At 35.3% G+C, this 121,725-nt stretch overlaps 2 protein-coding genes, 1 long non-coding RNA gene and 1 other non-coding gene across 6 annotated transcripts in view; 3 read left to right on the forward strand and 1 right to left on the reverse strand.

Moving 5' to 3' along the window:
• Positions 1 to 2,808: 2,808 nt before the first annotated feature.
• Positions 2,809 to 19,483, reverse strand: LOC138694498 (uncharacterized). Its single transcript, XR_011330958.1, has 3 exons — positions 18,881 to 19,483; positions 3,287 to 3,352; positions 2,809 to 3,210 (listed from the first exon to the last, which is right to left on the reverse strand). It is a non-coding gene; the product is annotated as an uncharacterized lncRNA (long non-coding RNA).
• LOC138694496 (trimeric intracellular cation channel type 1B.1) lies at positions 18,328 to 79,199 on the forward strand. Its single transcript, XM_069818271.1, has 8 exons — positions 18,328 to 18,579; positions 56,531 to 56,687; positions 62,800 to 62,895; positions 67,525 to 67,613; positions 70,909 to 70,996; positions 73,054 to 73,174; positions 77,195 to 77,362; positions 78,674 to 79,199. The coding sequence occupies exons 1-7, from the start codon at positions 18,459 to 18,461 to the stop codon at positions 77,348 to 77,350; spliced, it is 828 nt and encodes a 275-aa protein (XP_069674372.1). The 5' UTR covers positions 18,328 to 18,458; the 3' UTR covers positions 77,351 to 77,362; positions 78,674 to 79,199.
• On the forward strand, positions 26,421 to 26,493 carry TRNAY-AUA (transfer RNA tyrosine (anticodon AUA)). Its single transcript has one exon. It is a non-coding gene; the product is annotated as a tRNA-Tyr (tRNA).
• A 17,422-nt stretch (positions 79,200 to 96,621) lies between the features above and the next one.
• Positions 96,622 to 121,725, forward strand: part of LOC138694495 (glycerol kinase 5) — a 112,850-nt gene continuing 87,746 nt past the window's right edge. For 2 of the 3 annotated variants that reach the window (XM_069818270.1, XM_069818269.1), the window contains exon 1: positions 96,638 to 96,973. In XM_069818270.1, the coding sequence (XP_069674371.1) occupies positions 96,872 to 96,973 (102 nt within the window). In that variant the 5' untranslated portion in view covers positions 96,638 to 96,871. Of the gene's footprint in view, positions 96,974 to 121,725 lie in introns of all 3 variants that reach the window. The other variant, XM_069818268.1, reaches the window with a different exon arrangement.

The raw sequence follows: 121,725 nt of genomic DNA on the forward strand, positions 1-121,725 counted from the left end.
AGGGCATAAATGGTTGTACTTTAAGCCAATTGCTGATAAAAAATTAATCTAGCACACTTGTAAATTAAACAGGATGTGGCTGAAATGACGTTATAAATTTGTAATTGAAGTTGGAAATGGGGGGGGGTAAAAATTTGAAATACGAACGCTCATAGTGACGTATCTTAAAGTGTGGCGTCATAAATTTTTATTTGAAGTTGGAAATGTAATAATTTGAAATGCACATGTTCATACAAGTATGTATAGTAAATTGTAGGTGGGGGGGGGGGAATAGACAAGTTCACACATGTTTGTATATTTGAAAGTGAGTTGTGAATGTTAAAATAATCACTATCTGCTATGTGTGCAAATATTATGCAAGGTTGCTAATTTTACTGGTTGTACTTTAAGTCAATTGCTGAGTAATTGATAAAAATATTAAGATTCTAATGTACTGGTAATTGAATTGATAAATAGTAATAGGAAGTGGAAATTGGAATGCGGGAATTATTTACAGTATGGCGTAAATGGTTGTACTTTAAGCCAATTTATAAAAAAATTAATCTAGTACACTTGTAAATTAAACACATACATTCTTCTCATATTATTATTATTATTATTATTATTATTATTATTATTATTATTATTATTATTATTATTATTCCAATGTAATACATTTTGAGTGGTTTGTTTAGCGTATTTAATTTAAGCCATACATTATTACCAACATTAAATTCATCAGAATGTGACATTATTATGTTTAGAGCAGTAATTGTAGCAGATAAATCAACGTAGATGTATATGTTGTATAATGTTATTACATATGCATAAGTGTGCAAATATTATGCAAGCTTGCTTAATCACTTCCGGCGACGATGCAATTGCTGAGTAATGATAAAAGCATGCTTTTCAAGCACCTGCAACGTGTCATATTACACAAATATTGCATGATGCAAATAATATGCAAGCTGTTAATTCACATCCGGTGAAGACGCAAGTGCTGAATAATGGCCACCTTGTTATTATTATTATTATTATTATTATTATTACTATTATTATTATTATTATTATTATTATTATTATGGTTGCAATTTAATACATTATGAAGTAACATTTATTGGATTGATTAGTAATTTAAAACATTTTGAAGTAACATTTATTGGATTTATTTTACGCCATATATTATTACCGAAGCAGTTCGTAATATAGTAATTGCTTCTTCTTCTTCTTCTTCTTCTCATTATTATTATTATTATTATTATTATTATTATTATTATTATTATTATTATTATTATTATTATTATTATTATTACTATTCATCATAAAGAAGATTAAAGTGTAACGTTATAAATTTTCAATTGATATGGGGGGGGGGAATTTGATAAAATTCTAATGTAATAGTAATTTAATTGATAAATAGTAATGGGTAAGGGAAATTCGCAAGTCTTAATTGAAATTGGAGTGGGGGAATTATTGATGGCGTAAATGGTTGTACTTTAAGCCAATTGATAAAAAAAATAATCTAGCACACTTGTAAATTAAACACATACGTTTTCCTCATATTATTATTATTCCAATGTAATACATTTTGAAGTAAAATTGAGTGGTTTGTTTAGCGTATTTAATACATTATTACCAACATTCAGAATGTGACATTATTATTTCGTAATACAGTAATTGTAGCAGATAAATCAATGTAGATATATATGTTGTGTAATGTTATTACATATGCATAAGCGTGCAAATATTATGCAAGCTTGCTGAATCACTTCCGGCGACGATGCAATTGCTGAGTAATGATAAAAATATGTTTTTGAAGCACCTGGAACGTGTTATATTACACAAATATTGCATGATGCAAACATCCGGCGATTGTTCTCGCAGCGTCTTATGTTACACAAATATTGTATTGATTACAAGTAAATAATAGCTATCTGCTATGTGTGCAAATATTATGCAAGCTCACATCCGACGATGAAATTGCTGAGTAATGATAAAAAACATGTTTTTGATTATGTAGCATAATGACCTTGGAGGTAATATGGCTGGATGATGAGGAGAATTATTTAGAAGTGTAATGAAAGAAGTATTGCAGTTTGGAATAATTGACATTGAACAAGTTTAGACAGCAGTGGGAGGGGAGGGGGGCAAGATGATAAATAATATGCTCGAATTTATACAACTATTACACTATCATACATTTTATAAAAGATCCTTGTCAAAAAAAACTTTGGTAGTGTAATAGCAGCCATAGCGTTAATAATGTCTCACAATATTTATTTTTTATTTTAATTTAGATTATACTGCATCTCCAGTCTCGGTTTGAGCTGAAGAAGAAGAATTCGCACAATTTAAATGCTCTGAGTGTAAAAAACAGTGACCATGATGAAGCGTGGTGAATGTTAAGCTTGATTATGAAGAATGTTCGAATTGTAATAAATGTTCTTTTTGGAAATAGTTTTGCACTGTAATTTCTTCTATGTCTTAACCATCCATTTCAATCCCACATAACCAAAGGGTTGGGTTCGTTTAGAGATTTAACCCATAACACTTTCCTTTCAAATATTAGTAATCCTTTTCCAATATTAAGAATTGGTATATAGGTTTTCAAATATTAATAATCCTTAAGAATTGGTGTATAAGTTGAGATTATTCTAAACATATATGTTACCAGAATATAACGTAATTCCAGTGGTAGCTTATTGATTTGGGAGTGCTGGATTTGAAATGTTCATTACATGTTTCTATGATAAAACCTGAGGATGATTGAGAGAATGTCAATGATTAAACTGAATCTAGTCATTGGGGATGGGGATGTGCTTGGTAAAAGAAAATAGTAACAACATAAAATTATGCGTATATATTTATTCATAAAAAGAAATACAATGCATTGAGTATTGAAATATATTTTCAGTTAGTGAATCCCAATTTTGATAATGTTTTCACCAAAATTGAAGAAATTTTACATTGTTTCTGCAATGATAGAAGCACATGTTCCTTTTCTTTTTAACATAAATAAATTAGGAAAATCAATTTCTTCCAAATTATACACATAACTGATGATAAATAATTGTTCCACACCCTTTGTATAAACACAACCAATACGATGGCGCCAAGTGACGGGGTGTTTTCAGCATCCTTGCTGCAAATTGCCATGGAGACGGCGAGTTTATTTAAAATGCAGTTGTTTGTCCAAGCTTTTCGGAAGCCATGTACATCATAATAAACGTTCTGAAAAAAAAAACGGTGTAGCATCATACATATTGTAAATTGTATAATGTCACAGAAAATAGTAACACATACTTACATTTTTAAATATATGAAAGCGCTTTATACATAATCCAATAGGAAACCTTGTACATCAATGGACGTCCTGAAACAAAATAAAAATGTGTAGCATGGTACTTATTGTAAATTATGTCACAGAAAAAAAGTAACACATACTTACATTTTTAAACATGTGATATGAGTTAAAGCACTTTATACATTATCCAATAAGACACTTTGAACATTGTTTTCGAACAACGCTCTTACACCCTTTTTGCACACATCTCCTCCGTTTCAATGGGATATATTGAACCAAATGATTTATACGATCATATCGAGATTCTCTGCTGTTACATGTAATCGGAGAACAAGTTAGTCTCACACCCGCTTTCTTTGTGATAAACATTGCAACTGATACGAAAATGGCATTCTTGCGACATCTATGTTACAACATGTCGAAAATCGTAATCTTGTGATATATACGTTACAGCTTGTCGAAAATCGTAATCTTGCGACATATACGTTACAACTTGTCGAAAATCGTAATCTTGTGACATATACGTTACAACTTGTCGAAAATCGTAATCTTGTGACATATACGTTACAACTTTTCGAAAATCGTAATCTTGTGACATATACGTTACAACGTGTCGAAAATCGTAATCTTGTGACATATACGTTACAGCTTGTCGAAAATCGTAATCTTGTGACATACGTTACATCATCATCATCATCATCCTTCACGAATTAGGCCTCTGTAGACCTGTTTCGGCCCCATCTAGCAGTCTTCTTAACGGTCTTCCTGGTCGACGATGTCCTCTAGGTTTATATTGCATCATAATTTTTGGGATTCTTGAATTTTCCATTCTTCTTACATGATCTAGCCAATTGAATGCAACACCATGTCGAAAATCATATTCTTGTTGCGATAATGCAACACCATGTCGAAAATTGTATTCTTGTTGCGATAATGCAACACCATGTCGAAAATCGTATTCTTGTTGTGATAATGCAACGCCATGTCGAAAATCGTATTCTTGTTGCGATAATGCAACACCATGTCGAAAGTCGTATTCTTGTTGCGATAATGCAACACCATGTCGAAAATCGTATTCTTGTTGCGATAATGCAACACCATGTCGAAAATCGTATTCTTGTTGCGATAATGCAACACCATGTCGAAAATCGTATTCTGGTTGCGATAATGCAACACCATGTCGAAAATCGTATTCTTGTTGCGATAAAGGAACATGTCGAAGTTGCTACATATATGTCGCAAGATTACGTTTTTCGACAAGTTGTAACGTATAGGTCACAAGATTACGATTTTCGACAAGTTGTAACATATAGGTCACAAGATTACGATTTTCGACAAGTTGTAACGTATAGGTCACAAGATTACGATTTTCGACAAGTTGTAACGTATGTCAAAAGATTACGATTTTCGACAAGTTGTAACGTATATGTCGCAAGATTACAATTTTCCACAAGTTGTAACGTATATGTCACAAGATTACGATTTTCGACAAGTTGTGACGTATATGTCACAAGATTACGATTTTCGACAAGTTGTAACGTATATGTCACAAGATTATGATTTTCGACAAGTTGTAACGTATATGTCACAAGATTACGATTTTCGACAAGTTGTAACGTATATGTCGCAAGATTACGATTTTCCACAAGTTGTAACGTATATGTCACAAGATTACGATTTTCGACAAGTTGTAACGTATATGTCGCAAGATTACGATTTTCGACAAGTTGTAACGTATATGTCGCAAGATTACGATTTTCGTCAAGTTGTAACGTATATGTCACAAGATTACGATTTTCGACAAGTTGTAATGTATATGTCACAAGATTACGATTTTCGACAAGTTGTAACGTATATGTCACAAGATTACAATTTTCGATAAGTTGTAACGTATATGTCACAAGATTACGATTTTCGACAAGTTGTAACGTATATGTCACAAGATTACGATTTTCGTCAAGTTGTAACGTATATGTCACAAGATTACGATTTTCGACAAGTTGTAACGTATATGTCACAAGATTACGATTTTCGACAAGTTGTAACGTATATGTCACAAGATTACGATTTTCAACAAGTTGTAACGTATATGTCACAAGATTACGATTTTCGACAAGCTGTAACGTATATGTCACAAGATTACGATTTTCGACAAGCTGTAACGTATATGTCACAAGATTACGATTTTCGACAAGCTGTAACGTATATGTCACAAGATTACGATTTTCGACAAGCTGTAACGTATATGTCACAAGATTACGATTTTCGACACGTTGTAACGTATATGTCACAAGATTACGATTTTCGAAAAGTTGTAACGTATATGTCACAAGATTACGATTTTCGACAAGTTGTAACGTATATGTCACAAGATTACGATTTTCGACAAGTTGTAACGTATATGTCGCAAGATTACGATTTTCGACAAGCTGTAACGTATATATCACAAGATTACGATTTTCGACAAGTTGTAACATAGATGTCGCAAGAATGCCATTTTCGTATCAGTTGCAATGTTTATCACAAAGAAAGCGGGTGTGAGACTAACTTGTTCTCCGATTACATGTAACAGCAGAGAATCTCGATATGATCGTATAAATCATTTGGTTCAATATATACCATTGAAACGGAGGAGATGTGTGCAAAAAGGGTGTAAGAGCGTTGTTCGAAAACAATGTTCAAAGTGTCTTATTGGATAATGTATAAAGTGCTTTAACTCATATCATATGTTTAAAAATGTAAGTATGTGTTACTTTTTTTCTGTGACATAATTTACAATAAGTACCATGCTACACATTTTTATTTTGTTTCAGGACGTCCATTGATGTACAAGGTTTCCTATTGGATTATGTATAAAGCGCTTTCATATATTTAAAAATGTAAGTATGTGTTACTATTTTCTGTGACATTATACAATTTACAATATGTATGATGCTACACCGTTTTTTTTTTCAGAACGTTTATTATGATGTACATGGCTTCCGAAAAGCTTGGACAAACAACTGCATTTTAAATAAACTCGCCGTCTCCATGGCAATTTGCAGCAAGGATGCTGAAAACACCCCGTCACTTGGCGCCATCGTATTGGTTGTGTTTATACAAAGGGTGTGGAACAATTATTTATCATCAGTTATGTGTATAATTTGGAAGAAATTGATTTTCCTAATTTATTTATGTTAAAAAGAAAAGGAACATGTGCTTCTATCATTGCAGAAACAATGTAAAATTTCTTCAATTTTGGTGAAAACATTATCAAAATTGGGATTCACTAACTGAAAATATATTTCAATACTCAATGCATTGTATTTCTTTTTATGAATAAATATATACGCATAATTTTATGTTGTTACTATTTTCTTTTACCAAGCACATCCCCATCCCCAATGACTAGATTCAGTTTAATCATTGACATTCTCTCAATCATCCTCAGGTTTTATCATAGAAACATGTAATGAACATTTCAAATCCAGCACTCCCAAATCAATAAGCTACCACTGGAATTACGTTATATTCTGGTAACATATATGTTTAGAATAATCTCAACTTATACACCAATTCTTAAGGATTATTAGTATTTAAAACCTATATACCAATTCTTAATATTGGAAAGGGATTACTAATATTTGAAAGGAAAGTCTTATAGGTTAAATCTCTAAACGAACCCAACCCTTTGGTTATGTGGGATGGAAATGGATGGTTAAGACACAGAAGAAATTACAGTGCAAAACTATTTCCAAAAAGAACATTTATTACAATTCGAACATTCTTCATAATCAAGCTTAACATTCACCACGCTTCATCATGGTCACTGTTTTTTACACTCAGAGCATTTAAATTGTGCGAATTCTTCTTCTTCAGCTCAAACCGAGACTGGAGATGCAGTATAATCTAAATTAAAATAAAAAATAAATATTGTGAGACATTATTAACGCTATGGCTGCTATTACACTACCAAAGTTTTTTTTTTGACAAGGATCTTTTATAAGATATATGATAGTGTAATAGTTGTATAAATTCGAGCGTATTATTCATCTTCTTGCCCACCCTCCCACTGCTGTCTAAACTTGTTCAATGTCAATTATTCCAAACTGCAATACTTCTTTCATTACACTTCTAAATAATTCTCCTCATCATCCAGCCATATTACCTCCAAGGTCATTATGCTACATAATCAAAAACATGTTTTTTATCATTACTCAGCAATTTCATCGTCGGATGTGAGCTTGCATAATATTTGCACACATAGCAGATAGCTATTATTTACTTGTAATCAATACAATATTTGTGTAACATAAGACGCTGCGAGAACAATCGCCGGATGTTTGCATCATGCAATATTTGTGTAATATAACACGTTCCAGGTGCTTCAAAAACATATTTTTATCATTACTCAGCAATTGCATCGTCGCCGGAAGTGATTCAGCAAGCTTGCATAATATCTGCACACTTATTCATATGTAATAACATTACACAACATATACATCTACATTGATTTATCTGCTACAATTACTGTATTACGAAATAATGTCACATTCTGAATGTTGGTAATAATGTATTAAATACGCTAAAGAATCCACTTAATTTTACTTCAAAATGTATTACATTGGAATAATAATATGAGAAGAATGTAAGTGTTTAAGTTACAAGTGTGCTAGATTAATTTTTTTATCAATTGGCTTAAAGTACAACCATTTACGCCATCAATAATTCCCCCATTCCAATTTCAATTAACACTTGCGAATTTCCTTTACCCATTACTATTTATCAATTAAATTACTATTACATTAGAATTTTATCAAATTCCCCCCCCCCCCATTTCCAACTTCAATTACAAATTTATAACATCACACTTTAAGTTATGCCGTATGTATTTCAAATTATAAACAGCCCTCACCCATTTCCAACTTCAATTGCAAATTTATAACGTCACACTTTAATCTTCTTTATGAATAATAATAATTATAATGAGAAGAAGAAGAAGAAGAAGAAGAAGAAGAAGAAGAAGCAATTACTATATTACGAACTGCTTCGGTAATAATATATGGCGTAAAATAAATCCAATAAATGTTACTTCAAAATGTATTAAATTATTAATCAATCCAATAAATGTTACTTCAAAATGTATTAAATTGGAACCATAATAATAATAATAATAATAATAATAATAATAATAATAATAATAATAATAATAATAATAATAATAAGGTGGCCATTATTCAGCACTTGCGTCTCCACCGGATGTGAATTAACAGCTTGTATATTATTTGCATCATGCAATATTTGTGTAATATGACACGTTGCATGTGCTTCAAAAACATGCTTTTATCATTATTCAGCAATTGCATCGTCGCCGGAAGTGATTAAGCAAGCTTGCATAATATTTGCACTCTTATGCATATGTAATAACATTATACAACATATACATCTACGTTGATTTATCTGCTACAATTACTGCTCTAAATCATAATAATGTTACATTCTGATGAATTTAATGTTGGTAATAATGTATGGCTTAAATTAAATACGCTAAACAAACCACTCAAAATGTATTACATTGGAATAATAATAATAATAATAATAATAATAATAATAATAATAATAATAATAATAATAATAATAATAATAATAATATGAGAAGAATGTATGTGTTTAATTTACAAGTGTGCTAGATTATTTTTTTTATAAATTGGCTTAAAGTACAACCATTTACGCCATACTGTAAATAATTCCCGCATTCCAATTTCCACTTCCTATTACTATTTATCAATTCAATTACCAGTACATTAGAATCTTAATATTTTTTATCAATTACTCAGCAACTGACTTAAAGTACAACCAGTAAAATTAGCAACCTTGCATAATATTTGTACACATAGCAGATAGTGATTATTTTAACATTCACAACTCACTTTCAAATATACAAACATGTATGAACTTGTCTATTCCCCCCCCCTCCCACCTACAATTTACTATACATACTTGTATGAACATGTGCATTTCAAATTATTACATTTCCAACTTCAAATAAAAATTTATGACGCCACACTTTAAGTTACGTCACTATGAGCGTTCGTATTTCAAATTTTTACCCCCCTCCCCATTTCCAACTTCAATTACAAATTTATAACGTCACTTCAGCCACATCCTGTTTAATTTACAAGTGTGCTAGATTAATTTTTTATCAGCAATTGGCTTAAAGTACAACCATTTATGCCCTCCATTCCAATTTCCAACACCCAACCCCCCCCCATCAATTAAATTACCATTACATTAGAATCTTAAGAAGAAGAATGTATGTGTTTAATTTACAAGTGAATTCTTTACTCAGCAATTCACACACTCGCCGGATGTGAGCTTGCATAATATTTGCACACGTAGCAGATGGGATGTTCAAACATGTATGAACTTGTCAGATAGCCATTTATGACGTCACACTTTTATAGTTACGTCCCTTCGTGAAAAGCCACATGGGACGTTCACCACCCCACTTCTAACGTCACATAAAACCCCCTACCTCCACCCTACCGCCAGTCACTCCCTACCTCCACCCTTGTATAACATAAGATGCTGCAAGAACAATCGTGAATCAGCATAATATTTGCACACATAGCAGACATTACATCTGTATTGAGGAGATAAACATGTATGAACTTGTTTATTTCAACCCCCCCAAACTTGTATGAACATGTCATGCCACAACTTCAATTACATACCTGCAGGTGTGCATGACGTCACACTTTCACCTTGAACTCTTAGATTGCCATTTATGACGTAATTTAAGTTATGCCCCTTTCTTACGTCATCCTTTAAGCCCCTACCCCCTCCATGACGTCATACTTTAGCCACGCCCATGACGTCACTTGGCACGCCCACTATGACATCACTAGCCACGCCCCCTATGACGTCACATGGGGAGCCTGTGGGAGCCTGTCACTCCCTACCTTTTCTTATCTACTTCTGAGGGGTGATAGATCTAACAATAAGGAACTCTTTTTGTTAAACCTATGTCTTTTGACGCGTCATTTCGAAGTTACCGTTGAAAATGTTTTTGCGCGGGCGTATGTCAATGTATACGAATGTGTGCATCCCTGCTTGTTTGTTAAAATGTTTGGAAGAGACGAGAAGGTTTGTTGTTTGTTTACGTTTAAAAAGGTAAAAAAGGTAAAGGTATCCCCGTAACATGTCATGAAGGCACTTTAAAGTTCAATATTTTTTCTTTTCAGTTCAATCTAATCATCAATTGAGAGTGGATGTGTGCACTTTTCCCGAGTTAGCTGACATGGTAATGTATTATGGAGAGGCTCGCGTTATGGAAGATCTTATGATAATAGGAATCCCAAACGTCCCTAATTTCCTGGAGGAGTTACAGTTTAAGTTTTGTTTTGCAACACAGAGTCGCTAAGCACGTATTTTTGGCAAACATTGGAAAACTGTCATCGATAAATAACAAACATACGTAAATATTCTATACACGTTGTTTAAATTGACAGCTCTTCAAGGTGCAGTATGGTATTTAATACTTTGGAAGGTTAAAAAAATATATGAAAATAAAGTAAAAAAGAAAACACATTGACCTTATTTCGCCACTAGTCCAAGAGAAATGCTAACCTATAATAATTACTATCATAGGTTGATAAATTTGCTTTGAGTTAATAACGCAACTAATTCCTTAATGCATATTATCATTCTCTTCCTTTTGCCAATATTTCATATAGATGTCTCGGTTTTGTTCAGAGAAAATGGAATCCCCTTAACATAAAAATCGATAGGCTCTTCGTTAAAATTGTTTTGCTATAGGTAGTATTTGTAAGGTACAAAATGAAGTTGACAATAAAAGAGAATACAAAATATTACCATAGTGATTGTATTATTATTAATGTTTGACAAATAAAAGATTTCAGAAATATTTACATTAATATCTCTATTTCGGGTTGCAATTCTTTCTATTAGTACCTATGTAAAATACGAGTAAAATATATAGAAAAAATTAAAATTAAAAAATGCATAAATGTCATATACCTGATACATATTTATGTAGGTAGGTAAATTATTTCACTTGTTTCTTCATGGAGTAAACTACCGTATAATATACCTGTATTGGTAGGAGGATCGTTTCGGCGAAAGTAGCTTATGTCGTCATCTTCAGTTACTTTTTGACTGATATTTATTATTTAATCCTAATAGTTCCATAGTACCCACTGTATACGGTAATACAATATACTCATAAAGTGAATATGACATGGATCATGTTAATTACTTTTAAATGATTTAGTTCTCTAAAACAATATTATTCCGAATTTTTGTAATATTATTTATTCTGGCCAATCTTCGATATCGTCCCACACCACATACGGGACTGACGTCTGATTTGAATTTCTTCATGGGTTAGATAGATTAAATGAGGTGATAGCTAAGTGACATTATGCCGAATATGTGACAAGATTAGTGGGTTAGTTGAGGGGATTGTTTAAGTGATATGAGGCGGAGGAATTGTGTAATGTGGGGAGATACCGAAGTTTCACCTTTATTCTTTATATTTTTATTGCAATCGGTTGAAGAGAAACCTCGGTACATCCAATGCTGGCTTTTCTACTGGTGTTCATTTCAAAGTGTGTCATGACGTCACTGTTGTTGGGTCAGCGATTTGAAGCGAGTTTCAGCTTATATGTTAGAGAAGTTGCCTATTATTTAAGGCGTTCTTCAATCTGAACTTGAGAACGTGTACGGTATAACTTGAACGTCGTAGCAACAGATGGTGATCTGTACGGTCTGTGTGCTACCATAACCTCTTTCGAACTGTGTTTCGCGCCGGCAAGTCGTACGCAGGGTATTTGTTATCATCGGTTGCGTACGGTAACATTCCACAACACAAATCAAATGCTCCGTGTCCATGTTGACCGTCGAAGTTAATGTCAACAAATACGTAAGTAATCGTCTTAACCCTCTCCCCATATCCCGACAGTACGTATTTCCAAACAGTTCACATTCCTGCCACTACCGGCGTTACCGTACGTATCGGTACGTACTCTTCAGAATGAACGCCGTACTTGCTAGGCAACTTCTCTGCCTCTAATGTTATACAGCACTGCGGAAGTGTAGGAAGATTGAATTCTCTAGGCTCATCGGCTAGCCACATGACGGCATACAGCGAGCCATGACACATTTTGAACTGAACACCCAGTACAGCACGCGACACTGAAACGTTCAACTTAGGTTAAGTTAGGTTAGCTTCGCTCGTAAATGCTTAAGTCTGCAAAGCTTAAGTTTGATTTAGCGATATCGTGATTATAAAAAAATAATTACAATAATATGAATGCACTATTCCTTTCTCTTAATCAGACTAACATCTGAACAATACGAATCTAACCTAAGCTAAATCAGTACCTATAAAAGAAGTAGGCCTACATTCCATACATGCATGTTTAGTTGTGAAAAGTTATTCCAACAATTTTCTTTGAAAATCTGTATGTTCAGTCATAGACAGCACAAGTAGATATCTTGAAATTAGTTAATTTATGAATAAAAACGACGATGTAATGTAACATCACAATCAACTGTCCATGTGCTAAGCGAGAGCTAATGTTTTGGTAGCCTCATAGTCTACAGTGGCGGCTGATTGACTGAGGCAAGTGAGGCCGGGCCTCAGTCACTTGGCTTAACTGAAATCAAATTTTGTGTTTTTATATAATGTATTAGTTATTTGAATGAAGCATATATCGCTGTAGAAGCATTTGAAAACTCTGTTTTGCAGTAAAATTTGTTCCTGAGGCCAGGATCGCTCGTGCCGGGTCTGGCTTCCGCATTTCGTGTCTTTTCGCGGGCTTTGAATTTGTGCTTAAAACGTTGTAGCTGAGGCACAATTCGTCCGGCCTCGTGGCCTGGTCAGGTTTCACTCCTCCCATCCATGGGCCGGCCTCAAGGGTCGAGTGGGGTGGGAATAGCAATGGTGACTTGTCTTCCTAAATAGGCCATATATAACTTAGTTTATGATTTAAGCGAGGTTGTTGTCCTATTGTACTTCGTAGTACAGTAATGAATCTGGGCCAATGTTGTTATGTATTTCGGGAAAATATAAACAGAAACAAATTCGAGAAATAATGCTGGTGTAGTTAATTCATTATTAGAGTGTTCTTTTTCGAGAAGAAATAATATTGAAAGAAAGGAAGTTTTAAATGAAGAGAGAGCCTACTAAATACTGTACCTACGACATCGCTGACAATTTTTCTGACAGATAATCTTAAAAAGCGAGTTTCTATTGCATCCTGGTATGGGCAACATAGATAGTTAAGTGGTAACGTGGTGCAAAATAAACTTCTCTGTTGGCCTTGTTTGTTGTTGCCAAAAGAAAAAAATAAAAAGAAAAGAAAGAAAGGGGAATTTCAACACATAATATGGGTTGCTTCATCACACTGAAACAATCACTGAAACTCACAACATAACAGCTTATTTGGTAAGTGACATTATTATTATTATTTTTCATTAATAATCAGTGGCGGCTCGTGAACTTGTGGATTGGGAGAGCTGCAGTAGATTTTGGTACATACAAATTTCACTTCTTGGTACCATTACTAATAAGTATAGGACAAAAATAAATGCACTACATGTCGAAAAACCAAAGCTTTCTCATTTAGTTGAGAGATGTCTGTGGCATCATTTTCTAATCGCTAAAAAAAAAAAAAAAAAAAAAAAAAAAACAGAGGCTACCTTCGATTTCAGTCTGAATTTCTGATCGGTAGACACTCAACTTGCAATCTACCAGTTCATTCTGAATTGTCTTAGAATTACCTTTAAACAGTGGCATGTTCCAAATGATTTTGAGAGGCTCGTTTAGATTACTCACGGACTATAGCAACCCACGAAATACATCAGAGTTCTTCGAATCGTTTTTTCATCATGTCCCCTAAGGGGAAGTTCATATTGGCCACAAAATTTTATACAATCAATATTTTAAAAATAATTTCACGATTTTTTCTTACTTCTTGATTATGTTTGAGAATGTTTGTTCTGTTCGTTTCACATAATTGCGCAGCAACATTAGTTTTGCCTAACACAGCCAATGAAACAACATTTTTCAGGCGAGATTGCGAAGATTTGTGCTTTTTAATTTTTAGGGGAAAATGTCCTAAATCTGTCACACCACTCCTAGTCTATGCAGTATCACCACCGAAGAGGAGGCAATCACAAAAGCTTAGTGTAAATTTCATTGTTATACAGGGACATTATTTTATTTTTACTAACATTTTTAATATTAACCTGGCTATACCTTTCTATTAACGATTGAAACAGGAAACACCGTTTGCTCCCCCTTCCACGACTGGAGTTCGATGATACTGGCGTAAAATACAAATCACTTTACTAGGTATAGGAGGGAAGAAAAGCAGTTCATCCATTTACGTAAACTAGGAAATATCGCAATTTTGAGTTTGATAATTTTCATTAGGTTTTTGTTTAATCAAAATACAGTACTGTATTAACACTTAGTGTTTTTACACACGAATTGAGCTATTCGGACGTATTAATTATGCAGTGTATATTGCACTGTTACAGCACATTAGCGTACAATATAGAGAATGAAGTTAAATTGAAAAATAATCATAATATGGATTTTTAAACACATTTTTTTAAAATGGTGGCCGTTCATTTCCATACAGGCTTCAGTTCCAATGTGCATATTATCCCACTGTACCTAATTCCAATTACCAGTTTCGTCCTTCGTACGAGTATCTCATGTTTAAATAATTCTGTACCTACTCTATAAAAGAGTACCTTACGTACTGTAAATTCAATCTTCACTTCTGCCCGATCCGAAAAGATAAAATTACTCAGAAATGCTATCTACTGTCCGTTCAAGTGGTTTTGTCGCAGGGTCGTAGAAAGGGGTGGGGATCACGTGACAGTTAATTACTTAAGGAGGCCCTTTTATTTAAGTTATTTTAAACACTTGTATAATATTACGTAAACGTCCAATTCCTAACAGAAATAATGTTTTCAGAAAAGAGCTAAGATAGCCCAGCTACTAGACTTAACAGAGGGGCGACAGATGCAGGTGGGGGAAACCGGGATGCGACATAGGGAAACGGACGACAGTACCCGTACGAAAATATGATTCAATATTGAAAGCTCTTTCGTCACTGGAAAACGCGAACATGTTTCTGAAACGTACTATACTCAGTAACTCAATACTGCTTACGCGCCCTCGGCTCTGTGTCGTGAACGGTTGGAAGTTTACTAGTAGAGGGGTGGGAGTGAAGTACATTTCAAAACTCAGGTACAATAAAAATTGAAGTAAAAATAAAATGCTGTCCCTGTACTTCCTTACATATAGCCTATGCACTATTTCGGCTGGATGAACTTGAGTAAGATTTAAGTCGGGTAACGGACGACCCTTTAATTTCACTTCATTACATCAATTTTCTCCGCAAGGGAAAGTTGAGAAAAATAAAATTAATATTCTGTAATTCACACACACTCATGCTTGCACATTTGCACTGGTTAAGTTACGGTACTAAGACGTCACACCAAAGCAACACTTAGATATACTGATGGTCAACAATTTTCTGAAACTGGAAAAGAAGTCTCTTTCGTATTTTACGTGCTATATCAAAAGGATTCTACTCGTGCAAGCATTTTGAGTTAAGGTAAATATTAGGTTCTGCTGGATGCTGGATATATACGTAATAATAAAGCAGAAGGGAATATTAATTTCGTTATATTAACTCGATAAGTTTCTACAACAATAAGTATGTGAAGAGAAAATAAAAATTTTGTCATTAAGTTTCAAGGGAATAGAGAATCCATTTGACGTAGCATTAAAATAGCGGTGTGGGAGGGGAGGAAAGATCTTCCCTTGTCGCCTGGCTCTGCAAGCCACTGCAGCGAAATATGGGTTTTAAACAGCGGCAGTTTCCCTCTGCTTCCCTTCACCTCTCTACCCCCTGACCATGCAAGAGACACTCTCTATGAGCTGTCCCACCCTGCAGATCCCAGGACGACTTTGAATGCAGTGTCAATTCCAGCACAGTCGACGCGCAAAAAGATAATGCATAAGATAATAGTGCATATTCCCGGCCAGATGAAATATAAAGAAATTTACCAATAAAAGGTGCAACAATTCTTCTACAAATTAAAATAAATATTATTTTTATTTTCCTGCCAAAGCAGGGAGTGCTGCAGCTCCGCAGCTCTTATGGTCGAGCCGCCCCTGATAATAATAATAATAATAATAATAATAATAATAATAATAATAATAATAATAATAATAATAATACAGTAATAATGATATTAATAATATAATAACAATAATAAAGATTTGCTATCGGAGGCACTTAAAACTAGTTGCATCTGGCCTCACCGAGGATTTCCGTCACCGGCTGCTACTGAGTCTAGTAGGCCTATATACAGACACGAAGCTCTATACATTGGAAATATGAATCCATAGATAGTTGCTAACCATTAGGATCGCTACTATCGCCTCATCACAGACAATGCGAAATAGTACCGGCACAGTCTATTTTTCCTAGTACTCTCAACAACTCAAGCTTCGTGATTGTATATACTAGATTGTGGTAACATTATGATGGCGACTATCCGCAAGCGCGGCTTCACCTCCAAGTTGTTTTTATCTACTCTAGGATTTCTGTGTGCGATTATAAAAAATAATTACAATACCAATACACTATAGGCTACCCTTCTCTTAATCAGACTAATACATGAACAATACGAATCTAACACGGGCTAAATCGTTATAATAATAAGTACATCTCATATATGCATATTAATAGCTGTTAAAAGTTTTTCCAATTTTTTCTTTAAAAATCTGTTTGTGCAGTCATACGCAGCACATATAGGCATCTTGAAATTAGTTAATTAATGAATAAAAACGACGATGTAACACCAAAATTAACTGCCCATGTGCTAAGCCAGAGCCAAGCAGAAGCCATGGTGGAAGAATACTCTTCCACCATGAGCAGAAGGTAATGTTTTTTTTTTGCATCATGATGACGACTATCCGCAAGTGCTGTCCTCCAACCCGTTTTTATCTACTCTATGCCTTTTGTGCTCGTTGTATATATCACCATTCACAACGAGTAAATCAGGTAAATCCCCTTTCCTTTGCACTAGCATGGTTATGTGGCATTGTGCAATACGCATAGAGTTAGTATAATACTTACTCTATGGCAACGCTTTGTTTTAACAGCAAGTGCTTACTTCTCACGTCCCTTGTCTATGTTCTTAGGTTCTTTTTAGGATATGCGATCGCTTTGTCCGAAACACACGCGTGCGAACGGAAGCTGAAGCAGTGTCTAACACCCTAATGAAGTAATGAGTCTTGGTCTATTTGTTACTGTTTTCAGTACAGTAAGAGTACAATATTAATATGACCGAAGAACTTGCTCTGTAATGCATTTATTATGTTTAGTTTTGTCTTCTTTATGATCATATAGCCCGAAAAGTGATGAAGAACCAGATTTGGCACCGGACAGAATTAAAATTACAAGGAAAGCGACATGGCGCTAAATGCCAAAATTTGGACCTATTGTACAAAAGTTTTTAAAATGTCAAAGCAGCGGACTGGAACTTCTGCGACATTTATTCTTTTCCTAGGACCTGGTCAAGAGGAGTAGAATATTTCTACTCCTCTTGGACCTGGTTTATCACGTAAATGGTAATACAAATTTACCGCTTTTGGTCGTTCGCTGGGATCAAGATGTGTGAACCAATGCGTAAGATGAGCTTGCAAGACTTCTATTTAGTTATTTATAATTTACAGGGCGAATTATTCTAATGCATTACATCAATTATATGTTATAGTAATACTTCGAATTTGTATAATTCAGCGAATTAATGCTTTGCTCAGCGAATAAAATTATGAACTATTTAATAGAGAACTGATTATCAGAGATTCATTATTTATAACGCATCGCCATCTTTTGGCGTTCAACTAGAACAATTTGTAATCAGTAGAGTGTGTTTTACCGCCTCTATGATCAGTTTCTGTAACTATTTTACGTATTAGTGCGACCTCTCGTGTTAAAACGTGAAACTACTGAGTGCTGTCTGCAGAGCCCAGCTGCAAGGGAGGAAGGTCGGGAGCATTCCGGTTCTCCAAAGTTTGTTTGGGGGTTAGGGGTAGAAATATAATTATTACAAAAATAATTACGACGTCAAAATCAACATGGATCCGGAAGCATTCCTTGACCTGGCCAACCAGGTGGTCAAGTTGAAAATGTTCCCTTATTTTGACATCGCTCACTCCGTTCTCTGTGCACTACATGTTCGTGAAGATTTGGGCCCAGGTAAGTGTAAAATAAGCTTGATTTCTATTTCATGTAGGGTAAATAGTTTTCGGTTGTCCTATATATTGCAATATCTATAATGGTTGATAAGTAAGTGTATTTTTTTATCGCGACGAGGATCAAGACGAGCTGTCAAGACTTGTATATTTTTAAGTGCATTAAAACGTGTAGGCCTATTTATAGTTAAGCGGAAGTAAAATTTTATATTTGCATTTACATTTATGCACGCTTTTCTGTTATTAGAAATTACATTGTTATGTCTTCGCCAATTTATGCGCCTTCCTATTATAAGTGATCTTACCTGACAAGAGATGAAGACTATTGTTGTTATTTTCGCTTTTCTGAATTAATTCGCGGGCTTGCCGTAGATGTGAACATTTTCTTGGCGTTGTACTTTACTGCTACTCGTTTGACACGCATGGTTGAGGAACAGATCAATCAAGCACGAACCATTCCTTCGCCTCGTTATTGATCATAGTAAAAGTATAGCATAGTCGACCCTTTCACTTCTCCAATATTTCCGCATCGATCCATAAAGCGTCATGAAGTAACGGCACTGCTCTAAAGACCTGCGTGGCCATAGAAGACCTCGGATATTGTTGCAAATGTAGTTTCGTTTCGTGAATCATTGTACTTACTAAAATCTTAATTAACTGCCCTTACAATATAGGGAATAATATACGACTAACAAATTGTATTGTTTAATTTCCCTCAAGAGAATAATATTAAGTCAGTCAGTGAAATTATGCTAGATAAAATATTAGACTGTGTATTTTTTAATTTTTCAATGTCATACCTAATTCATGCGTTAATTTCGTGCAACAGAATGTTCAATTTTGTTGTAGCGTTTCTTCTTACAAAGCTAACAAATAAATTAAAAGGACTAGTCAATCTTTCTGTGTATTAGCATCCCCCAGGGGCGTATTTTGCGGGCTACCGGCGGTAGCCCAAGAAAATTACAAAAGAAAAAGTTTATAATATAACATAATGTAATAATTTTGTATTATTAGTTTTACCATAGTAATTAAAATTAAAGTAATTGTTAGATATATTTTGTGTAATAATAGGGTCAGCGGTAGCCCAAACCCTTTAACCAGTATACGCCACTGGCTTTTTCGAGTTTTTCCGCCTCTCATGGCAATGAGAACTCGGCGAATACTTATATAGTCTGCATTATACAACTAGAACTCTCTCACCATCACAGTATGACACCTACAGCAATGATGATTTTCACAGTGCGCTCTCATTACGTTGTGCATCACAGAATTCTAAAGCAAAATAAAGCTATGCGAGGTGTTCTGACCTACATATTTACATAATTAGTTACGGTTTTCATATTAAATTCACTTTCAAATTCGTAGCGATAAAACCAGGCGCAGGATTTTAAATAAACTGTTAGGCCTAATTACTTTTTATTATAGTATCACGAATTCAGATGGTATATTAGTATACCTCAGGTATTGTACCTATATCGCATTGAGATGTTTCACTATTTCACTTTTTAACTCCCTGATTTCTTACCAAATGGGGTGGGGGAATTTTACCCCCAACTCAATCACCACCTTAGGTAAACTATTAATTTGGTAGAGAAATTGTATATGTTTTTTTCAGTTTTTATTTCCCTATAGAAGTATGTACCATTCCAGGTTTATTTTTCTATCCAACGCTACATATACACAGTGGGATTCCCGAGATATAGTCCTTCCGTTTTTAAGAGAGTACTCAGGTAGACAGAGAACCTTAATCACACCGGTTTCTCGGCACGCGTATTTCGGTTGACTGCTTGCCATGTTGTCACGTCTATTGTATATATCAGTTTGGTTAAGTGTCTAAAACGAAGTGAGACAAGTTTGTAAGTGTATATTTTCCTTAATTTTTAAGTAAGTTATAGTATTAATTTTATACATCCGTAAGCTATATAATGTGGCGTCCTTGAAAATCTGACATTCAAAATATCCGTACGCATAAACCCACAAATTCTCCATGGACAGACTATTCAAGTAGTTACAAGTACAGTAGATATTTCAAGGATGGTGTAAGTGTAAGAACCAGGAGTACCCTTCATAACGGCACGAAAAATTATCTCAGCAGTGGCGCCAACTTTTATGGGCCCGAGCCCACCGAATAATTTGTTGTGCTATTATTATTACTTACTTACTGGCTTTTAAGGAACCCGGAGGTTCATTGCCGCCCTCACACAAGCCCGCCATTGGCCCCTATCCTGAGCTATTATTATTATTATTATTATTATTTTATTATTATTATCATTATCATTATCATTTTTATTATTATTATTATTATTATTATTATTTATGAGATTTATTTATTTTAACTTCAAACTAAAGTGCTTGAGCCCATCCAATGTTTTCTAAAAGTTGACGACACTGAAATCTCAGATAAGTTTAAGGCAACACGATAAATAAAGATACAAACCTTTCGTACAATCGACGATTTAAATTGTAATTTCCTTCGAAGAACAATGTAAGAATGTTGCGTAAGCCGAAGAGCCCCAAATCTTAGATAACATCCTTACTGCTCTGAGCAGCAAAACAACAAGTACTACCGATTAAGAGTTTTCTTATCAGAGAACCGCTGTGATGGAAATACTACATAGATATAAAATTAATTAATGTCGACCAACAGCAATGCAATAGATGAGAATTCAAATGTGGCGTTCCTATAATACAACATTATCAAGAAGTACATTAAAACGAAACCGTGATAGTATCGTATCACGACGAATTAAGGTACCGTTGGTCGATTCGAACAGGTAATTGTAATAGCCTACCAATTTTTCAACGGGAAAGGGAGCATTATTTATTGCTCACAAGAGTATGTTGGATGCTCCAACTGATTACCATGGTTTATGAATTCTATAATTTCTGAAGATTGGTTTAAGGAAAATTTGCATAAACATCTGGAATAACTCATGGGCAATGTCTCAAACCATGTCCGTATTCTGAACCCTGTACCTACTACCGCATTAAAAATAGAGATCAGTAAGACGTTTATTCGCGTTAATAGCAATTTTATTTACCCACGCCAACTAAGCTGCATTTGCTGACGAATTAGCATCCAAATATGATCACGTTGTATTACGACTACCTCCCACTATTGCTATCTGAATGCCGTTGAATTTGTCTAGTCAGAACTGAAGAAACATGTTCAGTCCGAAAATGCATTGGGACAACAATCTGCTCGCCAAGTGTGCGATTCGATAGTGCATATCGTGGACAAAATCGATAGTAAAAGACACTGAATTAATTGCATTAAACATGTCGAAAAAGGAAAATTAATACCGTTTCTTAGAAGTCAAGGTCGAATTGATTCCAACACCCGTTATGATTGGCGTATATAGAGATTCTTCGGATTCGGAATAGCGGTGTCTTACTGGTTTGGTTCGGTGTTTACTATAAACAGTCGAAAATTCAGTCGTCTTCTAATGAGAGATAGCGCAACGTCGCACTGTTTACCTGAAACCTCAGTTGAGCCACGTGCCTACTGACAGCCACAGGTAAGTGTGTATTACTGCAGGGAGCTCTCTTTTCAGCGAAAGAACTATAAGGATGACACAACGCTATAAACCTTCGCTCAAAGCAATGCAGGGATTTTTAACGCAACAATAGACAAAGATATCTTCATACAAAATACCGGTAACAATGCTTTTAGCTGGATTCAACTTCCCGATCTAAGGTTTAAGGCTGCATTGTATTTTCGCATTACCATTTGAGTACTCCACGGCCGCCACAAATTATAATATAGTGTACATTTTATCATCAGTAGGATTAGTAAATCTTCACAGAAGTGCAGTGTATCTAAAAAAAAATAACCGAAATAACATATATTCTTATATTACATTTTTTATAAGGTAGTTGAATTTGAAACCTGTCGGGACTGCGTATAACAACTCTGAAGAAATGAATAGATACTTAGGACATACGAGTTAAAGAATGTAACGCCTCTTTAAAGAAATGACAGATAGTTTTGCTGAGGAATTAGTACTTAGGGCATACCCGTTAAAATATGAAAATATCAGTATGTAAAGACAGTAAAAGTAAACCTGTATACTGATAATGAAAATAGAGTACGTGATAAAAGAATTACTGCAATAGAATGTTACCGGAAGTATCCTTTCTTCGTACCGAGGTTAAGAAAGGGAACATTTTCTACTTATTTCGGTGTACAGGGGGAATTTTGTCCTACACGTATATGTAAAACATACGGACCATGTAGAAATTCACATTCCTGTCGTTCTAAAGTGATGGACGTAGATACTTAAAAATGAATTAGGCTATTTAATGTAGAATTCTATATCCTAATAGAATGTAGAAATAACAGTTTGTATGGGGACAGCTTCATCGTAAGTCGATGGTAATACGCATATATATATATATATATATATATATATATATATATATATATATATATATATTTTTGCTTCAGAAATTCAAAGTTTTATATATCTAGTTTTATTATTATAACTAGCAGTACCCGTGCGCTCCGCCGCACCCGTTAGAAATAAATATAAAGTAATTACATAATTAAAATAGGACGTTTGATCCAGGGAACATTCGTGTTTGATAGAAGGATAAATCGTTTAATATGTTACTTAATTTAAATTGCATCCAAATAATTAAAATGCGATCATTTTGGTCCAGAGACACTCATTTGGTGCAATGACAATTCCTTTAACCTGTTTCTTAATTCTTATTACATGCAACCATAGTTTAATGAAGATTGACATCATTTAGATTTAATGTGTATATTTTATTTTACTTGTTATAGGTTTCCATTGAATTATGGTAATAACTTAATTTTAACCCTTGTTTTCTACGTGTTCAGTAAATGGCGCTTGGCCCACTATGGTTCTGAACCCTTCAAATAAATTATATTATATAATATTTCATATTATATTATATATTATATTATATTATATTATATTATATTATATTATATTATATTATATTATATTATATTATATTATATTATATTATATTATATTATGTTATGTTATATCAGAAGTTACTGTAATAACATTATAGCATTATGTCCATCTAGAGAAACTACCAATGGTGAAATAATAATTAATTATACAAATCGGTTAATTTAGCTTCCGATATTACTTCATACAAACACAGAAACATTCTCTGTAGGCTTTCTTTCATAGCTTTCCATTGTTGCTGTCCAAGGCCCCTTATAGACGAAGTCATTTGTTTTTTAATTCATTACACGGCCTTAGATGGCAGTTATTCTAATTTTAAAACTCATTTATTTCATTAAATATCAGTCCTATCAAAATTTTTCAAGGAATAAAACTTATCGCAAATTATTTTTAAAGAAACTTTTGTTATGTAACATTTTTTACAAAAATCGATAATAAGCGAGATATTTCGATTTATTTAATTCAGGCCCCCTTATAACCCCCCTTTTAAATAATGTATTTTGAATGCCATATAGCCTAAAATCTAAGTTACAACGAACATAATTTATATTCCAATTTTCATCGAAATCCGTTCAGCCATTATCGCGTGAAAAGGTAACAAACATACAGACAGACAGACAGACAGACAGACAAAAATTTCAAAAAAGCGATTTTCGGTTTCAGAGTGGTTAATTATATATGTTAGGACCAATTATTTTTGGAAAATCGAAAATTACCAGAAAAATTTCGGCTACAGATTTATTATTAGTATAGATAAATATTAAACTCATTGTTTATAATGTATAACTGTTGCACAATTCATTTGTATTCTGGACCATCGTGGTCAACTGCAGTTCAGCAGCAGACGAAAATTATTATTAAATTTTATTACCAGTAATTAAGTTTTTACTGTAGAATGTAATTGTTCTGATACTGCTACTGCTGCCAGAAACTTGATACGAGAATAATTTGGTGGTTTTCGAATATTAGTTTCACTAATATTTTTATTAATTATTACTTTTTTCTGCAGTAGTGAGAAATTATAATGGGCAGGCCTAGTGTTAGGTTTGCCTATTTACTTAAAAATACGAGTGTGATTCTTTGGACCCTCCTCACATTGTCTGCACCCCCCACTTCCGACATTTAAAGCAGGTTGCGGCCTTTCACCAGTTTTTCCTCAGTCCTTTTTGCGTTCGTGGATAAGTAGTCATCTTTCCTGAAGTAATCTTTGGGTCTCTATCCTGTGGACATAGCCAGAACAAAAAAGTTATTTTTTCTTGTGGATATTTGTAATTGTTGTTTCTACTTAAATTTTTCTTCGATTGTAGTGCTGGGTATAATTATGATATAATTTACTAAATCTTGCAGAACGACGTCAAAAATCCATTTCCAACGCGAACAGTGTTTTATTTTGTTCGTCTGCCACACATCACATAATAGAAGTTGCAATGTTTTTAATAATAGTATTTTAATATTTTTTTACTTAACCTGGTAAAGATAAGGCTATTAGGCCTTCTCTTCCCCACATCTACCAGGGGAATAATATTTAAAAGAGAACTATTTGATGCCGAATTATTTATTTTTTAGTGCCATATATTGAGTTTAGTTCTCTTGTAGCATTGCAATGATCGATAATCTTATTAAAGAGATTATTTCATTTGTTGGCGTACATGCGCGTTTGGCAAATTTGATAAAATCGATCAGGTTAATAAGTGTTGTTCACGAATGGCCTAGTAACGAAAATGTATTCACAAAGAAGGCAGAACAGTTAGTACATAGGCTACATTATGTAATTTTGTCGGTAAGTTTTGAAAAATGTTTGTGAACATTTTCGTTGGGACTCACCTTTGTAGTCTCAGAAAAGATTGCTTCAGATGTTACTCCAATTTTCTAATATGTTATTCATATTCATGAATGTTCAGCGTCCATTACAGAGTCAGAATTTTTACATATTCCACATTTACTAAAGTTTAATATTTTGATGCAATGCAGGTAACATAATATTAACACATAATCGTGTAATTTTTTTTAAATTTTCTGTTGCTTCTTTCTGTCGTAAAATGTGAAAGCTTTACTTTTAATTTTGTTCAAGTACCGGTACTGCTATCTGTTCTTCAAACTATGTTTTTAAACCGGAACAAAAATGTCTATTATTTTAATCTGAGTTATTGATTGTAAATAAAATTACTATTTTAGCCTTACAATTATTACTGTACCCTACTAGGCTCAGACTAAGTTTACGTAAAGATTATTATTTTTTTGCTCCTACAGAATACATTTGTTATGGTAACAATAATTAATATTAGAGAAAAATTCGCTCCGACGCCAGGGATCGAACCCGGGTCCTTGGTTCTATGTACCAAGCGCTCTCACCATTGAGCTACGCCGAAGTCCAATCCACAGCACCAGATCGACCTCCTCTCCTCCAGTGTTTTTTTCCCTTTGTGGCCTGACTCCCAGTGGAGCATGTATGTTGACATTTTATATTAAGTCAACTGCCATTATACAAGGAGCGCACTCAGTTGAGTGACTTGGTGGCCGGAATTCCACAGTAATATGCACAATAATCTGTATAGTAATATGTATTGTTGCTCGAAGAATCTATGTGAAGATTATTACTTTTTTGTTCCTACAGAATACATCTCCTCTAATATTAATTGTTACCATAATATGTATTCTGTAGGAACAAAAAAAAAAAATCATTAAGTAGATTCTTCGAGCAACAGTGCATATTACTGTACAGATTACTGTGCATATTACTGTGAATCCCGGTCACCAAGTCACTCAACTGAGTGCGCTCCTTGTATAATGGCAGTTGACTTAATATAAAATGTCAACATACATGCTCCACTGGGAGTCAGGCCACAAAGGGAAAAAAACACTGGAGGAGAGGAGGTCGATCTGGTGCTGTGGATTGGACTTCGGCGTAGCTCAATGGTGAGAGCGCTTGGTACATAGAACCAAGGACCCGGGTTCGATCCCCGGCGCCGGAGCGAATTTTTCTCCTCTAATATTAATCAGGCTAAGTTTACCTAATTCTAATCAGTTTTTGTAAAGTTGCACTAAATATTGTATTGAAAACCTTCCGGTACATGCAATAAATTTCAAGACATTTAATAAAAGAGGCTCTCAGAATTTTTTAGAGTTGACTGGATTCTGTTATAATGTTATTCTACTGTAAATACCAGTAATATAGCATTTTAATCTAACTTAGTAACAGATGACACGTATTTCAATATACAAATTTAAGATCTGACTTATATTCACTAAAAACTAGAAACGTCTATACAGTTAAATTAAATTCGTAAATAATAATAATCCGTGGCGCTACAGCCCGAGAAGGGCCTAGACCGACCAGCCGGCTGCTGGCCTCACGCCCATATGCCGAAGCAGAGATGGACGATCATCCAACCAGAATGGAGGTATCGTGTGGTTAGCACGATGATCCCCCCAGCCGTTATAGCTGGTATTCGCAACCGGATTTCGCTACCTATCGTAGCTCCCCAAGTGCATCACGATGCTGGGTGGACACCGGTCTCATACACTGGCCGAAATTTCATGAGAAAATTTCTTCCCCCATGAGGACTCGAACCAGCGCGCATTCCGTAACGCGAGTCCTAGGCAAGATGCCTTAGACCGCGACGCCACGGCGCGGGACAAATTCGTAAATACCAAGCTTAAAAAATAAAACATCGGTAGATTAGTGTTTAATTTGTCGTTATCACACGATTCCATCACAATTTAGGCTACAGTGAAAAGAAAATACACGAAGAAAGTGTTCAAACATGTAGTGGTGACCTCAAGATGTGAAGCACAGCCCGCATTTCAATGCATCCCCCACTAGTAATATTATAATAAGAAAGTGACTTGCAGACAATTGTAATGCTAACGTACAGTACCTTCCACGTCAGACGAATACTTCTTACAGTGTTCCTTCTACTACGAGAGTACGACAAATGAGTCAGGCAAATAAAATGACTAGTGTTATCCACGGCCAACAAAAAGATGTATATGCTACCACTGTAAATTTATGCTTTACATGCTGACCACACATTATGTTTAAACTTCTAGTAAGACACAGTAATTTACTAACAGTAATATAATTATTAACAACGTTAAAATTAGTTGAATTTATTTTAATTTCTTCTTCTTCTTCTTCTTCTTCTTCTTCGTCACTATTATTGACTCAAACGCCGACGCTGAATAATAGATTAGATAACCTTTAACCTTATGAAGACGCCTGTCGGAGTCATGTCATTTTCAGTAAAGTTATTTAAAAATTAAGGATTATGTTTAATATTTGATATATGTATTGATTTTTTCATTGCCTTAGTCCGAAAATGAAATGTATTCTTCTCTATTTACCTTCCCGCACTTTCTCCTCCTTTTCTTCCTTCCATTATACAGTTACACCTCCTCTTGGGGCACTCACATTTCGATGATTCTTTGGTTAATATACGTGCACTTATAAATTATAATTTTAGAAATTGTCATCTGGCATTTGCTGCACATATTCTTTCCATGCTTCTTACACACAGGGTGATTCAGGACCTCTCCACCAAACTCAGAGGGGTGATACGTCTTTCATGGAGGTCCATTTTTTGTCCGAAGTCAATTATTGAAGAGTGTGATCCTAAACATCGCTCAGTCTACTTGGCCATATATAATTTATTTATTTAATCTGACAGGATTAAGGCCATAAGGCCTTCTCTTCCATCCTACCAGATAGCACATATAAATACAAAAAATAAATACAAATAATACATATTAAATTAAAATCCTATAGAGGGTCAACAGAGTCAAAAGAACACTATAGATAGTGATAATAATGATAATAATAATAATAATAATAATAATAATAATAAATACATTACATATTAATTGTCAATTTTACAATAGCATAGTTACAATATTTACTATGTGTCATGGGTTAAGCCGAAGTTGCGCAACCAGGTGTTCAACAAGAAATTCCATGAACTAGAATGTGATTTTTTAATTTAAATTTGAATTTTGATATTGTCCAACAGTCTCTGAATGTATATTTGAGACTTCTATCATATTTTACACTTGATTTCTTCCAAAACAACGCCAGTTCTGGTCCAAAATTTTGTTATTGTACTTGTTCTATCAAATCAACTATCTAACCGAACATGCCTTACTGGACGAATACCAATTCGGGTTCAGAAATGGACATAGTACGACTACAGAACTACTAAAAGTGAATGAGGATATACGTGAAGCTACGGATGAACGTAAATTAACATTACTGACATTACTTGACTTCAGTAAGGCATTTGATACAGTTGACACGGACCTTCTATTATGTAAATTAAGACTTCTGAATCTTTCTGAAAGTTCTGTTACTTGGTTTGAATCCTACCTTCGCGAACGTCAACATGTGTCATTGCATGCGATTATTCTTCAAAATGGTGTGTCGTGAAATCTGGAATTCAACAAGGATCAGTTCTCGGACCTTTACTCTTCATGATCTATATTAATGACGTGACTAATATGATAAAACACTGCAGATACCATATGTATGCTGACGACTTACAAATTTATTTGCATTTCCACCCTGACGAGACTAGTGACGCAGTAAACAAAATAAACGAAGACTTGAATTCGATTTCACTGTGGGCACACAAATTTGGAAATCGCAAGCAATCGTAATGGGACATAATCGTCTACGAAGCACTCTTGATAGTAGTACTATACCACATATAATATTGAATGGGATTATTGTTAAATAGTGAAACCGTTAAAAATCTTGGCATTTTTATGATAGCGATCTAAATTGGAACACTCAAGTAACACACATTTGCAAAAAAATATTTTCTCAACTTCACTCCTTGTTTCATATGAAAGAATTTCTACCACTTAGTCTAAAAAAGAATATTATTCAGACGCTTGTAATGCCCCATTTTGATTATTGCGATTCCTTGTTAACTAATGTAAGTTCACTCTTAGCTGAGAGATTACAACGTGTTCATAATGTGTGCATACGACTCATCTGCAATACTCGTAAATTTGATCATGTAACACCTTCCCTCCAGTTACTTTCATGGGCGCGTCTGAAGGAACGAAGAACAATACATTCACTGTTTCTTCTCTTTAGAATCATGCATACTTCTACTCCGAATTATCTGTTATCGCGCTTTCAATTTCTTACAACTCTTCGAAACCGACATCAAGCACTTCTTTCTATCCCTCATCATAGAACGTCTTTATACTCATCTTCCTATATTGTAGAAATACCTCGCCTCTGGAATTCGTTACCTAATGATGTCAGGGACTGCCGGACTTTATCACAATTCAAAATTAAATTGGAAAATTTTGTCTTAGTTAATGTTTTTTAGGTATTGCTAGAAGTATTGATTTGTGTTTTTTTTCTTTTTCTTTTTTAATCTAGATTAAAATTGCAAGTTTCTTGCTTATGTTAGTTAATTAGTTAGTAAACAATTAATTATGATACTTAATCACTCATTTAAAGTTTGTGTGACTGCAACCTGTGTATATTTTTGTGTGGCTTTACTTTGTTTATAGTGTTTTTTCTCTCTTTCTTTATTTCTTGTGTAGCTTTGCTTTGTATATAGTGTATTTTTTTTCTATTTATTTCTATTATTGTATTTGTATTCCTGGTGTTGTGGAAGAGAAGGCCTCATGGCCTTAACTACACCAGAATAAATAAATAAATAAATAAATAAATAAATAAATGTCACTTGAAAAGTCGCTCAGTCTGTAGACGAGTGGATAAAAAAAAACTAACCCAGTCCTTTCATGAAAATGGACTTAACGTATTTTTGGATCACACTCTTTAATTTCCTCCGACGTGTCGTTTGGGACGTACCCCTATTTAAAGCGCATCGCTATGTACAGTTCCCCGCCAAAATTGATACTAGATTATTGTACTAGATACAAGAAACTGCACATTATTGAAAACTTAGAGCACATATACAAAATAACGTGTATCTGTAATTGAGTTATTTAAATTAACTCTATTTGGCTTGTTGGAACTAGTTCCGAAACTCACATGAAAAAGTTCATTCGCTGAAAAGAGAGCTCCCTGCTGCTACTTGCACTTACTTGCGGCTCTCAGTAGGCACGTGGCTCGACTGAGGTTTCAGGTAAACAGTGCGACGTTGCGCTATCTCTTTATAGTAAACACCGAACCAAAACAGTAACACACCACTATTTCGAGTTCAAAGAATCACTATCCACGCGAATCATAATGGGTGTCTGAATCAGTTCGATCTTCACTTCCGAGAAACGATATTAATTTTCCTTTTCTTCAACATGTTTAATGCAATTTATTAATTCAGTGTCTTTTACTATCGATTCTGTCCACGATATGCACTATCGAATCGCAAATTTGGCGAGCAGATTGTTGTCCCAATGCATATTCGGACTGCACAAGTTTCTTCAGTTCTGACTAGACAAATCCAAAGGCATTCAATGAGTAACGGTAGAGAGGTAATCGTCATACAACGTGACCATATTTGGATGCTAATTCGTCAGCTACGTGTATTTTCTGACCGTGATGAGTACGTGTTATAGTAAATGTAACTTAGTTGTTAAGAGTTAGCGTGGGTAAATTATTATTTTCACGAATAAATGTCTTACTGACATCTATTTTTAATGCAGTGGTAGGTACAGGATTCAGAATACGGAAATGGTTTGAGACTTTACCCTAGTTTGTTTCAGATGTTTCAGCAAATTTTCTTCAAACCAATCTTCAGAAATTTTAGAATTCATAAACCATGGTAATCAGTTGGAGCATTCAACATACTCTTGTGAGTAATGAACAGTGCTCCTGGAATGAAATTATTCCTTCTCCCTGCATGTAAAATTACTATCGTTATCCTTTCCCTGCAGAAAAATTGGTAGGCTACCACAATTACTTGTTCGATCCGACCAACGGTACCTTAATTCGTCATGAGTATATCGTATCACGTTTCGTTCTAATGTACTTTTTGATATCCCAATTCTCGATAATGTTGTATATGTCTTAAATATAGAAACGATACATTTGAATTTTCATCCATTTCATTGCTGCTGATCGACATTCATTAATTTTATATCTGCACCCCATTAAATGTAGCATTTCCATTGCATTGCTTCTCTGGTAAGGAAACTCGTACTCGGTACCTGTTTTGCTGCTCATCAGAGCAGTAAGGACGTTTTCTTTAGGAAGTTGGAGCTCTTCGGCTTACGCAACATTCTTACAAGTTCTTCCAAAGAAATCACGATCGAAGTCGTCAATTGTACTATTTTTGTTTGTCGTGTTGCCTTAAACTTATCTGAGATAGTTCTTCGTATGTACCGTTATGAAGGGTTTTCCTGGTTCCTTTTACTTGGGTTTAAATATTATATTTGTAGCTACTGTACTTGAATAGTCTGTCCATGCAAAATCTAATATCTAAATATATTTGTAACTACTGTACTCGAATAGTCTGTCCATGCAAAATCTTGCCACGTCCTATTGGAGAATTTGTGTGGTCATACGTACGAATGTTTTGAGTGTCCGATTTCCAAGGACTTCACATTACATAGCTTACATATATATGCAATTAATATTATACTCACAAAATAAGGAAAATACACACTTACGAACTTGTCCTGCTCCGTTTCCGGTACTTAACCGCACGGTTTACAAACAAGCGCATAGATATACAGTAGATGTGACAAGCACTCAACAGAATACGCGTGCGGAGCACAGGGCGACTATTTTGATTAATTGTACGATCGAACTCTATCTGGTACGCAATTTTGTACGACAGTTTTGCTGAAGGAACAAAATTATTTTGGAACTTATAATGTTGGTCTATAATTTAAATAAAATTAAAGGTTAATTCGTCCCTTTTTAGACAAGCTTCCTTCATTCAGTATGTCGCTGACTAAAATGAAAAAAAAAAAAAAAAAAAAAAAAAAAAAAATGCTTCAAAGGGATAAAAGATGCTTTGAAAATCTATATGGTGGCTACGCTACCATGCAAGTAATAATAATTTATCTTCGTCATTAGGTTTCATGTAATGCGCGGTTATATCAAAGTAATGCGAGTTCAGAGATATGCTAACTTATATGTTCGACAATGGAAGACTTTTATCAATTAAATAGTACCGCAAGAAGTCTAAACGCGCCGATATTATAGCAGTGTCGGATTTGAGTCGACTGCAGATGTAGGCCTATTAATTTGATATCAGCTGAAGCATTGATTGATATTAAATATCTGCCGTCGCGCTGGCAAAAGACAAGTTTCTGCTGACTTTCAGTATAATTATGTTTCTGACTATAAGCGTGATCGTGCATGCTTTACGGAGTTGACAGTATTGATGAAATGCTGATGTTTGAGTGTTAAATGTCACTGTAGATGTGAAAAATAATTAGTAATATTCTTAATTTGAACAAAAATTTACTGGTATAATTATAAATAGGTCTATGAACCACTTTCTTTAGTGTTATGTAAAATATGTTTGCATGCACTATCTATAAAAATAGTAAGGTGAAAAGTACAATTTTATGCTGAAGTACATTTTTCATAAGTTAGTACGACGGTTGTGTTTCCTTTATCTGGAAACCCTGACGGAGCGTCTCAGTCTACCTGAGTGCTTTTTTTTTTTTTTTTTTTTTTTTTTTTTTTTTTTTTTTTTTTTTTTAAACTGATGGATTATATCATCGCTCTACCAATACCACAAGTGGCAAGTGGTTCTGGATCAGTAACAGGAGTGTTTGTTACCTTCTGGGCAGACCACCTCTCTCTTCATTTCCGTCGAGACTTTGATAACCTGTCATTCATAGTAGTGTTGCGTTTTTTACTTTTATATTCTCACTATACGAACTACAGAAAAGGTATTATGATATTTGAAAATGTAGCTCGAATTTACATGAAAATATATGCTTTCAAATCCTTTAGTCGGCCTGCGTAGCGTAGTTGGTATAGCGCTGGCCTTCTATGCTCAAGGTTGCGGGTTCGATCCCGGCCCAGGTCGATGGCATTTAAGTGTGTTTAAATGCGACAGACTCATGTCAGTAGATTTACTGGCATGTAAAAGAACTCCTGCGGGACAAAATTCCGGCACACCGACAACGCTGATATAACTCTGCAGTTGGAGCGTCGTTAAATAAACCATAATTTAAATTTAAAATTTTCAAATTCTTTACTCCAAATAAGTATTTTAACATGCATTTATCCTATCCTTTTATTCGTCAGTCCGTTCGCCCTTCTGTCCACCTTTCTTTGAACCTACATACTATATCTACAAGTCAACTGATTCAGGAACAATGCACCTGAAATATATACTGTAGTATGTATGCTGAAATAAATTTAAAGTAGTATGATGATAATATTACACATAATTTAGTAATTAAAAAAAAAAGGGAAATCAACCTTAATAATACTTACTTACTGACTTTTAAGGAACCCGGAGGTTCATTGCCGCCCCCACATAAGCCCGCCATTGGTCCCTATCCTGAGCAAGATTAATCCAGTCTCTATCTCATCATATCCCACCTCCCTCAAATCCATTTTAATATTATCTTCCTATCTACGTCTCGGCCTCCCCAAAGGTCTTTTTCCCTCTATATGCATTTCTGGATTCGCCCATACGTGCTACATGTCCTGCCCATCTCAAACGTCTGGATTTAATGTTTCTAATTATGTCAGGTGAAGAATACAATGCGTGCAGTTCTGTGTTGTGTAACCTCCTGTAACTTCATCCCTCTTAGCCCCAAATAATTTCCTAAGCACCTTATTCTCAAAGACCCTTAACCTATGTTCCTCTTTCAAAGTGAGAGTCCAAGTTTCACAACCATAAAGAACAACTGGTAATATAACTGTTTTATAAATTCTAACTTTCAGTTTTTTTTTGACAGCAGATTGGATGATAAAAGCTTCTCAAACGAATAATAACAGGCATTTCCCATATTTATTCTGCATTTAATTTCCTCCCGAGTATCATTTATATTTTTTACTGTTGCTCCCAGGTATTTGAATTTTTCCACCGCTTCAAAAGATAAATTTCCAATTTTTATATTTCCATTTCGTACAATATTCTCGTCACGAGACATAATCATATACTTTGTCTTTTTGGGATTTACTTCCAAACCTATCTCTTTACTTGCTTCAAGTAACATTCTCGTGTTTTCCATAATCGTTTGGGGATTTTCTCCTAATATATTCACGTCATCCGCATAGACAAGCAGCTGATGTAACCCGTTCAATTCCAAACCCTCTCTGTTATCCTGGACTTTCCTAATGGCATACTCTAGAGCAAAGTTAAAAAGTAAAGGTGATAGTGCATCTCCTTGCTTTAGCCCACAGTGGATTGGAAACGCATCTGACAGAAATTGACCTATACGAACTCTGCTGTACGTTTCACTGAGACACATTTTAATTAATCGAATACAACTGTAATAATAATAATAATAATAATAATAATAATAATAATAATAATAATAATAATAATAATAATAATAATAATAATAATAGTGGTAGTAATAATAATAATAATAATAATAGTAATAATAATAATCCGTGGCGCTACAGCCCTTTAAGGGTCCAGACCGACCAGTTGGCTGCTAGCCTCACGTCCACTTGCCGAAGCAGAGGTGAAGGATCATTCAACCAGAATGGAGGTATCGTGTGGTTAGCACGGTGAACCCCGCAGCTTTTATAGCTGGTTTTCATAACCGGATTTCGTTATCTATCGTAATTCCCTAAGTGCATCACGACGTTGGGTGGCCACCGGTCTCATATACTGGCCAAAATTTCGTGAGAAAAATTATTTCCCCGTGATATTGGAACTAGCGTGCATTCAGTAACGCGAGTCCTAGGCAGAATGCCTTACCACGACGTCACGGCGGCGTGATAATGTTTGCATTAATTACAAACGAAACAGTCCTAAATAAACAGTACAAAGCTATGTCCTGAAGAAAAAGTCTGTTACGAGTAATAATTTATTCGCAGCATCTACAAATTGGCCAGTAAACAAGATTTGAACCATACTAAACTTTCCCATCAACAAATCTGTACGAAGGTGTGTGGATTTGCGGCGAGGGAAGAGACTTCGACGTGTTAGCTCAGATCAGTTGTGCGAGGATGACACTTTTCACTGTTAACAGTGAATCAAAGGGAGAGGGATTACAGAATTCCAACAATCAGAGAAGTGTGACTTTACAGTGGAAAGGAATTACGAGAAATTATTGTGATCAAATAAAATATTCATTCAACAAATTTGTAAATAGTGCTTATTTTAACTGCTGCATAATACACAATATAATCAGAATGCTATTTAATGACGCTGTTTATTTGGTAGTGTGAAAAGATTTTAAATTATTTCCATATTATTGTAAATAATAAGCGTGTGCTACGATGAATGCAGCTCGACTATCTTAGGACATACAGTATGTATGAGGTACCCGTCCGAGAGATAAACGAGACATAACCACCCCACGGCGGAAACGGAGTGTCTCAGAAAAATAGTGAATTCGCTGTTGCTTTTGGAAATGAATTGATACGATGTTCGTTTGTTCATTAAAGTTACGAAACTGTGACTCACTGTCGGGAAACAAAACACAGTCGACTACGAGCGAGGTTCGAGGTGTAGCGTCTCTCTCCCGAGACTGCATTCCTTGTGAGCTTGTCTGGATGAGATGAGGGCTTTATTTCTGGGCTCGCCATGGCCGAGGCAGTCTCGAGATATTTTTGATACTCTCCCCTGGCCGGGCCGGAAAGCTGACTAGCGACACGATGCTTAGTAACTTGATGTGATGTAACATTTCCAATCCTCTTTAGGAAGCAAATGAGTCTGATGATTCTAAACTCCATTCCGTTTTATTTTTGGCATGAAATATATGTATTTTATTCATTTTAGCCACTCAAAGTTGAACTAGTTACTTAATTTTAAATGTGTATTGCATTATAAAACAGTTTCTGTTTAAAATTAGTATTTTCCGATAGGCCTACGTATCTTTTTCATGCATTACGCTGTTTAAACCAATAAAATGATGGTTTTTTTTTTTATTTTTGTAATTTTGTTAAATTTGCTATGTCAGTTTTCAACTACTATGGACTAGACTTCAACTATATTATGATTTATAATTATTTTTGTCGTAAATCTGTCATTCTGCAGTCGATGCGCTTGGTGTAGCCAAACATCGATTTTATTTTTATCTAATTGTTGTTTGTTGTTGTTTAGTCAACTGTCCGAAGACAGGTCTGCACCTCACAAGTGAGACCAAGAAGGCACCACTTATGAGGCAACTAAGTCAGGAGATAATGAGGTAGGGTGGCCAGTTCCTTTCCCTCTGCATTGCACACATCGCCGGCTAGTTAGGCCTACATAATACACTATTCAGACTTCTGATGCATACAAAATTGTTCTTCCTCTGGCACGTATCGTCAAGTGAGATGTACTGCTTGATAATGATATAGGCCTACATATCAGCCAGAACCTCAATCAGGGACATTTTATCTAATTAAAACATATTTAATTGATTTTTTACTTGTATCTTCATACTTCAACCATAATTTTCTAGTAACTAAGATTTACTCTTAATCTTATCTCTGAGATTTGTCAGTTCTTGATTCATGATATTTACTTTATGGCGCTAAAATTACTAAATGCCGTGCACGTCCTTCACGAAACGAAATAGTTATTTTATTTTTTAATGGAACTGCTAGTGGAACACTCTACCTTCCCGTAATCATTGGTTCATATTTCATCGAAACTTGGTACTATTTTAATGGACACATATAGTGCATGATATAGGTTTCTCGGAATATTCCTATATCCCTGCCATCGCTTTTCCATTTTTACATTATTTACTATCTGCTGCACCATATAATATTCAACGTAATCATTATTAGAACTGACATTACTATCACTATGCACTTACAGTACGCTGCAACTGTTGAACAGTTGATATGCCAGAAGATAGTGCAGCTTTAATGCTACGCGTTATCATTTCTTTAAAACGAAACACTTATATCAAATACAACTTTGTATTTTTACAAGTTTTTACATTTTGCATTATCTATGTTAGAATCTTGAAATCGGCTTTAGTAACATTACAACATCTGAAAGTTTTAAACTTGAAGTATATTATTAGCATGTAAAAATTACTCTGAACTTGCATTTTAGGCTATTCTCATTCGACAATATTTTATATAAAACAATAAAAATCATTAGAACCGATGTATGTTGCCTGTTTATACTATACTTGCTAATGGGGTTAAAATAAAACTTAATTATTTTAGAATACAAATTCTTACATTTCGTGTGAAAAATTCCGGAATATATTGAATGAATACACGTCAAAATAGGAGGAAAGACTGCACAGACGGATAGACAGAGATTTAGCTCTACGTATTGTTGACTTTTTAAAGCGAGTTGTAAATTGTGTATTATTGTTATTGATTCACCATAAGGTATATTGGGGTTATAGCACAGTCTAGTATATACAGTCACGAATCTTGAATTGATGAGGATACTAGGAACAATAGACTGTGCAGGTACTATTTCGCATTGTCTGTAATGAGGCGATAGTAGCGATCCTAGTGGTTAGCAACTATCTATGGATGCATATATACTACGTATTGAGCTTCGTGACTGTATATACTAGACTGAGGTTATAGTTTGGTACACACTAAAATATATAATGCGTTTATTGAAAAATGTTTCAATGATTATTACATATTATATATACTACTGTCAAAATTATAATACAATTATTAGGAATTAATGCATAGTTGTAAAACGTGATTAGTTATTCTATCGTGGATATTGGAAACATATTTATTTATATTAGAATCTTGGTCCTTTATGCAAATAGCATTCAGGAGGTATGGGTCAGAAGAACAGAAATCCCTGGCTTTTCAGCCCGGGAGTTATCGCATAGATGGCTCAGAAAGGTTCCAAACGGCCAACAGATGTTACATACGATCCTTGAATGAATAATATCAGCTGGTCTTACCAGTTATGCGTAGCATCTCTCTTCCGCGTATGCTAGGAAGTCTCGCCACAAGGCATCCATCGCTTAGCACCGGGAATATTTCCATGTGCAGTGATACACTCCCACTCAACTTCTCAGATTATCTATTACCTGTGCACTGTATTGAGTGCTTCACAGAAACAATAGCCTGGCTGGTCATCTCCATCCATCACCGAAGCTCACGCACAACCTTCTAATTATATCTCTTGCTGGCATGTAATGAGGAGAAGAGTAAGTTGAAAATAAGGAGTGTTGATGGAATAAGATTTGTAATGTTGAGGGAAACGGAAGAACTCTCATTCTCCGATCGTATTCTCCACAAGTACCGTTCCAATCAACGCCGGAAATCGAACTCAAGTTCGCTGAGTGATAAGTCCGCACTCTAGCACGAAGTAAATGAAGGGGCTTATAAAAATTATAGACATAATATTTAAGTAAAATTACAAATTTTGTCACTAGTGTTAAGTTACACAATTTGTAAATACTGGTAACAAATTTCAATTCTAAAAATAATATAATAAAATAATTCATTTTAGAATAACTTCTTGGTATCTAAAATAGGTGGAATTATTTCACATACATTCGTCTAAGACGCAAAATGCCTATACATCTATCTATTAATATAATAGAGAAACAATTTCTTACGCCTCTATATTCTATTTGATTACTTTAATCTTGTTTGACTGTTATGGCTTAACTCTGTTATTCTGCTGTGATATTTAAGAGGGTACTGAATATTCAATACTCTTTGTATTACGGAGCAGATTTGGATAGCGATATTTTGTTACATATTTCGCATCATCAGTCACAGGTTTATAAATTACAACAAAATACCTGTGACAAAATATCGGTTTGTGAAATATCGGCCATCTCTAATTCTGATGCAAGTGGGATATTATTTATGTTTGCAATTACGTCATTTAAAATAACTTTCAAACACACCATTATATTTTCTTCCGTATTTAAACATTACTTTTACAGTTAGAGAATGAAGGTTCCATCTCATGGGAACTGAACGAGGTAATCATCTTTTTATCACGTGATCCAGCATTGCAATTGTTCTTTGTGGACTACTTTTTATAATGGAAAATACTTTACATATGCCTTAAAGATCAGCAGAAAGGATACGCACATTATATCAACTAATGTAATAGTTAGCATTAGCAAATCTAATCTATGTTAATGACAATACGTATATTCAGCTAGAGAATTAATTTGTTTCAGAATTGGCTGAACTCTGCCACATAGGTTTGTTTAGATAAAGACTACATTTGGTTGAGATTATTTGAAAAGAATGTAAGAATAAATGAGGTAAGAGTGACCAATTCTAATTCGAGTAACTTTCACCTATTCTTTACGGTAAGGTACTTCGTGTGATGAGGTGAGGAAGATCCTTTTCTTATAATTTGTAGCTTGCTTGGTGGTAGTAGTTAATTCCAGCTGTGTTTGCATTTCTCTATGGGTACTTTGGAAGGGTGGTTCTGTGCGTCTATGTATAGTATTGGGATGTTCATATCTTCTAGTAGTAGCAGAATGATGTCTTTAGCAGCTTTGTCGGCTTCTTCGTTACCTGATAAGCCTTGATAGGAAGGAATACATAAAAATAAAATTTCTTTGCCTGCATTATAGACAGAGGTGAATAAAGAATGAGTATCCTGTAAAAGTTCCAGGTCAGATGTACGATTTAGGAAGCTTTGTAGAGTCATTAGAGAATCTGAGATTATTACATATTATGAGTTGTGATTTGACGATGCATTGTGGAGTACTGTTTGGTATATGATGTAGAGTTCGTAGCAGCAGATGGAATAATGATTGGGTGATTTATATTTATGAGTTTCTTCAGGGAATATAACTGCACATTCGTTACCATAATCCGTTTTGGAGCCGTCAGTGTAGGTGAAAATGGTGGTTGCTTAGGTTGTTGCAGGTTTCTTGAATGAGGAGTTTGTAGGTAAACACATCGATGTTCGTTCTTGCATGAAGTGCTATATCGATGTTTATCTGAGAAGTTTGAAGTTGCCAAGATGGATAGTCGTGGAGATCTCTAATCATAATTTTATGGATATTATACAGTCTGTATACTAACTGGCTCCGCGGTAGGAGTGACAAGAAGAATGCGGAGACTCGAGGAGTTGTGTTGGTATTGTGCAGGTAGAGTCAATGACCTTGGCGTATTGAATGATGGAGGGTGGGAGGGAGCGAGAGAGGAATGTTATATTCCTACGTTCAAACCAGGCTCTTCACAGTATCAAGTTTACATAGCTGCCTCTTGCTTCACTGAGGAGCCAGTTAGTATACGCACTGTATAATTTGATACAGGTAGTTATTTAATCTCAGATGGAATGGTAATGAGAGTTACTGTCATTGGTAAGATCTATTCCTGTCGATGCTGGGGAAGATGTATGAATATATCTTCGAATGGGGAAGCGCCGTAACTTTTATTGCGTATTTGATACTTAATTGTATTCTGCGACCCAATGGTGATTCGTTTTGCTTCTAATTAAGGCATGATAAGTTAGTTTCAGAATACTGTAGTCCGCATCTCAGTTACGGTATGCTTTGATTTTGGGTACATTAAGTTGTCTTTGACATTCTTCTTTGAAAGTTGTGATATGTAGTGTCCAAGATAGTTTTTGATCGAAGATTAATCCCAATACTTTGATAGGTTTTACTACTTCAATGAGTCTTCCTTGGGAGTAAAAGCCAGGATTTGGAAAATTTAGAAGATTTTTTTAGAAACTAAACCGATTTGTGACCCCATGATTGAATTTTTGTTTGAGTGTTAAAGAAGGGCTTTGGTCGTAGAATTGTTCTATCCTTTGCAAAAAATAATAAGGTCATCAGCAAATAGCCTTTCGTAGGTGCAGAAATATTATGAAGAATATCATTAATAGCAAGTGGGAATAGAACCATGAGGAGCACCATTATACCCATGGTCTTTCTGTTTGGACACTACATTATTATAACGGACCCTTATCGTACGGTATTAGAGGAAATTCTGGATGAAACTAAACTTATTACCTATTATTTTATATTTTAAGTTCTCCATGTCATATCGAAAGCTTGTTCAGTATGAACTGATTGCCATGAGGGGTTGTCTGTGATTGAAGGCGTCTTGGATTTCTGATGCCAATATAATCAGACTGTCAGTGGTGGAGTGAAATTGTTGAAAGCCACTTTTAACTCTAGGCATACTTCCATTATTATTTGTAATAAAAGTGATTCACTTCTTTTTTAACATTTTCAACTTTGATATTGGCAGGAAGGTTCGGAGTTTTATTTACTACTAATAATTTGGTCTTTTTGACATATCCTTCTCAAAATATGATAAAATTGCAATATCTTAGTAATATTTAAGTAGGTACTAAAATTCTTGCCTCAAGAAGTTTTATATTGAAGATGTAGGCCCAAATTCCGTAAATACTAGTGTATTTCTCTGATAAAGTTCCTGTCTATACCATTTTCTTTTGTAAGATGCAAAATAATTAAAACTCGTTAGAGCCGAATTTAAGTGAATTGCCGTTTTCTCTTACTTGTTTCAATTGAAGCCAAATTAGTTTTAGAAAAAAGAAATATAGACTATTTAATTCTTAACATTTCCAGATGAATTGACCCATAGATACTGAATATGAACAAAATTCGTCTAACAATTTAGAAGATACCTCTGATTGAAGTCTTGGCTGACATGTGCATCTATTCCCAGGCAGTATATCTCACTTGACGATATTTATCAGAGGAAGAACAACTATTTGTATACCGGTACATCTGATTAGTGTAATATGTAGCTAATCGGCGATGTATGCAATGGAGGGGGAAAGGAACTGGCCACCCTACTCTATTATCTCCTGGCCTAGTTGCCTCATAAGTGGTGCCATGTTGGTATCAACTTGTGAGGTTCAGACCTGTCTTCGGACAGTCGATTAAACGACAACAATTTAGAAGAAATCACTATAATATGTACATATTATGTACACGAACGGACAGACGGCATGTTGAAAACAACATTTCAATATCAGTAATATTGAAAACGCGTATTTGCATAAACTCTCTAAAATGTTTTTTCCAACATCATAATTCTTTCTGAATTTCATATTATTAAAAAAATATTAACCCAATTACAGTCTATGGAGGCAAACAGAATAGCGGAAGGTTGTCTCTCACTGTGTATCAATAGCAGTATGGATGCCAGTTCTACGTACTTCCCGCCTTTATCCCAAGAAATACTCTCTGGTACTTATGCGTGCTCACAGTGCAACCGGAAGGATTAGATCAATTACTCGAAAAGTCCATGACTACATTGGGAATGGAACCCATGGGCTTCGGCTTTTAGTATAGAGCCTTAAGCACTATGCTATCGCATGTCCTAGTATTTTATTAGAACCGAAACATTCCTACTGACCTCTCAGAATCCACTTTATAATACAGGCCTATAGATTTATATTGTAGTATTTGTTTTCATTGTTACTGTACTTCCTTCAGATAGCATTAAGGAAAAGTAGGCATGATAAAGTAATAAACGTATATTGTGTATATAGGAGCAAACAACCTTCAAGGCAAGTTATGATGACGGCATGCGATAAGCAAGGTACTACGATCCCATGGCTGACTTCTATTTGCGTTTCTTCCTGGTTAGTTAAAAAAAAACAGACGCTCCAAGTTCCGCAAAGGATTTTTCATCTATATATTAGTACCAAACGCGATGAATAGTCCGGGTCAGCTTACTTCATACCTTAAGGGTGAAACCTAACCATTTTTCCCTCCATTACTACATATGCAAGTGGATTGTGGTGATTTTCTAGTTTGCAGGTTGAATTTTCTTTTGCCAACTTCGTTTCGAATTTCGATACTGACAAATACTACAAATGGCAGTGATTGTGTAACTGGTATGTTGGCAGCTGAGACAAACGTTGTCGGTACTGGAATTCCACGAAATTAAAATTGTACTAGTTTTCTGAGCTGATTACTGGAAGCGTGAAATTTGAACATACTAATAAATTAATTAATATCAGTATTAATATTAATACATAATAATTATTTTATATGTTGCGTTGTGGTTATAATTCAAGACTATAGTCAGGTAAGTTTTCGGAGTTAGTATTAATAATTTCATGTGGTCAAACAAAATACATTTTTAGGTTAGGTCTCGTGAATCAATGAATTTCAGATTGCCAGACAAAATACCTAACATGTCGATCCCTTTTTCGTATAGTTTGCCTACGAAAATATAGTACAAATTATTGAATTATTTAGAATAACCTTGAATATAAAGGTAGAGTACGGTAAGTAAAATAGCCTAAGTTAGTACTATAGGATCGTGTGATATCTTGTAACAGTTGGCAACACTGACAAGACGGCAATATTTGCTGTTTAGGAACTGTTCTTACGTGACCTCACTATACGCAACGACAACACATGCGACTTTAAATATTTTGTCTTACTGTCGAACGTTCGAATTCCACCTAGAGCTTTGTTGTTTGTCACACGTCATTATGATGAACTGTACATACAGGGCCTTCATTTCAGAACTTCCCAGTCTAAATAACTAATTATTTAAATTCAATTAAATTTAAACAAAAAAAATAAGTCAATTTAGATATTGAGGGGGAAGTCCGAAACCAGGCTTAATTGCATTTTAGATTTCACCCCCACCCCAGCCGCCACCACTTTGAAATTTCAAATGGCACCCCTATATTTTATACGGTACTTAAATATGAAAGAGCATTCAATTGTGTAAATATCTCATTCGTTTATTTCAACGTCGAATTTTGTTACTATTAGAGCTGAAGCTACAAATATCATTGAACATTTCTTTTAATAGTTGAGTTCGTGTATTAAATTATTGTAAAATGGTGTATACCCTTCAAGAGAGAACAGAAATCGTATTTATTTATGGAGATGAAAACCGTTGTGCTCGTAGAACTGCTAGAGCTTTCAACGAGAGGCATCGTGAGAAAAACGTAAGTCACCGATATGTCATAGATCTAATACGGAAATTTGAAGAAACTGGTTCTGTGTGCAATAAAGCAAATGGTCAACCTAGAAAGCTCGATGAAACTTCGCAGATTGAAATACTAGGTCATTTCATTAATGAACCCACTACCTCCATTCCAAAAGTAGCTGTTGTAACAACAATTTCGGTTGGTTCCATACATAAAGTGCTGAAAATGAACAAATTTTTCCCTTACAAAATACAAAGTCACCAACAGCTCAGCGAAGACGATTTTGATAGAAGAGTAGAATTTGGTGAACATATATCTCAGAGAATTGAAGATGATCCAAATTTGACACGAAATATTTGGTTGTGATGAAGCGACTTTTTTCTTAAATGAGTTTGTCAACAAAGACAATTGTAGGTACTAGGACATTGAAAATCCTCATGTGTTTCGTGAATATAATACCGAGTTTCCTCAGAATTTCAAAGTGTGGGCTGGAATTTTTGGGAATGATATTGTTGGGCTGATTTTCATTGAAGAAAACCTGACTGGAGAATTGTATCTGAACATATTAGAAAATTTAATTGATTCATTTATCACACTGTCGCTAGAGAACCAAGTCAATGAAGAAAACCTGGTGTTGGACGAACAAAATTTGCATTTTCAATAGGCCGGAACTCCCCCACACTATGCAGTACCTGTGCGACAATGGCTGGATAGAAGAGTTCCTGGAAAATGGATTGGTAGGAGAGGTGCTGTAGAATGGTCGGCGAGATCTCCAGACCTGACGCCGATCGACTTTTTCCTATGGGATCATTTGAAATCAGTTGTTTACACTCCTCCGCCTGAGAATATTAAGAGCTAAAAAATATAATAACCCAAGACTGTAATCGGATTAGTAAGGAAACACACCAAAACGTTCGCGAGGAGTTCCAAAATAGACTATTTAACCAACGATGAAGCACATTTTGAACACTTGACTTCGTGCAAAATAAACTTTTTCTTGTCGGGTTGCCAGGCAAAAGATGTGAAATAAATGAATGAGACCTGCAGAACTGTAGCTCCTCAGAGCGACTGGCTTACTACCCCTTCTTACCCCCCCCCCCACCTTTTCTACCAGTGCGGTCATGGCGTTCTAGTTACGCTCGGCTGCATCAACATTAATTCTTGCGCGGCAGGTATACAATACGCTATCAAGAATTACAAATGAACAGATAATAAAATCCTTAGGAACATACCTTTAGAAAGTAAGAGAAAAATAAATAAGGGAAATAAATAAGTTAAAAGACATGTAAAATAAATTTTAAAATGTATGTGTGCATATAATGTAAGATCTACCTATGTATATATCGTCCTATTACTAGTAAAGCCGATTAAGTCCACTTTTTGTGTAAAATAAGTACAGTCCCACTTATCTTTCCGTGCTCTGTATTCTACTAAAATGAAATAAGTCCGAAATGTTGCATGCAGGCAACAAACCACTTACTTTATTTGAAGAATTTATTATGATTTTTCGTGCATTAATAAAGTTTTAATTCTTGTTTTTACAAAACTTGCATTACTGGTCTTAACTGGTTTTACTAGTAATAGGACGATAAATAAATTGTACGTTGATAAGTGAGTGATAGCTATATGACCGGATGTCAGTGCTGTCATTCAACATTGTAACGCTCTCCAGCCAGTTGAAAAAGTCTAAGTAATGGGCTAGTAGTAAACATGAATGGGAGTGTGAAAAGCATACATACCGGTACTGTACATAGCAATAAAAATATTGTATTTTATTTAACAATGCCTTCATCTGCAGAGGTTATTCAAAGCTGAAATTCAACGTGGCCGAAAAATGGCCGATGAATTTTGCCTGGATTCCTCTATCAGGGATAGTGTTCTTTCACGAACTTCATAACTTTACTTCCCTCTCGGGAGAAGCCATGCTAAGGATTTTACCGTCCTCTAAATTGCATTGACCTCGACTGTATTTGAACCCGCGAACCTCGGATTCGGCTGTCAGCATGGTAACAGCTGCAGACGGAGGAAATCAGCTATAGTGGTACCCATACATAAAGGTGGAAATAAATTAGATGTCGGAAACTACAGACCGATTAGCCTTACATCTGCCGTATGTAAAGTCATGGAACATTTGATATCGGATTATATTCGTCATGTTCTAAATGCGAAAGACTGGTTTTACAACCGCCAGCATGGTTTTAGGGAAGGCTTCTCATGTGATAGTCAAATTACGTCGCTGGTTCAGGATCTAGCTGAAGAGGTAGATAGAGGCGGAAGAATCGATGCAGTTGTGATTGATTTTTCGAAAGCATTTGATTTGGTGCCACATGACATATTAATAGATAAGTTAAGTAGGCTAGGAATAGATAAAAGAGTGGTGCTATGGATCCAAGAATTCTTAAACGGTAGAACCCAGAGAGTTAGAGTAGGTCATGAAATATCGGAAATTGGAAATATAAGTTCAGGGGTAGGGGTACCACAGGGCAGCGTTCTGGGTCCATTACTCTTTATAATATACGTAAATGACCTATTCCAGAATATTACATCAAATATGAGGCTATTTACAGACGACTGCATTATCTATAGAAAGATTAGAAATAATTCAGATGTAGATGCTATTCAAACAGACTTGAATAAAATTTATAACTGGGCGTTAAAGCATAGGATGAAAATAAATGGTTCTAAAAGTAAATCTATAACATTTTGTAAAACCCGAGAGGAAACTAGTCTTAATTACGAATTCAGTGGTGTTGTAATTCCGCAAGAACAATGTTGTAAATACCTAGGAGTGTATTTAAACTCCAAACTTTCTTGGGGAGAGCATGTTGACAATGTTACGGGTAAAGCATGGAGGGCACTTCACTTTATTATGAGAATCTTGAGAAAGGCTAGCCCCAAATTGAGGGAAATAGCATATCTAACGTTAGTGCGACCGTTAATGGAATACGGAACTACATGTTGGGATCCCTATAGAATATACCAGATAAATTCCTTAGAAAGAATCCAGTATAGGGCAGCGAAATTTGTTAAAGGTAAAAGAGAAGATGGAAACGATACGATAAAAGAACTTAAATGGGAAACTTTGGAAAACAGACGTAGGAAAACTAGAATAACATCACTGTATAGAGCACATCTAGGTCAGAAAGCATGGATAGACATAACGGCTCGGTTAGAAAAGCCAACGTACTATGGTAGGAACGATCATGATTTTAAAATCAAATGTAGGAAACAGAAAACGGATGTAGGTAAATTCTCATTTTTAAATAGAACTCTAATGGAATGACCTACCTGCAGCGGTCTTTGAGGGCTGTCCTTCCTTAAGGAGATTCAAGAATAATTTAAAAAGTTGTATATAAAGTGAAAATTAAAATTAAGGTGACATTCAACATTTAATTTTTTTAAGGTGACATGTATTTATCTAGGCTGACGAGTTTACTTCCTTGGTTTGAATTGTAAATTATTTAAAACTAGCGTGTAAGAGGGCCTTAGACTAGAAATGTTTAGTTTAAATGTAGTTCTGTTTATAAGTATGCATAAGGATGTAATTATTTGACTTATCTGAACTGTTGTATCAGTGAAGCGAGGTAAGTCAGTGAAGTTATGGTTTTACAGTGCAGTGAACAGTTCCGATCAGTGATAATTTATAGCGTCAATGAAATGTGTTCTATAGTGTCAGTGAAATGAGTTACAGAGTGTCAGTGAAATGTGTGCTAAAGTGTCAGTGAAATGCGTCATAGTGCCACTACAGGGAATGAGATGAGAGTAAAGTGAAAGACTATTGAAACTTATGTAGGACCTATAGATAATTATGTAGGTTGTATTGTAAAATTAGGTATTTTATTTTATGTTTTATTATTATTGTGTTAAATTGTATTGTGTATTATTATTGTATTGTGTGTAAAATTGTATATGTGTTGTAAAATTGTATTGTGTATTGTAAATTTTATTGTGTATTGGTTATCATTTTATTGTGTATTGTTAATATTGTATATACCACTGCCACAGGTGCTTGCCTACTTGCAGTGTAAATAAATACATACAAATCACCGAGGACTATGCATATTGTATGCAGCCTACATACGTACATCTCTTCAGAAGCTGCCTTTGCTGTATCAAAGTTATACTTGTACGGATTTTCACTAGAGTATCGAGCAGATTCTACAACATTTATGATGGGAAAGGTAAGATAAAGTCAATCCCATTACAGACCATGAAGGCACACAGATGCCAGGCGGGAGGTTAAGGGTCCCTCCTCTGAGACAGTTGGTATTAATCATAGTAGGAATGTCAATTCTACGTCTCTGCCACCTTTATCCCTTTAGGAGCGCAGGACCGAATCCTTTCGCGATCATAAAAACAGCCTTGAATCCTCCCAAATACCGTAGCCCTGAATCCTCCCGGGCAATGCAGGTAAGTAGATCTTAATTCCTGGCAACACACGTATTTTCTGTTAACATCAAACGAAAATGAATGAAATTCGAGTATCTAAATTTTTATCAATGTTTCTTCTCCCACTTCGTTCAGCATTACCCAGGGTGCATCGCGAGGAGGCGAACTGGTTCACACCCCGTAAGTGTCCACATTCATATGCTTCATTATTATTATTATTTTTTTTTTTTCCGCCTTTAGTATTGCCATTTTTCATTTAATTTTTCTTCTCTTTCACGAACTTCCACATTTCACTTTATATGAGACACATTTTACATATTCCATTCTTGAAATTTTTCCAGCTTTGAAGTTTTCTACTTCCTGTAATATGAAATCGTAGTGTGGACATATCAGTAACTGATTAACTAGCGGACTTCCTTGTGTTAATTATGTAAGTCTGTGGGCTTACATAATTAACACAAGTAAGTCCGCTAGTTAATCAGTTAGCCTACTTATATTCAAGTGTTAAAAGTAGTGTACGCAAGATTCAAAATGGGTGGACATATCCTTTCCTTTTTCATTTTTTAAAGAATTAATTGCTATTTTGGTATTCAACTGAATTTGTCTCAGTACTTCAAGAAATCTGTATGTCTGGATTGAATGCATAAAATCGGCTATTGTACTTACTGTGGAAACTTTTGCAAGCGTTGGTAGTTCTCTGCCTAATGCAACTAAATTCTGTCCGCACGGAAGGAGGAAAAGTGCGTTTCCCTCTATGTACTGTACGTTTCAAATAAATAGTCATAAAACGTTTGTAGTTTTGCCGAGTCAGGCTTCATTGACATGAAGTCCTCGACAAAACAGTCACCACCCCATATCAGGGTCCAACATTGGCAAACCAAATAGGTAGGGTAAAAATTTTCCTATTTCATTTCTGGAGTGGAACTCGTATGCAAGTCCCAAATTTTGTGTTTTTCGCCATCAGCTTTGTGTTAAATGAAATTTACATCCTTGGATTTTTGCATCAGTCCACACTTCACTTGCAGCTTTCATTATACTTTCTTCAAAGTCAGAAACAATAAATTGTTGACTGATAGAATTTCAGCCCGAGCTTATTACATTTATCAAGAACTGTTGAAAAGACATTCTCGTATGATGAAGTTTTCTTGTCCTTCAAGAGAGAAAAAACCATAGGAATGTAATGTCCGTTAACGAACCCATGAATTGTAAATAGCTGAAAAAAAAAAAAAAAAAAAAAAAAAAACTTGGCGCAACACTTGAATGCACCATCAACAGGTTTCGCATTGGCTCAGTGTCTTCAGATTTCAGAATCGCAAAATATGACCACGTTTTTCTCATTGTCGTTGTGTAGCAACTACTCAGTCCCATCTGTAGTTTTCAAATTTAGTGCGTTCATAATATTATGAACTTCCTCTATACTTGTGGGTAATTTTGGAAAAATTTTCCGTGTAGTTTAATATATGGTCTTATGCAAACTATCGACATCTCTCGTCGTCATTTCTCCCGTGTCTTCTTCCTTCAATTGCTTATATATTAATTTTTATGGCCTGTCACGTATATCTTCTGTAGCTTTCCTCTTCAGACTAATCCGTATTCTCTGCCGTTATATGCTGCCACTAGGTAATCTAGCATGATTGTGGGCTTCGTGACTCTTCACCACAATTATTGTCTTCGATAGAAACTATTTTAGTAAAACTTTTGCAACCTTCAACGTTTCATGTCCATCGCGCTGTTGTTGTTTAGTCAACTGTCCGAAGACAAGTCTGAACCTCATAAGTGATACCAACAAGGTACCACTTATGAGGCAACTGGAGCATGAGATAATGGCGTACGGTGGCCAGTTCCTTTCCCCCTCCATTGTATACATCACCGACTAGTTACATATTACACTAGTCAGACTTCAGATGCATACAAACAATTTTGTTCTTCCTCTGATACATAGGCTATCGTCAGGTGAGATGTACTGTCTGATAATAGATGTACATATCAGCCAGAACCTCACTCAAAGGATCATCGCGCTATATCACTTTCGAAATGTGTGATGAAACGTGAATGATGGTAAGTACAAAAACAGCATAAGTAACACCGGCAGATCGTTGGAAATTACCGAATCTCTGTCTGAAACTATGGTTAGGGGAGGATACCGAGAAGGGCCGTGAGGATTCAGGACTGTTACCTGCTCGCTACCGACTGGTGCGGGAGGACTGAGGGCAGCTACCTGCTTGGGCACCTGGAGTACGGGAGGATTCGGTCCTACGCCCCCCTTTAAAGGCTTGGGTGAACACAGTGGCACAGTGTTGCCGGAAGGATTAGATCAGCCATGTCAAGGACACGGGCAAAGTTATGAACTGTTGTGTACCAAAGAGTGCACTTTGCGAACTTTGTGGTTTGAGTGAGCGTAAGAGAAAGCATCAGTCAGGGGTGTACAGGAAATAAGTATTTATTTAGAAAATTTATGTTTCGACATTCATGTTAAGTAATATTTCTTTGGAGGTATACTTGACAGTAATTCTCAATAAACATAAACAATTTGAAACATTATTATATTGTGAATGACACTACCCATTCACGAATAAATCCGCAGTGGGCTATATTCTGACACCAATTCAAATCTCTTTTGTTTTTACACATATTACAAACATCTAGGTTTGTTTATTCGTGAAATCTTCTAAATTTTTGTGATTTTCTTTAGAAATAATTCTTCCAATATCAGTCTTGCTGGAAACTATCTTCATAATGGACTGTATGTGAGAATCTGTCCAACCTAATTTTGTTGAGATTCATTTGTAAAAAAAATTCTTGGCACCTATAAGTGCTCCCAAATATTGGCATTACTTCTGCTGCAAACTTAGAGCAAGCTAGAATTTGAACAAATAAATAATAACCAGACTAAATTTTTCAAAATTGTTAACAACACAGCGTTATAACTTCTAGTTATATGTTCAATATTTTAGTAAAATTTTGAACTACTTACGGTTTCAAATGTTTTTTTTTAATTATCATTTTCATCCTATCATCTTTCGCCACGTTCTTATATTCATGGGGATTACATACATCGCACTGTCGCTGTATATTAAATTTCTCACAGATAATTATTTTTACGTATTATGCAATGTGCAGGGGCAAGTATTTATGGAGATTAATTTTATAATTTGTGTTTTTTTTAAATTGGTGTCGACGGAGATTGTGGGAGATTGATTTGTACTCTTGGCGGAAATTAATAAAAATTTTGAAAAAAAAAAAAACAATTATTTTGGAATTGGAGTTTTAACTCAATATGGATATTACTTTCCAAATAATTAACATTAAAGGTTCGTTGGATTCTGGTAAAGGTGCTGTATGGCCAATAGACAATATTTGTTGGATTGAGACTGTACTTAACATACATTCGTAAAAAACGAAACAAACGTGCAGCCCTCAAATTAACACTTTCAAATTATTATAAAATGTTGAATTCTCCGTCTTTCGAGTTCACTAATGTAATCGGGACACCTGGAATACCATGTAATGTAATCTACTTGGATATATAACAAATTCAAGTGAAAAAAAAAAATCCGAAAATAAAACCTCAGAATATGAAATTCGCTATAAAATGACGCAATAGTAATAATTCGCGAATGTGTTCACATATCGCGCTTTGTCGCGATTGTTTTATACGCATATTATTAATCAGAATCACTTAATTCATAGAAGTTACAGTACATGAGGATTAAGTTGGCGTGATTTCTACTGTCCTTGTCTGAGGTCCTTGTCTACCGACTGCCACCAGATGTGACGGGCAAGAGATTTCCTTTTGTACAATTCTTGGAATGCCCTTTCTCCTCCCTTCTCCCTTCACACTTTTGCAAACCCAGTTAATGGATCTCTCAGTGGCGTCTCGGGGTTGTTCGAGTTCATTAGTTAGTAGTATTTTGTGAATAGTGAAGTGAGTTTGTATCTTTTTTTTTATTGGGTTATTTTACGACGCTGTATCAACATCTCAGGTTATTTAGCGTCTGAATGAAATGAAAGTGATAATGCCGGTGAAATGAGTCCGGGGTCCACCACCGAAAGTTACCCAGCATTTGCTCCTCGGAAAAAACCTCAACCAGGTAACTTGCCCCGACCGGGATTCGAACCCGGGCTACCTGGTTTCGCGGCCAGACGCGCTGACCGTTACTCCACAGGTGTGCCCTACAGTTTGTATCTTGTTGTAGCAATTTAATATAATATAATTCACAAATTAAAATGTTTTCGGAGATACATGGTTTCACTGTTACCTTAAATATTGTAAAGAGTGTTGTGCTCTTGTATTTAATAATAATGGTAGGCAATATGGGAATACGCGGGAAAGCCTTGAAGTCGGACGGTATGAACATGGTTATTAATGCACATAAATTCTTTACTGGAGAATATGAGGCACTGAAATGCGGAAAACAAACAATATCTGTGCCGAGTTTTATCGAAAGTACTGCTGCAGCGACACATATATCATCTCGTGGTGTTAACAGGATTAAAATAGAAAAAAAAACCAAGAAAAAAAAACAAAAAAAAAACAAAAGGAAGCGCTAGAAAGCGGAGGTGTGCTGCGAACTCCAGGAAAGAAACGCCCGAACAGAACTCTTAAAAAAAAGTGTGTAACAGGTTAAAAATGAGCGCACTTGCAAAAGTGACGAAAGAAAATTGGAGGAAGGCCTGTGAACGCATAGAAAAAGTTTAAAAATTTTATTGGGCGAAGGATGGACTTGTAGATGGAAATTTATTATTCGTTCGTAATCAATTTGGACGACACGGACACGGACGAACTTTCTGGCGGAGTGGAGTCAGAATTTGAAGAGGAAGAGAATGCCGCCACTGGTAACTCGTGGTCGTTTGAAGGAGTGTCGACCATCATAAATGATGGTTGAGAGAGATGGTGAGCATTCTCTCTCTTTCTAAAAGGGACTAGACAAGTAAATCCTCATGGACTGTAGTAAAAATCTATTGTATACCGGTACTGTATCTATTATGTCGTGATTTTCGCGATCTCCATAAATACCCGGCTCTGACAATGTTCCTCTCCATCATGATTGCGGCTTAAATGCTTGAATAATCAACTTTCATGTTAAAAATGAATAACAGCTACTGCTAGTTCTAGAACTAATAGTGCGATTTGAGTGCCAATTAATAGCCTTCATAATTACATTGATACCACTATGGTAATTGAATCGCATAATGTATAAAAATGGATCAGCTTCCCATAAATAAACGTATAAATATAAAAAAAGAGTTAATTCTTTCCATCACCCCAACAAAATTAATTATATATTTTATAATCAAACAAACATAATACATACTGTAAATATATAAAACTCTCTAGGATCTCACTAATATGTGCCATCGTGTTGTTTTGAGTAGGTACTGTAAAGCAAGAAATTGTACGATTCGTACCAACCGTGTACTTATTCACCCCTGCCACCCCTCTTGTGGCGTAAGATGGGAAGGACATCGTTGCACGCGAGCCAGTATGTTTGCATGGCAAGCGCCTCACAGACAGCGGGCTCATGCTGACATGGCTGGATTAGATGAATGGAGAAAACCCGTGGCCCCATCGGGAATCGAACCAGCAACCAACCGGCTTTGCAGCGTTACGTCTTAACCGCGCGCCACAGTTGCTGTTTAATAGATTCTTACTGAATACTTCTGTTTCACCTCCCACCCCCATAAGTTTGTAGCTAAGGTAAAGAATTTCAACTGAAATTAGACGTCCTCGATAAACATGGTTCCAAGGTGGTGGATTTTTCAGAGAGAGAAATCAGTATGGCGTTCTTTGAAACTCTTTATGTAACATTTTTTTTAACTTAACGCAATTCACAGACAACGATATGATGATAAACCATAAGAAAGAAGTGACAGAGTAAGAATGAAGAGAGAAACATAGGTAAGCTTCACAGCTGATCTGATCATAATTATCACAAAACCTGCTATGGACTTAACGCCTGTTCTTTTGGTTATAAGTCGCCTGCTACTATGCTAAAGTGTAATTTGATTATAATGGGCTCACTGACGGCACATCGTATCCACACAGTATGAGATTACATAGATAAAGGCCTATTTACGCGCTGTTGTACGATATTACACTGCTTCGTTTCCAAAATACATTTTATACTAGGGGTATAGTGCCAGGGCGCCGTCCCGGTACTTTTTTCTGCAACCTGGGAGCATCCTGCTCCTTTATTTTTACTTTTTAAAATAATATTGGTCTTACTGGCATCTTATTCAACTTTTTAATGACAAGATTGCACAATGTTATCGTATAAAGTCATTTTATTTAACTGGACTCATTAATATACCAACCTATATATACACATTTTATTTTTGTAATAGAAAAACTCGATTGTTGTAAAATGAATACAGTAAAAATATCGGAAATTGTTCTTAAAACATTAGCCAAAACAATACTTAAACACGTAAGTCACGCACTGAAAGAAAAATTATTTCACAGACTATACCAAATAATAGCACTTGTAGTCTTACAGTACTAACTACGTGGTTATTTAGAATCGATGGTATGATAGTGATATGGTAGGCTACTTGACGAGACGAGACCAAGAATTCGCTAAGGATTGTATGACATTAGTCTAACAGTTCGGGGAAAACCTCGGAAAAAACCAACCAGGTAATCAGCCCAATTGGGATTCAGAGCCACGCCCGAACACAGCCCTGGTTCAGTAGACAAATGTACCACTACCTGAGCTACGCCGGTTGCTAGCAACAATGTTAGTTACCCCTACGGTGACCTGTCACGCAGACAGTCCACATTCAAGTCCTGGTCAGTTTCATTTGAAAAATCCATAGTGACATTTGTGGCAGACAAGGTCGCAATTGGAGTTTTTCTCGGGATTCTTCCGTTTCCCGACGTTAAACATCAACATTATTCCATCGTATTTCCATTCCGTTATTATTGCATAGCATACCCTGAAGACTGCCTGGCGACGCTCGGAAGAGGCTGGTCTAGGGACGAGTGGGGTTGCCTGCTCATGAGTTGTGAATACGTCTAGCTGGAGTTAAGGCTCTATATTAGTGGGTGTAATCGTCCACCATTCTAGTATACAAGATTCATTTTGTAGCTATGAATTTAAATAATATACAGTAATCAGGATTTATGATCCCATTTCTTAGTTTTTAAATTGATGTTTTGGAATTTTTCAGTGATATTATAGACACTTAGGATTTGTGCATCATGATCAGCGAGGCCATTGACCGAAGGTTCTGTCGAACAGAAATTAAATCTATTCATACCTGTAAAAATATTATCAATAGCTTCATTACTTCCAGCTTGTATTCTGGTTGGGAAACTTACTGTAGTCTAAGGTTATTTATAAAATTTCAGTGAGTTCAATTTACTTTTACGGAAACTTTCTACGAGATAATTTATGTTTATGTAACCAAATTGTATATGTGACTTGAAAAGTCTTTTCATTAATAATTTTAAATTGGATATAATTTTTTAAATCTCCTACTGATGCTAGATAATAAAATAGTTGTGATTTAAATCTTTAATGAAATTGTTTTAAACGTTTTGCACCAAAGACCAAAAGACCATAGTTTTATTTAAAATGGTTCAGAATGCTAAATGCAAAATTCATAAATGCTACTAAATGCTTAATTTATAAATTAAAAATAGAAACGGTTTCAATTCAAGTTTAAAAATCAAAACTTCTAAGGGAGACAATACAATGTGTGCATTTTGCAGGAGCACAGGCCTTCTCCCGGAAACATCCGATGTCATGCTGGCTCTCCACCATGCTTGTGGTGTTCGCTGGAGGAATGCTCTGCAACGGCCTCCTTGGGGAGCCCATCTTAGCCCCATTGAAAAATACTCAACAGTTGGTAGTAGCTACTGTTGTGTGGTGAGTAAAGACATTTATGAATTCTCGTTTTAGACCAATTTCCGAAAAAGGTTTCCCGCTTCTACAGCATTTAACTTACATTTTTTTAAATGCTTCCATACAGTGCTGACTATATTTTACTAAAGAAGGATGCTAATTATTTGATATTTTTAAGATTATACTATAAATATGATGGAACTAAATGTACAAAGTAACAGAACAAGGTAGAGTAATCTAAAATATGGAACATTCCCCGATATATACCGACAGCAGCTTCAAAATATATATATATATATATATATATATATATATATATATATATATATATATATATATATTTGGAGCTGCTGTCGGTTTTAAAGGAAATTATCATGGAGATATTTTTTTTTATTGCGTAGAGTATTTTCGGTTCCATATGTGCATTTGCGCTTTACATGAAGATCTCTTTCTTCTCTGTGTTTTAAATAAAATCTTAGTGAAGAAAGCTCAACTAAAACTTAACTCTTTCCTATAAGTTTTGAGTGAGTTCAATTGTCTTGTGTTTTTGTTATCTTCTCATGTCCTTGATTTTTTTAAATGGCTATTTAACGATGCTGTATCACCTACCAGATTATCTAGTGTCGCACAGTTTGCAATTTTCTCAATCTAGCTGGACAACATTCACTTTTCAGCTTGTTGATTTCATTATATGAATATATGTCCCTGAATGTACGAGACATCTTAAGAAGACACTGCGCGATATTTCCCGCGGATATTTATTTGTTTTAGAGTAGTGTAAACATTGCTATCTGCAGAGTGTTAAATCCAAACTACTCGGTCGCAATTGAGAGCGCTTTGTTGAAAGTCGCATTAAGGGCTAGTAAGTTATGTTTTCTTTTCTTCTTTGACATGGAATTTGTAAATCCAGGTATGTATAATTTAGCTAAATTACTAAATTAGAGCCCCCAATACGTCTTTTATTTGGTATGAAAGAGATCTATATATTTTTTTCCCAAAATTTCTGAATTGAACTTGAGTTATAAAATAGAAGCTGCCTTGTGCTGTCAAAACAATTTTGTATTTATATTCCGACATGATTACCTGTATGAAATATTGTTTGCTTGGTTGCGTATATTTGCGAACCTAACCGATATTAATTACTTCAGTGGTGTGACGGCTATAGCCTGCCAGCAGCTTTTTGGAGTTTGGTGCCACAGTTGTGGTGAATCACGGAATGATGAACTTTTAAATAATATTATAGTATCATTAGGACTAAAAGATATTCCTAGTGATATTAAAAATAGAATTAGGACAGTTATCAGAGGTTTTTCATCGAAAATTCTGTCCCTCTGGATAATGTGCCACAGAAGTTAGAAAAGATTATTAAAATATAATGCTGAATGCCTAATTGATTCCTTCAACTTTGCGGAAAAAATACTATGCAATTCTTTTGCTTCTGTGCCTGGAGATGCGATACCTCATCATCCAAGAAAACTGTTCAGTGAAACAGCAATAGCTACGAGATTTTGCATATATCCATTAAAATTCTCTTCCAGAAAGAAACATCATAATTCATCAGAGAAGGAAACTTACAGTTTCAGCCTCTCCACACTTCACGCCTGGATTCGTTGTTTCGAATATTTTCTACATATCACCTACAGATTAGAGATTAAAAAATCTCAGATCAGGGGTGAAATCGACAAATCCAAGTGTGATCCAGGAAGAAAATAATTAGAAAAAAATTCCAAAGTGAAATGGGTCTTCTGGTTGATAGAATGAAACTTAGATGTGGGACCACTAATGACAGTAATACGGCAATAATATTTTTTTTAAATGCCACCCAAAGTGCTAACATAACAGGAATAAATAATTCTGTGTGAATCTGCAAACATTATCGTGTATAATTGACATAAATGTGGAGGCATTTCAACAATTCGCAACATATACCATGAATTCAACAGGATAAAGTACATATTTTATATTAAATTTTTCATATATTCAATTTTGTTCATAGTTAGGCCCTACTAACTATGAGGTAGTTTTTCTTATATAAACGTACTCAGAGTGTTTGTACACAAATCGAACATGCTACCTCTAAGTTCTGCATAAAGTTTCATGAAAATATTTTAGATAGAAATGTTTCGTTCAAATATACCCCCTATAAACACAAACGTAATCAAAGTTTGTACATAAATGAAATATGCTACCTTAAAATTCTGCATAAAGTTTCATGAAAATATTTTAGTCACAAAAGTTGTTAATTTTGTGTAAATTTATCCGCTATATAAGGGTAATTCCCCTTACTGAAATCAAATACGTTACCCTGAAGTTCTGCATAAAGTTTAATGAAAATCTGTTGAATAAGAGAGAAGTTATTAATTTCGTCTAGCTAGATTAAGAAAATTGCACACTGTGCATCACTGGAATTGGTGATAGCGAGATATTTTCGTGAGATGCGGCAGATGATTTGCCATGAGGTTACCCGGCATTTGCCTTACATTTGCCAAAAACCTAGGAGAAAAACTCAACCAGGTAATTAGCGCAGGGGGAATTCGAACCCACGCCCCGACCTAGCCTTGGATCACGAGTTTAGCTGACTACCCTTGAGCTAAGCAAATGACCGATATCGAAAGAAAAAAGGATTTAAATTCAAACCAAATAATTTGTGAAAATCTTATAAGGCTTAGTAACACTGTCTAAATATGTTTCCAATTGGAGACACAGAAAACTTTTATTTCTGTGCGAATATTAAAATTTAATTTATACTCACACTCACAAAAAGAAAGCATATTATTATATAGGCTAAATATAAAATGCGTTTCTCGTAGCTTGTTGTGACGTATTTAGTATAGGCTCTAATGTTGGAAATGCGACGATTTATACGAGTGTGTTTCAAAATAATGGGCGACTTGTATCCGAGGACGAGTTTGGTCAATAAAGAGGTATTCATATAAATGCAGATAAGGATAGAGAAAAGAAGAGACAGATAGAGATAGAGAGGAGAGAGAAAGCTGTCAATTAGAACTTGAACATACACCAACATGTCATTAATATTTTGCACGTCTTTTTCTGTTGTTTCATGCTTGTACATCCACAAAGCCTGATAATTAAAGGCACAATTTACTAAAGCATTCATTGAAATAATTATCTTCGGATTGAAGCATATTAAGAAGTGGAGTTTATCTCACAATATTTCCGAACTAATGCATTTGGAACTAAACAATAGACAGTAGTACTACTGTCGCTAACATTAGGCCTATCAGCATTATCACTCTACTGCTACCAATACCACCACTACTATCATTAGAACTACTACAACTATTACTATTATTGGCATCATTACTTCTGCTGTACTACTACTGACACTACTAAAACTACTGTTGACACCACCAATGTCACTAATAATAATAATCACACTGCTCCAATTACTACTGACACCACTACTTCCAGCACTATTACAATAATTGCCACCATCACTAATACCATTACTACCTCTTTGCTTCTATTATTGGCACGACCATTACTATTGACATCAGTACGATTAGGATTTTTGTGACCTAAAACTCTGGAAATATGCATGCACTTATGCTCTAAAAATACAAAAATATGACAAAAAAATTTGGAAATATGACACGAAACAAATTAAATATTGTCCAAGAAAACATTCATATTCATCATTGTACAAAATTGTTTTTGTGAATATTAATTCCTTGTATTGGCCATAGCAGACTGTTCAGCTTATACAAAAATAGGAGGAAAAGAGGGATAAAAAATATCCAAAGTGTGTCTTCTGCACGACTAATTCTTTTACAGCTACTGGTATGTTAACAGGGTTACTATCTATGAATTACTATCTGGCAACAGTAGGTTTGGAACTTCTTAGATGCTACACATTTGGGAGGGATGAAGAGGGTGAAGATGAGACCAACCAGCAACAATCCGGCCATATTCCTAACATTCCTTTGTTCTTTATATTTTAGCAATTTACTGCTCGCGAACTACTTATCTTCAAACTTCGTTTAACCACAAAATATTTCTAAGGAAAAAAAATCCGAAATAAATAACGAAACACAAACAAAATCTCTTGCAATTATCCGCACAAAACATATTAATAATACTTTAACAACTGTTAAAACTATTGTAATATGATAAAAAATATGCTTTTATACAAATTTTGGGCCAAATAGAACAATGCTAAAATATGGTAAAATATGCATTTTATGACCTATAAAAACTGTGTCGTGTTAAAAAAAAAGCTAGAAATTAGTTTAATTTAACTTAAATTTGTAAAAAGAGACCAGAATAAAAATATCACATCGTAGAAATCCGAGCCCTAGATATCACAAATCATTACTGCTACAACCACCACAGTTACTATTACTACCAGTACATTATTCTCCTGATAGTACTGTACTGTATTATTGTACAATATGCAACAGCTGATGTCATATCATACCTTGGTCTAAATACATAATTATATGGGTATTTTCATTACTTTATACATTTCTGGGCGGCTGAGTAGTTCAGTAGAGTAACTAGCTGCGGACTGGAAAGTTTCTGGTTCAATTCCAGGTGAAGCTTTGTAATCATTCAATTGAATTTCTTGTTTGTGTTGGAAATTAAATTCGTCGATTAGTTCTTATTCTTTCTCATATAATAAAATTAAATATTAGGACTCTAATAAATGAAATTATAGGTTTGATAGATGATACAACAACGGGCTCTTTCTCTTTGCCAAACTTTCAGAACTGTTCTGGGGTTCACTCATTCTCCTGTCAAATGGAGGATCGGTCTTTCTCAGGGATAAAAAAAGCAGCCTCACCACCTCGTTCTAGTATAGAGTTTATGAAAGTATCCAGCTCTACTTCGATGTTCTGATGTGCCTTCATGGTGTCTAAAGAAACCTTTCATACATTTTTAAGTGATCACATAACGCAACTTTCGTACGTAGAGTCAACACACGTCCAAACCTCCATATAAGACGACACAGTACATAGCATTGATGATAGACAAATATCTGTACCTAACGCGTGATTCTAATTCATGACTGTGGCAAGTCATTGGCGTAGCTCAGGCGGTAAGAGTGTTGCCTGCTGATCTGTACTGGTAATTGCTGCCGTGCAATGGATTCACTTCCCATTTGGACTGATTACTTGGTTGGTTTCTTTTCCAAAGTTTTCTCCTAATATAAATACCAATACCAGATAATCACATGCTGAATCTTCGTCCTCATCTCGTCAAAATACCATCTTGCTATCACCAATTCCATCTATGATAGTTGATATAGCGTCGTTGAATAACTGACTAAAAAAGACCAGAGCTTCCATGCAATGTTAAATTTAGGATTGCAGTCAGTTTTTCTGCTTTCACTATCACTAATATTAACACCACTAGGTAAGTAAATATAGTGCACAGTTTTTTATTTTGTAACTATTTTGTAAGGTAGTATTTGGAGAGAGCATCATAATATGACAGCAACTGAACAATAACTGTGCAGTGAAAAATGGTAAGAAAATCTAAGTATTCACAGAAAACCTATCCCAGAGGTTCTTTGTGAATGTGTGTCTCAGTATCTCTCGAAATCTGATCGTTTAGATGAGATGCTTTTGTTAACTGACATAGCTATGATTGGACCCACTATCACTACTGCTATACTGCTCAAAAGGTAAATTTAATCACTTCTTCAGACATTCATAATCATGAATTATGTTGTTTAAGGAGACTTTCAATTTCATTTCGCAACTGTTACGAAAACAAAAAGGATTGTTTTAATATTATTATTAGTTTTCAGTTAAATATGTGTACTAACCAATACGTTATGTGAAACTAGCGGGCCTGGGTTCAAATTCTGGTTGGGGCAAGTTACTTGGATGAGGTTTTTTCCAGGGTTTTCCCTCAACCCGTTAAGAGCAAATACTGGGTAACTTTCGGCCCTGGACTCTGGACTCATGTTGCTGACATCATCTTTATCTCACTTATACACAAGATAACCGTAGCAGTTCATAAGGCTTCGTAAAATAACTAACTAAAAAAATAAGGTTATGAATGTCTAAAGAAGTGACTGAATTTATCTTTTGACCAGTATATTACTGTTTTTGCTTATAATGGTTACATAAAAAAGTGATATCTAATTATCATATTTCATTGCTTCCAGGTATGTTATATTTTATACTCCGTTTGACATTGGCTATAAAGCAGCAAAATTCCTGCCAATCAAAATTGTATGTTCAGCAATGAAAGAAATATACAGGTAAGTAGCTTAATAATAAGCTTCAGTTGTAAGTGAGCTAACAGAACTCTTATGTCCAAGAAAGAAATAATACTTCAATGACGCAGTAATTTATTAAATTATCTAAATAATATTGCTTTCTATATCTAATTGAAATTTATTACACAATATTAATTTTCAGACATTACAGACCTTCATGAAATACAAGGTAACATCCAAAACAAATAAATTGCTGAATAAGCAAAGAAATAATAATCATCATCATCATCATCATCAAACAAAAATTCACCAACAATCGTTATCATAAAACAAGTTGACAGAAACCATAGACAATAATCAGCTAATGACAATATTCCCCACAACATGCAAGAAGTTACTAATAACTACTTACCAAAATCACATTAATCATCTAACAACAACCACCTCTATCACAGTAATCACCCAACAATAATCTTTAACATATATCTAGCTAGGTATTTCCACCGCAATAATCACCTAGTAACAAGTACCTAATCACAATAATCTAAAAACGACCATCTTTATCACAATAATCACTTACCAACAACGACAATAATCATTTAACACCCATCAGAATAACAAACCTGACAGCAACCATTACCATTAACAAGAACTTATCACAACAGTCATCACCATATACTGTAATAAGCTAACAAAACTATATCCACCATAATAACCATCTATCAACAATCAAATCAACAATACCTGCGCCAAAATAATTGCCTAACAACTATCATCACCATGACATAGTCAATTAATAACAAAACCTAATTAATGATAATAATAAATCATCATAAATGTAATAAGTAACAAGCACTTCTGCTATCATAAGCCCTAACAACTACCACTACAGTATTGGTATAATAAATAAGTAACAATCATCTCACATCACCACAACTTCTAACACCATCAGCACTACCATATCAATGCTACTATCCTACTTAATACAAGTATATTAAATTTTTATCTTCTAGTTCTCTCATTCTGAATAATGTGTACATGAATAATCTTATGTACAAGCTTAATACAGAATGTTCACTTACGTAATGTAGGTCGACTGGTCTGTGTGCAACTGGCATGAAGGAAACATACATCAAACCATGTCCCTTATGGTTGACAGTCTATTTCAGTCTCTCTGTAGGAGTGGTTGTGTTGACGTTATATTGCATGTTATTCTTCTGTGATTGTGTTAGTGAAGTGTTTAGATTAGCTTGGTTACATGGTCCCACAGAAATTTATATTAGAACAAAGGATTTTCATGGTAGAGACTTATCTGAAAAGGAGTGATTGCTGAAAGGTAAAAAGACGATTTGCAAGAAAATTTCATAATGTTACCATTCCACATAGCAACAGCAGCAAAAGACCACTCCTAAATCTAAATTTAAACACTTCACTAACACAATCAGAAGACTAAAAGGCAATCTAACGTGAACACAACTACTACTACTACAGAGAGACTGAACTGGACTATCAAGTGTGTGGGAATTTGCCGCATGTTGCATGGCCATCATACCGGTCGCTTGCCATCCAGTCGATCTACATTATGTAAGCGAATGCTCTGTATCGCTGGCGAATCTACATGAATATCAGCAGCCATTAACAATTGCGAAGCCTTTTATGAAGCATTGCTGCGAGAACTAACTCATCTCAGATTTCTTAAAGAAAAAGAGGGGAAAGGTGGGAGACATGATTCAGACGCCACCTCTGACTGAAATACCTCACTTTCCAAAGACCCCAGGAATGAATTCCTCACAGACTACAGAGAGTCAGTAATCAGTAATGTAGCAAATAACGTTAATACAAAGTGTTAAAGAGTTTGATCGTCGTCACTTGTTCATCCACAAATTCTAAGAGCTAACCTAATGAATGTTTTTTTTTCTTCCATATTTCGTACTTGAAGTCATTACATTTGCAAAGTAGAAACATAAATATAAACAATTTTACTCGAAAAGTGCCTATAGTTTATTTGAAGTAATGCGTTAAAATTTCCCGAAATCGGTTCAGATAATTTTCATATTGTAATAGAAATGCCTTAGAAATCATAGTCTCATTACTGAGATAAATTGGAGACTAGTGTTATTGGCCTTACATTTACAGTAACTTTAAATAGCATCATTAATTTTATTACTGTCTTTACGAAGTTAGTAAAGAAAAGAATATCACCATTTATATACAATATAATATAAATATACAACAAGATTATCACTAAGCACTAATTAAAATTGTAACCTGAGCTAACAGCCAAGCTCACAAAGCTTAATACAACTAAGCTCTCTCACTGCTTGCTTTCACAATATTGCCATGAATATCACAAATACTAGTGCTTAATATTCGATCTTCTCATCAGTTATCAGTATCAATGTTATTAGTATGAATATTTTATACTGCTTGTCAATTAGTAGGGTTCACACGCTATCAGTATTAGTCATTATTGAAAATCCTGTTAGTATTGTTGATTTTTTTTTCCAATGGTAGCTACTAACTTGACTTGCATCATTCACCCAAGCATCTTCCTCCAGGTCTATGAGAAATGCGCCATAACTGTATGTACATCTTTTTTTGTCGCCATAGCATTGCTCTCAGTGTACCATGGAAGGCAATCTATATAGCACTAGATGATAATGATTAATGGAGCGATGGTTGAATGCCAGTAAGAGAAAAAAGTATCTCACAAAAACTTACCACTAAGCACAATTTTTGTCTACCACAAACTCCACTTGGACCTACTGTGATTCGAACCCTGTCTCCAGCTTGGGAAGTCGACGTTCTAGTCCTTTGACTAATGGTGAATCGTATTACTAATTGTGTAATGCCAGCTTTAGAGATATCTTTCTATCATTCGTTTGTATGTTATTCCTGTGGTCATTTCACCAATACTGAAACATCATGAAGTAAAATACACGAGTAAAATTATAGTTTTGTCCAAAAACAGGATAAACAGGTACTGTCTCCTTTCAAATTCAGTTATACTTTCCTCTACATATTATCATCCAATCATTACTTTGTACTGGTATTTTCCACTTCATTTCCGTACTACTACTTCCTTTGGCACTACATTAATTGAATGACAATACCATCGACTTTCCATGCCAAAGACCCATCTTTAAATTCCTGCAAGTCTAAATAATATTTGTGGAGGTCATCTGCGTTATCAGAGTAGGTTTTCACGGGGTTCTCCTGTTTCACGTATCGTGATTCCACTATTCATTGCCATCCATTAATGAAACAGATGGGCGAAGTCAGATCTAATGACCAGTGATAGATACAATAAATTACAGTAATTATTTACTTTTGCTGATGGCGCGTTTCTCGACAAAATTTATCGAGAATTTCTGGATTTGACTTGTGGAATATGTACGAACTACTAAAATTGAGCAGAAAGCAATAATAAACAACTCTAACCTTGTCACAGTTCTCAATCTCCTATCACTATGCTATCTCCTCATCTAAACCACTCTAATCTTGTCACATTCCTTATCCACACGTCAATTAGTTATCCCCTAACCTTTAACTTGCAATATTTATGGAAATATAATAACATAGAGGGTAAAACACAGTGCAACACGATCCCCATGATCAGACACTAACACTAATGTACCTGCCTCCATGACAGCACAAGACAAAATGAAAGACCAACTCATTAAAACATCACAGCGCCCTCAATACAAGGAACATCAAAACAAACACACCAACCTCACTCCCCCCTTGTCAACTATACTGTACAATGAAGTCTACCCAAGAATACATAAATTCTAACTACTAACTCAACTAAGTCTACAAACTAACTAACTGGTTTCAACTCAATTTTAGTGTTTTTTATGTATTTCCCGAGTCAAATCAAGGAGTTCTGAATAAATTTTGTCGAGGAAAAACACTGTCAACAAAAGTATGTGAATAATTATCTAAATACTGTAAAGTGGGGTGACTTTGAACACCGGGGTGGCTTTGAACAGTAATTTAGCGCCTTTTTAATTTGAATGCTGTACCCTATTCCGAAAAAACTGAACTAGTTTATTGACAACTTAAACAGTTTTTTCGCAATTGGGTACAACATTTAATTTAGAAAAGTGCTAAATTACTGTTCAAAGTCACCCCAGCGTTCAAAGTCACCCCACTTTACGGTAGCTCATTCATGAGAGATATTCATGATCTTTGTTCACTTTGTTACTACCTTACCATTATTTTCTGTTTCCTTCAGTTCTTTATTATCCTGTTCTTTCTATGTCTCTATCATCACATCCATTTCTCATTGTATTATATCATCACTCCACATTTTATTATATCATCATCACTTTATATTTCCCAGATTCATACACATCCTATCATCACATCATTCTTCATCCAATCCATTATCTTGTCATTAATGTCTGTTCCTTAAATTTATTACAGTCCTATCATCAAATGCATTCCCCACTTTATAATTGCTTCTTATTTCCCTGGGTTATCAACATCGTATCATCACTTTTTGTTACCTCCAAATCACGATCATCCTGTTATTTCTCCCTTTAATTATCATACTTTCAATACGCTGACACTTAAGTATCTTATTAATACAATGAACGAATGATATACACACAATAATATGTATGTTGTTATACCGGTAATATAACTAATATTCGTATTCTTCCACAGATGTAAAAAGGTATATGATGGTGTGACTCATGCCGCTAAGCTGTATCCTAATGCATATGTAATTATGATTCTCATTGGAACACTTAAAGGTAAGTTGTTTAAAAACACGCATGAATGCCCTTCTCGCAACTTTTAATAAAAGCTTAAAAGAAAGTATGAGATTTTACTACATTAGTTTAGTTATGAAAGGATCAGTTATATGCATCATCGTCATTATCATCTCGATCCTATCCTACAACATTCCAAAGGTTGGTAAAAACTTCGAGATACGTAAGTGTTTTGAGTTCCATGTAGAATAAATAGTTCTCGCATCTTAACTCATGTCAGTGAAATGCAATCGTATTTACTATAGCATCAAAGTGGTAACCTTCATAATGAATGAAGGAATACGTTCTTCAGTGCTATTGTTATTATAAATAAGGTATTATTTTATAAACACAACTTAAAATGGTATAAAGGACAAATAAATCAAGGTAAGCAATACATAACTATTTCAGCGCTGTGTATGATTTACATATACGAGTGCCACAGATTTGAATCTGGTGGAAATGGGATCACAATTCAAGTGTTCTATTTGAAGTTCTAATAAGCTCTCAAAGTTTTGACCAGATCATTGTAATCTTGTATCTACAGAATGTTTCAGAGTTCAACTGAAGAAATTTATCTGGTTATAGAGAGGTTGTAGACAAGCAATTTGATATAAGGAACCCAAAGTCTCCAACAAAAAATATTTGAGTTATCAATTATTAAAGTTGTTTACATTTGAAACTCATATTCCAAGTATTAAAATGAAATACATGTGTGGAATGGTATATGATGGTTTCGGACCTTATTAGGGATTACATGAAGTCCAACTGTTAAGAACTAATCAACTGCATTTTCAAAATTTGATCTTCACAGAATCTGTAGAATTTCCGGCAAATAATGAGACAGTACGCCTGTTTCACCCTCATTCGTTTTCATTATTGTACCTATTTTAGAATGAAATTATTGACATGAGGCTCTGGTGTAACGAAAAACAAAAGGTCAGACCTCAGACCAAAAAGTAGTATGTTTGAGTCTGACCATAGTAGTTTTTTTAATCCCAATAATTCTTATTTTATTGATGAGATATCCAAATTATTTCTTTTCTGAACCACCGAAATACGTATTGTAGTATTTATTTATTATGCTTTCGGCAAGAGTATACTATATAGTACTATCCATTGGCATGGATAAATATATAATAGGATGCGAAACTTACCGAGTTTCCCATAGCACATGCTAGAGGTGCTAATGTAGAAATTGATCTTTCTGCTACCTGTTGAGTGGAGAACTTATTACAACTAGCAGCGCACCAAGTAGCGAAAATAAAAACTAATTACTCCATGCATTTAGCAGCGCACCTGGTGACGAAAATGTTAAACTATGCAGAAAGTATTTCCTCCCACCCTCATCGATATTCAAAACTAACCCAATTTAAAATAAAACATTTACATTTTTATTCCTCACAGCATTTGCCACTGAAAATACTTACCAGAGCCAACAGGAAGATAAAAGAGACGATCTATTTTACACTACCCAGTTAAAATATAACCAGACAGAGACAGAAAATAAAGCAAAAGGTTAGATAATTGGAATTGTATTCTTTGGGTATTTAGTGTACAGCGCAATGGAAAAGTCTGCAAAAACTACTTAGATAGTTCAATTTATTATATTACTATTCTTTACAATACATTCAACAACACTATTTTTACGTCCATAAACATCATTTTTTAACATACACTGCTTATACACACACGTAGTATCACTTCATGTTCATTTATTAGCAAGTTCCTGGCTACTATCTTGTCTTCTCGAGCAACGTCTAAAACGAACGGATAAGTAGAGAACTCTGGGTAATGTACCCAACATGTAGTTCTGATGTTCACCACCTACGACATCGGGTGCTGATCATCTTATTTGAGCCCCCTGCCATCAAATGGTGCTGACCGCAGTTTCGCATCCTATTATATATTTATCTATGCCATTGGTTCACTACAGTTCATTTGAGATGAAGTCAATCGAATTGGACTCCTATGGAACTCAGTTAGGTATTTGTTAGAAACGTGCTGCCATTTGGTTGCAAATGTGACAAGTGCGAGTCCATCTGTATTATTGTTTTCATGCATTTTTGTCCCATTTTAATGTTTAAGTTGTAATTCGTTGTATATAGTTTCTAGTGGCTAAGCCAAAATAATTAATAAACTTAGAAAAATTACTTGATTTGGTGCAGAAAAATACTGTACTTAAGGGAGATTTCGTTACTTTGAACAATCCCTGTAACTTGTTTTCTAACTGACAGTGAGTAGTGAAAAAATAATTTTTCCTTTATTACAGATTACATATTATGTACTGTATTATACAGTAATACCTGAATATTGCTTAATTTCTCCTCTAACAAAGACGAAAAAGGAAAGTTCTTTCTTTTCTCATGTATCCATTTTGTTAAGATATTTTCTATTAAACAGAATACTGGTATGCACAATTTATGTACACTACAAGTTAATTAATAAACATAATTACTGTGACTTATCTAGAGTATTGGATATGCATTTCTCAAACTAAATTCCTTTTCACCCTTGTAAACAACTATTGTTATTATTACGTACATTACAAAATAACTACAGCTGGCATTTTAATATTACAACACTAGCTTAAAGTTACCAGTACATACCTTAAGTTAAATAAAAAAAGAAGTATGTGCTGAAGTTTGTCGATCTCATCCTCTGACAAACTATCTACAATTTTTACCGATTGTGCCAGATAGACATAGCAATATTATATCCGACATATTTCCAAATATATCGCTATGTCATGTTCAGGTTCAATCAGTGGCATACTGGTCCAAGAAATATTTCACGTCATTATGTGTAAGTTGAACCTGCAGACCCCTAGTTCCCTATCTCAAAATACTTTCCTACGAGCCCTCTACAACCCCTTAAATTTCTTCTGTTGAATTCTGAAATATCCTGTATATTAATTTTTTATTATTATGGTATTCACTGGATAATAAAAATGGAGACTGAATGAAGACAAATTATTTTTCATACAAATTAATATAAAAATCTGTGCTTCAGTGGCTGATCATGATAATATCTTTGAAAAATATTAGAGTGCAAGAGGTCAAATGACTTTATTGTCAACGCCTGGCATTAGACAACAACAACAACAAATTAATACAATCTGAAGTGGCTATAATATTTCTGAAGTACGAATATGCTGTAAACTATAATAAAATTTATTCTATTGTTTGATTCTGAAATGGTAAATTTTATATATTAGAACTCATTCTGTGTAGGATTTATTTTGTGCATTAAATATTTTTTTTTGTGAACAAGAACTTAATTTAATTTAATTATACAGGTAATGGTGCTGGATTCACAAAATTATTTGAACGGTTAATCAGAGGAGTGTGGACACCCACAGCAATGGAATTCATGCAGCCAAGTTTGTAAGTACAAGAAATGTACCACCTGCTTGTGACTATTTGAAACTTTAAAGATTATATTTATTTCTCCAGTAAATGTGACACTAAAACTTAACGAATAAGATATTGCTCCTAGACAATTGAGGCCAACTAATTAAACTAGTTAACGGTAATATTTTGTCCATTAAATTTAACGTGGAGGTACAGCTATAATATAAACAAACACAATTTTAAAAAATCACTTCATCTAGGCTCTTTCATTTTGCATAAAATTAAATTCAACTGAATATATGTACACTGCTTTATATTGTTGCTTACTGCTTAACCATTCTCACTGTCGAGTTAGATGATCCTGAGTACCCTCCACAACCAAACCACTGTCCTGCACTGCCTACTGTATTCCTTTAAACATCATCTTGGTACTATCCAGTGGTTGTACATCATTTGATCATCTTTCTATTGTACTTATTAAGTTACATCCATATTTCGGCTTTAACATTCAAAATTATCTAAATTCCTATAATGGAATGGTGACAGAGTGAGACAAGAAGCCTACTGCCTTGGAGCTCACATAGATTTTATCCCCACGGCTTCAAATCCTCTTGCAAGGATGCGCATTCGCGTATCTTTTAGCTGTTTTGCCTCCCTCCCCCCCTCTTTAAACTCATTCATTCATTCTATAGTCATACACAGAACATAACCACCAATTTAGATGCTTACTATCTATCCAATCTGCTATATTCTTCTCCACATCTGTTCCTTCTTCGTATCTTCGTTCTGGACTCTACTAGTCTTACAAATTCGGATACTTCACCAAAGTACTTTATGCATGCAGTTGTTCTTACTACCTTTTCTTAAAAATGCAGAACTCACACCTACAGCATGGCAAGGTCCACATTTTTTTTCCTATGTGAAGCTTAACTTTTATGGAAATATATTATGTCTGTCTCACCAAATGCTCTTAAGGCAGCTAGTCACTAATCTACCTCGGTAAATTCTATATTGTATTTCTCTGTAAGAAATTTAACCCAACCTATTTTTATATTTTTTCTTATTACTCATTTACTCTTTCTCTAAGCTCTTAAGCCTTTGAGTGAAGAAGAGGAGTAGGGAAAAATTCACCTGGTAGGGAAAGGCAAGTACGGTATGCAGTTTAAGGAAATATGTGAAAAGTATGCTTTTACTGAGTCAGAAAGATCGTAAATTTACGAAAACTTTAGGTCTAACCCTCTAGAGTAAGGTAAAGAATGTTTCAAAGCAGAATAATATTAATAAGTTCATTCTCATCAACAGAATGCTATTCTAACCTCATGTAGAGTGCATTTCTTTTAAGGAGTAAAGAGCTGCGATATAAACAGTAACTGTTACCATACCTTAAAGGTTCTACCAATACTTTGAACAGTGTCAATCTTGTTTTAAATATTGGAAATTGTATTTATAAGCACTACTTTTTTTTTTCTAAAAATATAACTAATGTAATGCAACCAATACACAAGTTATAGTGGCCAAATGGGGAATAACGATATTTGATATATGGTTAACATCTTGATGTATCATAACTACCAATAAGTGCTGTTCATTTAGTCAGTAAGTAGTTCACATTGTCACCAGTATCATTTTACACCACCACCACCATTTCATAATTTCATTTCTATGTAATGTACATATGTGAAGGTAACTTGTAAAACTGAATAACATGTTCGACATCAAAACGATATGCAACCACTCTTTTATTTTACATTCAATGACGACAGTAAATTCCCTATCTTACGGTGGCATTAATAGTGATCATCTTGCCAACAAACCAAACTGCTCATGTTTTGGTTAAATAGTATTTCTTTACTATCTTCACGCATAAGTTAATCTCATGAAATCTGGTGTTACACTTCGAATAAATATTACCTGTTTTCGTAAAAGATTGAAATACAGTAATAATTGAAGGTGTTAGTTTGTTCATTGTTAGTGTTCTTCATTCTGACAATTGAAACTGGTCTTTTAGATGGTTAAGTTATGGCTGAACTTTCAATATTTGTTAAAGAAATACCTTTATATTTTACTAAACATAACTAATTTAATTTCAGCCCAACAAAAGCCTGCATAGTGGCGTCTGTTATATTTGTTCTCGACAAGAAGACTGATCTCATCTCAGCTCCACATGCTCTCGTATACTTCGGAATTGTAATATTCTTCGTTTACTTTAAGGTAAGATTATATCAGTAACAAGAGACGAATCCAGAACATTTTCAAGAGTGTGGAGACAAATAAAGTACTTCAAAATATTATTTTTTATAATGGCACCAGTTATATCATATATTATATTATAAAGTGGATAACTTCCGCATTCTGAATGGTTTTTGAAGTAACAAATTTTAATTGAAATATTTCTTATGTTGTGGTGTAGAATATGTGTAGATGTATATAGTGTGTCCATGATGTTATGTTGTTTAGTCAACTGTCAGAAGACAGGTCTGAACCTCACAAATAATACCAACATGGCACCACTGATGAGGCAACTAGGCCAGGAGATAATGGGCAGGGTGGTCAGTTCCTCTTCCCCTCAATTGCATACAGTGCTGATTAGCTACATATTACACTAATCAGACTTTAGATGTATATGTTGTGATGGGATTTTAAATCAAGTTCATTTTAAAGAAACATGTTAGAGATGTCAAACAGCCTCTAAGTTTTAATGACTGAATAACTGTCCGAGTTTTTACTGTATATTCGCTGAAGTTCGATGTGGGCTCCTCTGGTAGCGCAGCAGATATTTAAGAAGTACTTTTCTTTCAATTGCATCCTCTAGTAGGTTATTTACCGTTGATGAAATTGATAGATGAAGACCTCCCTCAAAGAAGGTTGTATATCATATGATATATACATCCTTCTTTGAGGGAGGTCTTCATGGTATTTGGCGAGATGAGTCCAAGGATTCAACATGGGATTTTCTGACATTTGGCTAACAGTTTCGGAAAACCTTGGAAAAACGAAAGTAGGTAGAGTGGGATTCGAACCCTTGCCCGAGCATCTAAGCAGCCCAATTCCAGTTACGACCAACATCAACAAGAGTGACAGGTGTGATAGCTTCTCTTATTTGCTCTTTCAAATGTTTAAAGTCGTTAATGGGTGCACTACACACCCTTTGCTTGACATAAACCATAAGTAAAAGTCCAAACGAGTGGAGTATGGAGAGTGTGGTGACTATGGTTTCAATCTGTTCCTTTCGATCCACCTCTAAGAAGAGGTTTCATTTAGGAATTTCCAAATTACACTAGAAAAATATTATAAGCACTATCTTGCTAAAAGATTATACTGACATTGGGAATTTGGGGTACTCCAAACAAGAAGGGACCACTCACTTTCTCTCTTGTCAGAGCACACCATACATTTTACTTCTGGATTATTGTGCTTGTATTCATAAAGGCTATATGCAAATAAGACGAAGAGCATGGTCATAGGAAGAAAAATACAAAAGATAAACTTGCCAATTCTAAATGAGGCAGTAGAGCAAGTGCACAGCTTAAAATACTTGGGATGTATTATGTATAAGCAGTAACATGACCAGCTGCCAGGAAATCAAATGGAGGATAGCAATGGCAAATCAAGCTTTTAATAGAAAAAGGAACATCTGCAGACCTCTGTAAAAAGAATTAAGGAAGAGACTAGTGAAGTGCTTTGTATGGATTGTGGCATTGTATGGGGCAGAAACATGGACATTACGACTAAGTGAAGAGAAGTGAATAGAAGCTTTTTAAATGTGGATATGGAGAAGAATGGAACATGTGAAGTGGACAGACAGAATGAGAAATGAAGCTGTGTGGGAAAGAATGATGTTCAACTGATCAGGATGAGGAAAAGGTATTGGTTGGGTCACTAGCTGAGAACAAACTGCCTACTGAATGATGCACTGGAAGAAATGGTAACGGAAGTAGAGTTCGGGGTAGAAGAAGATATCAGATGACAGACGACATTAAGATATATGGAACATATGACGAAACAAAGAGAAAAGCAGAAAATAGGAAAGACTGGAGAAAGCTGGGTTTACAGTGAAAGACCTGCCCTTTAGCAGAACACTAAATGAAAATGAAGTACAAGCACACATACACACACACAGATACATACATACATACATACATACATACATACATACATACATACATATATATTCATATAACAAGAGAAACGAACAAATAAAAAAAAAAATGATGCAAATCTATTTAATATAAATTAAACAACTGAAAAATAAACAGAAAATTAGCTGAGGCACTTACATAGAACGTATGTTACTAATTACAAAAAAACATAACTTACTGATATACGAGCTAGTACTGTGTATATCACGTCGTCAAAGGAATGTTTGATGACTATGAAAGTCATGAATAGACCAACATGGGTACGCAATCAACTGAAAAGTGCTTGTAGAAGGAAAATAAACAAACTGATTTCAATTATGAGTCACATCCATCTGCTGCAGAAAAGTAACTAAATGAAATAATCTCGATTGTGATGTTATATGCAACAAACAGCATCATCACTTCCATGGGTATGGTCTTATAAAAATGTTGGAACAACTGTCTTTAGCAACCAAATTCAGTGATCTAATTTTTAACACGAAACATCTATATCCGGCCTACAAGAACAGAAAAATTGTATTGTTTTGACATGAAAGTTTTACTCTGGCATCACTCATAGTACCATGAAAATAGAAGTGTAAGATGAACTTCGTGCCTCATGGTTTTCCACGTGGTCCGTATTGATAATTTTCTATTTAATGTGCTTTTAGCTTTTCTCAACTTTGGGCTAGGAACTAACATAAAGGTTAAGATGAATTCCAAGAGTCCTTGCAAGAATGCGATAACCATTGTGTACATCTATACTTTCCTTCTCCCTCTTTTCATTCATTCATTCACTCAAAATTCTACACGGTTCTATCCCTCTGTGATAACTATTATGTTACCGGTACGGCCATTTTCGGCTTTTCCCCTTCAAAATTCCCTCGAATTCCTTCAAAAGAGTGGTGAATAATGGTATGAGACAAGTGGCCAACAAGCTTGGAGCTCACATAGGCTCTTTCTCATAGCCCCAAGTTCCATTGCAAAGACATGTGATTGCGTACCTTTTAATTATTTCTCCATTTCCCCTTCTTTCATTGTGTCATCCACACGGTCCATCAAGCTTTATTATCTAATTATTGGATAGAGTATAATATATGGGGGGGGGGGGGGTGCAAAAGTAGGTATATAGTAATACAATGTACTTTTATTAAGTGCAAATGAGGATTACATACCACTTGTAGTTACATGACATCAATCAACATCAATTTAACTTCCTGATTGATCTGTTATTGATTGTAATTCTCATTTGTATTTAATAAAACTATATTGTATTACTGTACACTTACTTATACACCACCTTGTATATCCATCCTGCATGTGTTAGTATTTATTTAATCTTTAAATTCATCCTTACCTAATCTAAAAATTACATACCAATAATAAAGGCATTTCACACAATGCAAGAGATTTCATAAATCCCTGTCACTTTACATTCTGAAAAATAATATGACATAAAAAGCCATCTTCTTAATTAAAAACAGAGCGATTTGCGTATATCCACTATATGTGTACTCACAAGAAATAATACTGTAATCAAATACTAAAATACTATAATTGCATTTCAGTATTTCATCAGTATGATACTAGTTTCATTTCCAATTAATTTTCTAGTCAGTCATTTTGAGTGAGTAGCCTATTGATAAGATGGTGAAAAGATGCTTGATTGCTAACAATGGTACTGCACCTTTCACAAGTAAATAGCGTGCGTGCGTGCGTGCGTGTGTGTGTGTGTGTGTGTGTGTGTGTGTATCTATTCATGTCATTTCATTTGCGTGATTCGGATTCTGCATATTGCGAAAAGATGGCAGGATTGTGACATTTTCAAGTTGTACACCACTTTGGCGGGCCACCCTGTGCATAACATGTAGGCCTATCTGTGGAGAGTTTACTGGGAAATACAAAATGCAGTCAGTGTAACGCCTGGGACTGATGTATCTTGCAAATCTTATCATGTACTAAAAACTAATGCAATTTTGCGGCACTCTACAGATGTTTTGTAGCACACGAGAGTCATTATAGAACTACACTAACATTGTGTACATTACTTTTGTGTCATTTACATCATATTTGATAATACAATGAATTTAATTTACGTTTGATCTCTTTTCAGCTGTCATCACTCCTTCTGGGAATCCACGATCCATTTGTGCCATTTGAAAACTTGTTTTGTGCTCTATTCCTGGGAGGAATCTGGGATTCTCTTGCAAAGCTGCTTGGTCGTGGTGGAAATAAGGATGAGAAAGGAGACGCAAAGAAGAAGGACTAATACCTTATCTAGGTGTGTACTTCCTGGGTTTTTCTATCAGTAACATAGTTTGAACATGTAGTAACTGTAACAGAGGATAATAGTTTCAGTGGACCAATATTGTCGGTTAGTTACCATTATTGTCATTAAATAAGAGGTTTGTTCAAAGTAGTTGGCTTCTTCTTCTTCTTCTTCTTCTTCTTCATAATAATAATAATAATAATAATAATAATAATAATAACAATAATAATCAATTTCAAGGTTTAAACTATATTTGGTTTGTTCTGATCTCAGGAATTCTTGAGACCTAAAATTGATCATTCCAGGATATCTTTGGACCTACCACATTTCTTCGTCCTGTTGGCCTGTATTGTAGTATTATCTTCGGAATATGGCAGTCATCCATTTTGTTGAGATGTTCTAATCAATTTGATTGATTCTGCCATTGCCAACTCCGCGAGAAGAGGAGAGGGAGGAGTAACACCATCGTAATAAAATCCTGCATTCATCTGGCCTGAATGTAGTACCCAATAAGGGTCCCCAATACTTCGGTACAGGTGACATGATCAATGGTCTCAGAGGAGGAATAAGTTACAGGCTGACCTCAGCTAGCTCAGAGTGCTGACCAACCAACTGGACAAAAACTCAGACTTAACATTAAGTCTAAAGGTGGCAGCTCCACCATACGTCTTACCTTCCAAAATGTCAGTAACATATCCAGGGGACATTCTTAATACTAAACTGTCTTAGCTAAGAGGAAGTCGGAGGTATCAAACAATGATTAATTTCTTGATAATAAAAATTCATATCATATCTCCTTGAAAGGTACCAGTACGTAAATCTCAAACACTGTTTTAAAGAATGCGGCAAAGAAAATAATAGTTAATCCAAGATATACTTAAGTTCAGACCATTTCTTCAGTTTATTTTGAGGGGAAACGGTATCCTTTCTGTGAAAATGAATAGACAGATTAAGTTGGTATGTATCTTGGTTTTATTTCATGCTCCATTTTCTGATAGTTTAAAAAGATTCCCACTCAAAAAACTGAATAGAGGGCTATTTACCCCTGGATTGTTTTGTTTTCCGAAGGTCCATATCATATTGTTCACAGGAGTACAATGATCTTACAGACCTTTTGTAGACATTTCTTAGGTTGCTGAGTAGTGTTTTGCGTAAAACAATGAAAGATTTTAAACTTACATCCCCTTACCATAGTACGGTGAATCTCCATGAGGGTTTTGGTGAATGCTTGAAATGATAATTGAATTAGTTATGAAAATCTAAAAGTTCTGATCGCGTTGGTCTGTATGGGCATAATTTTACATTATTTTCTCCATGTTGCAGGTATACATTCGCACCAAGTGAGTGAGGAGAAACCAAAACACAGAACTAGTCATGATGCTGCACTTTGGAAGGTGTGGACGCACAGCACAAAGAGGAAACACCACAGTGAAGCAATGAAATTCCTATACATAAACTGTTTTAAACGTTATTTATACAAAGTGTTTTGTATACATCCTTTTTATTCATCATGATCTACATATATAGTCCATGTCATACATAACAAACATGTCCTTATTCTCTCACATCACAAACATGTATTACATTATGTGTATTTTACTGTTTTAACACGGCTTATCAGTTCGTTGCACATCAGCTGATCTCGGTGGGTGCGATCTGGCAGTGGAATGAAGTGGTGAGCCTCTTTTAAATACTCAACGCATTCATATACGTGAACTGTGATTATAATACTGCTATGTTGATGTGTGCTCGCACTAGTATGTATGACATTAACTGTATTCATGTAGAAGTAACTAGATATAAATTTCCTAATAAAATATACCACCAAAGGCATTATACAACTGGAAAATTATGTAAGATTTTATTCCATTTCACTAGTCTGTAAGAATATGTTTATCTCCTCACTCTGTCCAATTTTCTCCACATTCTTAATCTTGTACAAGTAGGTGACATGTAAACTGTATTCGAGTTGCCTAATAAATTCATTGTGGTTGGTCTTACTTGTCCTGCCAGTTTCCCACAGTGAATAAAAATGCATTCAAGAGCACGAAAATTATAACTGCTGGCAAGATTATTGACTAGTCGTCATTTGCATAGAACTGTTTTCGTTACAGATGTGACAATCCATTCTATATAAATTCGTAAAATTTTGTACTGGTAGCCGAATATTCTTAACCATTTGATTTCTATGCTTCAGCTTCTGAAAAGTGCATGGTATGAACTGAGTGGCTCAGTGCTAGAGTTGCCTAACCACAAATTTTTAAGCCTCTGATTTATGCATAGAATGACTGTAAATTATCATTTATATGTGTGGCAAAGTATTTGTACTAGATGAATATTAGATATGGTAAAGGAGAAATAATTTTCAATTGAGAGCATATAATTTAAAAAAACGACATCTAAGTTTAGACTTCAATAACTTTTTTAAGTGTAATTGTGGTTTAGGCAACTCTGGCACCGAGCCACTCAATTGATCGTGTGAAAAGATAATGTTTGGACACAATTTTTTGTGTTATTCTAATCTTCCAATAATCCATTACCATCTTATTATCGCATCCACTCAATAAAGAAGAAGTGCTCTGATCTTACCAGCCAGCACTACATGTTCACTGGCACATAGCTGTAGCATCAACGAGCTACTCGAGCTAAACGCATATCAAGCAAGAGAGAAAAAAGTAAAGAAAATACGCAAGTTATTTTCGCCTCCAAAGTTCATTATATTATCATGACTCACAGTGCACAAAATTTTCCTTCCATTTTAGTAGTAAAATGGTTATTGGCTTTTATTTTTAATACCCGACAGTATATTTCTGCCAATATTTATACAAGAGTAGAAAACGTCTAATACAGGGTTTCCGAGAATGAATGGTGGGGTTTTACGAGTTTACTGTGAAGGATGTATTATGTTTATGGGTTCAAGATGTTGTAATTAGTTCAGTAACTCAAACAGTTTGCTTTGACGCCATTGTGTATCTTATCACATTTCTGTCATAATAAGTTATTGTTACGTAACTGAACATTAATTTTTTTAGTAGGTTATTTTACGACACTTTATCAACATCTTAGGTTATTTAGGGTCTGAATGAGGTGAAAGTGATAATGCTGGTGAAATGAGTCCGGGGTCCAGCACCGAAAGTTACCCAGCATTTGCTCTTATTGGGTTAAGGGAAAATCTCGGAAAAAAACCTCAACCAGGTAACTTGCCCCCACCGGGAATCAAACTCAGGCCATCTGGTTTTGCAGTCAGACGTGCTAACCGTTACTCCACAGGTGTGAACTTTAACATTAGTAAATTTGCGTTGTGTGTTATTACAGAAATCACAGCCTGCATATAAACAATTTGTACAGAAATTCCCATTGTTTTCTTCAAACTGTTTCTTTGTGTTATTTGAAATCTTTACCGTACAACAAAAAGCTGCATGTGTCTTATGGTTGGTGGAACATAAATCCGTGATTGTGGTACAACGGCAATTCAGATGCGAGTACAACAAAGTTTCTCCACATGAGAATATCAGGTGATGGCACAAACAGTTTAAGGAGACCAATAGCATACAAAAAGGAGAAATAACATGAAGGCCCAGAACATCAGAAGAAAATGTCGAAAGACACCGACAGTCCTGTGTTCAGAGTCCTCAGAAGTCTGTTCCATGCCATAGTCTACAGTTAGATATTCCTAAATCAAGTGTGCACAACGTCATGCAGAAGAGATTGAAATTACATCCCTATAAAATTCAACTCTTGCATGCAATAAAACCACAGGATAAGTTACTTAGGGCTGAATCTGCTGCTACATGCTACAAAGAATTGATGATGAACTAGAATTTCTAGAGAATATCCTCTTCTCCGATGAGGCCACATTCCATTTAAATGGTTGTGTTAATCGACACACTTGTGTTATTTGGAGGTCGGAAAATCTACATGTGATACACGAACACATTCGATATTCTCCTAAGGTCAACGTTTGGTGGGGTCTAATGCACAACAAGATTTTTGGTCCATTCTTTTTTGTTGAAACAAACATAAACTTCATTGCATATATGGACATGCTACAGAATTTCCTGTTTCCTCAAATCGAGCAAGTGGAAATGGAGTTGCAAATCATCTTTCAACAGGATAGAGCACCATCCCATTTTGCAAACCATGTTTGAGAAGAGTTAAATCATTGATTTCCAGACCGATGGATTGGCAGAAATGGACCCATCCTGTGGCCTACTAGAAGTAGAAACTTACATGCTATTTCCCAGAAGGTGAAGGTATAAGCAGGGATTCTAGGATGCAGAATTTTGGGCTCCTACTTTTTCGATGAATTTTTGCGTGAAGAGTTAATCTATCCCTTGCCATTCTTCACCCAAACCTCCAGGATCCAGATTTACCTAATGATTCCATCTGGTATCAGCAAGATGGGGCTCCTCATTATACTGCTCCAGTACGGCAATATCTAAATGAAGTGTTTCCTAATAGATGAGTCGGAAGAAGAGGATTTGTAGAGTGGCCTGCAAGATCGCCGGATCTTTCCCCTCTTAATTACTTTCAATAGGGTTATTTGAAATGTAAGATATTCACTATGAAGTCTGCTGATGTTGTTGAGTTGAAAAGAAGAATATGAGTGGAGTGTAGAGAAATACTAGCAGCAGTCATTGAAAATGTTAAACAGGAATTCGTTCTGCGTCTTTCACATTGCCGGACTGTACGTAAATGGGCAACATTTTGAACATATTTAATTGACTGAACATTTGCTTATGTAACACATTTATTTTGTTATCATAGCAACATTTGTAATCTAAAACAATTGATAGCTTGTGCAACCATGGAGAATAATAAAATCTTTCAGGTCAATCAATCAATCAATCAATCAATCAATCAATCAATCTTCTTAATGTATCCAGCTTTTTGCTGACAACATAAAGCCCACTATAGTTCACTGTAGTCTTTTCAGTTGTTGTTTTTCATGAGAAATGAGGGGTATTTTGATCGGTGTTCATTATAGATGCCTGTTATAGATAGATAGAGTTGGGGTGTATAATATACAGAAAAATACAGAGTGTCATTTAAAAATATTTCCCATGACGTCACAACTCGTACAACAATGATATCAAGAATAGTTTGTTTTTGTGAAAAGTGTCTTTTAAAATATATTGTTTGACGTGTTCAAACGTTTTTTTTTAAATATTTCCATTTAGTTGTAGCAGAAACTATGCATGACTTTTGAAACACACTGTATAATATTTATTAATTACTCAAGAATGATTGATCTGTATATTTGCGAATGTATTTCTGAAAAAACATAATGACGTCAACAAAAGAATTAGTCTAGTTTATGAGTAACCATGCAAACAGTCACATCCCACTCCATGAAATAAAAGTGCTGAAAACTATGCCATTAGGAGAATTATTATTATTATTTTTTTTGTACCTCTGGTGTTATTAAAAATAGCATTTCTTTTAATATTACGAAAATCCGCAATTTTTCTTTGGTGGCAGAAAAAGAACGGCATGGATGTATGTTTATATATGTAAGCTACACCTTCATGAGCAATAGGCATCAGAAATCAAGATGATAATCACATTAATTTTTATCATTAAAAACAACATTTTTTTCCAGTAATACCAGTTGACAGAACTACTGTAGACCCCTATACTCAACACCAAACAATCAAAGATGGCTGGCACTTCAATGCTACCAACCTTGAACCTAAAGCACTAAATTAATGTTCATGGCTTAAAAAAGTGATTTGATGAAAACATTAACTTCACACACAACTCACTATATAAAGGAATAATAATTATATTTCCAATGGACCCGTCGACCAACAGCAGGTGTGGTCCTCCAGACATTCTGGGGGTTGTGTGTGTGAATGAAGTAGCCACCAAAACGTTAAAATATGGTGTTCACTTAAATCGGCTACAACTTGCCATTTTTCACTCCAATTTGAAATGAGTACCATTAAGGTAAAATTATCCGGAGGTAAAATAGTCCCCCAATCAGATCTCCGGGCGGGGACTACTTTAATGGTACAGAATCAACCAAGAAATGGATTCGGAACACCTCAAAATCTGTGCTTCAGTGGCTGGTCATGATAATATCTTTGAAAAATATTGGAGTGCAAGAGGTCAAATGACTTTATTGTCAAACGCCTGGCATTAGAAAACAACAACATATTTCTGGAACATATTAAGTTATAATCGCAATATAAAGTAATACGTACAATATGGCATCTGAGTAAAATTGGTGAATTTAATTTATAGAATAACTTGTCTCGCCTAACTAACATCTCAAATTGTGTCAACCTAACAGTTACAGAATGACTAATTATTGCGATAGCTGTACTGATAACATGCTTGTATTCAAGGAAGCATTGCCAGTAATGAAGTTAACAGCTTGAAAATCACTAAATGTAAGCCGGTGATCAAGTAATGGAGAAATGTAGAACTTGCAATTTACTACTTCACGTCACATTGTACCAACCATATGTGCGTTTATTGGACAAAAATCACATCACAGCAATATCGTAACTGCTTTCAAGACAGATGCAAAAACAGAACCAATAAACTTTAGATCTAAACTGCCCATTACATTCCACAGGCTGTTGCTACTTGTGATTATTATATCATTTAAAATCAAAAGGAAAAGAACTGTATTAAGAGGAGAGAACAGAGCAACTGAAGTACCCACGCAGTTAGATGAAACAATGGTAAGTCCGCACAGTAGTAAACAAGAATGGGGGAGAAATGAGAGAGACGAAATGGTGATAGCATCCAGAAATGGAGCAGTTTGGCACAGGAGGAGAAGTGGAAGGAATATTATATTTAAAAAAAAAATGCTTAGAAGAATGGAAGCAAGGTGTTTTCTCTCTTTTTATAGCCTGGTGCAGTGTAAAAAGAGGACAATAAAGGGATATGAATAATTGTATTGTATTTATTTACATTTCACAGTATTCATACATCGCTTTACAGCTAGAATATGGAACATGTCAACAGAAAAAAACACTGGTATGATAAATGGTTATCAGATTAATAGTGTGAAATAAGCAGATTAGAGGTATAAATAGGGTAGACATGTAAGAAGGGAAACCAATATCAATACTAAAACCAAAAAGGGTTTAGTCAAAATATATAAATAGTGATGATACCAATGACTAAAAAGATGAGTATATTAAAGATATTTTTATTAATTTGTCCTACAGAATAATATCTGTAATATTGACAATTAATATTTGAGGAGAAAAATTCGCTCTGGCGGCGGGGATCGAACCCTTGGTTCAAGGAGGATGGTTCGGTCTGGTGCTGTGGATTGAATTCGGCGTAGCTCAGTGGTCAGAGCGCTTGGTACGTAGAACCAAGGACCCAGGGTCGATCCCTGGCGCCAGAGCGAATTTTTCTCCTCAAATATTAATTAAAAAGATGAGGACAGAAATGCACGAAATCTTGGGAAAGTGTACAAAAAAATATAAGAAAGTAAAATGATGATGATGTGAAGGAAAGAACATTTAAAGTAGCTAGTATTAGTGTTAGTAAAAAACGTTCATTATTATTAGATTAAATATGAAAATATAATAATGCAACTGAGAAGGAAAGAATAATTAGGATAATGGTGAATGAAAGTTATGGGGGTACCAAATGCAGGAATGTCAAGAGCCACTATGACTTATAGTAGAATTCAAGACAATAAATATGCTTGTGTTGTTGTTTAGTCAATTGTCCGAAGACAGGTTTGAACCTCACAAATGACACCATTAAGGCATCACTCACGCGGCAACTATGCCAGGAGATAATGGATTACGTTGACCAGTTCCTTTCCCTCTCCATTGCATACATCGCTGACTGGTAACATAATACACTAATCAGACTTCAGATGTTCTTCTTCTGACACATATTGCCAAGTGAGATGTAGTGCCTGGTAACAGATGAACACTAGCATTCAAAGATATCTGACCCCTACTAATTGATAATGGCCGATACCAGTAGGCTACTTTTTTCGTGTAAGTGTGGCTTCTTTAGTTGTTACTTCTATGAATACATGGCAAAAATAATAATCTGTGTCACCAATCGTGCATAAATAAACCCACATTATAGAATAAAAAATTTCATTCCCCTCTTCTAATTGCAAAACAACACTGGGTTTAGGACAAAACCACTTATATTCAGCGTATTCCAAATCTCACCGGACCGGTGGACAACAATGACGTCATGCTGCAGCAAAATAGGAACAAAACTGCTGGAAGGATCGATGGCTGTCATGGCGACTGTATAAGTTGTCTGTGCTATGCTAGCAAAATTTTGCGAAATTTCCGTACTGCCATCTCATTCAAAGAAAAGAGAGCATAAACAATTTATTTCTTGAACCGGTAGTAATAACTGGTCCGTTGACATGTTCGCTCATAAGCCATTAACATACTGTTTTTATGTTGTGCTCATTACAAACAATGCAGCAGAACTAAAGCAGAACACACCACCATGACACAACAGTGCACGATGTCATTCGTCTGCTAATTCCTGCCCTATACAAGAACCAATCAGATTCACTGATGGCGGCTGATGGAGACTGCCACCTCTGCAAGCTGATGGCACCGGTGGAGCATCAGTGTCACCATTGGTGAAATTCGGAACACCATGATGCCATCAGATTGCTCACCGTTGAGATTCGGAATATGCTCAATGTCAATTATGAGAATAAATTATGCTTATCTACATCATTTTCCTCAACACATTTTTTAACTGTCTCAATAATAGTGTCACCTACTGAGAACTAGCAAAACCATTTCAAAGTTTGTCCACTTTTATATCTTTATTTCTGACTTATCCTGTGGTTAGTAAGTTCGCTTACTTACATGATCAGAAAATTCTACGTCAGATATCTTTGAACACCAGTGTACATATCAGCCAACTTCAATCAGAGGTAAAATCTACCATACAGAGTGAAAGGGGTATAATTGCTTTAATTTTAAGAACAGAATCTTTAAGTTGTAAGTAACCAAAAAGTCAATTGTCATTTTGCTATTTTAATAATGGTTTAGCTGAAAAAAAAAATTGTGTTTGAAGTTTGAATCCCATTTATGGTAAAACTATTAGGTACAGAGATGTATGAGTGGTAAGATATCAACGTAAAGAACACGCAGAAAAGAATATTCCTTTATCATTTCTTCGAAAAACGCTTCATTTGTGTAAATAACGTACAAAATTTAACTGATTAAAAATGTATTTACAGTGTGACGGAACCTTCAGGGAACTCTGGCATTGCTGCACTTAAGAGTTGCTCGGCAAGAGTACACTGTTTATCAGTGTTATGTTGTACCTCAGAAGTAGCAAGTCTTATGCCAGTCTGTTTGTAGAATTCTAAAGGTGAAGTCAATTAAGAACAATGCCAAAATTTACTAATCGTGAGTACCTAGATATACTTTTAATTTATGGGGAATGAAGCATTGCGCTGTTGCAATGTATTCACTTTCAATCTCTCAATAGGAACTCTATTTTTTCCATAATCATTATAGATAGAGAAACGGTTATTCAAACTTATCTACTAGCTTTATTCATATCTATTACTAGTTCAAATTAATGCAGTTATACCCCTTTCACCCTGTATATATTATTAAATCATTTACAAAGTCGAGTGGTTAAAAATAGAAATATGTCAATGTTCTATAAATATTACTCAATGGTATCTCTTCTAAACTAATGGGCATGCTTGTTTAATGATGTAGGTCTATTTATGGGTGCACACACTTCCGTGAAAGAGTCTTCCACCTCTCCCTCTGCACCTTTATTTAATACATGTTATGAGTTAAAAAACACATGTTGTGTTCTTCTTCATCTTAATAGTTTCCAAAGCTGGACGTATTATTTGAAGTGGATAGCAGATTCCTTCTTATGGTCAAACAACACTGCTAACAGTGAAACATGTAGTGAACACGTCTTGTACAGATTGAACCCACATGCTACAGAGAGAATTAAAGATATGTTCTACCAGGTGCGTCCAACAACTAGAGAAGACATGAAACAAAGAATTAGAGAAACCTGTGGGTCTCTCAGCTGTGTTGAAGTGCAATCACAGATGTTAGGAGGTGATCAGAACATTGTTTAGCACAGGGTGGCGTACATTTTGAACACTTACTATGAAGAGTGTACCTACATAAACAACATATAGCATTTCTCAGAAGATACCACTTTTGTTGCTTTGTGAGTAAACAATAAAAGTTAGAAAAAAAAGTTTCAGTAAAAGTTTTTTTCTTTTCAAAGGTAGTTTCCAATGGTACCTTCAATTACCACTGTTCTCATTTGAAATTTCGAAACTGACCACAGGTACCCCTACTTCCGGTTTGTTACGGGAAATGGTACTACCACCAATCGATTCTTCACATAGGTTTTGATTATCAAATTTTTTAATGAACAATCAGTATCACAGTTTTCGAGAAAAAAGGCTGATACGGATGGTCTGAAACACCTGGTGTATGTATGTATGTATGTATGTATGTATGTATGTATGTATGTATGTATGTATGTATGTATACATATATATGGGTCTGTTCAGCGTTAGTATCCGGACATTTCTCAGATATTTCAATTACAAAACTTGATATCACATACAGTATATAAATTAAACAACAAAGTTTCTGGTATGAATCTGTTAACTATTTATCCGTCTTGTATTTTTAGTTCTTTCATTAACATTTTCCCACTTGTATATTGAATAAAACACACATGTATCTTCCGTTAGTATCTGGACAAGGAACTTGGTAAGATAAAGTGGTACATAAATTACGGTGAAATCTCTCCTCATTGTAATGATTTATTAATGTTTTCATTATCAGGGAACACTTATACAACATGTTTTATAATTAAGCATATTTATTTTATCTTCCAATAACTGCATTATTGCGAAATATTAATAGCTACAAAGTTCCGCTTGTTAGTATCAGGACAAATATTAATACCCGAAAACAAATGCAGTAAATAATGTTCGTGTTGACACTAAACTTTAGTAAATCTTTAAATCAGCCTTTGGAATTGCAGAAAATTTATTATGTGCAAGAAAGACAATAATTAACCAAACTAGTTATAAACAATTTTGAATTTAAATCAATGTGACCAAACTTGAAATGATACATTCTGTTCTTCCCTTATTCCTTTCAATATTTTAGATTCTCATATTTACAACCTTAAGATTAGTTTCTGAGTCCACTGAATGATATTTAAAGCCAATAACATAAGGGGAAAGAGCAGTCACCTGGTGAATTTTTTGTGTACCTTTAACTGTAATTATGGTTTCCTACTTTTGATCAAGGTTCGTCTTACAAGATTCAGTTTTAGTTAATGGCACAGAAATAGTAGAAATAGTGAGATTTTTGCAGAATTCATGGAAGTAGCATTATGAAGCAATGTTTTCTGCGAGCGTACGTTGTTCCAAACATGGAGCTTTGCCACTGCTCCAATACCATCTACAGCACCTTTCCCGTGAGATGATGCAGAAAAAAATGTCCGTTTGAGACTTTTCAGATTGAAATCATCTTTCAAAGGAGTAATATTGGCAAAATTGTATTTATGTTTGAACTGCGATGCAGCTCCATCTGATAATACACGCAGATATTTGAACAGAGGATTCTTTTCGCCATGGTTGCTCAGTATAGCTCGCAGAAACGTGTCAACACAATATCTATCATGTGATATGTTGTCAGAAACTACTACATAACTGTTCCATGTATCTTTTCCATACCATACCATACCATACCATAGCAGTAAACAGCGCTATTTGGGGATTCGACCAATGTGCAGATTGTATTCTCCTCGTGATAGTCGCAAGACTAGTTCTCTGCGAAATCCACTTGCATCGCAACATTTTCACTTAAGACATATTCCTGATAGTCTTAAAGCATCTTTGTGATTGCTCTTGATTAAAAATGTGAGTCATGAAGAATGGTAACTGCTCTTTCAATTCATCAATGGCATCATTTAATCCTTCCTCCAATGAAATGTCTTCATACCACTTGTCAACCATTCTCCACTGGCGATACTGCACTTGAAGGCTACATTTTTCGTCATTCAGGAATTCTTCAGGGTGATAAACTTTGATTTACACACAGCACAATTGTAATTCATACAGTTCTTATCACTTGGGTCACAAACAATGGAGTGGACAAACTAGAAAGATATTGTGAAACCAAAACTTGTAGATTTTCGAAGTTCTCGTGGTACCAGCAAACACACACATTGTGAGGAATGTCACGGTATGTATTTACATGTGAGGGACGTAATTCTGCGAATTTACTAAGACCAATGCATAAGTCACCACAGAAACAGAAACTTGCACTGCAGGTAACAAAATGGTTTCAAGGATCAGTTGTTGTGTTAGTATCCGGACACAATAGAGAACTATTTTGTGATGCACTGAGGGATATTAAAACCTTGACAGCTATTCCCACCTCTTGAGCAACAGTAACACTAGCAGATTTAGACGTGTCCTGGAGATGGCTGCAGTCTACAGGATTTTATTGTAATTTTTCTAAAATTTCGTTAGTATCCGGACAAAGAAGATGATCTCAATTAAGGATACAATTTTTCTTAATAATTGGTGACGAAATAAGAAATCCTGTCTGATAAACCATACTTAAAGATGTCAAGAACTGATTAATGTGAAAAAATTATTCAATACTACAAAACTTTTATGTGCAATAATCTTGCAAATATATACCTTATTTAGGGATTTTTTCGATACTATTTCATCTTGGCATATATGCATGAAAACCTATATAAATAAGATAATATAATCACTTTTAGTGCCAGGAATATTAACTTCAATGCCTTGACTTCAATTTTAATTGAAGTAAGATCCAACATTCACACTTTTATTTTTCACGAAAACAGGACACTTTCTCGTGGACAGACCCATATATATATTTTTTTTTTTCTCTCTCTCTTAAAAATTGAATAAATCAGAGAGGCTATCCACTAATGGGAGAGTATTAGATAAGATTTCTTGAATTTTCCTGTAATGGCTGGCTAACCTTGTGAATTCGTTGAAGATTACAATCCCACGTAACTGTTATGACAGCTGCTTCCTTTTTTTCCCCAAGCTTTGTAAGTAATTTTGCTTCTCCCTTAGTCTTTTCATCAGAATCATCAGAAATATACGAAGAACATTACAAATTTCCCCATGTTCTCTTTTGTTGCTTTACTTTATGCAACTGTCTTGTTGGAGTAATCTTTATAGTCCACACCTGTGGAGTAAAGGTCAGCGCATCTGGCCGTGAAACCAGGTGGCCCGGGTTCGAATCCCGGTCAGGGCAAGTTACCTGGTTGAGGTTTTTTCCGGGGTTTTCCCTCAACCCAATACGAGCAAATGCTGGGTAACTTTCGGTGCTGAACCCCGGACTCATTTCACCGGCATTATCACCTTCATCTCATTCAGACGCTAAATAATTAGATGTTGATACAGCGTCGTAAAATAACCCAATAAAAATAATCTTTATATTCTTTGATTTTAGTTAATTTGTTACTAGTTCGCATCTATGGTTGAATATTAAAGAAATTCATAAAGACTGATCTATTTGTAAGTAGTTAATAGCACATAAATTACTTTGTACTATAATTACTCCCACAAAGTGTAAACTATGGGGGAAAAAAAAGCACAAACTCTGTTATAAAACTTAATTATTTTATTTTGGTTTGTTGTACATTGTATTTCTCAGTTACCGGTATGTCATATCGAATTTAGAAATCTTCTCACCATTCGTGAGCTGCCACAAGGGACAAAGAGTACTTAATCATATACATGTTTACTAGTTCACTGAACCACTGATTTTATTTTGACAATGAAACTCCTACAAGTACATAGCTGCAAATATATTTTGAGATTAGTGGAAATATAGCTAGTTTTAGAGAGGTAAGTGTTACAAAAAAGTAAAGAATGCTAATGAACTTAGTTTCATTTCGAATATAGGTGATGCTTCAGGAGAGCAACTGATCCTTTCAATGCAGCTAAGGTTACAATCGGAATAATAGATGTAGGTATTCCAAGCCTCTTAAACACATCTTTCATGAAGAGAGTAGCGGTACCTCTTGCTCCAACCAGAAGTCCGATTACTTCAAGCTCTTTTAGCTGGTACTTTTGGAGGTAATAGGGAATGGTAGGATTGTAGATATTCTTTTTTTCCTTATCCACTTCTGCTGGGTGTTCCTCATTCGTTTCGAAACCCACAGTGGGATCAATTATGAATCCAGATCTTGTAGATTCTTTGAAAGCTATTATATCTATGCACCATGTACGGCCAGTGATGGAGAGATCATGTACTGCCCAAACACAGTTTATTTGTAACCAAAAATCCATCAAGATGTTTAACCAGTGTCTCTCAAATGTTCAGAAGGATGGTAATGAAATCGATTTAGATTTATCCACATTCATTAATTTATCGAATTACTATTAATAGCTGACCAATGTGGGATGTGTCTGATGTGGAATTCACTAGAATGCTAAAGTATTTTTACTTTTGATTTCCTTAGTTATCAGGTGCAAGACTTTTTTCCTCATGAGATCAATTAATTCATGAACACTGAAGGAAGACAAATAACTAGTGTCATCACTAGAAATATGCTCGGCTAAGTAATTATGGGTCAAATGAACTGATAATTTCGATAATACCTAAAAGGTTACCATTGTGACTGATTTTTTAATTAATTTCGTCGAAAAATGACGAAAGAAAACAGCAATTCCCGTTCTGAAATAAACTTAATCACAGCTACAACACTTTTCAAAACATCCCTCCAGTATTTATGTTCTTTACCATATTCTGCAACCATAACACATTCAATACAATTGTTTTTTTTTTTTCCTGATCCAGCAACGGCAGAGAAAACAGTCTGTATATGAGAAAAAGAAATTCCATGCTTTTTAGTCTGACAATAGCATGATTTCAATCTTGAAAGTAATTTTTACTTAAGACTACAACATTATTACTGAAAAATTCGCAAATGTAACAGTATGCCTATATGCTAGTCAACTGTTACAAGTTAAACACATTAAACCAACGAGTACAGAATACATAAGTAGACAAAAACAACATGGAAGTGAAGCCGAGCTTGAGGACAGTCGCCATCACGATGCTACCAAAACATTAGCTCCCACTTAGTTTGTGGTGTTACATCGTCGTTTTTATTCATAAATCAGCTAATTTCAAGATGCCTACATGTGCTGCGTATGACTGCACAAACAGATTTTCAAAGGAAATTACTGCAATAACTTTTTACAGCTAAATATGCTTGTGTGGAATGTACTTATTTACAATGATTTAGCCTAGGTTAGATTCGTATTATTCATGTATTAGTCTGACTAAGAGAAAGGATTAGTGTATTGATATTATTGTAATCATTTTTTATAATCACGATACTACAAAATCGAACTTAAGCTTTGTAGACTTAAGCATTTACAAGCGAAGCTAACCTAACTTAACCCAAGTTGGAAGTAAGCCAGCATTGGGTGTACCGAGGTTTTTCTTCAACCAAATGCAATAAAAATATAAAGAATAAAGGTGAAACTACGGTATCTCCCCACAATACACAATTCCTCAGCCTCATATCACTTAAATAATCCCCTCAACTAACCCACTTACCTTGTCACATACTTGGCTTAATGTCACTTAGCTATCACCTCATTTAACCCATATAACACATAAAGGAACTTAAATCAGACTTCAGTCCCGTGTGTGGTGTGCCAGAATAAGTAATCATATTACAAAAACTCGAGATGATATTTTTTACAGAAATAAATCATTCAAAAGTCATTAGCATCATCCTTGTCGTATTCACTTTATGAGTAGTCCATTACATATACAGCACTGAGGAACTATTATTAAACTGGAAACGAATATATTATTAAATAATAAATAACAGTCAAAACGAAGTAACTGAAGCTAACGACATACTTCTGTCAAAACGATCCTTCTACCGATATAGGTAAGTGTGTTACATTCAATTTTAGTTATTATTCTATTTAATATATTTTATTTTACATAGGTACTAATAGAAAGAATTGCAACCAGCAGTAAAAATTAATTTCAATATTTGTGAAAGCTTTTATTTCATATGTTATTTTCATTCGCAAACATCAATATAATAATACAATAACTATGGTAACATTTTGTATTTTGTACTTAATGAAGTTGACAATAAAAAATGTTATAGCAAAACAATTTTAACGAGGATCCTATCAATTTTTATATGGTTAAGGAGATTCTATTTTCTCTATACAAAACCGGGACATCTATATGAAATACTGGCAAAAGGAAAAGAATGATAATCTGCATTAAGGAACCAGTTTCATTATGAACTCAAAACAAAGGAATCAACCTATGAAAGTAATTATTGTAGGTTAGCATTTTTATTGGACTAGTAGTAAAATAAGGTCAAAGTGTTATTTAATCTTCCAAACTGCATTTTGAAGAGCTATCAATTTAAATAAGTTGTATGTATGTGATTTATCAATGACAGTTTCCAATTTTTGCTAAAAATACGTGCTTAGTGATTCTGTGTTACGAAACAAAAAAAGAAACTGTGACTTCTCCAGGAAATTACGGACATATGAGGTTCCTATTATCATAAGATCTTCTATAACGTAGTAGCTATTTTGCAATGTTTTGGTAGCAACAAGATGGCGTCAGGTTCATCAGAATGGCTTCACTCCGTCTAATGGTATTAAGATCCTAGTGTACTCTATGTACTCTGTGATCGTTACATTAAATTCTGCAATCAACTCATCACTCTTAACTTAGAACAGTAAAGTGATTTTTGACGCAGTTTATAACATAATTAATTATGCAATTAACTATTAAAAATTACTTATTTCCACAATTATGATTTTCGGTTGCAAAGTTATTAATTATTTCAATTATCACAAATCACTTGAAAACAAAGCTTATTCCTGAATTTTAAGACCCTGAGCACAGACAACGTAGGCTCCTGCCTAAATAAGGCCATGAATAGAAGGAAATCGCAGAAGGTGTGCACTGACAGTATCAGTAAGTTACATATACTCTTTGCGAGCATAACACCAAAACTCACGAATTTACAAGTTTTTTTTAATTTAATTTTCAGTGAACTATCATCGTACTTTTCTTGCAGACTTTCTCTCAATTTTAAGAGAACTTCAAGAGAATTGATGGCTGTGGTAGAAAATGGATTTGTAATCCAAAATTGTGTGTTACTGGTATCTTCATTTTCAATTTCTGGAAAGCATTTCAAAAACTGTATCCTGACAGTGAGATTTTTTAAAATAGCATTTGATTATTTTCAAAACTCTATCAGCAATATTAAATTCATTTGTCCACTGTGTACTCAAACAGAGTTAGAAAAACTGCAATATTTCCTTTATTAACCCAGTCAATCCAAAATAAAACTTTAGTTGAAGACTGAGATCATTAAATTTGTTGAAAATATCCGTGAAATAAACTACATAGCTAGTTGACAAATCCAAGGTTCATTTTCAAAATACATCACCAGATCGGATATCAATTTTGTAAGGAAACAATTTAAATTTTTGAATTAAAAAAGACAAGTAAATGATGACCATGATAACCACCACACCTCGGTGTGCAAAAATAGTTGAGTGTATATGGATCCTGTCTCCTCGCACATTTAAAAAAATATATATAGGAATTCAATGCATTTGACTTAAATTTACCACTTTACAGTATTTCATGAAATCACGAGTTTTTTTTGCGACCAAGTTTTCTTTGTGTATAATGCTATGTTGCCAAATTATTTTGGTGTTCATTTCGTGAATACGAACAAGACCATTTTTCTAACCTAGCTCCATCTGTGGAGACACTAACATGCCAGTCTTGCTAAGTCACGTCCCTCTGCTCCCCACTTCCTCAGTTTCAGGAGCTGCGCTCTGGTTTGGGTTAGATTTCAGCTTGGACTAATAATCTGGTTGGGCCCCCCCCCCCCGAGGTTTTCCCTAACAGTAAGACAAATGTCAGGTAACCTATGGCGAATCCTTGGTCTCACCTTATCTCGCCGAAAATGTTCCATATTTCGAAACTTCAATGCCAAGATCCATGGAATACAATAAATGATTTGAATGAAAATTTTATTGACAATAATACTGTAAGTAGTAATATGAACTGCTGCTAAGAAGTCAAAAGAAAAATAGTAATGGCCAAGGAAGCTTTTAATAGAAAAAGGAGCACCTTGTGCGGATCTGTGGAAAAAGAACTGAGAAAGAGAGTAGTGAAGTTGCTTTGTGTGGAGTGTAGCATTGTGTGGGGCAGAAACATGGACATTACGACAAAGTGATGAAGAGAAGCAAATAGAAGCATTTGAAATGTGGATATGGAGAAGGATGGAGCATATGAAATGGACAGGCAGAATAAGAAACGAAGCTGTGTTGGAAAGAGTGGTTGAAGAAAGAATAATGCTGAAACTGATCAGGAAGAGAAAAAGGAATTGGCTGGGTCACCGATTGAGAAGAAACTGCCTTCTGAAGGATGCACTGGAAGGAATGGTGAAAGGGAGAAGAGTTCGGGGCAGAAGATATCAGATAATAGACGACATTAAGATATAATATGGATCATATGCGGAGACTAAGAGGAAGGCAGAAAATAGGAAAGGCTGGAGAATGCTTGGTTTGCAGTAAAAGACTTGCCCTTGGAATGAATGAATGAATGAATGAATGTTAGGCTACTCCTGCGAAACAAGCTCTTAAAACAGTTGAGCAAAATTTAAGAATAACACAATTATTGCTCATCGCAACGAATCTTTTCTTTGGTGCCAAATTATGCATTTAGCAAACTAGTCCAGGCTACATTATAACATTAGGCAATCTTCAATATCTTCCCACACCACACACAACGTCTTATTTCCGTTTCGTTATGGGTTAAATGGATTTTAAATGCGGGGATAGCAAAGTGGCGTGTTGCCGAGGCATGTCCTAAGGTTGGTGGGTTAATTGGGGGGATAGCTAAGTGACTTGTGGCCGAGAAATGTGTTTAGTGTGGGGGACACATTGTGACATTTATCTTATTTTAGGAAATCAGTGAAAGAAAAGAAAAAGAAACAAGTTTTACGAAACTTTACAGGCCTATCGTTACAAATGATATATATTTATGATTACAGGTCCATAGACGAATTCTTTAGGCACAGGACAATTGATTGTTGTACACCAATATTCACAATACTCTCTAAATTCGTCTTGTATCTCTTAAACCCAGAATTTAACATCGTTCATAACCTATGAAACAATACCCCTAGGTATTTTGCGCATGCGCCGATTATACAATGTTGGCCACACTGTATTACATATATTTAATGAAAGTGAAACGTGTTGTGTCATTGTATTTCGAGTTCATTACTTAACGCTTTAAACAATAAGCAGTAGTTAATTATTAATTATTGAAAAGAGTTTTACCGGTTAAATAGGAAGGCTACAACTGTACGAAATTATCAAATCAGTACATTTCATACTTCAGAATATTGTAATGCAGAAGTGACACTAGAATATTATCGATACATGCGTACGTTTCAAAATCTGTGCGTGTGATGGAAGGTAAATATGTTGCAGCGTTGGATATTGGAACAACTACCGTTCGTTGCCATGTTCTTGACCAATCCACCGCGATAAACGGGAGCGCTTCTCAAGTGGTAAGATTCCTTTTAATATACCGATACTACTGTACGTAATTACGAGTTGACAGTTGTAACAAGATTTTTGCTTCCCAAAGTTGTAATCGTAGATTTTTCTGAAAATTCAAGGAAAATTTAGTAGACAGTGTTACATTTTTATTTTAAAACAATTGTTATATAAAATATTTATTTAGATTTATAAAATATTTTTTGTAGACTAAATTATCGATACATATAACAATGAAGAGCGTTTTCTTGTACTGTGTTTTATAAGACAACAGAAACTTTGTAAGAACTCGGAATTATTTCTTGGAATATAATACATAGTTAAACATATGAATTAAATAAAAATTACTATTTTTAAGACAAAATAATTTACGGAGTGGAGTACTCTTGAAAACCGATTGTTTCACCAGAGTAACTCAAGCGCATCGTTTAATTAAATCTTTTTCTCATTTAGCTGAAGGACTGGAATTATTATCAGTTTAATAATGTTAAAACATAATTACATTTTTTCTTAGCTCAATTCATTCATTTTGAATAGGGTACCGTACTGAAACAATGTTTATCACTACAGTCTCATTTTATGATTTTATGAAATACAGTAAAAATAATCTATAGTGATGCTGCAAAGAAACTCGATTTTAACGGATATACACGTGATCTGTATCGACAATACAAAAATAGTTATCCTTTTGTGTGTAACGCAGAATTAGTTTGTAGAAAATATTCTCAGGACCAGCCCTGAACCTGAAATTACACGAGTGCAAAAGAATTCAAGTCAGGCTCAATATGCATTTTATTTATTTATGTTACGATACGCATATTGTACAAGGTTTATCCGTTTTAAAATTTTACTATTAAGCCTAGTTAGAGTTCGGAATGGACCGGAGCGGACCCGTCCGTTCCGAATCACTTTTATTTGGTATTAATTGTAGGCCTATACGATATTTCAACACATTTTTCAGTTAAGCTCGAATTAAATATTCCTACTAAAAATATTAACGACACTGTCCATGCTACTTTATTGCAGTATAGAATTCGTATAAGCTCTAGCTAAATTTATAACACTCTTGCAGCATGGCTTCGATAAGTTTGATTCTACATTGAGTAGTATTGTTGAGGTTCTGAATAGCCGCGGCGTTATTGAAATTAAGAGGACCTGAAGTCAGCAACACTATCACTCCACATCAAGCTAATAATCCGATGTTACAGGTCATTACTAGGCAGTGAGTCGATTTTCTTAGGGTCGTATTCATAGACATTTTTAGCGCGGGCTTCCGGTGGATGATCAGCGTTTTTCGTATCCATAAACCAGTGTTTGCGATAGGATATGATTTGAATTCTGTAGCCTACTAGTAACCAGTGGATAGCCGGGGCTAGCTTAGTATGCTCGTAGCGCGTGCTGCGAAAAGTCTATGAATAGTACCCTTATTATTTAAACTGCGACCGGAGTATCCATTTCAAAGACTTTGAGAAACAAAGGTTGCAGTCATAAGTATAGGGCCGGAAATAATTATCTTTCGCTAGTAATAATACACGTGTCGAAATATATATTCATCATTCATTAATTTTGTGTTGTGCCCAAGGGCAGGTCTTTCACCGCAAACCCAGCATTCTCCAAACTTTCACATTTTCTGCCTTCCTCTTTGTCTCCTCATATGATCCATATATCTTAATGTCGTCTATCATCTGATATCTTCTGCCTCGAACTCTTCTGTCGTTCACCATTCCTTCCAGTGCATCCTTTAGTAGACAATTTCTTCTCAGCCAGTGACCCAACCAATTTCCAACTCTTTCCTCTTCCTGATCAGTTTCAGCATCATTCTTACTTCATCCACTCTTCCCAACACAGCTTCATTTCTTCTGTCTGTCCACTTCACACGTTCCATTCTTCTCCATATCCACATTTCAAATGCTTCTAGTCGCTTCTCTTCACTTCGTCATAATGTCCATGTTTCTGCCCCATACAACGCCACACTCCATGCAAAGCACTTCACTAGTCTCTTCCTTAGTTATTTCTCCAGAGGTCCGCAAAAGATATGCTCTTTTTTCTATTAAAAGCTTCCTTGGCCATTGCTATCCAATATATATATAGAGAGATTCGGCTGAATGAAATGATTACCGTTCGAGATTTCCTTCTGTGTAAATATGATAAAAAAAATTAACATTTCCGAAATTTGTATATTAATTATTGATGCGCATAACCTATAAATATACCATGGTAATATTCGGCTTCATTTCTATGGTCATTAATTCCGTCTTTGTCGTCATCAACAGTACCATGACCGCGAAACTATAGATACAAATTTAATAGGAGATATGTAATATTTCATTTTCTGCTACAGTTTCTGCATCACTGTAAATAATATTAAGTAAAAAAATTAATGCCAAGGAGAGTATTAACTAATACAGGTAGCTTCGACATCGAAACTCACTCTAACAAATTATATTTAAAAAAATGTAGTTAATATTGTTTACAATAAATAAATTACTTTCTTTCCATTTCAACTTGTGCTTCACTTCATCTCACTTTACCGCATTAGTGTGATACAGTACATCTTATCACCATATTTTTTATGAATGTCATACATAGACTTTGACATTACGTAAGAAAAGCAGATAAAATAACTTTATTGCACGCTTCATGGCGTATTATATAATAATAATAATAATAATAATAATAATAATAATAATAATAATAATAATAATAATACTTATGGCTTATAAGGAACCCGGAGGTTCATTGCCGCCCTCACATAAGCCCGCCATTCGTCCCTATCCTGAGCAAGATTAATCCAGTCTCTACCATCATATCCGACCTCCCTCAAATCCATTTTAATATTATCTCCTCATCTACGTCTCGGCTTCCTCAAAAGTCTTTTTCCCTCCGGCCTCCCAACTAACGCTCTATATGCATTTAATGTTCCTAACTATGTCAGGTGAAGAATACAATATGTGTGCAGTTCTGTGTTGTGTAACTTTCTCCATTCTCCTGTAACTTCATCCCTCTTAGCCCCAAATATTTTTCTAAGCGCCTTATTCTCAAACACCCTTAACCTCTGTTCCTGTTACCTCTCAGAGTCCAAGTTTCACAACCATAAAGAATAGCCGGTAATATAACTGTTTTATAAATTCTAACTTTCAGATTTTTTTGAGAGCAGACTGGATGATAAAAGCTTCTCAACCGAATAATAACAGACATTTCCCATATTTATTCTGTGTATAATTTCCTCCCGAGTATCATTTATATTTGTTACTGTTGCTCCCAGGTATTTGAATTTTTCCACCTCTTCAAAGGATAAATTTCCTATTTCTATATTTCCATTTCGTACAAAATTCTGGTCACGAGACATAATCATATACTTTGTCTTTTCGGGATTTACTTCCAAACCTATCGCTTTACTTGCTTCAAGTAAAATTCCCGTGTTTTCCCTAATCGTTTGTGGATTTTCTCCTAACATATTCACGTCATCCGCATAGACAAGAAGCTAATGTAACCCGTTCAATTCCAAACCCTGTCTGTTATCCTGGACTTTTCTAATGGCATACTCTAGAGCAAAGTTATTATTATTATTATTATTATTATTATTATTATTATTATTATTATTATTATTATTATTATTATTATTATTATATACGGTAACATTAATAGTAATACCATTCTGTTCCTATATGTAATGACAAGTTTTTTTGTTACGATAATAAATCTTTATTTATTTTTGTTGGGGCGCGCGGTAACGTCGCGGTTAAAACGTAACGCTGCTAAGCCGGAAGATCGCGGGTTCGATTCCCAATGGAGTCATGGATCTTCTCCAATGATCTAATTCTTCTGATCGCATTACGGCACTCAGCAGAAATGAGTACAGGGGCATTTCCTTAGGGGCAGCGGGAATGTAGAATTGATATCCCTACTGCTATTAATGCCTATTGTTTGTAAAGGAGGGAGCATTAACATCCTTCCACTCTTTTCTAGGCCGATTTGGCCTGTAATGGATTTACTTTACTTTTTAATAAATAAAATTGTGAAATGCGTTTGACGTTTTTTACATTCGTGTAATTTCAGCACTCGCCTATCTTTGCACTCATGCAAACATGTTTCATATTATATACAAGTTATATACGGTAATATGCAGCATATTAAGTTATGTTTGTTTAGTCAGCAATCTTAAGACTGGTTGGAATCTCATGACACCAATAAGGCATCACTCATGAGGTAACTAAGCCAGGAGATAATGGGGTATTGTGGCCAGTTCCTTTCCTCCTCCACTGAACACATCGCTGACTAGGAACATAGTTTACTAATCACAATCAGATTTGAAATCTGATGTTGAAATCTGATGTATAGAGCAGTATTGTTCTAATAGCTATTATTTCACGGTGTTCAGAAGACCTACTTTTCATACGCAAATATTGTTTAGAAAACCTCCACTTTTTGTTATGGTAGTAAATAAAAGTGCTTTTTACAATCCATTGTCTATGTCAATGTCATCTATACTTCAGCATCAGTCATTGCTCACAAACCATTAAACGAGCTGTTGATATTGAATACTTGCAAGTAATAAAATTGTATCTAAGTGTAAGCTTATAGTATATGAAATATGATAATATTGTCAATGTCGGTTTTCTTATTTGAAAAACCTTAGGTGTGTGTGTGTGTGTTTTTTTTTTGGCAAGTCATTTTACTGTGATCGTACTATGTAAGCCTACATTCTTTTCTCACAAACCACCGAACAGAATATTAATAAGCTTATTCAGTAGTTACGAGTAAATGTATCGAAGTGTAGGCCTACATATATGAAATACGATTTTCTCAATAGTGATAACTTATTTGAAGTCGCAGTTGGTGAAAATAGCACGATACGCCGGTTGACGTAGAGTTCCTCCAAAAAAAGAATGAAACGACTCTTGGTGATACGAGAGTCTTAAGTTCTACAGCGCGATTCACACGACAGCGACGTAGCCAAACAAGAAGACGTCTGGCCGTGCATGAATATTTTCACCAGACTCCACAGTACACACTAGTGCAAAATGTTATCAGTTGTCTATTTCTGGAATAGGCCTCTTTTTTATGTCCATGATCTTCCATCTTTTGTGAAAGTATGGATGGTACCGTGTCACACAAAAGTTACTTGCCAAAGGGGGAAAACAATATTAATAATTTTGAAATGACAAATGTAGGACCATGACAAAGACAACAAGGACCACGACAAAAACAAGGAGAAAGGCAAGGACAATAACAAGGCCACGATAGAGATCACCACGACAAAAACAAGGACAATAATAAAGGCCACGATAGAGATCACCACGACAAAAACAAGGACAATAATAAAGGCCACGATAGAGATCACCACGACAAAAACAAGGACAATAATAAAGGCCACGATAGAGATCACAACATGGACCAGGACAAGGATAATGATAAGGATTGCAACAAAGACCATATAAGGGCCACGACAGCCAACAACGACCATTATAAGGACCAAGACAAGGACCACATAAGGATCATGATATGGTCCACAAGTACCGCGATAAGGATCAACATGGACCATTGTAACTGTCCTTATCGTATTTTTTTGTGAATGTCATTTACAAAGAAAAATCATTCTATTTACTATGATATTGTTAGATCTAAATTATAACAATTATTAAATCATCGTTGAGTCACCTAGCCTATTTTTTAATGAATATATTTTTTCCATAGTTAATGTATTCATTATTGTTTATGATATAATGTATGTTTTATTTTCTGTGACCAGTAACTGTTATCGAAAACCTACCTACTTATGCTCGTCCTTTTAATTTTAGGACTTTCTAAAACTCGATTGTAACGTTATTGAGAAAATAATAATTTAAAAAATCTTACAAATATAGGATTCGAACCCTGTATTTTCTGCATCATACTCAGACTCACCAGCCGTTTAAGCTTGTGCTGAGACGAGATGTAAGGTCTTGCTACTGCGCAGCTTGTCAGTCTGTTCATGAAGGTCCAAATTTCGATGTTACTGTATGATTATACAGTGTGGAAGTGAAATAGTCCTGCAGATTGAAAGGGTCGATAGGGTTACACTTAAATGAACAGAAAACCTGTATTACATTTTATGATTAACTACACGGTTAATTAGAAAATTAACTTGGAAATTCTAGCAGTCTGGCAACCTCGCCGATAACAGTCTCCTTTCGTATCGTAATACAGATATATAAGAGGTCAACGAACTCAGCGTACTGTCCGTTACTCAGGAGAAGACGATCGGAAAGAATGTGACCTTCTTGACTATCGCTGTTGATATTATAAACATCGCTCAGATGAGCAGCCCAGTAGCCAAGTTATTACTCGTGCAGGAAACATGAGTAACAATGCGTATGGAAATTAAAGCTAAGTTGAACAGAAGGAGACCTAATGTTTCCGCTTACTGCAGTACAAATATTGGACGTGTTGTACGTTATCTCTTTACATCCCTTCCTTCTCAGTCCGCTCTCGTCTTCTCCTGAGTCACCGACAGTACGTGAAGTGCCTCACGCCTCCTTCTCTAGCTACAACGTTGCGATATGGTTGCATAGTTCAGCGGCTTGAAATGAGTAGTTTTTAAATTAAATTTACATGAAAACCGTTCACGTTATTGAAATAAGATAGAGGGATAAATGATTCTTTATTATATTTTCTATCGATATGGACAAAAATCACGATCAAACTCGCAATAGTTACCGAATAAAAGGGTGTTAAATATTTGTAAAAATACATTTTTTCTGAGGACACTATATATATATATATATATATATATATATATATATATATATATATACACGCACTTTACAATGCATACATTAATATTTTTTGCAGTTTTCAAGTGAGTTTCAGAATTAGTTCTAGCAACAAACCAAATGCAGTGAATTTAAATAACTCAATTGCGCGTTTTCTCTGCGTCTCCGATCATGTGGAGTGGCTTATATCTGGGACCATTACAGCGCCTCATTCTTTTTTGGCGGGACTGTATGAGTGTACGTAATAAGAATGATGAATTAGGCGGTATGTATTACATATCCCCTAACATTTTTTCACAAAGTCAATTTGAAACGTGCTACCTGGATTAAATTGTAGAAATTATTCCAGTGTTCCTGTTTAAGAGACAAAGACTCCTTTCAGCGAACTCATCCACGTACCATTGTAGCGTATTTGGCGCTATTTCTAACCTTATGCACAGAAATGCTTTATCGCAAGTTTGCTTAAAATACAGTAATATCCCTCTTATTAATATGCAAGTGTATTGAGAAAATATAAGATTAGGTTTTGGTTTATTTTACGACGCTTTATCAACTGCGATGAATGTCTAGCATCTGAGTGAAATGAAGATGATAAAATAACAGCAAAATGAGTGTAGGGTCCAGCGCCAAAAGTTAACCAGCATTTGCTCCTAATGGATTGAGGAAAAACCCCGAAAAGCCTCAACCAGGTAAACTGATTCACCCTGGCCTGCTTGTTTCATTGTCAGACATTCTAACCGTTACCACAGTCGTTTGTTGCATGATGCATGGTCTTCGTGCCGGTCGCCGTCGCTCGGTCAATCTACATTATGTAAGCGAACGCTCTGTGCATGATGTAACATATAACATAACATAATATATGATTCATATTTAAAACGTTACTTTATCTGATACTCAAAAACACATTCATACACACACGTATACTGAAACATACATACATACATACATACATACATACATACATACATACATACATACATACATACATTGGCTATAATATTACGAAATATTCTCGTAGGGTTAGCTATCATCAATAGTGTAAATTTCTTCTTGATTTTTCCTTCTCCTTTTTCTCCTCCTCATCATCTTTTTCTTCTTCGTTATATTCTTCCTCTACTTGTGCGGTATTTTCTTCTCCTATGTATTTGTTGCTTTTAATGAAGTGTAGTTATTTCAGGAGCTGTCTGAATTCCAAGGGGTTCTTTCATCCCTTTTACCTGCACTCCTCAATGAAAGTGACTGTCAAAACACAATTTTTCTTAAGTAATATTTCCTTAACCATAGATTATATTAATCTGCGCGTTGTTTCAGAAAATTATGTTCTTGTTCTTCTGACATTTCCATGTAGACGGAGTATTTCTGTGGAATTTCGTTACAGTAATAATCTCGCAACATTTTCTGGGAATTTTAGTTCACAATTAAACCATTTTCGTGTTTTTTTACCACACTGTTTCCCGAGCTTCTGCAAGTCAGATCTAAGAAAACAATTGTCTTAATTTCTCTGTAACAGCATCATTACAGTCCTGTAATTCTAATTTTTCCTCCACTTAATTACATTAATTGTTGTAAACTTTTTCTTCCAAAATTTATTCGAACCATTCAATGCGGATCACTATTCGTAATTCATCTCCTATTTGTAACATTCTAGTTTCCCCTAAATGACAAATAAAAATTGTACAAAATCTTGTAATAATAAATAATAATAGTTTAATAATAAGCATTATGAAAACATTAAAATCCTGACTTTTTAGTCTACGGACTAAATATAATAAATTTAACTTTTATTCTAATGTTTAAGCTCTGATATGTGTGTGTCTAATGCCTTCCCACTTCACTTTGCGTGATTAGGGTTCCGCATACTGCGGATAGATGGCAGGACTGTGATCCATTTTCAAATTGCACACCACTTCGGCGGGCCACGTTAAGCATTATGTGTATATGTGAAGAGTTATGACCAGGGTTGTAGTCCCAAACTTAACAGTGCCGGAGCTCTATATGTTTTTTAACCTTTGGGGAAGGGAGAAGGTTTGGATGCAAAAAAAAAAAAAATAAATAAGACAAAGGAAAAAATGCCATAAAGTAAGACACATTGTATTACAAAAGTGCAGTATAACCATACGAGTCGACACTTGGTGGAGTAACGGTTAGCGCGTCTGGCCGCAAAACCAGGTGGCCCAGGTTCGATTCCCGCTCGGGGCAAGTTACCTGGTTGAGGTTTTTTCCGAGGTTTTCCCTCAACCCAATATGAGAAAATGTTGGGTAACTTTCGGTGTTGGACCCTGGACTCATTTCACCGGCATTATCACCTTCATCTCATTCAGACGCTAAATAACCTAAGATGTTGATAAAGCATCGTAAAATAACCTACTAAAATAAAAATAACCATACGACATTGCATTGTACAATATATCGACACTACAAAATACCAGCATATACGTTATTCTCAACATACTGATGTGACCATTTCACTACAAGAGTTCTGGTATCATCAGATGAACTATGCGATCTCAACTATGTTGAAATATAGGCTAAAGTTCCGGGTTCCAATCTTTCAGGGCAAACCCATGCAGTTCAATACGTTAGTGAAGATACATGTGATATTAAAAGCCTGTTCCTGGTAGGAGATAATATGATTATGTTCATCATGCTAAATTCCCGTTCGCACTCAGCTGAACTGCACGGCATGAGTTTTGTGCAATTCATTCTTCGGGGACATGGTGGCTGTTGTCAAGGTAATCTTCATAAGCATTTTTGACTTTGAATGTGTTTAGCTTAAACATATTGCAGAGTGTTCTATCTCTTCTTCGCCATACATCACAGGTAAATCGGAGGGCCACTGGTCACATTCAAGAACTTTGATTTGATTCAAGAGCTCTTCATATTCAGCAGTTTTAAAATCAAGTGCTCTTGACGTAGATTCATGGCTAGATATTGTTGTAAACATTATTCTCAACATATTGATGTGACCATTTGGCTACACGAGTTCTGGTATCATCAGATGAACTATGCGATCTCAACCATGTTGAAATATAGGCTAAAGTTCCGGGTTCCAATCTTTCAGGGCAGACCCATGCAGTTTAATACATTAGTGAAGATACATGTGATATTAAAAGCCTGTTCCTGGTAGGAAATAATATTATTATGTTCATCATGCTAAATTCCCGTTCGCACTCAGCTGAACTGCACGGTCTGAGTTTTCTGCAATTCATTCTTCGGGGACATGGTGGCTGTTGTCAAGGTAATCTTCATAAGCATTTTTGACTTTGAATGTGTTTAGCTTAAACATATTGCAGAGTGTTCTATCTCTTCTTCGCCATACCTCACAGGTAAATCGGAGGGCCACTGGTCACATTCAAGAACTTTGATTTGATTCAAGAGCTCTTCATATTCAACAGTTTTAAAATCAAGTGCTCGTGACGTAGATTCATGGCTAGATATTGTTGTAAGTGTCTTTTCTTGAGATTGTTTGCAACAGTAGACAAAAGTCATTGTCGGTTAATGGAAATCATCATGTTATCGGTTAATAGTATGGAACAAAACTAATCATTCTTGATCGCTATTTTGGACCCTAGAACTCGCGTGCCAGGCTTCTCATTGAGAGATTTAATGAAGCGAATGCATCGGTTAATTAGTCTACATAGAATATATATAGAGGCATTTCTATGCTATAAGTTTTCAGAAAGAATAGATACTTCTGCTAAAATGTCATACATTATTGGCCAAATCCAGTAAGAACTGTACGGATGAAAATCGTCTCAATAAACTGTTATACACATGCTTCTTTCAGTGGACGACCTATTCATATCGTCTTTAGCTTTAAAAAATGGCTAAATAAGAGCTGCAGCCAAACCAAACAGTTAAAATTGTTCGTAATGAACTGGCCACCTACCTAGTTGTTAGAATACGGCCGATTTTATTCACTGCTTGGTCGAGCTGTACAGAAGATTCAGCTAACTGACCTTGATTCATTGGTGACCTGCTGTATAAAGTGTATAGTTTGTCCAAGACTATTTGAAAGTGATTGACACCACCTACTTCATCAATGGCATCGGCTAAAGCTAACTCTAGTTGATGATTTATACAATGCCAAATTATTATATTTGGATACTGGAATGAAAATTTCTGGGCTACTCCAAATTGTTTACCCGCATAATGCTGGCACCATCGCTTGAAAATCCTGTCAAATGTTATTAGAGATATTCATTATCAAAACCGTGTTTGTTAAGACAGCATAACAAACTATGAAATATTGTCTCAGACTTTTGATCAGAAAGTTCGACTAGATGTAAAAATAAACAATTAGGTGGTTGTTCTTTGCGTATTTCACATTTCAAATAGACTATCAATACTGTTTTTGAACTTAGGCTGGTAGACTCATCATTTACAACGGATATTTTTTTTCTAATAATTCTAGCCTTCATTTCTTTAGAGACATGTTCTATAATCTCAACAGCACTGTAAGGAGAATGCAAGGCAACACCAATGCCTACTACATATTGCTTCTGAAGCTCAAGTAAACCGAAATAGTCACTGTAAGGGTGGTCATTCTGCGCAATGTAATAAGCTGATCTAAATTTCGCTTTTGTTGCTTCACGGTGGGCTGCACTCGTTTATTCGCGAACATTTTCAATTGATTGCTCTCAGACGTACCAATAATTTTTTGTGCTATATTATGAGCACTGGATTCCTTGTGTCCAATATTTTTTTTTCGTAGTGACTTAAGCTGATTTGATGTGATCTGTTCGATCCGTGGTAATTTACTGAATATGAGCGCCATTCATCAGATACAGAAATACACTCTTTTTTTTTTAATGCACCTAACGTAGTTACTTCATGGCACACTTTACAGTCTAGCTTAATTGCTTATAATCAATCCACGGATAAGTTTCTTTTTTTCTTGACCACATATTAAATTTTCTTCATTCCATACATTCGGCCAATCACTTTGCAAGCCGGCTTTTTGGCTTTCACTATTTTGAACATTATGACGTTGAATATTCTTCGCAGTCATACTGGAACTGTCTGTATCTTTTATAACAATATCTCTGGTTGAATTACTAGGTTCATCAAATAGAAGCGATGGGCTTGAGATATCAACAATATCAGGAGAGGAAGCTTTTGTAACTCCACTGGTAACAGCAATGGCACAAGAAAAGAAAGAAGTTACCTAATGTTTTTTGTCTATGTTTATTTTGTTCCAAATTTACTGAAGGCCAACAGATAAAAACAAAAATTTCAAGCAGTCGTTTAGTCACGTTATAGGCAGTAAATTAACTGTTTAAAATTCACTTCGTAAAGTAACTGGGAAACAAACACAACACATTTCGGTAACACCATAGACAATCTCCTGTATCGTACAAAGACGCGAAAACTAACGAAAGAAATAAGAAACGAAACAAAAGTGAACTAGGAATGTGATCAGTTCGCACTAAAGTTTAGTTTGGTGGCTGTCCTGTCACTGATTCCTGCCCCATTTCTCACCTCACCGTTCACGCCCCTAGTGGTCTTGCAACCGAACTTGGTCCGATTTTCTAAAGGAAGCACAGAAAATATAATCACTAAATATTCCGACATTAACTAAGATATCGTTAGCTGGGAAACAGATTTTAAAATTCCATTATCAGTGCCGGAGCGTCGCTCCACTCCGCTCCACCTCCACTACACCCCTGGTTATGTCTTGTACTAGGGTGAGTATATTATGTTAAGTGTTCGTGTAGGTGTAGTGTAGGGAATGGATCAGGAGGAGGAGGAGGAGGAGGAGAAGGAGGATGATGATGGTGAGGAAGGGAGAAAGGGAAATCCGGTGCCGGCACATAGCCTACTCCTGTCGAATAGCACCAATGGGGCCGCCAGGTTTAACATTCCCATCCGACGGACGAATCACTATCAACAGTGACATATACCTTCCTTTCATGTGCACTGCGGAGATATTTGGGATTATTAAATTAATATAGCTAAATTAGGCCTACATGCAGTGGCGGCGCTAGGATTTGGGAGGCCTTAGGCAAAACTTTTTCAAGACCCTATATCAATATAATGATGATGATGATGATAATAATAATAATGATGATGATAATAATAATAATAATAATAATAATAATAATAATAATAATAATAATAATAATAACAGTAGTAGTACAATATATTAAACAAGGGGTTCCCAACCACTGTGTCGCGCAGCCCCATGGAGTGTGTCGCGAAATTTTTAAACTGAAAAATGAATTTTATGCCATCCAGAAAGTCTCACAGCGCATTTTCTTATTTACAACGAAGTCTTTGATATGGTACATTTTATTTTGAGACAGACTTTACCAATGAAATGGTAACAACAACAATGCTCGGTTTAATTTTTCTGCCTGGCGATAATTCGAATGAAAGTGAACAACACTGCAACAATGCTTAGTTAGTTTACTTTTCCCATAGTAATTAACAGAGATTAGAATCATCAGAACATATTGGTCAGTTTCAGCATATATGTGTGAGCAGGTGATAGTGCCACTATTTTATCAAAAGTGTTTTATTTAGATTTTATCATGAACAAAATTTTAATTGGTTTAATTTTTCTGCCTGGCGATAATTCGAATGAAAGTGAACAACACTGCAACAATGCTTAGTTAGTTTACTTTTCCCATAGTAATTAACAGAGATTAGAATCATCAGAACATATTGGTCAGTTTCAGCATATATGTGTGAGCAGGTGATAGTGCCACTATTTTATCAAAAGTGTTTTATTTAGATTTTATCATGAACAAAATTTTAATTGGTTTAATTTTTCTGCCTGGCGATAATTCGAATGAAAGTGAACAACACTGCAACAATGCTTAGTTAGTTTACTTTTCCCATAGTAATTAACAGAGATTAGAATCATCAGAACATATTGGTCAGTTTCAGCATATATGTGTGAGCAGGTGATAGTGCCACTATTTTATCAAAAGTGTTTTATTTAGATTTTATCATGAACAAAATTTTAATTGGTTTAATTTTTCTGCCTGGCGATAATTCGAATGAAAGTGAACAACACTGCAACAATGCTTAGTTAGTTTACTCTTCCCATAATAATTAACAGAGTTTAGAATCGTCAGAACATATTGGTCAGTTTCAGTATATATGTGTGAGTAGGTGATGGTGCGACTATTTTATCAAAAGTATTTTATTTAGATTTTATCATGACAAATTTTTAATTCGAAAAAGACAATCTGCATTAAGTTCTGGGTTAGATGACAGCAATACTGATTCAAATAATGTGAGCGAAAATTCCTTTCAAGGCTCACAAAAACGTACCTACTGCGTTTCGTAAATATAGTGATGAATACTTGCAATATGGTTCTACGTGGCGTGGCGATGAATATAAACAAAATTCCGAGTGTCTTATATGCGAAAATGTTTTGTCAAATCAGTCGATGGTACCGAATAAAATAAAAAAATTGCAACTGCCGTTTTTAACGTCATAATTGTGTGAATCTGCATTTTCTATGAAAAAAGTTAAATCTAAAGAAAGAAACAGACTGCTGCATCTTGAAGATGATTTACATATTGGTCTGTCAATCTTAAGGCCATGTATAGATAAATTCTGTAGAAAATCACCAACCGCAGACCTGACATTAATTTAAATAGGTGGGTTTTCAAAAACGATAATAAAAATCTTTTATCGGTCATCCAGCATAGATGGGTTGGGATTTATGACACATACCTCTGTTTTTTCTAATGTCACTCAAGTTGCTGCTTGTTTTTTTAGAATTTTCGATTGCGTGTTAACATCGACTTATCTACAACACTGCATGTCCGACAATACAAAGAAGTTGTTATCAATGCTTTTTTTCTGGCGAAACGCGCTTGAACGGCGTTCAGGTACCTTTTTCTTGCGCGTTTTTAATCATGAAACAGAAATGCTGTATGTCAGTATGATTGAATAATTTAAGTTTTTAATATAATTTTTCTTTGAATTCCGCTTAGAGCTTGAAAGTCTTAGCTGGACGAAAAGGAACTTAAAAACGACAATTCCCGAGCAGTGAACAATAATAATTTCCCTGTTCACTATAAAATATTCTACACAGAGTGGCACCGCCTTTTTCTCCAGAAGAAAAGCACTGGTTGTTATTATTATATTATTATTAATAAAAACAAATAAGTGTGTCGCGATATAGTGGGCGTTCAGTAAAGTGTGTCCTCAGTCAAAAAAGGTTGAGAACCATTATATTAAACTACTCACCGTATTATGTAGATAATTCTGACCATGCCTTCATTTTTAGTCTTACAAAAAAATCTTCTTACACACTGACAATAAATCACAGTAATTATTAGGTTAACATTTTTTAGATGAATTAAAATGTTTGCACACGAAATCAAAACTTATTTCATCGTTCTACTCTTTACTGAAGTGAAATCTTGAATTAGCCTACATCTGAATAGTCTGGACTATTTTCATGGAATTTTAGACGAATAGACCTACTAAGTTTTTTCCAGTCGTTACACCCCTGAGAAGATAATGCTGTCATTGAGGTCGAAAAAATTCGGCAAGCAAAACAATATACCCTATCTCGATTTTTAGAATATAGGCTACAAGCCAACATCGAGCCTGTTTTTCTTTATTGATTACAATCCTGAAATAGTAGATTGGCGAAAAGTATCTCTTATTGACGTCCAATGGAAACACAACATTTTCTTCTCGAAGAGTTCTTTTCCGACAATTCGCAGCCTTTTCTTGGCCTGAATTGGATGCTAATTGCCAGGATAAACGCTATCAAAGAGCATATTAAGTAATTGAACCTACTGCATTAACGTTTTCATTAGATGACGCACCGCCAGTGTCACTGTTTATATTACTTTCATTAGATTGATTATACTCACATTTATTTGCAGAAGTGGAGAGTTCTTGAAGGGTCAAATCATCACTTTTCGCAGAATGCTAAGTTACGGGCACTGTTTCACCGATCTTAATATAGTATTTTAACACTGAACCGCATAACTGTTTTCTCAATTTATTGCTCTATCGCTGCCCGTTTTTACCTTTTAAATGGCCTGATTCGAATTTCCTACCTCTGTCGCGTTTTCTGCCGGACATTAAAAACATAACACAGTAAACTTAAAAAAATGAAACTCTCTTGGGAAAGTATAACTGAATAAACATCACTAGAACTTTATCGCAGAACGAATGAACCTTACTTGTCGGTGACATGTTATTACTCGACCAAGGCCAGTGGAGTCCTGCAACCCGGAGCCGTGACGCTACTGCTCCTGCGTTCGTAATACCGCATCGCGATAGTTCACATTACGCCCGCGGCTCCACTCGCCTTGATCGAGTAATAACTTTGATACTGCTTGCAACATAAATATGGCTCATTAGAATTTATATTGAGTGACAATATAATTTTATATTAATTATTAGCAGGGAAAGGATTTATATGTAAATACATATTTACTTATAAAGCTAATATAATTTATATTTTGCATTATCTTTATGTTTCACAATGTGTAGGGTTGAAAAATCCTACTTTTATTTTCCATATTTTTCCATATTTTAGAGTTTAGTACATATTTTCGTTAATTTCCATATATTTTCCATATTTCATATAAAACAGTCCATATTATATTAGGTTTAACAATAAAACAAAACAAAATTCCATTAACTTTTAAAAATACATTTCAACAATAGAGATTTAAACACATGTTCAGTAATCCCTTTAACATCAGAGTTATTTGAAAATTAGCAGTCCTATCAACAATGGGAAAGTAAGTTACAAAACTGTATTAATTTAATTTAAAATTTTTAACAGACTTCAGTTGTGCAGCTCAACAGTTAAATGCCAGTCAGAGGACACATAGGTTCAGTTTTGTAAATCATACTATAAAGACGGTAAATATGCCAAAAGTACGTCATTCAGTCAATTTAAAATCAAAACTAACAAGTTACATTTCAGAATTTAAAGAAGATGGTTTATCAACTGACAATAAAATATTATTTTGTAATTTGTGTCAGTGTGCAGTATCATCTACACAAAAGTTCCTGGTGCAACAACACATTACAACTAGTAAACATCAGGCCAACAAACAACTAAATTCCAAGCAGAGACAATTGTTTTTAACACAACCAACAACATCGAATGTAAGATCTGAGTTTAACATCGACCTGTGCCGTTCTCTCATCTCTGCTGATATTCCTCTCTACAAACTAAAGAATAAGGTCTTCAGGGAATTCCTTGAAAAATATACTCAACATACAATCCCGGATGAGTCAACACTTAGGAAGACGTATGCTCCATCCATCTACGATGAGACAATACAGAAGATAAGAGATGAAATTAAAGATAGTTCAATTTGGGTTTCCATTGATGAGACTCCCGACAAAGAAGGTAGACTTGTTGGTAATGTAGTTATCGGTTTGTTAAGTGAACAATATTCTGAACGAATTCTTTTACATTGTGATGTTCTAGAAAAGTGCAATAACAAAACTATAGTTAAACTGTTCGACGAAGCTATGGGTATCCTGTGGCCAAAGGGTATTATGTACGATAATGTGTTATTCTTTATTAGCGATGCTGCCCCTTATATGGTCAAAGCTGGACAAGCATTATCTGTTGTATATCCTAAATTGACTCATTTTACTTGTGTGGCGCATGCATTTCATCGTGTGGCAGAAGTGGTCAGAGACAATTTCCCTAAAGTAGATTTGTTGATTTCATCAGTGAAAAAAGTATTTCTCAAAGCTCCCAGTAGAGTTAACGTGTTGAAAGAAATGTACCCTGAAATTCCATTGCCACCAAAGCCAATTTTAACTAGATGGGGTACATGGCTAGAAGCAGTTGAATATTATGCCGAACATATAGACTCTATTAACAATGTTCTCCTTGCATTGGACTCTGAAGATGCAGTCTCAATTGATACTGCGAAAACAGTTACCTGTGACATAAGTGTGAAGAATGACTTAGCTCACATTCAGCATACATTTTCATGCATCATAAAAACGCTCAAAAGTCTCCAAAATAGGCACCTTTCACTATCTGAAAGTTTTGAAATTATAAATAGTACTGTGGAACAACTGAATCGTGGTAGAGGTAAAGTTGCAGATGCAGTAAGAGCTAAGGTGGACACTGTACTTTCAAAAAACCCTGGATATGAAGAACTACAAAAGGTTGTTGCTGTGATGAGTGGTGAATCAACAGTGAAGATTAACTTGGACTTATCCCCAGCAGACATTGTGAAATTGAATTATGTACCAGTTACTTCTTGTGACGTCGAACGCTCTTTTAGTCAGTATAAATCTATCCTCAGAGACAATAGAAGAAGATTCACTTTTCAGCACTTGAAAGAAATGTTTGTAACCTATTGTTATGGTAACAGACAATAAAAATTGTGTTTTGTTGAAACTACATTGGAAGATAAGGTACGTCCATTATATTTTTTGTTTAGTTTGATTAAAATGTACCAATATTTAACGTACATAGTCATTTTTTTATAATTTTAAGTCCATATTTAATTCCATATTTTGGTAAAAATCCATATTTAATTCCATATTTTGGTAAAAATAACTACATATATATTTACATATTTCATATATTTTTAGTCCATATAAATCCGTTCCCTGATTATTAGGTAATACTGTAATGGGATAAATGTGCTTTATAATTCAAGAAAATGTACATTTATCGGCGTTGTATAACGTGTTTTGAACATTTCAAATTTAATTAATTAACAATTTGTAATAATTATTTCAGTATTTCCTCATTGTTGATCGAATGTGCGCGTGGAGCGGTAGGAACGAAAATACGAGTTCCAAGAAAGCCGACAGGGTGAGAAAAAAGGAATGAATGAATGCATTGTTGACTGCACTTTGAAGGCTAGACTCTGGTGTCATTTATTATATTCAAAAGGATAGGGTTGCCAACCATCCCGTATTTCCCGGAATCTCCCGTATTTAGTCCTAATTTTTAATAGTCTCCTGACTCCCATATTTTTCTTCTCTTCGAGCATTTTTCTCCCTTATTTTCGCATAATGTAAAAATATATTTGGAACATTTAATATTCAAGGTGATTTATATTTTGGATTCTGTTGTTCCAGAGATGCACTGAAATGTGCAGGCTTTGTAGAAGGTAATACTTACCAGAAATAGTTTCAGGGCTCACTAGTTGAAAATCAAACAATGTTAGAGTTACAAATTTAGAAAAAAAAAAAAAAAACATTTAGTTGTGCTGTAAGCACATCAGGCAGCAAACATCATGCGAAGAGTGTTTTCTCTTCTTATGAACAGTGAGTGAACAGATGTTCGAAACAAGCGCAAGACAATCTAATCAAATCAGAACTACAAATCACAGTCAACTTCAACTGTAGGGAATTTTTACAATTTGTTTGAAACTATTATGCAAGGAAAAAGTCTAAAAATACTCTTAATTTAAGGTTAACTACTTAAAGTGTAGAATAGCGTTGTTTTAGTATCGCTAACTCAGTTGAATAATCAACAATTTTCTGTGTGAAATATTGTAGATCGCTTAGTCTCCCTATTTTCTTCAAAAACAGTTGGCAACCCTAATTAAGGATGAAAATAAATAAGAATGTGGAAACAGAAGAAGAAATAACACATAAATAGAAGGAAACATATATATTTGAATGAAAAATCAAATTTTAAATACTCGTAGTCGCGCGGCCTTTTCAGGCGCGAGGCCCTAGCCTATTTCGCCTTTATGTAGCGCCGCCTCTGATTATATATGAAATGGTTGCGTTTGTTTTAATATGCTTAAATTAATATTTAATTTATCTGAAAGTGGGTTTTATTGACACGTGATGTGCATTTGGCACAGTACTAATGCGACGGCGTGGTTTTGTTTTGTTTTTTTTTTTTTTTTTGTTAATTACCTTGGAAGGAAAAACTAATATCAGACAAAGGTCCAAGTGACGCACATTGCGGTTTAAAGCCTCTTATAGACCATGGTTTCTCTATAACATACTTATTTTTATGAATAGCGTATGTTCGGACTTCTTTTTTTAAGTTTGTAACAAAGCTTTCGAAAAATCAATAATTAAATAGGCCTATTTTGTTCACGAATGTTAGTTAGTACGGGCACACAATCAGTATAGCCTATGTACAGGGACATCATTTTATTTTTACTTCAATTTTTATTGTACCTGAGTTTTTGAATGTACTTCACTCCCACCCCTTCTACTAATGACGTTCCAACTATCCTGCACACAGAACCAAGACCGCAGTGAATTAGTGAGTATAGTATGTTTCAGAAATATGTTCGCGTTTTCCAGTGACGAAAGAGCTTTCAATATTTTGAATCATATTTTCGCACAGATACTGTCGTCCATTTGCCCACGTCGCATCCCGATTTCCCCCACCCGCTTCTGCTCGTCCCTCTTAAGGGCTAGTGGCTGGGCTGTCTTAGATCTTTTCTGAAAACAATAATTTCTGTTAGGAATTGGACGTCTACTTATTATTATACAATTGTTTAAAATAACTTAAATAAAAGGGCCTTGTTGAATAATTAACTGTCACGTGATTTTCCCCCTTTCTACGATCCTGCAACATAACCACTTCGACGGACAGTAGATAGTATATGTCTAAATAATTTTATCTGTGCAGGTCGGGCAGAAGTGAAGATTGAATTTACAATACGTAAGGTAGTCTTTTATAGAGTAGGTACAGAATTATTTCAACATGAGTTACGAGCTTTGCTCTTTCGGGGTATTTTAATGTAACGTTTTTATGTATATGTTATTATTAAATAAAATCTAAATCCAAATCTAAATCTAGTATGGAGGACGAAACTGGTAATAATTGGAATTAGATACAATAGTCTATCGTGAGAGTAGTAGTAGTAGGGTTTAAGAAGGGCGCGTCAGATACTTTGGCTATTTGCGCCCTTATCTAAAATTCTTAATATAACAAAGATATAAATAATATAATAATCAGAGTGCTAAAAGAACTAAAAAGCGTTGTCACGATAAAACGAGGCACACAAATGCAGTATACATAAGGTGATTTCTACAGAATCATAAAAGTGAGCAATTCTACCACACTAGGCGGTATTCAAGACGAACAAATAAAACATAAAACTAAGGCCACCAGAGATAACTTGTGAATCATATTTTAAAACAATAAAATTTTATAAAATATTCGGATGTATAAAGTCCGAAATGTCAACAATGTAAAATCAAATATAAAGCAACAAATGTAACCTCCGGATGTAAAGGGTCCGGAGGATAAGTAAAACGGATCAATAAAAAACTAAATCACCTTATCCAAACCTGTATTTGATAAAAATCTCAGAACTGCATTTGTACAATTAAAATCATTTCCAAGAGCGTCACGTAATGTCGGCCGAATTCCATATTGCCTCCGTGCATGGTCATATTTCCTGCAACGCAATAAAAAGTGTTCCACCGTAAGTGGAACATGGCATATATCGCACTCTGGCTGAGGTTCGCCACGTAGGAGATGGCCGTGTGTCAGATGACAGTGGCCAATCCTCAACCGGATGAGTAAAACCTCCTCGTGTCGCGACGCTCTTGTAGATGAATCCCAAACTCGAACAGTATTCTTTATATTTCGTAATTTGTTTCCCTCTTGTGCAGACCATTCTCCTTCCCATTGCCACCAAATTTTATATTTCATGTAGTTTCGAATGTCCTGCCACCTCTCGCGCCAATATACTAGAGAGCCATTCAGTGCGCCAGCCCTGGCTGCAGCATCCGCGGCCTCATTTCCTGGAATCCCTACATAGCCAGGAATCCACACTACTCCAATCTCATAATCAGAGCTAAGGAGAGTATGGAACAGCTGCTGTGTTCTTAAGACAAGCGGATCATCACAATTAAAAGACTGCAAGGACTGGATGGCACTTAAAGAGTCGGAACAGATAAGGAATCTGCCCCGAGGTTGCCTAATTAAAAACAATAAAGCTCTGTAAAAAGCATAGAGTTCAGCAGTAAAAACACTAGTATATTGGCTTAGTCTGTATTTAAATATCTCTCCATTTGTAACGAAGGAACAACCAACACAATCATTTATCCGGGATCCGTCAGTAAAAACTAATGAATAATTTGGATATCGTGATAAAAGTTCACTAAAACGTAGTCTATAAACAAAAGCTGGTGTAAAATTCTTAAAACAGCGGCTCAGACTTACATCAAACATGGGACGTCGCATAATCCACGGTGGAGTGGTGGTATACTCCACTGTGCGAACTGATGGTAGATGTATATCCAGCTCAGAGAGCAGTTCACGAAAGCGCACACCTGCTGGACGAAGTCTCCGTGGATTTTCACTGTATCGGCCGTAAAGAGACGAATGATGGAAAGAGTCGTAAGAATTGTGCTCAGGCTGCGAGCGGAGCTTAACAGCATATGAGCACAACAACACATTACGTCGCCGATACAGTGATGGTTCTCCTGCTTCACAATAAAGACTCGCTATCCGACTAGTTCGGAAGGCCCCTGTAGCGAGTCGTATCCCATGGTGATGGATAGTATCTAAAAGACGTAATTTAGATTTATTTGCTGAGCCATAAATAAAACAGCCATAATCCAGCTTTGATCGTATAAGAGCTCGGTAAAGACGTAAAAGCACTGTACGGTCTGCACCCCAGCGAACCCCTGACAAAAGGCGTAAAATGTTTAAGGATTTCTCACAACGCCTTCTCAATTCACGTATATGCGCCTCCAACGTTAATTTATAATCAAAGATAAGGTCCAAAAATTTCGCAGTGTCTGTATATTGCAACTCCACTCCATTAAGACGCAGTTCAGGATGTGGATGTAGTCCACGTTGGTTGTAAAAGTGCTGTAAAATAGACTGAAGTCATCAACGTACAAGAGAGAAGATACTCGGCCACCCACACAGTGGGCAATTCCATTGATCGCAATGCAGAAAAGAACACTTAATACAGAACCCTGCGGAACGCCATTTTCTTGGAGATGTTTGTTAGAAAGTGTGGTGCCTACTCGAACTCGGAAATACCGCTCTGCCATGAACTTCGCAATAAATGTTGGTAGACTGCCACGAAGTCCCCAATCATGCAGAGTTTGTAGAATGCCATACCGCCATGTGGTATCGTAAGCTTTTTCTAGATCAAAGAAGACCGCCACAAGATGTTCCTTCTTGAGGAAAGCATCTCTAATGGCGGTTTCTAGCCGAACAAGATGGTCTGCGGCTGATCTGTGCTTACGAAAACCACATTGGATATTAGACAATCGGTTTTCCGATTCGAGTACTCACATCAGGCGTTTGCTTATCATCTTTTCCATAACCTTGCATACGCAGCTGGTAAGACAAATTGCCCTATAACTGCCAGGTAAAGAAGGATCCTTTCCTGGTTTCTGAACTGGGATTAGAATGGCGGAACGCCAAGCAGATGGAAATACACCCTCAGTCCAGATCTTGTTGTACATTGCCAGAAGAAAGGATTTTCCAGCTGGCGGAAGATGGCGAAGCATACGGTTATGGATGTTATCAGGGCCAGGGGAGGTGTCAGGGGATGCGTCCAGTGCCGCCTCCAGCTCCTCGGATGTGAACGGTGCATTGCATTGTTCAGTGTTATTAGATGTAAAGTTCAGAGTTAGTTTCTCCGCAGTATCCTTAATTTTAAAAAATTCCGGGTCATAATTGTTTGAGCTGCTTATATGTGCAAATGAGTGAGCGAATATCTCTGCAATTTCTATGTGACTGGTGGTCGGTACGCCGTTGTTCAGAAGACCCGGAATTACAGAACTACGTTTCCCCATTATCCGACGGACTTTGTCCCACACGATGTTAGCTGGGACGTTCTTTTTCAATGAATTGACGTAATTTGTCCAGGACGTCTTCTTAGCATCGCACACAGTGCGACGAGCTATGGCTCGAAGACGTTTAAACTGGACAAAGTTTTCTTGGGTCGGATGGCGCTCAAATTGGCGTAAAGCACGTTTGCGGTCTCGGATTGCATCTCTACAGGCGTCCGTCCACCAAGGGACAGGGAAGCGTTTTGGCCTGGAAGACGACCGGGGGATAGATAATTTCGCAGACGTAATTACCACATTTGAAAAGTGCTCTACGACGGAGTCCACACTTTCATATCCAATATCATCGAATGATATGGACTCCGAAAATCCGACCCAGTCCGCCTTTTTAATAACCCAGTTTGAAGAGCGAGTTTCCGCAGGACGTAAAGCGGACACACGCATTCGAATGGGGTAGTGGTCACTACCATGAAGGTCATGAATAACTGACCATTCGAAATGCGTGGACAAAACTGGGCTACAAATGGAGATGTCTATCATGGAGAAAGTACCGTAAGCCGAGGATAGATGTGTTGCTTCCCCAATGGGGCTCTACGTGAGTGCACATGACTACTGGTCCGGGCTCCGCACCTAAACTTGCATATAGGGGCAGTATGAAGGGTCCACTATTGCAACGTTGCTGGGCGCCCTGTCGGGCCACACAAGTTGGAAGTCGCGCTCGAAACCGTGGGACAGGACCACGGAGATAGGAAAGATCCCCGCTGGTGAGACGGGAGTTATAAACCTAAGAAACTTAACCTAATAATAGATATAAGAATTAGAAGGGGAAGAAGAATGAAGCCTCATCAGGCATTGTTAACAAATCCCGTCATGGTGGCGGACGTGGCAAGAACAAAAACAGCGGGGATGGAGAGGTGAAAATGGCTGTGATGATGTGGTGGGCGTTCCGCATGCAATGGCGGCCGGCGGAGAGAAATAGTGATGAAAAAGAAGAGAGAACGAAGAGGAGTGGTTGGTGATAGGACGAAAAATGGCCGAAAAGAAGAGCACGAGAGCCACCATTGCACCCCCCGGTCACCACTTGGAGGAACCCACCTCGACCAGCTATCGTGCGATAATATGCACAAAAGAACTGAAGCCTGTATCGAAATAAACGGCCACCATTTTCAAAAATGTGTTTAAATATCCATATTATGATTATTTTTCAATTTAACTTCATTCTCTATATTGTACGCTAATGTGCTGTAGACAATATAATATACACTGCATAAAGAATACATTCGCATGGATAGCTCAG

Source organism: Periplaneta americana, chromosome 2 (assembly GCF_040183065.1).
Source record: "Periplaneta americana isolate PAMFEO1 chromosome 2, P.americana_PAMFEO1_priV1, whole genome shotgun sequence".
In the NCBI taxonomy this organism is placed as follows: domain Eukaryota; kingdom Metazoa; phylum Arthropoda; class Insecta; order Blattodea; family Blattidae; genus Periplaneta; species Periplaneta americana.

Coding starts and splice junctions, on each gene's coding strand:
- LOC138694496 (XM_069818271.1), top strand. CDS start 18,459: ATGGATCCGGAAGCATTCCTTGACCTGGCCAACCAGGTGGTCAAGTTG. Junction 18,580..56,530: donor TCGTGAAGATTTGGGCCCAG/GTAAGTGTAAAA, acceptor TGCATTTTGCAG/GAGCACAGGCCTTCTCCCGG. Junction 73,175..77,194: donor TATTCTTCGTTTACTTTAAG/GTAAGATTATAT, acceptor ATCTCTTTTCAG/CTGTCATCACTCCTTCTGGG.